Source organism: Trachypithecus francoisi, unplaced genomic scaffold (assembly GCF_009764315.1).
Source record: "Trachypithecus francoisi isolate TF-2019V2 unplaced genomic scaffold, Tfra_2.0 Lachesis_group14, whole genome shotgun sequence".
Lineage (NCBI taxonomy): Eukaryota > Metazoa > Chordata > Mammalia > Primates > Cercopithecidae > Trachypithecus > Trachypithecus francoisi.
Window position 1 is genome coordinate 33,022,196 of NW_022681459.1, and position 112,427 is coordinate 33,134,622.

The 112,427-nt window shown below is 51.1% G+C and overlaps 1 protein-coding gene, 1 long non-coding RNA gene and 5 gene segments (V, D, J or C); 1 reads left to right on the top strand and 6 right to left on the bottom strand.

Moving 5' to 3' along the window:
- Positions 1-40,828: 40,828 nt before the first annotated feature.
- Positions 40,829-42,525, bottom strand: LOC117096576. The segment is given in 2 exon segments: positions 40,829-41,273; positions 42,457-42,525. Coding segments are annotated over 2 exon segments (354 nt in total).
- Positions 42,526-43,816: 1,291 nt separating this feature from the next.
- On the bottom strand, positions 43,817-45,778 carry LOC117096495 (the record flags this gene model as incomplete). The annotated part of the segment is given in 2 exon segments: positions 43,817-44,273; positions 45,607-45,778. Coding segments are annotated over 2 exon segments (492 nt in total), but the record flags the coding sequence as incomplete, so codon positions are not given.
- Positions 45,779-47,726: 1,948 nt separating this feature from the next.
- LOC117096496 lies at positions 47,727-55,818 on the bottom strand. The segment is given in 3 exon segments: positions 47,727-48,176; positions 49,493-49,633; positions 55,800-55,818. Coding segments are annotated over 3 exon segments (390 nt in total).
- A 1,410-nt stretch (positions 55,819-57,228) lies between these two features.
- LOC117096565 (immunoglobulin lambda-1 light chain-like) lies at positions 57,229-97,542 on the bottom strand. 17 transcript variants are annotated; one of them, XM_033234017.1, is made up of 6 exons: positions 93,415-93,550; positions 92,688-92,957; positions 87,754-87,758; positions 68,702-68,716; positions 68,313-68,352; positions 57,229-57,689 (listed from the first exon to the last, which is right to left on the bottom strand). In XM_033234017.1, the coding sequence occupies exons 1-6, from the start codon at positions 93,467-93,469 to the stop codon at positions 57,370-57,372; spliced, it is 705 nt and encodes a 234-aa protein (XP_033089908.1). In that variant the 5' UTR covers positions 93,470-93,550; the 3' UTR covers positions 57,229-57,369. The 17 variants fall into 17 exon arrangements, with proteins under 17 accessions (XP_033089908.1, XP_033089907.1, XP_033089899.1 ...); XM_033234006.1 differs by lacking the exons at positions 57,229-57,689; positions 68,702-68,716; positions 87,754-87,758 and adding exons at positions 66,553-67,013; positions 70,914-70,916; positions 86,197-86,223 and having other exon boundaries at positions 92,692-92,957; positions 93,415-93,552; XM_033234007.1 differs by lacking the exons at positions 57,229-57,689; positions 68,702-68,716; positions 87,754-87,758 and adding exons at positions 66,553-67,013; positions 82,705-82,707; positions 86,197-86,223 and having other exon boundaries at positions 92,692-92,957; positions 93,415-93,552.
- On the bottom strand, positions 61,222-63,072 carry LOC117096579. The segment is given in 2 exon segments: positions 61,222-61,681; positions 62,996-63,072. Coding segments are annotated over 2 exon segments (381 nt in total).
- Positions 72,045-79,835, bottom strand: LOC117096575. The segment is given in 2 exon segments: positions 72,045-72,505; positions 79,401-79,835. Coding segments are annotated over 2 exon segments (498 nt in total).
- On the top strand, positions 78,381-88,705 carry LOC117096606. The gene is made up of 3 exons (XR_004442553.1): positions 78,381-78,511; positions 83,915-83,917; positions 88,695-88,705. It is a non-coding gene; the product is annotated as an uncharacterized LOC117096606 (long non-coding RNA).
- Positions 97,543-112,427: the final 14,885 nt, after the last annotated feature.

Consider the following 112,427-nt stretch of genomic DNA (forward strand, 5'->3'; position numbering starts at 1 on the left):
TATTTTACCACTGGCAGTTATCTCACAGGCCACTGATGTTCTCTTTATCGTTTTAGTTCTTTAACCCTCTGACAATTTTGTGTAATTTCTACTGCTCTGCCTTCAAGTTCACTAATCTTTTCTTCTACAGTTTCTAATCTGTCATTAATTCCATCTAGTGTTTTTTTCATCACATTATTTTCTATAAATTTAATTTGACTTTAGAAAAAAACCTTCTGTGTATTTGCCAAAAATATTTAATCTTTTCTCTAGTTTCTTACATATATGGAATAGTATTATAATAACTGCTTTAATGTCCTTATCTATTTATTATCTATGTCAATTTTGGATCTGTTTTGACTGGCTGATATTTTCCTGACTATGGATCATATTCTTCCACTTCTTTGCCTGCATGTTAATTGTAGTTGAGTGCTAGACTCTGTGAATTTTATCTTTATGGGTGCTAGATATTTTTGTATTCTTAAGTTTTGTTTTTGTTCTGGTACACAATTAAATTATTTTGAAACAGTTTAATCTATCCCATTTCCTTTTCACATTTTTACATGAGACCACAAGAGCATTAAGTCTATGGTTAATTTTGTCCACAGATCAGGAAGACTTCTCTGAGTGCTCTACCTGATGCTTCCTGAATTATAAGATTTTCTGTACTTGTTGATGAGGTCAGGCATTATTCTCAGCCCTGAATTTTCTCTGGGGATTGTTCTGTTTAATGCTTTGGGGTAGTCTTTTTCTTGGCCTCAGGTACATTCCTCATATGCATAGACTGATCACTACTCAGTGGAATACTTACACTGTCATATTTGCAGAGTTCTCTTTCTGTTAAGCTCCCTCCTCTTTGGCACTCTGCCCTATGAACTCCAGCAGCCTGCGATTCCAAGCAGCTCCGTTTCTTCAACTTGGGGAGGCCAATGGGTTCTGGTTACATTCTCTTTTCCTTGAGCCTCAGCCTGGAAACTCCCCATACAGTAATCTGGGGCAATTGTGGGGCTCATCTTGTTCATTTTTCATCTCTCATAAACCATTATCTTTCATTGTCTGATGTCCAATGACTTAAAAAAATTTTGAAAATATTTTGTGTTGTTTTTAAAATTATTCCAGGCCTAAGAATAAATCCAGTTCCTGTTACTCCATATTGACCAGAATGTGTAATTGTTACTGCTGTTTTTTCTTTAAAAAACACCTTTATTGAGATGACTGATCTAATTAAACTCAGGCTCATTTGCAGGGGTAGTTTTTGAGGTCAGTGTTTGAGGTTTCCTTTGAACCCAAGAGGTCTCTTTTTAGCTGTGTCTTTTCCTGGTTCTCTCTGATTAACTAGCTGGCCTGTGGTCTAGTTTATATCACTAGTGAACACTCCAGTTTCCTCTCAATTACTTTCTGCCCAAGCTCTATTGTTTTGAGAGTCCCCTTAATGTTGAACTTTATACTCATTTGCAAATAAAGCCAGTTCATTCGGGATGGGCTTTAGAGCTCTCTATGTCCTGCCTTTTCTCTTAGGGAAATGTTTCAGGAGTTTTTGGCTGTGGCTCTGGGGCTGGGTGGGGACCGTGGTAGGTAGCTACTTTCTGAGTGACACCCCTGCTTTAGGAGGTGGGTGCTTGTTGGAGGGTCTATGGTATTCCCAGCTTGCTTCTCATAGCATGCAACCTCTACTTTACAAATGAGTTGGGTGAGGGTGCCAGTATTTTCAGTGTGTTGAACCCAAGGCAGGGCTCTTGTCCCACAAGTAGTGGCTGAGCAAAAGAAGAGAGCCTCAACCAATTACTACAATCACCTGGAATTTAGTCTCTGCAACAGGTAACTGGGGTGGGAAGAAAAATGCTGATGGATTTTCCTTCCCCGGAAAATACCATAGCCCTTGGCTGATAGCTGGGTGGAGACCGTGCTGTGTTCTTGAATGCGCCCACCTAGAGTGGAGTTTCTGTCACATTTTACTGGCAGTGGGAGGAATGGAGCAGGTCATGGTTGAAATGCCACAGACCCTCACAGTTCTTGGTAAGTTTTAATAAATTTTCTTGAATTAAACATTTTTAAATTTGCTATATGCTCTAAAGCCATTTCTAGAGACTTTAAATAAATACATATATCTTAAATATTTTATACACATACACAATTGCCCATTCTGGAAGTGGAACCCCCCTGTCTCCATCCCCAGGAGTTTTCAACACTTCAGATGTGGATGCCCAGCTGACTGCTCACTCTGTCTCCCACTGTAGGAAGACTCGAGGATGGAGGCACCAGTGAGTCAATCCTCCTAGCTTCTTTTCAAATTAAAGCAACTTTTTTCTCTAGCCACGCCTTGATTCATAGGCTAAAACCCTTGTTACTTGGATTTGACTTTTTTGAGCCCTTTTGGAGCCCGCACAGTCTAGTTGAGCCCTGATGCAACCAAGTAGTTGTTCAGTTCTCTTCTAGGGTAGGATTCACTCCATCAGAGAAAGCGATGAGAGACCTGGGAAACAAATTATCTGTACATGCAGGCCTTCTCCCTGCATTTCCGCCACCTGGTGGGCAACTTTACGTGGACTGCCATGACTCTGGATTATATTTGGTGGTCTCTGGCACCCTCCGGTGACGAGGTGTTTTAGCTGTGTGTTTTGTGGTAGTTTGACCAGATTTCATTTTTGATGAGGTGACAAACTTGGAGTTTGTTCACGGAGGGACTGGAATAATCAACCTGCACCCATGTCCACAGACTGTTGACTAGCATTTCTCTGGTGGTGAGTCTGGTTTGGCCTCGTGAGAACGTGCAAGATGTGTGCATCCCTGGGTCTCTGTTCAGTGTTCCTTCCAGGTCTCGGGCACCTATCTCAGCCAGATCTTGGTGGCAATCATGAAGGATATCCTGGGGGCATCACAACGTGGTCCTCTCCCAGTTTTGTTGGCCAGCAGTGAAGAGACCGAGAGGCTGCTTTCGGGTCTTCTTTTTACAACTAGACCTTCAAAGGACATAAAGCATCTGCATTCCTGCTTTGTGGGGTTCTGATCACCCCAGATCTTTTTCTTCATCCCCCTGAGCAGTAGGGGGGCGGGGGGGGAGTCACCTTAACAATTTGGATCCAGTTATTCTCAGCAGCTAATGTCCTTCCAGCAGAGAGGGCAGACACTGGGACTGTCCCATTGTGGATGTCCCTCCAGCTCAACCATCTTCTGGCTGCCAGACCAGATTGTCTGGCTTTGTTACCCACGGGCTGAAAGGGTTATTGTCCTGTGGCCAGTTGGAAGCTCATGATCTTTGACTCCTGAGCTGTATTCTCTCATCAATTTATCATGATAATAGTGATCAGTCCAAGGACTCCAGTTCCTTATTTTATCTTCAAAGGATCATTTAGAAAAAAAATTCACCCTTCTTAGCCGTAGTTTGTCCTGGAATGTCGGTTTTATTAATAATTACTGTGGGTTACACCTCCCCTGCCTTCTCAACTTCCTTGAGGTTTCCCACATGAAAACCCCTAACACTGATTGAGGGATGGTCAGATTTTTAAAAATGTGACATTGGGGTTTTGAGGACTGGAGTTCATGTCCATCTTGTGTGAGGCCATCCCTGAAGTCAGAAGTTTTCCACTCTGAACCATCATTAGAGGAATCATCGCTATGGTGACATGACGGGTTTTCTGTCTTTCTGTGAACTTGGAGATGGGGAAGTATTTGAAAAGATAGAGAGCTGAGTGTCCAACCTCACTGTGGTCTATATGATGTCTCTAGGGGAGCAAAGGCTAAAAGGAAAATTGGTTTCCTCCTTGCTGTGCAGTGCATGAGCTTTTGGACACATGGCTGTCCTGTCACTTTTCACTAGAGGTAGGCCCGAGGCATTTGCAGGAGTGTATTTATTTGGCCCCAAGCTGTGACACGTTCTGGGTCCACCAGAAATTCTTGATTTCTTTTATACCCTGCTGGGCCGGCTTCTCTGGGGTAGTTATCCTAGGATTAAATCTCATGAATCCTTGTGGGCTTTAAAAAGTCCATGTTGCTCATTGGAGAGGAGAGAGCATCTGCATCCACTCTTGCCACGAAATGGCCATTCCAAAGAAAGCTGCCTGTGTTCTCACTGGCTGATATCTGTCCCCATTTTAACCCAATTTAGATGGGAGTGACCAGCATTTAAGGTTTGGTCACAATGCTTGCCTTCTGCAGTTCCCTGTGGCAGCTGACTGCATTCTGCAAGATGCAATGCCTGAAGGCTTCATTTGACTTCATTTGATTGAAGGTCAATCATAGTAACAGTTCAGAGATGATCCCCATTTCCGTGCCATCTTTTGACGCTGAGATAATATTGTGTCAATCAGGGTAGACTCAGGAGGCAGACGACACCAATAATTTGAACAGGGAATTTTTCAGAGTTGTTAAATTATAAAGAGTGGTGAACTCATGAAAAGGAGAAAGCAGGACTGTACACTATTCATGAGTAGCAGATTCAGAAAGCAACTACCGACTCATGTGGAGGGAAGCCAGCCAGTGAAGAAGCTAAGAGCTTGGGTGTGGGACCCCAGGCAAGGCTGAGATTCAGACTTTTCCAGGAGACCATGGCTTTGCCATGACCTGTAGCCTACCAGAGGCCAAGACGTTTGCCAGAGAGTGTGAGCAGAAGCTGGTCCGTGGAAGGGCCTATCATTGCCCATGGGCGTGTTGGTGGGCTGGTGCAGGACTGGAGGGTCAGCCCCAGGGTGGAAAAGCAATTGCCTGAGGATGCAGCAGGAGCTTGTCTGTAGAAGCAGCAGTCAGGGACTTTGTTTGCATAGATAATCTTTTCCCACATTGCCCTTTTAGGGATCTGGAAAGTGGAGTCCTGGGCTAAACAGATGCCTTCTCTAACAGTTCACTATGGAAGCTGGATGCGGTGGCTCATGCCTGTAATCCCAGCATTTTGGGAGGGCAAGGTGGGAGGATTCCTTGAGGTCAGGAGTTCGAGACCAGCTTAGGCAAATAGTGAGATTCCCCATCTCTACAAAAAATACGAAAACCAGCTAAGTGTGGTGGTGTGTGCCTGTAGTCCCAGCTACTCAGGAGGCTGAAGCAGGAGGATCACTTTAGCCCAGGAGTCTGAGATTGCAGGGAGCACTGCTGCACTCTAGCCTGGGTGATACGGGGAGACCCTGTCTCAAGAAGAGGAATACACTATGGAAAAGGACATGAACGTTCAGTGGTCAGTAGCTTGTTGCTGCCATAGGGGGTTTTAGTAGCCAAAGGCTAAGGTTAATGGCTTTGCTATTGCAGGGGCCACCCTCACTTCCCCGCCTATCCTACCATAGGCTGAGATATTTAGGCCACTGAGATTCCGCACACAAGGCTTACACACAGAATCAGAAGGAAATTGACCAAAGAAAGGCCCTGAGATGGTTGTCCAAATTCTAGGAGGAAGCGCTCATGGTGAACCAGTGCTTCTGGTCACACTGGCTGAGTAACTCTTGTTCTAGGAGGGCTGTGGTGACTGCTTTGGGTTGAGGGACTCTTCTGATAATTCTCAACCACGGGGGGGGAAGGCAGATGGGAATGACTGCTGTAGGAGGTCACTGCTTATTCCAACACCAGGAGCCAAGCCACTCTACCCCTGCTGCCACAGGAAGGAAGACCTGCAGGATGCCCCTAGAGGAACTCCCAGGCATTGAGTTTTTGCTGGAGTTGGTGGGTTCCAGGGTTGGTTAAGGAAGAGGACAGAAACCTTTCGTGGGGGTGCTGGTGGGAGAAGGGGGTTGTTTCTTGCTTTCCCATACTCTAGGACCTTCTCTACATGGTCTGGGATTTGCTTGACTTTGCCACCAGATGTCGCTCTCTACTTGTACAGAAGCACAGGGAGGTGACTACTGCCTGCCCAGAACTAAGAATTAAGAAACATGGTTGCAAAAAGCTCAGCGGTGTCCTGCAACCAGCTTGCACCAGCTCAGGAGAGCTGATGATTAAAAGCATCTCTTCCCAACTCTGTGTTCAGTGGGGCAGTTTGGTAGCTTGAAATGAGCCGTGGTGGCATTATTTATACTACGGAAATGGGCAAATGCTACAAATTAGGACTCCCACCACCCCTGCTACTCCGTTGGTTGTTAAACATTTCCCAGCACATCAGTGGCCACAGTGACCGTTCAGCGACACGGATTGGGAAACTAAGGCTCAGGCAGTTTATTGAGTTAGTTACAGAACTGGAAAAGAACTCTGTGTGAAGCAGTGTGTTAGAGAAAACAAGAGTGAACAAGTCCTTTTCCTCTGCCCGGTCGCAGAAGGGAGACTCAACATGTAACGGCAGTGGAGGACTACACTGGTATCTGGCCCACACATGCTGCCTGCCTAGGTTAGTTGAGAGCTGTGAAGGAGGGTTGTAGTAAGAGCAGCGTGGTGCAAATGGAAAAGCCTGCTGATATCAAGTGCGGTAAAGAGTTAGAGAAACAGGCTGGTCACAGTGGTTCAAGCCTGTGATCCCAGCACTTTGGGAGGCCGAGGTGGGCGGATCACGAGGTTAGGAGATGAGACCATCCTGACATACGGTGAGACCCTATCTCTACTGAAAATACAAAAATAAAATTAGTCAGGCGTGGTGGTGGGCGCCTGTACTCCCAGCTACTCGGGAGGCTGAGGCAGGAGAATGGCGTGAACCCAGGAGGCGGAGCTTGTGGTGAGCCAAGACAGTGCCACTGCACTCCGGCCTGGGCGACAGAGCAAGACTGTGTCTCAAAACAAACAAACAAACAAACAAAAAGAGTTAACAGAAACAGAACCCACACATTACTGATGGGGTATAAATTCATCAGCCACACTGGAGGGCAGTAAAACTAAAAATGTGCATTCCTCTTGATCCAGCAGTCCCGCCTCTGGGTATTATCTGGAAGATCTTATTTGCTAATTCCTGTTTTACTTGTGGTAGCAAAAAGCTGCGAACAGCATAAATGCCTAAGATATAAATGTATCACTATATATGTAGTGGTACATATCCATAAATAGCCTAAATGTGTAATATATAAATGTACCACACCATATATTTGTAGTGTGTAGAAAGATAAATATGGAATATGTATAGTGTGTAGAAAGATAAATATGGAATAAATATATATTTATATATATGTTGACCTATATATGACCTACATATATAGCCTACATATACACACATATATGGCCTAAATGCCTAATATATAAATGTACCACTATATATATATAGTGATACATTTATATAAATATGATGGTCTACTCAGCAATTGGGATAATTGAGCTAGATCTACATATTATCACAGCCAGATCTCAAAACCATAATGTTGAGTGAAATAATGTGCCCAGAAGATACGTACAGCATAAATGCACATTTATGTACATTTCAAAACTTGGAAACAAATGGAAAATTTCTATCCCAGTTTACCATGACCTGTCGTTATCATTTATGTGTATAACTTTCTTGTCTCTTCCTTTCTGAATTATAAGGACTTTGTTGTATTCACTCTTTGTCTACTTCTGTCTTCACACTGTCCACGGGTAAGTAAAATTGTACCTCCACTTTGACAGTTTGATGGTTGCTTGAGAAAGCAACAATTAACATCTACTGTCTGATTAGTCCTTCCATCCCGAGGTATTTACCCAAAAGACAATGTAGAGCTAGACGAAGTCTCACACACAAATGTTTGCGAGAATGCTGCCTGGCATGTAGTAAACGATTCAGATACTTGATTAAATGAATGAATGATTTGGAGGAAAAAGGTGTAGTCCGAGAGAGGTGGCTGGGCAATACCCGCCAGACTGAGGCAGCACAAACCAGAATCTGGCTCACCCGGTCTTCGGGTCCCTTGCCAGAGGGCCAGGCAGGCAGGGCTGGGGCCTGGAAATAGCTCACCATGGCCAGTGGTTGGGGGAGGCTGGATGCTGTGGAAGTGGCTGCCAGGGGGGCACAGTGGGGCTTGAGTGCCAAATTGGAGCTAGCTGGTCCGTCAGGGCTGCAAAGGTGACACTGGGCCATCCCAAACCCGAACTGTGGGCTCCTGTGGGGAAAGAGGAAAGCACTTTCTCACCGCGGTGGCCTCGCAGCATCCCCCCAGGTGCCCGCTTTTGGCAAAACCTAACATTGCAGCGGCAGGCGAAGGAGAGCGCTGTTTACCAGCCGGCTTCCTAGAGCCGGCAAGAAAGGGGGAATTTGCAGCCAGGACATTCCGCTGATAACGGGCAGAGCTCACTCGCTTTCCTACTTAGCTTCTGTATTTATCTTTCTACACACATTTGAACTTCCGAGGAACCAAAAAAACAACTCTGTTTCCGTCTGATAAGAAGCAGCTATCCTTTGTATGAACGAAATTCTCACCCTCTCTCCCGAGCGAGATATAGGCTCCCAAGAGCCATTGCATCCACAGCTAACTGTATTAGTTTATCTTCATCTTTAGTCACAATTTCACTGAATACTCTGCTAACAACTCATAAGTAAACTAATAATAAGAAAAGATAAATGGTTAATAACTCCAAATGCATATATATACCACACACAACAAGCAAAGAAAAAAATGTGCTTTTTTACTTGGTCGTGAATAGGATTAATATAGGATTAGTATATAAATAGGATTAAAATAGGAAAATATAGGATGTCCAAACAGTGAATGTGTTTTTAAGTATAAATATGTCCCCAGTATTGCATAGGACATACAAATAGTATTTTTAGTACTACTGTTTGTTATTTATCTGAAATTACGATCTCACAGGGACATCTGTATTTTTGTTTGCTAAACCTGGTAAACCCTAGTTATGAACCATGCCTGCTGTCTGTGACTTCCTTTGTCCACTGCCCATTCAGTAGTTCCTTGTTCCTCAGCTAGAACCTCAGCTGGTTATAGATCTTTACCTGGTGGGAAGATCTAAACCTACATTCTTGAAGGGTCTGAGTAGGCAGAAGCACTAAGATGATGAATACTCGGCGTTCTAGATGAAGTCCTTCCTGCCCTCATTGTGTGACACAGCAGCCCAATTTCCCCTCGTTAGCACCCATCAGTCCTTCCAGTAAACTACTCCCCTTTTCTGACTGTTAGTTCCAACTCAGTGGAGCCATTGTGGTGTCACCTGGGAGAGGCATTATATTCTTGGGAACTAAGATCTTCAAAGCAGCAGAGCTCAAATGTTCGGATAGGAAGCAAACCTTATTTGAGTGTATTAGAAGGTTATTTGTGAAAGAAGCCACTCTCACTTCTATCCATCTGTTCTCAGACCCATGTATTGTGGCTCCTGGGGAGACTGTGTGTATTAACCATGCTCTTTTATTTTCTGTTTTTTGATGATCTGACATCTGGGGCCCTGCTGACCCTGGGGCACTGCCCCTTGCAGGGTTAGCTAATTCTTAGAGAGGGCAAACAGTGAGCCTTTCTTGTGCAAACCAACCAATCCAGAACCCATACCCTGAAGCTGTTTCTTTCCTGGGCTCTCATACACTGGGCTGCTATCCACCTGCCCTCATCACTCCAAGACCAGGTACCAGACAAGTAGGTATCTAGCTGTTCCTGTGCTCCAGAGCCCACCAAAATTATTCAAACTAGCCAATCCTAAACATGCTTACCTTGCCTCCCCTGTTCCTTCCCAGGGGAAACCACAATAGAGGCTCTTGCCTGTGTTTTCCCCTCTCCCCTCTGCCTCCTGACCAACGCTGGTGCTTCTCTGTGTGGCCCTGTGTGGCTTGGTATGTTCCCTTTTCTTGAGATCTGTGAGTATAACAAACTTTTTCTTTATACCAGCCATTTCCACGTCTGCATGTCTTACCATACCTGATTTAAAAATACTCCAGGCACCCTTAAAACACTGTCACTTGATGGTCTTGATTCAAAGCATAGACTGCACCCTTAAGATAGAACCTCCATATTTTAGGGTGCTATCTCTCAATTTGTGCCACAACAGAGAGTCTTCAGTAACTCACTCCACTTTCAGTTAGTCTGGCCACTCCTGGGCATGGGTATGTGGTAAGAGCAGTTAATTCCATGCTGCAGTTCCTTTGCAGTGGAATGAGTTACCTGATTAGACACAACACTGTGGGGAATGACACAATGGTGGCCAAGGATCACAGGAGTTCAGGGTTGGTGATGCCAGAAGAAGCGTTACAAGCAGGGATGGCAAATCCGTATCCAGAATTTGTGCCCCTTCTGTGGTGGAAGAGATCAATGGAATTAATCTGCCAGCAGGAGGCTGGCTAGTCCCCGATGTTAGTGATATATCGGGGTCTTGGTGTTGGTCTCTGCCCTTGACAGATTGGCCACTTTGTCACTGCTAACCAGGTCAACCTTAGGAAGAGGGAGGTTTTCTGTCTTAGTTCATTTAGTGATATTATAAAAAAAAAAAACCCAGGCTGGGTAATTTATAAAGAAAAGACGTTTATTTGGCTCATGATTCCAGTGGCTGGAAGGTTCAAGGTTGGGCAGCTACATCTGGTCAGGACCTCAGGCTGTTTCAGCTCATGGCAGAAGATGGAAGGGGAGCAGGCAAAGTGACCTTATGGAGAGAGAGGAAGCAAGAGAGAGAAACTAAGGAAGCCAGACTCTGTTATTTAACAACTTGCTGTGGAGGGAAGTAATCCATTCCTGTGAGACCAATAACTCACTCCCAGGAGAGGCATTAATCCATTCACAACAGATCTACTCCCATGACCCAAATATCTCCCAGGAAGTTCCACCTCCCAACATTGCCACAATGGGGACTGAATTTCAACATGCATTTTGGAGGGGGAAAACCACATCCAAGCCATAACAGCCATGCTCATGAGGTAATGCACAGCCTCTATGCGTGCCACCATAACTGTCCCTTCTGTCCATGAGTCCATTGGGCAAACACTGGGATCGCTGGGGAATGAGGTTGACTGACATCTATGGAATGTGTTATTTTGTCCATCTGATTATTGAGGCTTCTGCAGAGTGTTCATGTGCCATGTGGTGAATATTCATATGCAATGCTGCTGTCTACTCATAGTGTCCATAATGAGGGGCCCATCCCTATGCCTCTTTCCACCCTTCCTTGTCATTAATTTTCAAATCTGATCATTGATCTTCCTGAGTCCCTGACCATCAAGCCAAACCTCTAGCAACTCCTCATGAGTCACCATCATCTGTTATTTTCCATCTCTCAATCCAGACCAAGTTGCTAGTGAAATATCCCCATCAGTCTCCAGCCCCTGGGCAAGCCGACCTTCCCTGCTTCATTCAGGGCAGCTCGAGTGGTGCAGCAGTGTTGTAACCGGCCACCTTCAGGGGTCAGCAGCACATTGTGCACACCCAGCTGTAATCAAGCTCATGTGTTTTCTTCCTCTAGTCAGTTGGTCCTGAGCAACAGCCCAGGAGGCCTTAGGCTGGATGGAGGGAGAGGAGCAGGTGTTGAGGGAGCTGAGCCACCTGCCCATGAAACTTGCTTGTCGCTTCTGGGCCTGACTGAGCCTGGGCTCATATAGGCAGTTTCCTCTGGTGATTGATTGTGGCTTGGGTCAGGGCACCCAAGCAGCCCTGGTGGGAAGCTCTGCCTGGGTGCTTGCCTGGTGTCCTATGGGTAGGCATTCAGTTTCCACCAAGGCCCAATGGTGAGTGGAAGCAGTTTCTCAGAGGAAGCAGAGTCACCTGCAGAAGAGGGTGCAGACTTGCTCCTATGTTCTAGAGGTCTGCACGGTGATTCTTCTGCTGCTTGCCAGATGCTGTGAGCAGCACACCCAGTCTCCATGGACACTTTGGATTCCACTGAATGTGCCAGATTATAAGGTTCAAGTGGAAGAGACACCTGCACTGGAGCCCAGGATTGCTGCAGAGACTTCTCATTGTCTGTTCCCACTCAGCACTGGCCACCTTGTGTGTGACTTGGGAGATGTGTCCACGTGGCCCACTCCACTGAGGCACATCTTGTCTCCAGTTATAAAGGCCCACCAGGCTTTGTGTTCATGGCTGCTGGTGTGACTTGTAGCCAGTCGTCTTTCACAGTCTGCACATCTGTGTGGCCATAGTGATTGTCCCCTGAGTTCTGGTGGTTAAAAACGCTCAATTGTGACTTTGGTGGAGGAACTCTGGTAGGGTCCTGTAATGGGTGTCCTGCCTTCCTCAGGCCCCAAAGCCAACTCTCTCTCTCTCTCTCTCAATCTCTCTCTCTCTCTCTCTCTCTCTCTTTCCCTTCCTCCCTCCATCTGTTCTTTCCTCTCTCCCTTTCTTCTTTTCTTTTTTCTTTCTTTTCTTTTGCCCAGGCTGGAGTGCCTTGGATGTGATCATAGCTCACTGCAGCTTTGAACTCTTGGGTTCAGCTAATCCTCCTGCCTCAGCCTCCAAAGCAGCTGAGTCTACAAGTGCATGGCTGATTAAACAAAAATTTTTTAATAGATAAGGGGGTCTCATTTTGTTGCCAGGGCTGGTCTGGAACTCCTGGCCTCAAGTAATCCTCCCTCATCACCCTCTCAAAGTGGTGGGATTACAGGTGTGAGCCACCCCACTCACATCTGGCCCACCCTCCCTTTTGTTCAGCCTCTTCCCCTGTGTGATTGTGACTCCATCCCTCGGCTCAGCCTACTGTGGATGCTGGCCTATGTATCTCTGGGTGACCTGCAGTTTATGTGAAGTCAGCCTCCAGTGCTCAAGGACTGTGGGACAGGCTCTGTCTTTGATCCAGGAGGAAAGGAAGGGGTGACCAGTGCTGAGCCCATATCCTGTGCCCAGTAACATGACAGACCATTCACCTACATGTTCATTAATTCCTCAAATCAGCAAAACATTGTGCATATGAGCTTCAGGTAGCCATTACCCTGAAAGGTGTAATGGCTGGAAGTATCCCTGGTTGGAAGTGACTGGACCTGAAATTGGACAAAGGTATGACCCAAATCCCATGGTCTCCTCCCTCTGTAACATCTGCAGCAGGGCCACGGCAGGGGCAGAGGGGATGCCCATGCTTGGCAAGGAGGTGGGAAAATCAGGCTGAGAATGGACACAAGGGAAGTCCTCAAGACTACAGGCAGGGGACAGAGCAGGGACCTGGCTGCTGAGGGCCAACAGAGGTCTGCCAACAGCCCCAACCTGATGCTGAGCTACCCCCAACAGGAATTCCTAACATGGGGAGACCCTTGCACCAGAGGCCTTGGACCTGGTTCCTGCTGCGTCTTCCCAGAGTTCTGCCGAGTGTATTCTTCTTGCTGGAATTTTTGGTTGGTTCTTGAGCTGTGCTTGCTCAGGAATCTCTGCTGTCCCTGGCCTGGCAGGGTGGGGGTGGGGGTGGGGGTGATCATTTGCCTGTCCTAGGCCTGAGGCCGGCACCACCCCACCCCTGGTTGCCCTGAGGAAGGCAAGTAGGCCTCAGCCCTGGTCTTGGTCATCAGGAATGGGCCTCTGCATCTCCTGGGATTCTGGTCTCGACCTCCTCCTCCTTTGGATGGCATCGTGTACAGGGGTGAGGCCCTGCTCTGCCGGAGCTGTTTGCCTCCATGAGGGAAGCCAGCCAATACAGAGATATGAAGACAGGGCAGAGAGAATCCCAAACAGGGCTGAGCCTCCAGGTTCAGGCGGCCCTGAGTGTCCCATGTCTGGATTTCCATTTATGCAAGGCAATAACTCCCTCTTCGTCTGAGGCCATTTGAGTCGTGTTTCTGGGACCTGCAGGATGGCTCTCTGACATGGTCTATAACACGTTACCTGCATGCTCTGGAAGCATTGGGGGAGGGCCACCCGGCAGTACTGCCCCTGCCCCAGATACTGCACAGAAAAGGTCAAGAAATCCTATCATAGAGATGTGACTCTAAACTATTGGAAATGCAAGGAGAACAGACACAACTCTTGCACAATATAAGGGCACTTTTCAGAAATGATGCATGAAGATAACCTTTTGGAGAAGAGCTCTTATTTCCAGAATGGTGGGCTAAGACAGAGAATGGCTAAAAAGATACCATGAAATTTCTACTCCAAGGAAGATTGGCATAGTTATGTTGACATCAAATTTTAAAACTTTATGGCCAAGAAGCATTACCTGAAATAACTAGAACAAGATATCAGAAGATTAGAAGACGTAATCGACGTGACCTAATGGACTTATCTATGGAACATTGCATCCAGAGTTATGGGATGTATATTCTCTTCAAGCAGAAAAGGACCAGACAGGTGTGGTGACTCATGCCCGTAATCCCAGCACTTTCGGAGGCTGAGGCGGGTGAATCACCTGAGGTTGGGAGTTCGAGACCAGCCTGACCAACATGGAGAAACCCCATCTGGACATGGTGGCACATGCCTGTAATCATAGTTACTAAGGAGGCTGAGGCAGGAGAATCGCTTGAACCTGGGAGGCAGAGGTTGCGGAGAGTCAAGATTGCGCCATTGCACTCAAGCCTGGGCAACAAGAGCAAAACTCCATTTCAAAAGAAAAAAAAAGAAAAGGAGTATGGGCAAAAATTGACTACTGTGGTTTGAATTCTCAGGTTCCCAGAATTCATACATTGAAACTTAATGTGATGGTATTAGGAAGTGGGGCCATTGGGAAGCAACTAGGTCATGAGGCCAGGGCCCTTATGAATGGGATTAGTGCCCTTATAAAAGAAGCCTCAGAGAGCTACCTGGTCCCTTCCACCGTATGAAGACACAACAAGAAGGCACCCTTTGTGAATCAGGAAACAAGTTCTCACCAGACACTGAATCTGCTGGTGCCTTGATCTGGGACTTCTCAGCCTCTAGAACTATGACAAATAAATTTCTGTTGTTTATGAGCCACCCATTTTATGGGATTTTGTTATAACAGCCCAAAGGGACTAAGACATGGACCATATGTGGGGCTGCACAGCAAGACTAAAGAAATTTCAAAGGACCAAAACATTCCGCATATGTTCCGTAAGCAAAATACTAGAAATCAGTCACAAAAATATAACTAGAATGTCCTCATATACTTAGAAATGAGGAAACATGTTCCCAGTAATTTAGAGAGATTCTCAAATTGGAAATTAGATCACATTTTGAACTAAACAATAATGAAATCATGACATAAAAACCTTGTGAGATACAACTAACATAGTACATAGAGGGAAATTGATAACCTTAAAATATGTATAGAAATTTTATAGAAAATAAGCTGAAAAGGAATGAGCTAAGCATAGATCTCAGACAAAGGCAGTAAAATAATCTCGAAAAATTAAATGAAGGAAATAAGAAAAGGAAGAACAAGTATTAAAGAAGTAGATCATATATTCAGTGGGATGATGTAGCAAGAAAGTGGCAGTTGGTTCCTTTACGATATTACAGAAATTGAAAATGATTTGGTGAGTTTATCAAGAACAGAAGAAAGGAGTGGGTGCGGTGCTCACTCCTGTAATTCCAGCACTTTGGGAGGGTGAGGTGGGCAGATCACTTGAGGTTGGGAGTTCAAGAACAGCCTGGCCAACATGGCGAAACCCTGTCTCTACTAAAAATACAAAAAATTAGTTGGGTGTGGTGGCACTTGCCTGTAGTCCCAGCTACTCGGGAAGCTGAGACAGGAGAATCATTTGAACCAGGGAGGCAGAGGTTGCAGTGAACCGAGATCGCACCACTGCACCACTGCACTTCAGCCTACGTGACAGAGTGAGATTCCATACCAAAAAACAAAACAAAAACCAGAAGGCGGCACAAATCATCCATATCGAGTGTAAACAGGGCTGGGGCGGGGGTTTCTTTTATAGATGTGGAATACCTAAAATGGGTAATAGAGTCAGTTTTAACAACATTATGCCAAGACTTTAAGATGAAATGAGAATATTAGAAAAATCTAATCCAACACATATATTTGACTCAAGAAGAAGTAGAAAATCTCAATTCTTGTAAGGGTATTGAATAAGTAGTGAAAAATATTCCCACAAAAGAAACTGGGTTAGGCAGGGCGTGGTGGCTCATGCCGGTAATCTCAGCACTTTGGGAAGCTAAGGCGGGTGGATCACTTGAGGTCAGGGGTTTGTGACCAGCCTGGCCAACACGATGAAACCTCTTCTCTACTAAAAATACAAAAATCAGCTGAGTGTGGTGGCACGAGCCTGTATTCTCAGCTACTCCAGAGGCTGAGGCTGGAGAATCACTTGAGCCCAGGAGGTGGAGGTTGCAGTGAGCTGAGATGGTGCTGCTGCACTCCAGCCGGGCCAAAGAGTGAGACTGTGTCTCAAAACAAACACTCCACCCCAAAACTGGCTCAGAGAACTTCACTGATAGGAAATGCCAACCTTACACAAGATCCTCCAGAGAATAAAACAATTCCAAAGAATAGACGATGCCTCATTCACACTAGTTCCAGGTACAGTGCTGGCTAGTACATAATGGACAAGTCTGGTTCTTGCATTCCAAGGATGCAAAATCGGTTCAACATTAGAAGAATGATAAATTGCAATATTAAAAGAGAAATCACAATCAAAAATGCGGAAGAAACATTGAATAAAATCTGAGAAACGATTTTCAGAAACCACTTATCATACAAGAAATATAAAATAACTTCCTTAATCTGGTGAGAGATTCCTACAAGGAACCTACAGCAGGCATCATGTTTAATAGTGAACTGTATATAAACATCCTTTGTGATGAGACAAGGATGCCCGTCATCTTCCCTTCTGTGGCACATTGTACTGAACACCAGCAGGGGGAGTAAGGTGAAGGAAAAAAAGGAAAGGTATAGAAATTGAGAAGATGGCAACAAAATTGTCACCATTCACAGATGACATGTTTGTGTGCAGCAAATCCTACAGACTGCACAGACACACTTTTAGAACTATAAGAAAGTGTAGCAAATTTACCAGATCTGATTTCAAATATATAAGCCTACTACTTAATATATTTCTGTACATCAGCAGATGAATGGAAAATAATATTAAAGAGGGATACAATTTACAATCGCATTAAAAATATCAGTTGTACTGGGCGCAGTGGCTCACACCTGTAATCCCAGCACTTTGGTAGGCTAAGGCAACTGGATTACTTGAGCCCAGGAGTTTGAGAACAGCCTGGAAAACATAGCAAGACTCTGTCTCTACCAAAAAATTTAAAATTAAAAATTAGCCAGGCGTGGTGGTGCATGCCTGTAGTCCCAACTACTCAGGTGTCTGAGGTGGGAGGATCACTTGAGCCCAGGAATTTGAGGCAGCAGTGAGCCATAATTGTGCCACTGCACTCCAGCCTGGGTGACAGAGCCGGACCCTGTCTTTAGACAAAACCAAAACAAACACCTACCCCCGCTCACTCCCTACAAAACCCACCACAAATGTATATCAGTAAACTAGGGGTTCGTCTACAGAAATGTCCAAGCTGTTTATGTGGGAAATTGTACAACTTTCATGAGATTTATTAAAGTATACTAATGGGAAAGACAGACGATATTCATGGATTGAAAGGTGTCAGTTCTTCCCAAACTGGCTAGTGAATTTCCCACTCGTTCAAGGTGCAAAATTCCTGTACTTTTTTAGGGGGATAGAAAAGGAGCTGATTCTAGGGAAGAGAAGTTCAGATCTTCTTGACAGAGAGGAGCACCCTCCTCCTTCCTGGTCATCTGGGCAACTTCAAGGTCGTGACCAGAGGGACCTGGGTCCGTCTATTTCCCACCCAGAGTTCTCCCTCTCCTTCTCCAAGCCCAGACGCCAGCCATCCTGTTCCCAATGGAGGGGACATTTTCTCTACGACAGACATAGCCCAGGCTCAGCTTCTGCTCCAGGGCACAGAGGGGAGGGGCTCTGAGGGTGGGAATCCTGCGGAGGGGTGCAGCTCCCTGTGCTTTCCGGGATCGCACCACCCAATCCAGTCGTCCCCTCACTCCCTGCAATCTCATCCTAGCTCCGGTGGCCCACTTCACCCTCCTCGGCCACCAAGGGTCTCTATCCCCATGCTAGCAGCGCTAGGAAGGGCCCTAGTCTGTGCAGACTCAAAATAGTAGGGACCAGGACTGTAACCTTTGAATAAAACCATGGGGAAACTGAGGCTCAGGCCAAGGTCAACAAGGTAGGAGCAGAATGGGCATCAGGGTGGCAAGGTCTGGTGACCTTCGAGTGATGCCCGGTAGGCTGGGCCTCGCCTTTGGGCTTTACCTAGGTTCTCATTTGGTGCCAGATGGCTGTACTATGTGGGGATAGGAACATCCCAAGCGTCCACAGTTCCAAGGCAGGGTGTGGCTGTGTGGCATGAGATAATGGCCTTGCTGGCTGTGCATTAGTCTGGCTGCTCTGGGGAGAGCCCAGCTCATAGTAAACCCAAACATAGACGTCTGTCCCTGCAGTTACAGGGTGAGTGCTTGTCCTTGGGAGGCACGATGTATGCACAGGGGCATGCAGGGGCTCACTGGCCTGTGTTTGTGAATGAAGAACCCAGACAGCCCAGATGTCCATCCACTGGGTATGGGCCGGGACCAGAGTCTATTTGTACATTGAGCCTTGGAAGTCTGTCTTGTTTATCTGGTTGCATCTCCTAGTACTAGAGATATACATGTAGCAAATTAGAAGGAGCGTGACAGGTTTCACATGATGTTGTTCAGGTGCATTTGAAACCTGGGAACAAAACGCAAACTGCTCAGCATGGTCTGTAAGGCCCCAAGGATGCCTGTGCCACCCAGCTCCCTCTACCCCTTCCGTCCCTCACCCCTCCTCTTTTCCTTGGATCTGGCTGCATGGCCTCCTTGCTGTTTCTGCAGCTAGTCAGCAGGGTGCCACCCAGGGCCTTCGCACTTGCTGTTTCTGCTGCTAGGAGTGCTCCTCCCCAGGCAGCTCCACAACTGGCTGGTCCCCTCATTCACTCAGGGGTGTCTCTTCCTGACCATCCAGCTAAACCAGCAGTTGTCACTGTCTCCCGTTTGACCCTGTCCTTTTCATAAAGAACTCATCACATCCCAAATGACAGCATCACGTGGTGTTTGTTCCAGGCCTATGTCACCCAATGGCACTTGGTTCCAGGGCTTGGCACCCGAGGCCAACACTGGGTCCCCTGGGCGTAAAGACACATCCAGAGCTGTTGAATGGCTGCATGTGGAGTGAGTGGCACTGGGTTTCTCCCAGGGAAAAGTGGGAGGGAAACGGATTGGAATCTAACCTGGTCAGTTGTATTTTCATCTCTTAGTGAAAGCATGTGATAGTTGACAACAGGCCAGCATTTGTTACTGCTGTGTGTCAGTGTTCTTGGCATTTGTGTTTTCCTAAAGCCAAGGCCCTCCCCTCCTACACCCCATCCCACCTGGCACAGAGGAGAGCCGTCTCTGGCACTCTGGCCTGGAAATTCCTCTCCCCCAAGGTGCCTTCTTCTCTCCAGGGGGACCATGCACCCTGTGTATGTGAGAGGTGGGTGTACAAGGGCCCCCAAATCCTCTGCTCCAGCCCCTCTCTTGGGAGAGGGCCCAGCCTCTGGGCTCTGACAGGGCCTTAGGAGCTGGAGTTAGTTGGAATCTGAGTACTCAAGACCATTGGTGGGTGGGGGCGAGGGCTGTACCACTTCCCTGCTGAGGGACCTGGGTCAGGTCACATCTCTCTCTCTGTGAAAGGAGATAATGATCTTGCCAGACTCACCTATCCTGGGATTTCTGAAGAAGACTCCTGGGTGTTGTGACTGATAAGACAGAGACCTTGTAGAGAAGGCACAACAGCGGCCACTAGAGGGCACTATCGACTCTGGCTCTGGCGAGTGCATGTGAGAGTGTGTGTGTGAATGCGTGTGTGTGTGGATGAATGAGTATGAATGTGTGTGGATAAATGTGTGAGCATGAATGGGTGTGTAAGTGTGAGACTGTGTGTATGAGTGTGTGTGTGGAGCCTCTTGTACAGGGATAGTTGGGATATGTCAGCCAAGGATGTAGTCGAGATGCCTTCACATGGTGACATCCCTGTTCAGGCTACACTGCAGTGCACGGTGACCACATGGCTGGACTCCTGAACACTCAGCCACACTCCTCTGGGGCAATCTTCCTACAGCCCCGAGCTCCCTGCCCCAGGCAAGGTCCTGAGGCTCCTTGGACTGGGGGTGGGCACAGGACAGTGGGGTCACTCTGGCCTCCAGGGCTAGGAGGGTAGGCAGAAGGGGACAGCTGCTCTGCTCAGACCCTGCATATCACTCACATTCAATAAATTGGGCTGGGATGTTTAGTGTTGAGTGAGCTTCAGCCTCACGTGCCCTGAGAAAGGAACACAGACAGGACTGGGCCTGTGGGAGCTGTACTGGGGCCCCCTGTCCAGAGAGGATCCCGGGGCCGGGTAGCCTGGGGTGGGGGTGCCGGCTCTCTGACCTCCCCAAGACCCAAGGGCTCCTCCTCTGCTCAGAGTGGCCAATGTGGAGTCTTGGGGTGGAGGTTATGGGGCTGGAGACCAGCTGAGAGGGGACCTCATCAGGGCCAAGAGTGTGTGACAGCACCCTGTAGGGGGGACACTGGGCCTTAAGACTGGCAGCCAGGCTCACAGCCGGACCCATGGCAAGTCTTTTGTCCCCTCTGATCCTCAGTTTTTCCTGTGTCACTGAGTGGTGGGGTCCATTCTCTAAGACTCTTTCGGTGTTCCCCAGACCCTCCTGGCTCCTGGGGCAGCTGGGCTGGGCACCTGGGACCCATGAGGGGCGACAGTACAGGCTCTGAGACCTGGGGCAGTGCAGAGCTGGGGGGACCAGGTCCTGCTGCTGGAGGTGCTGGGCTGGAGATCCCCCAAGCTTCCCACAGCAAGGGCAGCCACCCCAGGAAGGCCAGGCTGGGGACTGCAGCCTTGGGAGCTAAGGAGCTAGGGATTACCTGGTGCAGGAGGGACCAGATCTCCTTCCTGGGCTCTGACTCTGGAGACAGTGGCCACCAACAGGGCCTCTTAAGCCGTACCTCAACCCCACATGTACACACCCTGCAGAATCAAGCTCAAGACCCCTGACCTTGGGTAGCTCTCCCAGCTCCCACTCGCAGTCCTCCTGCCTCCCGAGATCCCCAGAGCAGCCAGAGGCTGAGCTCATACCCCTGAGCCTTCTCCTCTGATGGTGGGGTCAGTAGCAGTGGGGGTGGTTGGTGCTGCCAGAGAGAGACACAGAGCAGCCACGGTGGAGGCTGCTGAGGTGAAGGACACTGAGGCCTCCATGAGGAGGGAGCTTTGGGGCCTGGTTCAGGTGACCTCACAGTGGATGCTCTGGGGGAGTTTGGAGGAGGCCCCTCTGTCTCCCCAGTCTCAGTGTGCAGCTGGGGTCAGGTGGGGCAGGTGGGAGCCCAGGGCCTGTGGGTACCTCTTTATCCACACCCTCATGGGTCCCTTTTGTGGATGCAGGGAACTCTTTGGGCACTGAGCAGGGCAGTCCAGGCTCTCCTTTCTGGAAGTCAGTCTGGGACGTGTGTCCAAGGCCTTAGACAGGCACAACTTTTGATCTTTGCAGAGAGGGTCAACCCCAAGTCAGTTATGCGATCCTTGCACAGAGGTGGGGGCGAGGGGCTTTGACTATGTCCTGCTCAGAACAGTGAACAACCCGAGCAAAGCAGCCTAATTGTCCAGCAGACTTGGGAAGAGGCTGCCTCAGTGTTGGAGCTGCTTGTTCCCAGTGTGATGCACACCCAGGTTTATCCACACCTGCATGGATATGTTGTTAAGTGACAAAAGTAGAGAATCTTTTTCAGTCTATCGTCTATTCCTCCTCCTCCTTCTCCCTTCTTCTTTTTCTTCTCTTCTTCTCTCTCCTCCTCTCTTCTCTCCTCTCTTCTCCTCTCTTCTCTCTTCTTCTTCTGTTCTTATTCTTCATCTTCTTTTTCATCATCATCGTCATCATCATCATCATTGTCTATCTGCTATGTGAAATGCAAGACTGAGTCTGGAATTCTAGATACAACCAGTACAGATCTCCAGGCTGTGCTGGAAACTTTTTTTCTTTATACTCTCTTCTCCTTTAATTAGGAAAGAATTCACTATGTTTGAAAAACAAAGTGAAATGATGTGTTGTACAATGACAGGCACTGGAAAAACTGTCAGACTGGACTCCAATTGGGTGTTTGCGATGCCCTGCTCCTGGGCAAAACTGCTCTTGTGTCAGTGGCAGCAGAGTGGACAGCTGAGTGATGGGACCTCCACACGGTGGGCTTCTAGCTGGCAGTGAAAATGAGTAATTCATCAACATCAATATCAAAGAGACTGTGTTGAGAAAGAAGCAAACCATGGAACATACACACGGTCTCCTTCAATCCATATGAAATTCGACAGCAGGACAAGCTGAAAAATAGTTTGTTGAAGGGCACACACAGGAGGTCAAACTTTAAGGAAAAGGAAAGAGATGATGAATTCTGTGGTTCCTGAGGTCTTGGCAGTATTCCTAGCCCAGGAGGCTAATAGATGTGAAACTCACATCATGTGGAATTCACCATTTTAAAGTGTACAATTCAGTGGCATTTAGTACATTCACAATATTGTGCAATCATCACTCCTATTACTACTTTGTAAACTTTATAAATTCATTGTATTTATTTAATGGTTGTTACAGTTTGCAACTAAAATTAGAAGGACTTGCATAAAAATATCAGCAGTAGCTCTTCTGGGTGAAGTACAAGGCGCAAATTGTTTTCTCCTGTTTGTTTTTCTGTACTTTGTTTACTGTACACGTTGTTTACTGTGTCACATTGTTTACTGTGAAGACTTATTATTTGAAACTAAAGATCAAGGGCAATAAACTGTACTTTAAGAAGAAGTCAGAAAACAAACAAGGTGACCCTCTCTTATGCTGTGCTGACACCTGTGTCCCTGTAGCCTCAACTACACCTGTTGCCTCCACCTGTGCCTGAAGTTTGAGGTCCCTGGTGGCACCTCTCTGCAAGGGGGCCCTGGAACCTCTCCTAGGATGGTCCCAGAGAAAGGAGAGAGATCTGCTTCCTGGAATCTTGGCTCCAGATGCCTTGGTCAACTGCTTGTCATCTGTGTTTGATAAGCTTGATTTCCATTTGTTTTGGCCCCTCTTTTAGTGTGCTTTTTGTTAGCAGAAACGAACTAGAGAACTGCAGGTCCCCCAGGGGAGTGGGTTGAGATGTTTTTGACATCAGCCACCTCTTTCTCCCCCAGTTTTGTTATTATAAACCCCATTTTAACAACCTTGAAAGACAGGTTTTAAAAGGAAGTTGCAATTTTCTTACAGTTCTACTGTTTGATTCAAGTAGTGGGCCCTGTGGTTCCCTTTCCCCATCCTGGTGGTATTCTCCCTGCCCCTGCCTCTCACTGGTGTATGCTGCTCCCAGGTGGCAGTAATCATATCTCAGGTCTGGTATTCCAAGGCAGTCTCCTGCTCCTCGGTGGGGAGGGCCTCCATGCTGGGCTGAATGTCTGGGCTTTGCTGTCCACACCCTGACCCACAGAGTGCCCTTGGACAGAACATAGGTCTCAGTTTCCTAAGTGAGAGTCCTGGATTAGATGACTGTAGTTAACCCTTTATGGGTCATGGCCTCTTTCTGTATAAAGCCACAGATCTTTCCCTGCAATGAGCATTTATGCAGATACTTTTCAGGGTTTTGTGAACCTATGAGCTGGACATCCTAGAGCCCTCCTTCAATCCTATGGCTTCTAGGGTACCCAACTCCGGAAAGGCAAGATTGGGCCTCTTTTTTGGGATCCCGGAGGTCAGACCTTAAATTCATCATGGCACCCCTGCTGGTTGCTGTGCTCAGGGCTTTCCACGATGATCCCACTGAATCCTCACACAGCCCTGAGGGGAAGCTGCCAACATCATCACCTCCATGTCACAGAGGAGGACACAGGGAGGACAGTCACACACTCGGACAAGTGGTGGAGCCAGGACACAAACCCAGGTCTGTCTGCGCTCTAAGCTTAGGCTCTTACCATGAACTGTGATCCAACCATAGGGAGAGTCAGCCCAATGACCTCTAAGTTCCCTCTTCTTACAGTTCCTTCTAAGGTCACACCTGAGAAGCTTGCTGGGGTTTCTTTTTTTTTTTTTTTTTTTTGAGACGGAGTCTTGCTCTGCCACCCAGGCTGGAGTGCAGTGGCCGGATCTCAGCTCAGTGCAAGCTCCGTCTCCCGGGTTTACGCCATTCTCCTGCCTCAGCCTCCCGAGTAGCTGGGACTACAGGCGCCCGCCTCGTCGCCCGGCTAGTTTTTTGTATTTTTAAGTAGAGACAGGGTTTCACCGTATTAGCCAGGATGGTCTCGATCTCCTGACCTCGTGATCCGCCCGTCTCGGCCTCCCAAAGTGCTGGGATTACAGGCTTGAGCCACCGCGCCCGGCCAACTTGCTGGGGTTTCTAAAGTGTCTTCATGCACATATGTCCTTCCAGTGTTCTTCCCAGCAGTTTGTGAGATGGGCTGGGCAGGTGAAGGGAAAAGGCTTAAAGACATTAAGAAAAGGGCACATGATCACACTGGAGTCAGGATCAGAGCAGGGATTGGAACCCAATCTCTTCTACACAGAGCTCCCAGTCACCAATATATGCTTCTCATGGTTAGAATTTATCTCCCCATCCAACTATTCACCCATCCATTTACCCATTCAACTACCCACCCACACATGTACCCACCAGTACACCCACTCACCTATCTACCCATCCACTCACCACCCAACTATCCACTCACCCATTCACCTATTCACCTATTCACCTGCTGATTCATCCACTCATCTAGCCATCAATCACCCATCTATACAGCCATCCACCTACCCTTTTCTCCCTCCCTTTCTCTTTCTCTTCCTCCCTTTCTTTTCTCATTCAAACTGTTTATTGAGAACCTTGAAGTCAGGCACTTGGATGGCTGCTGGGGAGATGGAGTTTGAAGACATGGGAACAGGCTGTACCTCTTGGGGACATCATCTTTTCCCTCATCAGTGAAGATTCTGGAAGGGGAATGTGAGGTGGGAGGGAGGCAGGGTGAAGAGGTGGCTGTTGAATTCCTGCCCTTTGGGTTTTGGGTCACAGTACTAGACTCACAGAATTGGGTTAAAAACTTGTACTTCTTTTCCCTAGGGAGAAGCTGGAAAGTGAACAAGTAAGGTAGGGTGTCTGGCTTCTTGCTGTGTATAGAATAGATATCTAGCGGCCGGGCGCGGTGGCTCAAGCCTGTAATCCCAGCACTTTGGGAGGCCGAGATGGGCGGATCACGAGGTCAGGAGATCGAGACCATCCTGGCTAATACGGTGAAACCCCGTCTCTACTAAAAAATACAAAAAAAAAACTAGCCGGGCGACGAGGCGGCGCCTGTAGTCCCAGCTACTCGGGAGGCTGAGACAGGAGAATGGCGTGAACCCGGGAGGCGGAGCTTGCAGTGAGCTGAGAGCCGGCCACTGCACTCCAGCCTGGGTGCAGAGCAAGACTCCGTCTCAAAAAAAAAAAAAAAAAAAAAAAAAAAAAAAAGATAGATATCTAGCAATGACCATAGGTGGAGAGTTATTATGTAGAGAGTTTTTGAATATAAGAAAAGAAATGACAAATATATATGACTTACTATATAACAAATATAAGTATAATTAACCAGCTAGAGGTAATGCAGGGTGAGTTTCCAATAATAAATTCTAACCGATTTCCATTATTCATGGAACCAGATACTCTATTCAGGAATTGCTATGCATTCTCCCATAAATTTCCCATTGTACACACGGGAGGTAGCTACTCATATGATCAATATCAAATAGATTGGAACATGAGGAGAGAGATATTTTACCAAGGTAAATTGTCACCTCTAAGTGACAGAGACATTTGTCAACCGAGGTCTTCCTAGAAATAGCTCTGACCTACTATATAGGTCTTCCTGCCTGAGGAACTGGTAGAAACTCTCCAAGTCTATCCTGGCTTCCTTCTTTCCTTCCCAACTTCTGCTGATCCTGACCTGGCCTTGTCCCTTGCTCTATGGAGCAAGGCTTTTATTGCTCTTTGTAGAAATCGCTTAAACTTTTTGTTTGCAGTTGTTCCTTCCTCTGTGTTTAACTGTATTTTAATGGGGTGCATTTTCCAATCCTCTTTGCTGAATGTCTGCTGCCTAGGTACTCATCTCTCCCCACCCCGAATGCCCTCCTTTCTATTTTGATGACTCAGCAACTTTCCCTGGGCTTCCTGTCTCTCTGTGCTGGCTGGAGCTGTGAGAGAATTTCAGGGCTTTAGGCAGCACCTAAGATGTAGAGGATGTGAATCCATGTCAGGATCATAGTGACCTCTTTCCATATAATCCCCTGTTGTACTATTCCTCAAGAGAGACCACTCTGTCTTTTCATTGGTGTAATCTCAGACCCTGCACCCTGACTGTTGTGGGTGTAGCAGACACAAGAAATATTTGCTGAATGTTAAGTGAATTGGAATAAACATGATTTAAGTGACAAAAATCTTCTATTTTTCATAACTGCACAATAAATGTATAATTATTGTCAAAAAAATGAAAAGAGTTAGATGTACAAAATGAAAACCAACATTACCTGCAGAAAACCCCTGCAATCGGTAGCCCCAGGGAATAGATGTGGATATGGATATGTGTCTACATATGGATACAAATGCAGGGATTCATACACGCACAGGTCATGTCTTGTCTGGTGGCCTCTTTGGGATAATATGTTCAAGCCTTTTTAGATGCCATTCGAATCATAAAATACACCATTTGTATAGGATCTTACATCTTAAATCGGTTTAATGTTTTGTTCTCCAATTATAAAACTAATTCCTGTTTTTTGAGAAATCTGAAAACAGGGAAAATAATAAAGAAGAATATAAAGCAAGTCTCTGATCCTGCACTGCCCAAGGGGCCCTGTTAGTGTGTTGGTATGGCGCCTTCCAGATCTTTCTCTGCATGAAATCTTGTGCTTATCACAAAGATGGGAACTTCTCTCCTCATGTGCCCTGTTGTGAACATCTGTCTATGGCCCTTCTCCAAGGCCATCTGGGGATGTGGATATGAGGCTGGCATCTGCCCGGCATCTGCTCTTGGGCTCTTTTCTGTCACGTTTTGCTGTTAGCTCCCTGCCCTTAGGGCATCCACATGCACTGGTCCCCAGCATCTCCATGAAAAATTCTTATAAGCAAGATTTCTGGGTCAAACGGGAGTGCATTCCCAGGCTGTGGAGACGGGACATGTTCAGGAGGCCCCCAAAAGGCCAAACCATATCTCAGCCTTGAGGCCTCTCAGAATCGCCAGCTTGGAAAGTTAGGAGGCCTGTGCTTGCTCATCACTCCCTCACCCACTCATTCTGCCTAGGAAAGGGCCTGGGGTGGGGGCTCCAGAGCCCTGCCCTGGCCACCCCCCTCCCTCGGACCCTGCTGACAATCAGGGCCACTGCTGGCTGGTTCTGAAATGCCTTCTGGTGGACTCCGGGACCCAGAATGGAGCTCAGGGTGTGGGGAGGCAGCCAGGGGGCAGCATCAGGCCCAGGGGCTGGACTGGGAGGGGGTGGGGTGGGGCATAGGCTCTATTGCCGCCACCTGTGAGCTGCACAAACATCCAGCAGCAGCTCTGAAACTGCCCCATGCTCCTCCTGGGCCACACCTGGGCCTGTTTGTCACTCATCCCACGCCTGGGCAGGCATGGGCTCAGTTTCTCTTCCTCTTATTTTTCTCCTTTTGTCACTCTGAGTTCTGGTTTCAGCCAACTTGGGGTTAAATTTAGCCTGGGGATTTCCAGGGGTGGCCAGCTGCAGGCAGGGCCACCAGAGCTGGGGAGGCGAATCCCCCACCCCCATCCCTTGGCCCAGCCCCCACCCTACTCCCACCTCAGGGCTCGCGGCCCCTCCAGGCCTCGCTGACTAACTCCTCCACCCAGGAATCTGCTGGTTTCCTGAATGGCTGGCACTTGGAGTCCCTGACCCAGCTCCTCCTTGAGCAGAGGGAAGGCTGGGACCAGGAAGGCAAAGGCATTTGCCCAAGATTACACAGTGTCACCCGCGGGCCCAGGCAAGAGCAGTGACTCGGGGTTGGTGTGGGTCCCCATGGGTTAGGCACGGCTTAGGCATCATCTCAATCCGCAAACCCACCTTGTGGGGAGGGACTGTTATCACCCCCTTGTGCAGATGAGGGAACTGAGGCCTACAGAAGAGAAGCGAATTGCCCAAGGTCAAGGGTTGATGAGGGCTGAGCATGGAGCGGACCCCTTCTCTGTGTGACACTGGGGTCTGGGCTCCCAGGGCAGATGCCCCTCTGGGAAGTACAATGCCCTGGGCTCCTGCAGGCCTTTGCAGCCACCCTCCTTCCTCGCATCTCCCAGGGTTCAGGGAAGGACTGGCCACCAGGGTCTGTAACTCTCATCCATGGTGCTTTCAGGCCTCTTTTCTGCACCCCTGAAATGGGGCTGGGACTGGGGCTGTGGAATGGTGGAGGAAGAGTGAACAATCTGGCCTCTGGCAGGGGGTAGTGGTCCACACAGGCACCCTCCATACAGGGCTCCTCCACACAGGCCCCTCCACACAGGCGCCCTCCATACAGGTCTCCTCCAGGCAGGCCCCTCCACATGGCGCCCTCCACACGGGTCCCAACACACGGCCCCCTCCACACATGGTCCCTCCACATGAGCCCCTCCACACGGCCCCCTGCACACATGATCCTTCCTCACGGGCCCCTCCACACATGGTCCCTCTACACGAGCCCCTCCACATGGTGCCTTCCACGCAGGCCCCTCCACGCATGATCCCTCCACACGGGTGCCCTCCATACAGGTAACCTCTACGCGGGCCCCTCTACACAGCGCCCTCCACAAGGCCGCCTCCACACGGGCCTGTCCACACCTTATCCCTCTACATGAGCTCCTCCACACATGATCCCTCCACATGGGTTCCTCCACATAGGCGCCCTCCATACAGGTCCCCTCCACATGGGTGCCTCTACATGGGCCCCTCCACACAGATCTCTTCCACACATGGTCCCTCCACATGGCGCTCTCCACATGGCCCCCTCCACATGGGCCCCTCCACACAGGTGCACCTGTGTGAGCTTGGGCAGTTCCCTTGTTCTCCTGGTCTGTTTCCTCATTTGTCAGATGGGAGGCCCTGGGCTGGAAGTCAGGACATCACAGAGCTGGTTCTGACTCTTTGGGATCTAACTGCTATGAGCCTCAGTTTTCCTACCTGTGAAATGGGACCATGATTCTGGCTGTGGCCTCACAGAATCCCTGAGTGGCTCAGGTGGATAACAGGTGTCCACACGTTTTATAAATGGTACAGGGACAATAAGATCACTCAATAGCATCTCAACACAGGATGCAGCTGCCTTTAGGAATCGCAGATCTGGTCAGACCTGAGGTTCAGGGCCTCTACTCTCAGCCTTGCTGTCTCTGGCCCCTGCCTCTGCCACTCTGCAGAGCCCTGAGGTTTGGGACACTCTGGTCCACTGGCCTGGACCAGCATGAATGTTCACGGCCTTGGTCCACCGTCCACCCGAGAGAAATGTGCACCCGCAGGGCCCTGCCTTGGGCCTGACTCCCAGCATCCTCTGTTCATTCCCTCTCCTCCACCAGATAGTCACTACCTGTGTTCTACTCAGGGACCAGACCTCCTTTCTCCCTTGTCCCCTCCGCCCATGGAAGCCTTGTCCATCTTGGAGCCCACCCATGTGGCACAGACTCCAAGGACTTCCTGGGTATTAAGTAGGGTGGCAGACCAGGTGACATGGGGGACAGAGTATGGGATCTTTGAGGTGAGCCTTCAGGGTGCTTCCATTAGGGCCCTTGTGCACTGCTGTAGCCCTGTGGGAAGAAGGGGTGCTGTGGTCATTCCTGTATCTTTGCTCCCACTCACCTCAACACACCTGTCCTCTCTCTGCCCTCCAGCCCTTGGTCCAACTCCTAGACCTTTTTGAGGTTGCTGCTGCCACCAGGCCACCTCTGCTGACCACATGGAATCCCCAGTGTCCCCTGCCCCTTGTTTTCTTCAAGCGGGTCTCATCTGCAGTCTGAACTCTGGGCTGGGCAGGAACAAGTAACCCCGTCACTTGCTTCACCTCAGGAACTGGCCTGGGTGGCTGGCATCCTGTGCATGTTGAGATGGTGGTGGGGATGCCAGTGGATGAGCAGATTGAAGATGGCTAGGTCTAGGGCCACCCTGCTCAGCCTCGTGGGTGGACCTGTGGGGAGGAAGGCAGAGGTGGGGGCACTCATCCCTAGCCCATCCACCCTACACTTCGCATCTCATGTATCAGGTGACATGTGCCATGGCCGTGTGTGGATGGGCCTGCCTCCTGACTTTCCTGGGCCAAGGAAGCTACAGGCTGGTGTCCTCTAAGAAGGAGCTGATGAACTCCCATAGGTGGATGGGATTTGCCATCTGCAGGGGTGAACCCAGGCCCTGAGGCTGGGTATTTGATCCCGTCCCGCACTCTCATCAGAACCTGGAGCCCTGGAATATCCTGGGAACATTTCCTCCACATGGAGAAAGGGAGGCCTGTAACGGGGGCAGTGGGTGGGATCTGGTCACCCACTGGGCAGAGGGCATTAAGCCTCCCCACAGTGGCCTATCCCTCACACTTGTCAACCACCCTTTGACCTCAGTATCTAGACCCAGCATGGGGAAGACTGGACAGGGGATGGGGCACCCCAGGACTGCAGCCCCCTCCTCCCATGAGCAGTCACACAATAGGACTCACCTGGGGCTGGGCTGGGGCACTCCTGCCTTGCCTGAGACACCATATGTCAAGAGCCCTGCACAGGCCAGGCCTCAGGGGGCTTCTAGCAGGATGAGTGTGTTGTGCATGTGTAGATACATGGATGGACAGACACACAAACAAGTGACTGACCAGTCTGAGGTCCTGTCTACTGGGGAGGGACCCTGGAAGTCCTCTTGGCAGCTGTGCTTCCAGGAGCTTCGTCACTGCCTCAGGTTCTGGGCTCCCAGGGAAGCTCTTGGAAGGATTCTTGTTTCCCTTCCCCTCCCCATACTTGGCCTGGCTCCCTTGAAGGGTCCAAGACCTGGGGGCAGCAGGTGGAGTGTGATCAGCAGGGTTCCATGTCTAGCCCTGGCCAACCCTGCCCACCCCCGACCCCTCTGAGCTCCAAGTATCTCGCTGTGCCCCTCAATTGGTCACAGCTCTGGACCTGGCATTTAGAACAGTTCCTGGGGAGCTGTGAGGAGCTGGCAGGGCCTGCATGAATAGAAGCTTCTGGAGCCAGAAGATGTTACTTGTGACCACTGATTGACCATGATCTCCAGACCTTGTCTAACTCAATCCTGGGCATGGGGCTTGAGTGCCTTGGTGTTGGGACACAGGACCATTCTCCAGCAGGGCTGGTGGAAGCTTTGGAAACTGAATCCCCCCTGCCCCCACCCTGGGGAGGCACCTGCTGCCAGGGCTGAGGTTTGGTGGGGTTTCCCAGCTATTTCTGGCCTCAGGCACTCTTGGTTTCACCAGGCCAGCTGCACTGGGGTGAGGGTTCCAGGGCAGCCTGGGAGCCCAGCATGGGCAGGGGGCTGGCCAGAGGCTATCTGGGGCTGGAGCAGCCCAAGGATGAAAACAACCAACCGCAGAGACAAACAAAACGTCCATTTCCATCTGATTGTCCCTCCCCCCACCCAGAGAGTCAGTTTCCATTATTAACCCAGCTGCACAGAGGGGAAACTGAGTCTGAGCCTGAGCCACTAACTCCAGCCATAGGGGCCTGGCCTTAGTCAGGGCTCCTCAGTTGCTGGCTGCCTCCAGCCCCTGGGATGTCGCCCCCTGTGAGACCCCGGCCAGGTGCTCACTACTCCCCATCCTCTACCCTATTTCTCCCCAGCACAAATCCCGTCTCCTGCATGGCATTGTTCCTTTTCTGCTGGGTTGATTTCCCTCTCCCCCAAACATGAGCTCTCTGAACCTGGCTGTGTCTGCCTTAACCCTGCTGTGTTTCCAGGAGCAGGAGGTGCTCAGGAGAGAGCTGAATGTGTGACTTGGCTCTGGGCAGTCCCTGAGAAGGGGACTTACCTGGCAGGTCTGGGGTCTCACCTTCTTCAGTCACTCTGCCAAGCAGCCCTGGGGCCCAGCACCCCTTCCCTCTGGGAGCTGCTCTCTGCTGCCCAGGCCTTCACAAACTTTCCCCTGTGGGAGCCCAGGCCAAGTCTGGCCACGACTTCCCATTCTCCTCTCCAAACAGGTCAGGGGAGGATGTGTCTGAGGCTCCCTTTTGGCCTGCAACTATGAGGATGAGGCCCCTTTCTCCTCTATCATCTCCATAGTTAGAAGGCCCCAACATGTCCCTGCACAGGCTGGGCACTGGGTGGGCAGGGATGGCCCATCCTAGTGACACCTGTGAGGGGTCCTGGCTTCGGTGCCTGGCACAGCCACTGGCACATTGGATGTTCAGTGGGCATCAAACCTGACATGAGAAGTAGGAGGGACCCGTGGCCAGAGCAAGGGTGTTGATGTTGCTGTAGGAAGGAGAGGGTGACCATGAAGGATAGCCTGTATGGAAAGAGACACACTGGGGGTTACCTGGTGGGTCGTCCTGGCCGTGGGCTACTCTTTCCCGGAGTTGACAGGGGAGCTCTGTGTTGCCAGCCACAGAAGTCACCCAGCCCCTCCCTGGCTCCTGTCCCAAAGCTTGGAGGCATTCTCCCTGCTGCCTGTGGTCTCCCCAGGGATGAGGGCTGCCCCGAAGAGCTTTCCCTTGCTGGTCTGTGGACATGCTGTGCTGTTGCTGAGTAGGAGATGGTATTAGGGCCATCTCCTGTTCTCTTGTGAGCTGGGTTTGAGTGAGTTGGTTCCTAGGGGCTCCAGGCAGGGCCCATGTGAGACCAGGAACATCATGGTGACTGCCTGGATGTGGCCCCTAGTGAGGGTTTCCTGGCCTCTGGCGCCTGTTGTAATGTCCAGCACTGCTTACCACAGTGCTAGGTGGCTGGGGCTTGGCTTCGTCCCCCTCATTATTAGCCATTACCAAGAACATCATTCAGTCATTTAGCAAACAGTTACTCTGAGCTTGGGCAACCAAAATTTGTAGTTTAAACTGACATGTACCTGGGAGCGGAAGGGGTGCTAATAATAACCTCACCAGGCTTTCTTACAGAGGTGGGTGGAGGTCCCGGAGGCAGCCCTGGCCTGGGTCTCTGGGCAGAGCCCACCGTTACTGCTACAATGGGCTAGGCATAGCCAGGCCTGGGTCCCGAGCTGAGGCTGGGTACACATGGGCGCCTGGGAAACTGCAGCTGATTGGTGGCCAGTGGTCTGGGACCTGGATAGGGCTAGGGTCACCAGGGGCTGGACACTGCTTTGGCCCCAGAATCCACCTCAGTTCCCAGAGTCAGTGGCACAAACTGGGAATGTCCTGGAAAATGCAGGATGCAGGTCATCCCCTTCACCTCAGACCTCCCCCAGCACACATGGTTCCTGGGGAGACCACCCTTGTGAAGTTACTGGCCAAACAGGGTTAGGTTTGATGGGGTCCCAAGTAACCAAGTGACAAAGACTGACCCTGATTCTGACCCTACTGGCCCTGCTTATGTCACTGTGTTGACATTTCCATGGCCCATTTGCAATCCTCAAGATGACCATGTAGGAGAGCGGTTTCCCCAGATCACCCCAGAAAGAGTGATTCCTCATGCTTGGGTTATTACAAGCGGTACGGGTGCCTCTTGGGGTGTTGCATAACGAAGCGTTTTGGGGAAAGACCTAGCCTTCCCAGCCTCTGTTGGTGCCAGCTAGAGATGCTTCTGAATCCCCGAGGGAACTGGAGCATCTCATGTATGGCGCGGGCGACCCCGGGCAGATTTAGGACCATTTTTCTTTCACGTCTCATTCAGCACAGGGAAGAGGACTGGTGTCAAGTCATGGCACGTGACTCCTTCAGGGCCGGAAAAGCTGGTCCTGAGGTCAAGGATGGAGCCCAGGGTGTGGACTCAACATCAAGGACTCGTGTCCTGGAGGCGGGGTGAGTGGGGGATCCAGAACCTGGCCCTGGTGTGACAGAGACTTTGGAGAAGAGGATGACATGTCAGGAGGGAGGGGCAGCGTCCTCAACGTTGTGCTGTGTCATTAGTGGTGGGCATTGCAAGTGGACAGTGATCATTTCCTCAAAATTCGCATGTTCTACTTAGCTGGAAACTTGATTTTGAAGCTTTGTGATGGGGAATGGGTGCTTGCCTGGGATGTGGTGGCCTCACTACAGGGCATCTTGGCTGGTTTGCTTGTTCCCAGGTGAGTCTCGATGTTCCTCTTTCTGCCTCTGGACTCAGTGAATATGGGGCTGAAGGGTAAGGGTGGCTTTGTCCAGGCCTGGCTGGAGACACTCTCTTGGTGGTTTTGCAGGCCCCACAGGAGACTGAGCCAGATGGGAGAGTCACCCACTCAGCTCAGTAGCTCCCAGTCCTTTCCTCCTGCAGGGCCCTGAGCAGCCACCTCCCCTCCCCTCCAGCAGGGCCCCTGCACCCCCTCCCAGGCTATTCTGGGCTCTGGCTTTGCTGTAGAGGAAGCCACAGGGCCCCTCCCTAATCTGACTCAGAACACTTCCCTCAGCCGGGGCTGCAACTAAGCAGGGCCAGGGCCAGGGCCAGGATGAGTTCCTCTCACCCCATCCCCCGCTGTGACACTCTTCCCTTTACCTAGGGGTTTCCTCAGCGCAGACCCACCCTCCTTCCGTGTCATGAGGCCATCACTCCTGAGGGCCTGGCCCAGGTCTGAGCTAGACACAGTGGCATGTGAAGACAGGCGGGGACTAAGGCCCAACTTGGCTACTCCTGGACTGGGCGGAGCCTGGGCAGCCCTGGTACATCCATCATGTGAGGTGGGCAATGGCAGCTCTAGGCCTCAGGGTCACTGTGAGGGTCAATGAGGGTCTGTGACGTTCCCACTGTGGCCCAGGGATCACAGCTGGGGCTCTCTCAGATGATTCTTTCAGTTAAATATTTTCCTAAGTGTGGGGAGATGCTCCTGCTGCCCCAGACACTCCCTGGGCAGAGTGCCAACCTTGGAGACTTGACAGGGTGGGACAGTGGTATCTCCATGTCGTTCCCCAAGCTCGTGAGCTTCTCCAGGGCAGGTGGTCCTGCACCAGCCTCTGGCCCACAGCTGAGTTTGTTGAATGAATGAATGAGTGAGTCAGTGAACAAATGAATGGATGAATGAAAAGCTCTTAGGGCTGAGGAGTCACGAATAGAGGCTGGGTGTGGGTCAGCCAGTAACTTACTGTGTGACCCTAGGGGGTCATTACCCCCCCCACCCCATTGGAGCCTGAAACGGGTACACAAACACCCGTCCTCGCTCTGCTTTGTAGACTCAGAGGGCACCCTCATGACTCTCCTCCTGCCTGCCTCCTCCACCCACTGAGTCAACAGAGCCTGAGGAGCCCAGGTCTCCCCGCCCTACAGAGCCACAAGGGGGTTCATGCGCTCAGCACCATCTCTTGGCCTTGCCCAGGCATGGCCTCAGGAGGGAAGGGTGGCCTCAAGTCAGGAGCCTGGGCACCCACTGTGCTTCCCTGAACACCTGCAGGACCTGCGCAGGCTCAGCATCCTCTGCATGCCTTAGGGAAGGGGGTGACTCTGGGTTGATCTTGGATCAGAGTCCCAGTGCCCGCCATTTGTGCAGCCCGAGCAGCTGTGGGACCCGGGCAGGCTGCTGGTCTCCGAATCTCCGTCTCCTCATCTGTAAGATGTGTGGGGCGTGGACATGGGACTCCTGGGGTGGTCTGGGATCCCACGACATAGAGAGGGCAGACACCAGTACAGGGTTTCCCTGGAAATGGCCTTGGGCTAGGTGGCAGGTGAGGTAGCATCTTCAGCAGAGCTGGGAGCAGTTCTACCGTCGAGCAGTGGCCATCGAGGGGCTCAGTGATACCCAGCCCAGCACCTGTCTGAACATTGGAGGATGTGAGGGGTGCAGCCCCTGCCTTTGGGCTCCCATGGTGCCCCAGAGCTGTGCTGGGCAGGGCGGCACCAGGAGAGTGTGATCAGCAGTACTGGGCGGCCATCAAGCCTGAGGCACCACAGGGCTGAGGGGCCGGGGCTGGGGAAGGAGCAAGGAACCCTTTTACATTCCGGCAGTTCATGAGTCACACAGTGGAAGAAAGAGTCACCAGGGGTGCTAGCTCCTGGTGGCCCTGACGGGGCAGCAGCAGAACAAAGGGTAAGGGGACCATACAGGAGGGGACCTGGGGGGGTGGGTGGGTGAGGGACTTCAAGATGACAAGAGTGAAATGAGTTGCCGAGCCCATCCAGAGGTCAGCAGAAGGAGGACAGTGAGGGGACTCTTGGATTGAGCCGCTTGCAGGCCAATGGGGCTGTGATGGGGTGGCAGTGAGACCGCTGGGCTTGAGGCAGGAAGGAGGGGACTGTGGAGCCCAGCAGCCCTTGATTACCACTTGTGAAAGGCAGGAGAGAGGGGGATGGCAGCCAGAGGGAAGGCAGCATCCACATTTTATTACTTCCTGGAAGGGATCACATCTGTGCTCCTAAGGTGATCATCAGGAGGGTCCCTGGCCCTTCATAGTGAGATGGTGAGGCAGAGAGACTGTGGACCAGGTTCTCTCCAGGAAGAGCCCACCGCTACTGCTGCAGCAGGCCAGGCAGGACTAGGTCTGGGTCCCAAGGCCAGGCTGGGCACATATGGGTGCTAGGGAAACGATACTTGATGGGTGGCCAGTGGCCTGGTACCTGGATGGGGCCAGGGTCACCAGGGGCTGGTCACTGCTCCAGCCCCAGCATCAACCCCAGCTCCAAGAGTCACTGGGGAAGGGAGCTGGAGTGGGGTCCGATTACAGTGACCACAGGGAAATGGGGGCCACAGGGAAATGGGTGCGGGGAGCAGAGGAGGTTCAGGAGGTGGGTTGAAGAGGACCATGTGCTCCCATCTTGACAGCCTGGGGCGGCCGCTCCCTTGAAGGGCATGCGTCTGTCTTGGGGACTAAGGGTCTCTGAAGTCAGGTCTCCTCTTGCTCGAAAGCGCCCTGCCGCCTTGCTCTTGACTTTAGCGACTCCTTACAGGGCAGCACGTGCTATCCTGGAGGAAATGGAAACCCTCGGAGGTTCTCCAGTCGGGGAAGGGAGGAGCGGAAGTGGACTAAGAGGGGGTCAGCAGTGGGAGAAGGGGGGACTGGCCCGGAGTTCTCCAGGGACAGGTGTGTGTTGTCCTAGCCTGTGCTCTGGGAGTGACACTAGGTGCGTTGAGATTTCAGTACCCAGCATTTTTGTGACTGAAATAAAGAAAATTCTGATTGGGCCCTTGCCTGCTTGTACATGTTAACTGCTTGCTTTTTGCCCAGCATCCCTTGTTCACACAATATGATCATAAGCTGCGGATGTCCTGCTTCTTTGTCAAGAAGGAGGAGGAGATAACTTCAGAGTCACAAAAGTATTTTGTAGGAGTGAATGTCGTTAAGGACGTAGAGACCAGCCTCTGTTGCCCACAAATCTGATTGCTTAAGGTGTTACCTGAGACTGAAGAAACACAGACTTTTCCCCTGAAATGCCACCTCCCTCACTCCTTAGCCACATAAAAACTCCCTGCTTCATCCTTTTGCTAACATGGAGTTGAGGGATTTTCTCTCCTGCCTTCTTACTTTGGCCAAATCAAATAAACCTTTGTCTATCCTTAAGTACTTATGTCTCAGTGCTGGATCTCAGCTGCATATCGGGCACATCAACCTGAATCTGGGGTTCTACAAAGAGTCTCACATGCCACCACTCAACAGCCCCCTGGAACACCTACTGTGCTCGGTGCTGGGGCCCCAGACCCAGAGCCCCATGTGCTCCTCCTTTGGGAGAGCAGTCCCTGACTGAAGATGTTTTCAGGAATGTTTGAGGGAGCCACTGGGACCAGGAATGGAGGGGATTGGGCTTGGGGAGCCACCTGCCAGGGACTGACTCTCCTGGAGGTGGGGGACACCGTAAACCCTGGATCCAGAACCAGGAATGGGATGGGGTCTCTAGGAAGAGGGGATTCTCTGCTGGCCCCTCCCCCAAGTACCCTGACCCTGATATTTGATCCAGAGGAAGGAGAAAGGGGCATGAGGAATCCGGCTACTCCAACCCAAGGCCCCTCTCCCCTTCCATCGCTTGTTGGCCCAATAACTCTGTCACTTGAATCTTGGGTCCCGGGATGGGGGCCTGGGTCCAGTGGGCTCTGAGCTCTCCAGGGAGAAAGCCCACCCATGTGGCACAGACTCCAAGGACTTCCTGGGTATTAAGTAGGGTGGCAGGCCAGGTGACATGGGGGACAGAGTACAGGGTCTTTGAGGTGAGCCTTCAGGGTGCTTCCATTAGGGCCCTTGTGCACTGCTGTGGCTCCCACTCACCCCTAACACACCCGTCCTCTCTCTGTTCTCCAGCCCTTTGTCCAGATCCTGGGCCTATTTGAGGTTGCTGCTGCCACCAGGCCACCTCTGCTGACCACATGGAATCCCCAGTGTCCCCTGCCCCTTGTTTTCTTCAAGGGGGTCTCATCTGCAGTCTGAACTCTGGCCTGGGCAGGAACAAGTAACCCCGTCACTTGCTTCACCTCAGGAACTGGCCTGGGTGGCTGGCATCCTGTGCATGTTAAGGGGACGGTGGTGGGGATGCCAGTGGATGAGCAGATTGAAGATGGCTAGGTCTAGGGCCACCCTGCTCAGCCTCGTGGGTAGGCCTGTGGGGAGGAAGGCAGAGGTGGAGGCACTCATCCCTGACCCCTCCACCCTACATTTTGCATCTCATGTATCAGGTGACAGACATGTGCCATGGCCATGTGTGACGGGCCTGGCTCCTGACTTTCCTGGTTGAAGGTAGCTACAGGCTGTTGTCTTCTAAGAAGGAACTGGTGACCTCCCATGGGTGAACGGGATTTGCCATCTGCAGGGGTGAACCTAGGCCCCGAGGCTGGGTATTTGGTCCCCTCCCGCACTCTCATCAGAACCTGGAGCCCTGGAATATCCTGGGAGCCTTTCCTCCACATGGAGAAAGACAGGGAGGCCTGCAGCCTGGGGCAGTGGGATGAAGTGGGTGGGTGTGGCCAGGTGGCCTGAGGGCAACGCACCTAGGGTCCAGTGCTGAGGTCTGGAGTTGGGCAGGCCAGGTTTGAGTCCCTGCTGTGGCCTGTGGAAGGTCACTCAGGCTCTCCAGGCTGTGGTGTCACCATCCTAGGGTGAGGATCACAATAGGATCTTCCTCCAAGGGTGGTTTGTCCTGGAGAGCATTTAGCCTCAGGGGGCCTGCTGGAAGACAGTGCCCTAGAGCTGTGGCTAAACTCCCAGTGTCTTCCTGGACCCCAGGAGGAGAAGGGGCCACAAGAGACCACAGATAGGAAGGGCTGGGGCTGGACTGGGATGGCGTCCAGGAGTCGCTCAGCCTAGACTGGGCAGGGCACAGAGAAAGGAAGAGGAACTCGGGAGAGGAGCTGTGGTCGTCTGAATTAGGCCTCCCCGGGACAGTCATGTCCCAGTCCTGGACCTGTCTGTGTCATGTTGTGTGACCACAGGGACTTTGTGATGGCGTTAAGGAGCCTGAGGTGGAAATGATCCTGGGTTATCCAGGTGGGTCCAAACTGGGGTCTTCATAAAAGAAAGAGGGAGGCAGGAGGGTCAGAGTGAGAGAGATGTGGGGATGGAGGGAGAGAGAGGAAGGAAGAGAGTGAGAGAGGATATGTAGGGAGGGAGAGAAGAGCAGGAGACAGATTTGAAGATGCTGAGCTCTGGCTCTGAGGTTGGAGGAAGGAGCCAGGAGCTGAGTTCTCTAGAACCTGGAGAAGTCCTGGAAACGAATTCTCCTCAGAGTCCCCAGAAGGAGCCTGCACTGCTGGGACCCTGATTTTAGCTACCGAGGACTCATTTTGGACTTCTGACCTCCAGACCTAGGAGAGAATCAATGTGTGATGTTGTAAGCACTAATTTAGGGGTCATTTGTCATAACAACCAGAGGAAAGTCAAACAGGAGCTATGGGAGAGACTCCCCAGGATGCCACGAGGGCCCCCCTGCCAGGCAGGCCTCACCCATGGTGACCCAGGCCTGACCCCTGCAGGCGCCCCCACTGTACAGAGGAGGGACCATGCAGGGAGGGCTGGGTGGTGGAGCTGGGTCGTGTTCTCTCCCCCGATGCCTTCCTCTCAGAGAGCAGCTGGAGCCCCAGACTCAAGGAACCTCGCAGTGAAAGTCCTGAAGAGGGACCTGGTTTTCCAGTGAAGGCCAGGGATCCAATGGAGAAGTGTTCCCAAAAATGATGTTCCCAAAGATGGCCAGTGACTTTTCTGTTCACGCACTTGAGAGAATCACCATGTCTCAGGGCTGCCAGACAGTTACCTGTGCATGCCTCGTGGTTCAAATCCCATTACTACTGAGGCCTTGTAGAGAACATGTTCCCACTTTTAGTTGTGAAGAGATCTGTGGCCTCAGCATTGAGAGCACCACCTTCCCTTCAGCAAAGGGTTTGTTTAAACTTACAGAAATGATGAAGTGCCCATTACCCTCCTTGCACTAGTTCCTAGGGAGTTCAGAGCCTGTCTTTTGCAAGTGTCCTGAGCCTCCTGTAGGCCTTTTGTGTGAGTTTCCTTCCTGGCTTCCTCCAATTCCTCTTAAATGTCTGAACCTGCTGTCAGGTGTGGAATTGAGGTGGATCCCTCATTGAAGAGCTTGAGAAGTCAGTGGTGCTGGAGTGTCCTGGACAGTCTGGCTCTCAGGGATGAAAGGGAGGGGGCGAGGGTGGGTGGGAGCTGAGCTGGGCACAGAGGGAGGAGGGCCATTCCAGGGGTGAGGGCCAGGGGCAAAGAGGCTCCAGGCCTGGAGCAGGGTTTTCAGGCTGGGAAAAGAGATGGTGGGTGAAGGATCTCTGTTAGGGCAGAGATAAGAGTGTGTAACTGGAGGTCCAGCCACAGACAACTCCTTCCAGGAAGGAGGCAGGGAGAGGGGGCCTATGCTTTGAGGAGAAGGGGGAGGAGTGAAAGGGCAGAGGGACTGGTGTTCAGTGATCAGATTTCTCCTATCCTGGTCTATTTCTTCAGCAGACACCCTGGAAGGCTATGAGACTCTCCCTCAGGGCTGCTTTCCCACTGGATGCCAGAATTCCCCCCACCCAACACTGAGAACACAGGGGAAGCCTCAAATTGTATGTGAGATAAAAAAAGAAGAGAAGGAGCAGAATTTCTGGTTGACAATGAGGATATTTATTGGGAAGGGATAGGTGACTTGGGAAGGGGAGAGAGACCCCTCCCCTGGGATTCTGCAGCTCCAGGCCCCTGTGGCTGGATTAAGGGTCGGGGGCCTAAGAGCATTCTGCACGGGCCACTGTTTTCTCCACGGTGCTCCCTTCGTGTGTGACCTGGCAGCTGTAGCTGTTGTGGGACCTCCACTGGTCGGACGTCAGGCTCAGGTAGCTGCTGGCCGCATACTTGTTGTTGCTCTGTTTGGAGGGTGTGGTGGTCTCCACTCCTGTGTTGACAGTGCTGCCATCGGCCTTCCAGGCCACTTCCACGGCTCCCGGGTAGAAGTCATTGATCAGACACACTAGTGTGGCCTTATTTGCTTGGAGCTCCTCAGAGGAGGGCGGGAACAGAGTGACTGAGGGGGAAGCCTTGGGCTGACCCGCAGGGTGTATGAGGGGGAGGGGTGTCAGAGTCCTGGTGTCCACCTGGGGAACCCCTGACCTCAGTCTTGAAGTGGGCATGGGACTAAGGCCCAGGGCAGGGACCTCAGGCCGGACTCTTGCTGGACTGAGGTCAGGTCAGCGGTGAGTGGGGACACACTCAGATGGGAGGTTCTTCAGTGCCCCCCACTCTTGGGGAGTCACAGACTCCCTCTTGGATCTGTCTGTTTTTCACGGGTTCCATCACCTACAGACCCCTACCTGTGCTCACTCCACACTGGATGGAATGGAATCCGGGACCACATCTCACCCTGGGTGTCTGTCTGAACGCCTCCTACCAGTTCCCTTTGTTCTCGTCTCTTCATGCAGGGCAGCTGTTTGTCCTGGGTTCAGGCTTTTCTCTCACGGGAGTGGGTTTCTTCCCCACACATCCCCTTGGCACCATCATTGCAGCCCCCCCCCACCTCCCTGCAGAGACGCCTCTGGTCTACCTGGCGAGAGAGGGTGTCAGTCCCGAGGAATGGATTCCAGTAGATCAAAGGTTTCATTTGAGGTTTTTTTTTTTTTTTTTTTTAATTCCCTGACTGGAACGTGGAACTGTGTCTGTTCAAAAGAGTCTCCATGTCGTGAGAACTTATATGGGGGATCTGACTCTGCAGTGGGTTTTCCCTGACAAGCAGGCATCTGTCCCAGTCAATGTCCCTACCAGGAGTCCTTGTCCTGGGCATCTGCTTTGGGGTCTTCCTCCAGTGGAGGAATTGGTAAGGGTCCATGTTTAGGGCCTATTTTCTGAGGCCCACCACCCTGTCCATGGTGTCCTGCCTGTCTTGGGGGAGGGAGTGCGACCCAGCACTGTGGGGCCACCTTCTCACAGGATATTCTTCCTCTATCTTTTCCTCCTCCCATTTCCTCCCCCATCTCTCCACGTCCTCAGTCAGAGGCCTCCTGTCACTGTTTAACGCAGTCCCATAACTGGTACCTATGGAGGACAGAACCACAGGAGAGGCCAGAATCCCAGGAGAGGATGGGTGACAACACTGACCCAGGAGCCCAGACGATGAGGGGCAAAGATTCCAGACACCCAGGCAGGCTGAGACCTTAGCCTTAGACAGACAGAAAAGGGAAAAAATCTCCCCACATTTCCCTTGGGATTTCAGAGAGGAGGGAAGCAGAGAAACTTACCGATGACGGTCAGCCTGGTGCCTCCTCCGAACATAACACACAGTGACACAGCCCCACACACAAACCCCTCCTGACACATCCCACCTGTTCCCCGCTGCAGCTGCTTGGACGCCCAGGTCCAGCAGCCCTGTCATGAAGCAGGTCTGGCCGATAGGAGGGTGAGGGGGATGTCCCCTCCATGCATGCATGCATACTTGACTGGAAGTTAGGGATCCCTCCACCCCCAAAGGGAGAGGGGAGAGGGAGGAGGCATGTCTGCACACCACATCTGGGTCCCTTGCTAATCTTTGTCCTGGAGGAAGCCATGTGTCCCAGCTCAGATCCTTTGGAGACTGTCACCATGGAAGAAGCAAGAAGTCTGTTTATGCCACATGGAATGTAGAGCTGGTCCCCATTGGAGAACCGAGTCCACTGGGAGGGTTCTGGATGCCCAACACAGCCCTTAGTGGGATGCCTATGTGGCAGTGATTCTAAATAGCACAGGAGAGTGTGTGTGTGTGTGTTTGCATGCAGGCAAGTTTGTTTGTGAATACCTGTGTGCCTATGAGGTGTTCATGTGTGTTCATGTTTGTGAATATGTGTGGATGTGTGTTTATCTCACAGCCCGGGCCCCCCATCCTGTGCTACCTCCCAGGACAATAATCATCCCGGTTCTTAGATCCCACCTACAGCTCTTAAAAAGACCAATTGGTTTACAGGCACGTCTATGGCACCACTCCGGAATCTCATGGCTGACTTTGACCTGAGAGAGATTAGGGTTGACCCTTATCCCCCTGGGCACTTAAGTATAACAGGGACACTGGTGACACATGTGGTGCCAAGGGTACCCAGCTGTCCTGTGGGGTGAGTGACTTGGGTCCAGAGGATCAGGGTCTAGGCTGTGCCTGTTTCAGAGATAGATGTGGGAGTAGAGGGCAGGGTCCTGGGAGTCAGGAACAGCGTGGGCCACTAAGAAGTAGGGGAGACCAAGGGCCCATGGACTGGAGAGGCTCCTTCCGCCTGAGAAGGAAGGACCCCTTGAGAGAGGGAGACTGTCCAGGGAGTGAGACCTTATGATCTGTGGAGGGAACTCGTTCTTCTGGAGGCCATGGGGAACCAAGGAGAGGTCGCCCCAGGCTGCTGGAGGCGGACATGTCCACACAAACACAACACGTATGGGAAAGAGGGGCAATCCTGGGACCTGCTGCCCAAGGCTGTGTTCTGGAATATTCTCTGGGCCTTTCTAGGTGATGGTGGAACTACCTCTCAAAAACAATCCAGACTCCATTCTCACAAGTCTAAAATAATTTTGTTCATTTTGCAGGTTGGACGAATTTAGGGTAGAAAATGTATAAACAGAAACAAAACACAAAACCCAAGGTTTTTGGTTGACTGAAGATATTTATTGAAGGTTTCTTGAGTGCAGGGAGAAGGGCTGGATGGCTTGGGATGCAGAGAGACCCCTCCCCTGGGATCCTGCAGCTCCAGGCCCCTGTGGGTGGGATGAGGGGTGGGAACCTATGAACATTCTGCAGGGGCCACTGTCTTCTCCACGGTGCTCCCTTCGTGCGTGACCTGGCAGCTGTAGCTCTTGCGGGACTTCCACTGGTCGGACGTCAGGCTCAGGTAGCTGCTGGCCGCGTACTTGTTGTTGCTCTGTTTGGAGGGTGTGGTGGTCTCCACTCCCGTGTTGACAGGGCTGCCATCTGCCTTCCAGGCCACTTTGACGACTCCCGGGTAGAAGTCACTGATCAGACACACTAGTGTGGCCTTGTTTGCTTGGAGCTCCTCAGAGGAGGGCGGGAACAGAGTGACTGAGGGGGAAGCCTTGGGCTGACCTGCGGGGTGGATGAGGGGGAGGGGTTCAAGAGTGCTGGTGTTCACCTGGGGAACCCCTGACCTCAGTTTTCAGGTGGATGAAGGACTAAGGCCCAGGATAGGGACCTTAGGCCAGGTCTTGCTGTACTGAGGTCAGCTTGGCAGTGGTGGGGACCCTCACCTCCTGATGGGAAATTCCTCAGCATCTGAGGACTGAGGAGAATCAGGCCTCTTTTGCTCCAGCCTCATCTTCAGATTCTCCCCTCACCATCACCCAGCTCTCACTTCACCTGTGCTCCCTGACGCTGGTTGGGTTCAGCCCTGGGCCCTCGTCTTTCCTTGGGGGACGTCTCTGTCTGAACATCCCCTGCCAGGTCCCTCCTCTGGGTCTATTCACGAGGGCATCTGTGTCCTGTTTTTAGGTTCTCCTCCCTTTTGATGAGTGAGTTTCTTCCCCACTTGTCCCCCTGGCACCATCATTGCTGTCTCTGCCCCACTTTCCCACAGGGGCCCCTTGGTGGGGATGGGGTGTCAGTCCCGCGAGCCGGCTCCCTGGGAGTCCAGGAGATGGAGGGCTTTCAGGTGAAGTATATTGTCTGTTCTGAGCCTAGCGCTATGTCTGCTCTATGGGGTCTCCTTGTCATATTGGGAGATCTGGCTGTGCTAACACATCTGTCTGTCCTGACTGGTCCCTGTCACCTGTGCCCACCAGGAGTGCCTCCCTCAGCATCTGCTTTGGGGTCTCTCCTTTTTGGTAGGATGGGAAGGCTCTAACCTTGGCCTGAATGTCCTGAGAACCACTCTATCCGTGGCAGCCTGTCTGTCCTGGGGGAGGAGGGACCCAGCACCCTGGGGCTACCTCACAGGACATTCTTTGTCCGTCCTTGTCCCCCTTCATTTCCGTAAGTCCCCAGTCAAAGGTCTCCCTTCTTGGTTTTTAAAGCAGCCCCGTAGTTGGGACCCAGAACCCTAGGAAGCTGAACTGTTTCCAGCATCCTTCCCCTGTCCCACGGCCCTGGTGCCCTAGCCAGAGCCCCTGCTCTGCTGGTCTTTGGAGCCTGGAGCCTCTGTGTGAGGGAGCAGAACATCCCAGAGCCCAGGGGAGAATGCCCTGTAAGTGAGAGCGGCAGGCTCAGGCCTCAGCAGGGAGCAGGAAGAGGTCACTGGGATCTTCCCATCATGCCCCACCAAGTACCTAAGAAGGGACAGGCTGGAGGAGTTTAGAGCCAGGAAAAGAGGCAATGGTGGCAGACCCCAGAGAGATTGAGACCCCTGCCCTAGAGAGAACAGAAAGGTGAGAAAAGTCTCCCCAGATCTCACCGTAGACCCAAAAGAACAGAAAAGGGGACTCACCGAGGACGGTCAACTTGGTGCCACTTCCGAACACATTACACTGTGATATGACCCTGCACACAAACCCTCCTAATACACCCGATCCAACCCCCTTGCAACCCTGCAGCTGCTCACAAGACACAGGGTGCAGCCCCTTTTTCTCATGGGTGGTTGAGCCAGAGGTGGGGTAAAGGGGTCACCTTCTACTGACCCGAATATCACTTCCTTGGGGGCGTGGGAGTTCATCCACCCAAGTCATGGGAAGGGTTGACAGGTCTGTGTGTTATTGTGTCCCAGGTAATTGCATTTCTGAGGGGGAGTTGGGTGGCTTGGATCAGCTGGTGTCAGGAATGCCAGGGAAGAGGAGGAGGTGAGCGGCTGGGTGATACCACTGACATGGTGCATCTGGGACCCCTCTGAGAAGCTGGGAATGGTGGGAAGGGTCCTTGATGCACTGGAGGTCATGGTGGGATAGGCTCGGAATGGTGACTGGGGCTTCTGGGGAGAATCACGTTGACCACAGGGACACAGACCCCACTGTAAGGCCTGAGCTCCAGCATCCTTGGCCCAGCTGTCCTGAAGGAGCAGCTCACAGGTCACTGCCCAGGTCCTCCTCCTGAGCTTATGGGGACAGCTTCCTACCTACGGGCTGTGTGTGCTGGATTAGAGCTGCAGTGGCCCAGAGGAGAGCTCCTCAAGGGAGGTCATAGACCTCACTGGCAGTGTGGTTTCCTCCAGGAGCTCTAGGTGTGTGGGATCTCTGCATCCCCTTCAGTTCCCACGGCTTACACACACCCCCACATTTGTGTGCTGTGCAGTCCCCTACATGCACGGGTGACCTACACAGCCTGTGCTCAGGAGTGTCACCCGCATTGGGGGGTACCCACAGTGGATGGACATGTGCAGTGCGGGGCTTGGACACACACAGCCTGGACCTGCATCCTGGTCTGGGCCCATCACCTGAAGAGCTCACACCTGGGACACACACCTGGCATCCTGTAGTCTCCAACAGTATTCCCCACAGCAAGCACCTCCCCTGACCGCTGAGATGTTGCCTGCTGATCCCTGATCAGAATCCCTTCCACATCTTCTATCTTACCCTTGGCCTAGACAGGAAACCCTGCCCCACCCTCCCATATCCAGGGGTGACCCCCTAGTCCCAAAGCCTGGAGACTGCAGGTCCCAGATTTACTTTGCTTATGTCCTGACCTGGGCGTGACTGCAGCTCCTTCTACCTGGGCCCTTCCTGATCCTTCCAGAAAGATGCCCAACATGAACATGTATGTTTGTGTGCATGGTGTGCAAGTGCACGTGTGTGTGTATTATAGCTCAGATCCCATGTTGAGTTCTTCAGAAGATAAATCAGCTTCACCCAAGCTCCTGTCATAACCCCAGAATCTTACTCTTGACTTTGAACACATCAGTCATTTGACCACTTGTGCACAGCAGGACATTAGACTTTCGTAGTGGCATCAGTGAGGAGCAGAGCTGACCCTTGTCCCCTACAAATGTTGAATACAGCTGAGACATCCAGTGACATCTGGGATGAGAGGCACCCAGAGGGGGATGTGGGGTGAGTGACTAGGGTCGAGGGGATAAGCGTCCCATCAGTGATTGTTACAAGGGGGGTTTGTGGAGGTGGAGGGTAGGGTCCTGGGATGACGGGAACAGAGTGTGCCCATGGAGAAGGGGAGATGCTCTAGGCTTTGATGAGGAAATACAGGTGGGGTGACCACATGGCCTTGGAGGGGGATGGACAAACACCTTGAGAGAGGGATGGTATCTGGACAATGAGGGCCAAGGGCAACAAGGAAGGGAGCTGAGATGTTCTCCCAGGGCGGTAGGGAAGTAAGGAGGGTGTGTCCCCAGGAGCCAGAGTTGGATATGCTCACAGGGCAGCAGGAAGAACAGCGGAGACATGGGTAAGAATGAAGATGCCTGAGTCCTTCTGAAGACTATTTCCTTATTCTGGAACATTTTATGGGGATGAGGTGATGGAAAAAGTATGCCTCAGAGAAACATCAGGATGCTCCCAGGCAGCATTGTCACAAGTTCAAAGGACTCTGTTCACCTTTGGTTGGAGATAATCAAATTTAGGAGGGAAAGTGGATAAACAAAAATGAGCAGACAGTATGTTTTCTGATTGACAAGGAGGACATTTATTGAGGGTTTACTGGGTGTTGGCAGAAGGAGTGGATGACTTGGGGTGGGAGGGAACACCTCTGCCCTGGGATCCTACAACTCCAGGCCCCTGTGGGTGGGGTGAGGGTCGGGGGCCTAAGAACATTCTTCATGGGCCACTGTCTTCTCCACGGTGCTCCCTTTGTGTGTGACCTGGCAGCGGTAGCTTCTGTGGGACTTTCACTGCTTGGGCATCAGGCTTAGGTAGCTGCTGGCCGCGTACTTGTTGCTCTGTTTGGAAGGTGTGGTCTCCATGCCCTTGGCGACTGGGGTGCCATCTGCCTTCCAGGCCACTGTCACGGCTCCTGGGTAGAAGGCATTTATGAGACACACCAGTGTGGCCTTGTTGGCTTGGAGCTCCTCAGAGGAGGGCAGGAACAGAGTGACCAAGGGAGTGGCCTTGGGCTGACCTGCGGAATGGATGAGGGGCAGGGGGTCAGAGTCCTGGTGTCCACCTGGGGGGCCCCTGACATCACTGTGTGAGGAGTGTTCAGGCCCCCCAGTGCCAGTGCAGGACCTCTCAGATGTGGTCCACACTGTCTCAGAAGGGTGTGATATGATGTTCCTAAAAGAACTCGGTCAGTCAGAAAACCTCTGAGCTTGACCCCTGCCCATCGCCTGCTTGGAAACCTTCCTAGGACTTGGACCTTTTGTACAGAGAGTGGACCTTCAGTTTCCTGGCCCTGCCTCACCCTGTCATCCTGACGTGGTCCAGCTCTGGTTGTGTTCTCTGAGCTCTGTGAGCCTCCTGTCAGATTCAGTGTGGAAACTTTTCTCACCTGACACGACTGCTCTGGGTTAGGGGAGAGTGGGTCTCTCACCTAAGGGCCCTGTTTGTACCCATATCTCCTGGAGCCTCTGCAGTGGAGTCAGGGCCTTTGCTCACCCAAGTCCCACTGTCTGTCTGTCCTGGGCTCTTTTTCTGTGGAGTCTGTGTTAGAGTCTCTCTGTGTTTAGGGTCAATCTACACTTTTTGTGCCTTGGGATCTGCCTGTCAGTGAACTCAGGGGTTCCTGCTTCTAGGGGTGCCTCCCATAGGGACCCAACAACCACCTCCCAGAATGCCATGGCCTTTCGTGACCCTTCGCCTGGCTCCTTCATGTCCAGAGCCTTTCCCTGCCTCCTGATAGGGCTTCAGGGGTCCCAGGCCAGCTCAGGGCTCTCTCCTTGGGAGCCTACAGAAACCTAGAGAGGCCCCAGCACCTCCTACTTTGTTACCAGCCTGGATCCGGAGTCCCACAGTCCAGGAGACTGGGCCCTGAGACTCTGATTTTTCATTTCCCAGTCTTGGCTTTGAGGGTTTCAGGTCCTTCTAAAGTCTCCCAGGTGGTCACTCCTTTGAACACTTCGTTCTCTCTCCCCCATGAGATGGGGCCTCAGTTTCCCTTGCACAAAGCTCGGTAGGCAGTCAGAAGCCCAGGCGGGGAGAGGACAGAACTCAGCAAGTTTTAGGGAAGCAGCCTGGCCCTGGCAGGCAGACAGACGATTGAGTTTCAGTAGCTCATCCAGTCTAGTGCCCTACCTCTGAGGCCAGAGGTGAAGGGGTCTTGGTGACCCACTGAGGCAAGGGTCTGAACAGTGAGGGGAGAGATCCTTGACCAGGACCTAGGCTCCAGAGAGAAAGCTTCACTACAAGTCAACAAAAGATACAGAAAAGAACAAAAGCAGCAGAAAATTTCTCAGTACTTCTGGGGGGAGAGCAGGGAAGGAGGGGGAAGAGACTCACCTAGGATGGTCAGCTTGGTCCCCTCGCCGAACACCCAATGCTGTGACACAGGCTCATACAAAAACCCTCCCTGGATGCCCCTACCCCAACCCCCGCTGCAGCTGTGATGGAGGAAGCTGGGGCCACTGCTCCTGGTGGCATCTGCTTATGAGGGAGTTCACACGGCTGCCACACTCATCCCCACAGAGAGAGGTTGACAGGTGACATCCTCTGACCAGCAGCAGGATCCCTAGAAATCCTGGTTCCTGGAGGACAATGGATTTGGTTTTCCCAGCAACTATCATGCAGCCATGGGGATGAGTTTATTGGAGGGCATTGTGTCACTAGGAGTGAACTTCTGTGGTCAGGGAAAAATGGTCTCCCTGGTGGAGCTGACTCAACACTGACTACTTGGTGACACCCTGGGTGATGCAGAGAGTACCCTCTCCCTCCAGGGAGAAGCAGGTTACCCTAGAGTGCGGTGTCCTGGGAATCTTCCTGTAAACGTAGCTGTGACTCAGCCCCACCTTCCCTGGGCTTGTCCTAGTTGGGATGGGCCTGGCCAGTGAGGCCTGGCTGGTCCCCACTGGAAATGCCAGCCCCATCCAGGGTAAAATGGAAGGATTTCCTGCACCCCTCAACCTGTTCTGATGTTGGTGGGTGGGGCAGTGGTTGCCATTGCGTTATTCAAGTAAGGGGGACATAAAGGAGCTCCTGCGTGTGGTCTCCAAATATCACCTTCCGCTAAGGGATGTGAGCTCAGTGCGGTATCCCACACCTGGGGCAGAAAAGGGACATGATGAGACAGAACCTCTCATCCTCTGAGAAATCAGGAGCCACGGAAGCTCCTGGGGCAATGGGAGAAAATCAGATGCCACCTGAGGAGGTGCCCAGTGGCTAAGTGTTCATGTTTTGTAGCCGCATTGTCATTGCCAATTCAATATAATCGCAGTGGAACCCGCATGTCAGATGTGCTGACATGCACACCAGCGGTTTGCCCTGAAGGATGTCCAGGCATCAGATCATCAGTTATCAAAGTGGTGAATGAAAGGGAAGAATGTACATTTTTTCTTTTTCCCAAAGCATGAAGCACACTCCCGAGTGCCCATTGCAGCTGCTGGGCCCTCCCTTCAGGAAGCCCTCATGAGGAGGAGGTGAACTGAAGCCTCAGCCCTCTGCCTTCCTTCTCATCTGAGGGACGAAGTGATGGATCATCAGATGCAGCTAATGTCACTAAAGGAATGACAACACAACATGGGTGTTTTTTCCGGAAGTAGCCACATGTCCTGGGAAGGGATTATGCCAATGTCCAGCCTGAACCCCCTTGAGCTCTTGATGCTAGAACCATTTTGTAGGAAAAGAGAGGTTGAGGGAAGTACTGGATTCCTCTCAGGGAGGCGGTGGCTGCATCCCGACTGCGGGACCAGCTCACTGCTCCTGCAGCTCCTGCCTTGCCAGGGAAAGCCAGAGCCATTTGGGAGACACCTGCAGATGGAATGGGCCTAAAAACACATTCACCAGTGATATCATCAAGTATTTAATTCACATAGAAACGAAATTAAAACTACGAATATGCAGCAGCACCACAGAGTCAACTAAAAAGAGACACAATGATATTCACAAGACATTTGATGAGACCCTGATTAACTATTTTTGATGTCAAGAAATCCTTGATATTCTCTCCAGTTAAGTATGTGATGACTAGCATTTGCTTCACGCCCTTGCCTGAGGGAGTAGTTTAGTTCTTCTGCTGTGGGTGAGTCCGCATTATCTGAAAATGGATGATGCTGGGGACCGGGTGATGGAACCTTGGAGTCATTACTATTCTTCTGTATCCCTATTTTTGTGTTCAGAGATCTTCATCATAAAAACATACAGTAACTTATAGAGAGGGTGAAGCTTGGGACCGTGTCTCCCATGGGCTTGAATTTTCATAGCTGTGAAATGGGTCAAACAGAGGCGGAGGAACTCTGGGTGCCTGAAATTCAGTTCAGCTCACAGCTGTGATTTGGGGCAGGGGTGGCTGAGATTCGGCTCCAAAGGGGCCCCTCTCTTTCTACATCATTGTGGAAAAAGTCCCCAGGCCTTGCAGCTCTGTCCCTGCCCTGGCTGGCCACTCAGCAGCTGCTCCTGTGTCCCTGATGAACCAGAAACAGTGGGGGTCCCAGCCCGGTCACTATGGATTCACCGAAGCAGTCAAGGCCTTCAAGGGACCAAATTGCCCTCTGTCAGGGACCCTGGGATGAGGGTGTCTCTGAGTGAGGCTGCACGTCCACCATGGTGCAGGGGGTGAGGGGATGACGGAACAACGTGACTGATGGAGGGAGTGGGGCCTGGTGGGATGAGGGTGTTTGGGGCAGTTGAGGTCCTGGGGAAGCCTGACTTTGCCTGTAGCCTCAAGGTCACGTCCACCCTGTGCTGACCTTGCGTGAACCAGCCTTGACTCTAGTCCAGAATGAGACTCTGACACAGACTCTCCCCGATAACCATGGGATGCCCATTCTGTGCCTGGGACAGTGTCTTTGCTCATTTGTCTCAGTCCACCAGAGTCCTCCCCTCACACAAGCTGACCATCGCAGGCTCAGCCACACACCAAGCACACACTCCACCCTAGAGCCTGACTTTAGAATCGGGAACTTCATGGTTGAGATCTCAGCCACGTGCTGGTTAACTTTGAACCTCTAAACCCATTTGATCACAACTGTCACCTGTGTGCCCCAGCCTCACCCCAGGTTCCAGAGCTAGTGACATGAACAACAGTATCTTGCAGAGCTTGCTAGGGCTCACTGAGTTGGCTGGGACGTTGAGCAGGATTCTGGACTTCCTGTTTCCCTGTTGCAGGGCTTGTCAGTGTCTTTGCTTAGCCAACATGTGTCTTGAAAATCTGTGAAATTCACCTGTGAGTTTCCATTCCCAGTTCCTTTCCACAAGTTCCTAGTGATGGCACCACCATGGACTTCTCACCCAATAAACTGGGCACCAGGATTTTCCTCATCCTCACTGAGAATTCAAGGAGGTTGAAAATTAAATATTAGATAAGAAACGAAGAGAGGGAGCAGGATTTCTTGTTGCCAATGAGGATATTTATTGAGGGTTTTGGGGGTGCAGGGAGAAGGGTTGGATGACTTGGGGTGGGAGGGGAGACACATGCCCTGATCCCGCAGGTCTAGGACTCCGTGGGTAGGTGAGGGTCGGACACCTAAGAACATGCTGCAGGGGCCACTGTCTTCTCCACAGTATTCCCTTCCTGTGTGACCTGGCAGCTGTAGAGGTTGTGGGACTTCCACTGTCTGGCACTAGGCTCAGGTAGCCTTGTTGCTCTGTTTGGAGGGCGTGGTGGTCTCCACACACTCGGTGATGGAGATGTCATCTACCTTCCAGGCCACTGTCACAGCTCTCGGGCAGAAGTCACTCATGAGACATTCCAGTGTGGTCTTGTCTTGGAGCTGCCTGCCTCTGGGGTCAGAGGAGATGAAGGTATCTGAGTGACCAGCTGAGGCATACAGGGGTTCTGAATAGGGAGGGGAGAGATTAGCCTCCCAGGACCGAGGTTCTAAAGGAAACCCTGACCACAGGCTGTGGCAAGTCATAGACAAAGATCAAAATCAGAATAAAATTGTCACCAACTTGGCGAGAGCAGGGAAGGAAAGGGAAGAAGACACTCATCTAAAATGGTCAACTGGATCCCTCCACAGAATACCAAATGCCGTGACACAGATTCATACAAAAACTCTTCCCTGGGGCCCCCCAACTCCCCCTCCCCATCCCCCACCTGAAGCTGATGCAGGAAGCCAGACCACTGCCCCTGGCGGGCATTTGCTCAGCAGAGTCCACACACCTGCCTGCCCTTCTGGAGCTGAGATGGGATGGTTGACCCCATGTATGCAATAACGGGATATCTGGAAATGGAGAGGCCTGAGGAAGTTGGTGTCTGGATCAGGTTTTCCATGTGACTGTGACCCAGGAATGGTAATGAGCTCTTTGGAGGGCATTTGCTTCACAAAGGAGTGAAATGACACGGAAGGGGACAGGGACTGTCTATACTTACAGGGTTGTAACCCTGATCTCTTGGTGTGACTACAGGGTAAGAGCTGGAGGCGTCCTCAGGTTTCCCCAGTGAGTGCCTTAGAGGAGGGGCAGCTTGCCCCAGAGCCAGCAGTCATGGGAAGCTCCATGATGTGACCACAACCACATCTCCAGGGGGTCTCACTTCTATCCTTCTGGTGTTGTCTTAGTTTGGGATGGGCTCACTAGGTTCTAGTATGAAATACCAGCCTCAACCTCCAGGGAGAAGTTGGAAGCAAGCCTCTGTTACCTGTTCAGGGTCTCGTCTCATTTTTGGGTATGTGTGGAGTTTCTGACTCAAAAGGGCTGTGTGAGTAGCATCCCAAGTGTGGTCACTAAATCCCACCTCCCACTTACGGGGACCAGTCTACTTAAGGTTAATGGGCAATTCCAGACACAAAGGCAGGAGAAAGATGTGCCCAGGACAGATTGTGAACAGAGAACAGAAAGCTGTCGAGATCTACTGGGTTCTTTCAGGAGAATCCTGGGGCCACCAGAAGAGGCACCCAGTGGGCCATGGTGGGTCATTTTCATCATCAATAAAACAGAACTGTGGTGGACTCAAGTGAGTCATACAGTAACATAACTTTGAGCTCACCATGAAATAATTGTTCATCTTCACAAGATAGCAGGTAACACGGTCATCATTATTAAGATGCTAAATGAAAGGAAAGATTCAACATGTCTATGCTATTTCTTACTGAAATAAGAATCGTACTCCCAGAGGAGCACAGAACATATGAGGGCACACCCTTTACAGATGCTCAGTAGAAGGAAAAGGTGGTCGAACTGAAGTGCAGTCACCTTGCATCTGTATACCATCTAATGGCACTGGATACTAAGTGCAAAGCTCAGCTAACGTCACAAATAGATGACCCCATATGGGAGCCCACTAGCCAAGCGGTCTTGCTGAAAAGTCGCACGAAGCCTTGTTAAAACTTTCTGTCCAAGAACCCATTTTCAGGAAATGCAGAAGCAGAGAGGAGTGCTTGGTTCCGGCTTGGGGAGGTAGCAGGCTGCATCCTGACCATGGGAAGGTCCTGGGACCAGCCCTCAGCTCCTGTAACTCCTGCCTTGCAAGGAAATTAAAAATCAACTAGGAAGATACCTGCAGACGGAACAGGTCTAAAAACATAGCCACCAGTCACAATTTCAAACCGTGTGGAATCCTCATAGAAATGAAATGCAAAACCACAAAATAACAACAACACAAACACAGGTCTAGTGAAAGAAGCATAGGACATTTGTGAAGTATTTGATGGGAAACGTCCTTTTTTGGATATGAAAGAATTATTAATAATTTCTATTTAGGTTTGTAAGAATGTAGTTTTGGGGGGGTCCATATGTTTAGAGACACAAATGGAATGTTTAGACTAATGGACATGATGTCTACAATTTGCTGCAAACAACTGTGTAAAAGAGGTTGCTTGATTGTGGGTGGGTCAACATGAGCTGTATTATCTCATGTTTTTAAATTTTCTTACTGTCAGTTTCCTGTAATATCTTGCAAGGCAGTAATGAGAGAGATTAGTCTTGGGACAGCACCGGGGGGCATCCAGAGGAGAGTCTGGCATCCTACCCAGCAGGGACATTGAGAAGGTGGAGAGCAATGTGGTCCTCCTTGCTGTCGGAGTCTCAGCTGTCACATCCATGAAAAGGGGCCAGACAGGGTGGTGGGAATCAGGACCCTTAAGTTTCCTTCTAACTTGTAGGTTGTGATTTGGGGCAGGGGTGGCTATGATTAGGCTCCAAGAGGAGCCCCTTCTCTGCCCCACTATGGCCCTAGAGTTCCCTGCCCTTGCAGGCTCTGTCTCCGGCCTGGCGTGACCACCCAGCAACTCTGATGAAGGTACCCGCCACATCGCTGATGTGCTGGAGGCACCAAAAAGGGGCCTGACAGCACCCAAGACTGATGAGGAGTGCTGGGAAGTGCATCTCCCAAGGCCATCTCACCCACTGTCGGGGACCCTGGGACAATTGTGTCTCTGACATCAGGCTGTAGGTGCACATGGAGGGGCTGAGTCACATGAGTGAGGGAGGGAGTAGGCCCTGGTGGGGTGGGGTCTAGGGTAGCTGAGTCTTATGAAAGCCTGACCTGCCTGTAGCCTTTAATTCACACTTACCCTGTCCTGACTTTGTGTGACCTGGCCCTGATTCTTGGGTGAATATGATTTTGACACAGCCTCCATCAGATAGCCATTGATGCCCATTCTATGCTCGAGATGGTACCTTTCTCATTCAGTCCAGGCCACCTGAGTCCTACCCTCACACAGGCTGGCCATCGTGGCTCCAGCCATAACCATAATCTAACTCTACTGTGTCCCCCAACTAATTTAGAATTTGAGACTCTTCATGGTTGAGATCGCATCCCTGTGCTCTCTTTCTGACCTGGCCAGTGTTAACCCTGAGCCTGACCCATTTGATCACAACGAATCATCTGTGTGCCTCAGCCTCGATCCATGTCCAAGCACTAGTGACGTGAATATCAGTGTCTTGAAGAGCACCCTAGGGCTAAGTTGGTTGGGACAGTGAATAGAATTCTTGACTTGCAAGGTTGCATAAAATGAACTGTTGGCCGGGCACAGTGGCTCACACCTGTAATCCCAGCACTTAGGGAGGCTGAGGTGGGTGGATCACAAGGTCAGGAGATCGAGACCATCCTGGCTAATACAGTGAAACCCCGTCTCTACTAAAGATAGAAAAATTAGCCGGGCATAGTGGTGGGCATCTGTAGTTCCAGCTACTCGGGAGGCTGAGGCAAGAGAATGGCGTGAACCTGGGAGGCGGAACTTGCAGTGAGCCGAGATCACGCCCCTGAACTCCAGCCTGGGCCACACAGCAACACTCCGTCTCAAAAAAAAAAGAAAAAAAGAACTGTTTACAACTGCAGGACTTGTTAGCATCTTTCATAGCTAATGTGCATTGTGAAAGTGAAAACTACACTGAAGGGTTCCATTTTCCAGCCTTTTCATGTCTCCCTGGTGATGGCACAATCATGGACCCCTCACCTAGTAAGTGGTCTCCTAACTGGGTATCATGGATAGGACAGGGAAGTTCAACCCTGTTCCTGCTCTGATCTTGGCCTGGGCTCAAGGGTTTTCCGTCTCTAGTCCAAAGCGGGGTCCTGGAACGCTCCTCGTTTCTCCATGATACCCTGCTCAGGGCCACCACGCTGTCCTCACTAGGTTCCACATCCTTCCCAGGTGGGCAAGAACTGCATTTCAGGGCCTGTTCTGCAGGGACAACTTTCTACTCCGGATCATGGTTCCCACTGGCACAGGGAGCTCACCTGGTTCCCTGGCAGGTTGGGTAGGGTGTGGGATGATGGGGACGTGGGATCTCACTTCAAACTGCCCGTTGTCCCTGAGCAGTGACTCTTTAACAAAGACACATGACCAGACAGACAGCACATTGGAAACTGGATTCTATGTGATCAGGTCTTTATTGAAAAGTAAAATTGAGGAGGGTGTTGGACTGGTCTGAGCTGATGCCAGGGTCACAGGTATGGCGGAGAGTTGAGGGAGGGATGACTGGGAGAGGAAGGACCCTCTGAGAAGATGACTGGGGGAGGCAGTGAGCCTCCTCCCTTGGGTGACTTTCCCACGGGTGCAGAATTCCCTCCACTCTAAATGGAGAACCCAGGAATGGCTAGGAATTATATGTCAGAATAGAAAAAATGAGATAAAACAATATTTCTCATTGTCAATGAGAATATTTATTGAGGGCTTATTGAGCGCAGGGAGAAGGGCTGGATGCCTTGGGGTGGGAGGAGAGACCCCTCCCCTGGGATCCTGCAGCACCAGGCCCCTGTGGGTGGGGTGAGGGGTGGGAACCTATGAACATTCTGCAGGGGCCACTGTCTTCTCCACGGTGCTCCCTTCGTGCGTGACCTGGCAGCTGTAGCTCTTCTTGGACTTCCACTGGTTGGACGTCAGGCTCAGGTAGCTGCTGGCCGCGTACTTGTTGTTGCTCTGTTTGGAGGGTGTGGTGGTCTCCACTCCCGTGTTGACAGGGCTGCCATCTGCCTTCCAGGCCACTTTGACGACTCCCGGGTAGAAGTCACTGATGAGACACACTAGTGTGGCCTTGTTTGCTTGAAGCTCCTCCGAGGAGGGCGGGAAGAGAGTGACCGAGGGGGCAACCGTGGGCTGACCTGCGGGGTGGATGAGGGGGAGGGGGTCAGAGTCCTGGTGTCCACCTGGTGAGTCCCTGACCTCAGCATATGGTAAGGTGTTGGGGTGCGCTTGTTCCAGTACTGTGCGTCCGAGGGTCTATGCCATGCAGAGGGGTCAGGCTGTTTTCCACCATGCCCTGATCTGCACTGGGAGCTGTTTCGCCTTAGACACCTTCTGATCACCTGTTCTGAGATCTCTCGGGGTCTTGGCCTCTCACACGGACATCTGACCCTCAGCGCCCTGACCCTGCCCTCTCCTGCCATCCTGACAGGGCCTTCTGGGTGACATCTGTCCCCTGAGCAGATAAAGAGAGCTCTGTGTCTCTCCTGCATAGCGACCTCTGAGGTTACTTTTCTGGCGTGGCTCCCCTGCTCTGTGGGAAGCTGGGACCTTTTGGTCCCACAGGCTGTTCCAGCCAAACATGTGTTCTGGAGCCTGTGTATGGGGAAAGGGCCTGCGGGGATCAGAGAGTCTGTCTGCTGTCCTGGGGTTTCTCTTATTCCACGGAGTCTTTTCTGGCATCAACCCCACGTCCCAGCTACCTGGGAATAGCAGCGGGGCTTTCCCACTGTGTACTCTGCCCCCTCTGATCCCCCTGGGCACAGGGGCTACGTCCTGAAGAGACCCAGGAGCCTGCCCTTTCCTCACATCCTCTCCTTTGGTGACCCTTTCCCTGGCTCTGGTGTCCAGAGTCTGCTTCTCCCTTCTCCCTCCTGACTGGGTTTCCTGAGTCTCAGGCTGGCTCAGGGCTCAGTCCCTGGCAGCCCCCAGACACCCAGGGCAGCCCGCCCACCTCCTACCTCACTGTGGGTCTGGATTCTGGTCCTGTGTCCCAGCCCTGTGATTCCTGAGCATCAGCCCTGAGGGCACTGGGTCTGTCTAAAGTCTCTCAGGAGGTCCCTCCCTCGGACCCCTTGTTCCTGATTTCCCAGGAGATGGAACTGAAGTAACCGAAGAGCAATGCTGCTCTGACAAGAACCCAGACTGAGGAGGCCAGAACAGAACACTTAGAGACCCAGCCTTCTCTGGCAGATGCAGAGACAGTCAGACAGACAGACAGACAGGAGACAGACAAATGGGGCTTAGGAGGTCATTCTATACAGTCCCCTCCCCCTGTGGCCAAAGGTGAAGGGGTCATAGTGACCTGCTGAGGCAGGCAGGGGTCTGACAGGGAGGGCAGAGGTCCTTGCTCAGGCCTGGGATCCAGGGAGAAAGCCTGACCACAAGTTGAGACGAGATGTAGAAACAAACAAAAACAGCAGAAATTGTCCCAAGAGTGAGGAAGGAGAGGGGAGAAGAGACTCACCTAGGACGGTCAGCCGGGTCCCTCCTCCGAAATACCCAACACTGTGACACAGGCTTATACAAAAACCCTCCCCGGGACGCCCCTATCACCAGCCCCCAGTGCAGCTGTGAAGGAGGAAGCTGGAGCACTGACCCTGGTGGCATCTGCTCATGAGTGAGTCCACATGGTCCCCACACTCAACCCACAGAGAGAAGGGGACCAGTGACATTCTGTGACCTGCAGCAGGATCCCTGGAAATCCATTCTTCTGGAGGACACTGGCATCTTAGATTTGGTTTTTGTGCCAACCATCAGTCAGGCACAGGACTGGATTTATTGGAGGGCATTAGTGTCACTAAGGAGTGAATTTCCACAGATGGGATAGGTGGGCTCTTCTCTGCAAAGTTGAACCAACCCATAGTTCAACTTTTGGTAACACCATGGGGTGGTGCAGAGGATGCCCCTCTCCTCCCACGGAGAGGCTGGTTGCCCTAGAGTGCAGTGTCCTGGGAACCTTGGTGGGTTTCAGCCCCATCTTCTGGAGTAGTTCTAGTTGGCTTGGCCTGGTCAGTGAGGCCTGGCTGTTCCCAATATGAAATGCCAGCCACAAGTGTTAGGGTAACCCTGGGAGCATCCCCTGCAGCCCTGAATCTGGCGTCATGTTAGGTGGGACAACTGGGGTGGTGGCTGCCATTGTCCTTTTCAAATGGGGGACATGAGGGAGCCTCCAGAATGTGGTCTCCAAATACCACCTCTCACTAAGGGATGGGAGATCAGTGGGGGATCCTAGGCCTCAGGGAGGAAGAACACATCAGACAAATAAGAAAGGAACATGATAAGACAGAACCCCTTATCCTCTGACTAATCAGAGGCCTGTCAGGGCCACCCAGCAGCTCTGGTGAAGGCAGGTGCCACATCCGTGATGTGCTGAAGGGGGAGACAGGGAGTCTAAGTTTGCCTGGGCACTAAGAACGCGCAGTCATCCGGGGCCTCCATAGCAGTTTGGGTAGGAAGGCTCCACCACTGTGAACAAGGGAGGGAGAAGGTCCCAGTGGGCAGGAGGGTCTGGGGGAGCTGAGTGTTCCTGGATGCCTTGACCTTGCCTGTAGTCCTCCACCCACATTCACATAGCCCTGACCTAGTCTGACCCAGCTCCAACTCTCGTCATGAATTTGACATGGCCTCCTTCAGACCTTGAGCCTGACCCTGAGCCTACAGCCATCTGATCATACAGCCGTAAAACCTTTGTTCTTAAATCTCACTTTATGTTCCATAAACTAGTTCCATGAAATACTAGCATCTTGCAGAATATTATGGGGCTTTTTCAGGTGCCAGATGGATAAATGTGACTTTAGGAAAACTAAGCTTTATCATACAAAATTATTTCCCTAGTAGAGAAGTTTTCATTGCCTCCTCTTGGATAACGTGCATTGTCAAGTCTAGGAAATGCACCTGTATGTCTCATTCTCCAAGCCTTCTCAGTGCTTCCGGTGGCAGCACAAGTATGGACTCCTTTCCTGCTAAATGGTCTCGTGTGGAATGGGGATTTTCAACTCTGTTCCTGCTGAGACCATGACATTGACTCATAGGTGCTCTTCACCCTTACTTCTGCCTCTAGCCCACGGATCTGGGCTCCTCAGAGACCCCTTCATTTTTCCTGATTTCCCTCTCAGGACTGTCCTGCATCCTGGTGCTGAACCATGGTATTTCCCAGTTTTGCAAGACCTACATCCCACCAGATGCTTGCAGAACAACATGAAGCTCTGGATCATGGATCCCCCTGACACAGAGAGCTCCCTGGAGTCACTGGCTCGGTGTACAGGTTCAGGGATGCCATGTCAGGGACCTGGCGTCTGACAAAGAGCAGACATATCCCCTGTCCCAGACCAGCAACTCTTCAGCCCAGAGACCTGAGCAGACACAGAAGGCATGTGAGCAGTGCCGTGTGATGCGTGGTTAGGTCTCTGCCGAAAGACAGAATCTAGGAGAGTGTGACACCCCCCTGGTCCCAGCCAGGCAAGGTTGGTGGCTCAGGGGTACAGTGGAGAGCTGAGGAAGGGGTGTCTGGGTGAGGAAGGCCCCACCTGCAGAGATACCCAGGGGACTGAGAATCCCTTCACCTGGGAAACTTTCGCACTGGGCTCAGAATTCTTTCCATCCCAAGCTTAGAACCCGGGGAAGGCTAGGAATTATACGTGAGAAAAGAAAAAATGAGATAAAACAAGATTTCTGATTGTCAATGAGAATATTTATTGAGGGTTTATTGAGCGCAGGGAGAAGGGCTGGATGCCTTTGGGTGGGAGGAGAGACCCCTCTCCTGGGATCCTGCAGCTCCAGGCCCCCATGGGTGGGGTGAGGGGTGGGAACCTATGAACATTCTGCAGGGGCCACTGTCTTCTCCACGGTGCTCCCTTCGTGCGTGACCTGGCAGCTGTAGCTCTTCTTGGACTTCCACTGGTCAGGCGTCAGGCTCAGGTAGCTGCTGGCCGCATACTTGTTGTTGCTCTGTTTGGAGGGTGTGGTGGTCTCCACTCCCGTGTTGACAGGGCTGTCACCTGCCTTCCAGGCCACTTTGACGACTCCCGGGTAGAAGTCACTGATGAGACACACTAGTGTGGCTTTGTTGGCTTGAAGCTCCTCCGAGGAGGGCGGGAAGAGAGTGACCGAGGGGGCAACCGTGGCTGACCTGCGGGGTGGATGAGGGGGAGGGGGTCAGAGTCCCGGTGTCCACATGGTGAGTCCCTGACCTCAGCATATGGTAAGGTGTTGGGGTGCGCTTGTTCCAGTACTGTGCGTCCGAGGGTCTATGCCATGCAGAGGGGTCAGGCTGTTTTCCACCATGCCCTGATCTGCACTGGGAGCTGTTTCACCTTAGACACCTTCTGATCACCTGTCCTGAGATCTCTCGGGGTCTTGGCCTCCCACACGGACATCTGACCCTCAGCGCCCTGACCCTGCCCTCTCCTGCCATCCTGACAGGGCCTTCTGGGTGACATCTGTCCCCTGAGCAGATAAAGAGAGCTCTGTGTCTCCTGCACGGCAACTCTGAGGTTACTTTTCTGGCATTGCTCCCCTGCTCTGTGGGATGCTGGGACCTTTTGGTCCCTCAGGCTGTTCCTGCCAAACATGTGTTCTGGAGCCTTTGTGTGGGGCAAGGGCCTGCGGGGATCAGAGAGTGTGTCTGCTGTCCTGGGGTTTTTCTTATTCCACGGGGTCTTTTCTGGCATCCACCCCACGTCCCGGCTACCTGGTCATAGCAGCAGGGCTTTCCCCTCTGATCCCCCTGGGCACAGGGGCTATGTCCTGAAGAGACCTAGGAGCCTGCCCTTTCGTCACATCCTCTCCTTTGGAGACCCTTTCCCTGGCTTTCTGGTGTCCAGAGTCTGCTTCTCCCTTCTCCCTTCTGAGTGGGTTTCCTGAGTCTCAGGCTGGCTCAGGGCTCAGTCCCTGGCAGCCCCCAGACATCCAGGGCAGGCCGCCCACCTCCACCTCCTGCCTCACTCTAGGTCTGGATTCTGGTCCTGGGTCCCAGCCCTTTGATTCCTGAGCATCAGCCCCGAGGACACTGGGTCCGTCTAAAGTCTCCCAGGAGGTCCCTCCCTCGGACCCCTTGTTCCTGATTTCCCAGGAGATGGAACTGAAGTAACCGAAGAGCAATGCTGCTCTGACAAGAACCCAGACTGAGGAGGCCAGAACAGAAGAACACTTAGAGACCCAGCCTTCCTCTGGCAGATGCAGAGACAGTCAGACAGACAGACAGAGAGGAGACAGACAAATGGGGCTTAGGAGGTCATTCTGTACAGTCCCCTCCCCCTGCGGTCAGAGGTGAAGGGGTCATAGTGACCTGCTGAGGCAGGCAGGGGTCTGACAGGGAGGGCAGAGGTCCTTGCTCAGGCCTGGGATCCAGGGAGAAAGCCTGACCACAAGTTGACAAGACGCAGAAACAAACAAAAACAGCAGAAATTGTCCCAAGAGTGAGGAAGGAGAGGGGAGAAGAGACTCACCTAGGACGGTCAGCCGGGTCCCTCCTCCAAAATATGCAACACTGTGACACAGGCTCATACAAAAACCCTCCCTGGGACGCCCCTACCCCCAGCCCCCAGTGCAGCTGTGAAGGAGGAAGCTGGAGCCACTGACCCTGGTGGCATCTGCTCATGAGTGAGTCCACACGGCCCCTACACTCAACCCACAGAGAGAAGGGGACCAGTGACATCCTGTGACCTGCAGCAGGATCCCAGGAAATACATGCTTCTGGAGGACATTGGGATCTTGGATTTGGTTTTTGTTCCAACCATCAGTCAGGCCCAGGATTGAATTTATTGGAGGGCATTAGTGTCACTAAGGAGTGAATTTCCACAGATGGGATAGGTGGGCTCTTCTCTGCAAAGTTGAACCAACCCATAGTTCAACCTTTGGTAACACCATGGGGTGGTGCAGAGGGTGCCCCTCTCCTCCACGGAGAGGCTGGTTGCCCTAGAGTGCAGTGTCCTGGGAACCTTGGTGGGTTTCAGCCCCATCTTCTGGAGTAGTTCTAGTTGGCTTGGCCTGGTCAGTGAGGCCTGGCTGGTCCCAGTATGAAATGCCAGCCACAAGTGTTAGGGTAACCCTGGAAGTATCCCCTGCAGCCCTGAATCTGGCGTCATATTGGGTGGGACAACTGGGGTGGTGGCTGCCATTGTCCTTTTCAAATGGGGGACGTGAGGGAGCCTCCAGAATGTGGTCTCCAAATACCACCTCTCACTAAGGGATGGGAGATCAGTGGGGGATCCTAGGCCTCAGGGAGGAAGAACACATCAGACAAATAAGAAAGGGACATGATGAGACAGAACTTCTTATCCTCTGACTAATCAGGAGCCCTTTGTGAGGAAGTCTGATGCTACTTGGGGAGACCTCCCCTGGGAAAATATTCGTCATTGGTGGTCACCTGTCATCATGAATTAAATATAATGACAGTGGCTTCAAAAATATTAGATAGCTTGAATCCTATAATTCACCATGAGAGAAGACATGAACTGTTCACCCTGGAAGGAAGGCTGGGTCCTGGATCATCTGTGTGCAAAGTGGCTCCTTCCTAGAGCATGAAGCTCACTCCTGGGTCAACAGAGCCCAACTGTAGACCCCTGACTTCACAGACACTCTGCAGCACTCATGAGAAGGAGGTGAACTGAAGCCTCAACCCTCTGCCTTCCTTCCCATCTGAGGGATGTAGCTATTGACCATCCTGTGCACCTTATATTACTATAAGAGTGGCAATGTGACATGGATGACTTTGCTGGCAGCAGCCCCATGTCCTTGGAAGCCATTTGCAATGTCCAATCTAAATCAAGTTAATCCCCTTCATGCTAGAATCATTTTCCAGGAAAAGAAAAGCTGAGGGAAGCTCTAGGTTCCTGCTCCAGGAGGCATGGCTGTATTCCAACCAGGGGAAGGTGTCCAGACAGCTGTCAGCTCCTGCAGCTCCTTCCTTGCCGGGAGGCTCTAGAGCAATTGAGGAGATATTCACCAGTGACCACCGGCCTGACGGCACATGCACCCATTACCATTTGATGCCATATTGCTCCTCATATGAGCAACAGCACCAACATGTAAGTCAGTGCACTTGTGGTGTTTGTGATGCATTTGAGGAGACCCTGCTTAATTCTCCGTATTAGGGAAATAGGGATAATTTCTATTTAGGTTTGGTAATGATATTACAGTTATTTTAAGGTCCATATCCTTCCAGCACAGTAATGGAGTACTTACAGGTGAACAGATCTGATGTCTGGTATTTCTTTCTAAATACTGTGTAAGGGAGAATTTATTTTGCTGTGGGTGGGTCGGCATCATCTGTGAATTGCTTATTTTGAGTGCTGGGTGATGAGAACATGGGACATTGTTATTTTTCTGTCTCCTTATTTGTATGTTCAAAGTTCTTCATAATATACACTTACAATGCAGGTCAGTCTTTGGACAGCTGCTGGGTGTGAAGTAGACCGTGGCTTTGTACCCAGCAGAGCTGTGGATCTGGCCCTCCTTGGGTGGTCTCAGTTTTCTCATTCGTGAAATGGGCTTAGAGAAGGACTGTGGCCACTGGAACCCTTCAGTCTTCTTCTAATTCAGAGGCTGGGATTTGGAGGAGAGGCGGCTGTGATGAAACACCCAGGGGCCCTTTCTGTGCCTCGTTGTGACTGCAGAGTTTCCTGTCTTTGCAGGCTGTGTCCCTGGCCTGTCAGGGCCACCCAGCAGCTCTGGTGAAGGCAGGTGCCACATCCGTGATGTGCTGAAGGGGGAGACAGGGAGTCTAAGTTTGCCTGGGCACTAAGAACGCGCAGTCATCCGGGGCCTCCATAGCAGTTTGGGTAGGAAGGCTCCACCACTGTGAACAAGGGAGGGAGAAGGTCCCAGTGGGCAGGAGGGTCTGGGGGAGCTGAGTGTTCCTGGATGCCTTGACCTTGCCTGTAGTCCTCCACCCACATTCACATAGCCCTGACCTAGTCTGACCCAGCTCCAACTCTCGTCATGAATTTGACATGGCCTCCTTCAGACCTTGAGCCTGACCCTGAGCCTACAGCCATCTGATCATACAGCCGTAAAACCTTTGTTCTTAAATCTCACTTTATGTTCCATAAACTAGTTCCATGAAATACTAGCATCTTGCAGAATATTATGGGGCTTTTTCAGGTGCCAGATGGATAAATGTGACTTTAGGAAAGCTAAGCTTTATCATACAAAATTATTTCCCTAGTAGAGAAGTTTTCATTGCCTCCTCTTGGATAACGTGCATTGTCAAGTCTAGGAAATGCACCTGTATGTCTCATTCTCCAAGCCTTCTCAGTGCTTCCGGTGGCAGCACAAGTATGGACTCCTTTCCTGCTAAATGGTCTCGTGTGGAATGGGGATTTTCAACTCTGTTCCTGCTGAGACCATGACATTGACTCATAGGTGCTCTTCACCCTTACTTCTGCCTCTAGCCCACGGATCTGGGCTCCTCAGAGACCCCTTCATTTTTCCTGATTTCCCTCTCAGGACTGTCCTGCATCCTGGTGCTGAACCATGGTATTTCCCAGTTTTGCAAGACCTACATCCCACCAGATGCTTGCAGAACAACATGAAGCTCTGGATCATGGATCCCCCTGACACAGAGAGCTCCCTGGAGTCACTGGCTCGGTGTACAGGTTCAGGGATGCCATGTCAGGGACCTGGCGTCTGACAAAGAGCAGACATATCCCCTGTCCCAGACCAGCAACTCTTCAGCCCAGAGACCTGAGCAGACACAGAAGGCATGTGAGCAGAGCCGTGTGATGCGTGGTTAGGTCTCTGCCGAAAGACAGAATCTAGGAGAGTGTGACACCCCCCTGGTCCCAGCCAGGCAAGGTTGGTGGCTCAGGGGTACAGTGGAGAGCTGAGGAAGGGGTGTCTGGGTGAGGAAGGCCCCACCTGCAGAGATACCCAGGGGACTGAGAATCCCTTCACCTGGGAAACTTTCGCACTGGGCTCAGAATTCTTTCCATCCCAAGCTTAGAACCCGGGAAGGCTAGGAATTATACGTGAGAAAAGAAAAAATGAGATAAAACAAGATTTCTGATTGTCAATGAGAATATTTATTGAGGGTTTATTGAGCGCAGGGAGAAGGGCTGGATGCCTTTGGGTGGGAGGAGAGACCCCTCTCCTGGGATCCTGCAGCTCCAGGCCCCCATGGGTGGGGTGAGGGGTGGGAACCTATGAACATTCTGCAGGGGCCACTGTCTTCTCCACAGTGCTCCCTTCGTGCGTGACCTGGCAGCTGTAGCTCTTCTTGGACTTCCACTGGTCAGGCGTCAGGCTCAGGTAGCTGCTGGCCGCATACTTGTTGTTGCTCTGTTTGGAGGGTGTGGTGGTCTCCACTCCCGTGTTGACAGGGCTGTCACCTGCCTTCCAGGCCACTTTGACCACTCCCGGGTAGAAGTCACTGATGAGACACACTAGTGTGGCTTTGTTGGCTTGAAGCTCCTCCGAGGAGGGCGGGAAGAGAGTGACCGAGGGGGCAACCGTGGGCTGACCTGCGGGGTGGATGAGGGGGAGGGGGTCAGAGTCCCGGTGTCCACCTGGTGAGTCCCTGACCTCAGCATGTGGTAAGGTGTTGGGGTGCGCTTGTTCCAGTACTGTGCGTCCGAGGGTCTATGCCATGCAGAGGGGTCAGGCTGTTTTCCACCATGCCCTGATCTGCACTGGGAGCTGTTTCACCTTAGACACCTTCTGATCACCTGTCCTGAGATCTCTCGGGGTCTTGGCCTCCCACACGGACATCTGACCCTCAGCGCCCTGACCCTGCCCTCTCCTGCCATCCTGACAGGGCCTTCTGGGTGACATCTGTCCCCTGAGCAGATAAAGAGAGCTCTGTGTCTCCTGCACGGCGACCTCTGAGGTTACTTTTCTGGCATAGCTCCCCTGCTCTGTGGGATGCTGGGGCGTTTTGGTCCCACAGGCTGTTCCAGCCAAACATGTGTTCTGGAGCCTTTGTGTGGGGCAAGGGCCTGCGGGGATCAGAGAGTGTGTCTGCTGTCCTGGGGTTTTTCTTATTCCACGGGGTCTTTTCTGGCATGCACCCCATGTCCCGGCTACCTGGTCATAGCAGCGGGGCTTTCCCCCTCTGATCCCCCTGGGCACAGGGGCTGTGTCCTGAAGAGACCCAGGAGCCTGCCCTTTGCTTACATCCTCTCCTGTGGAGACCCTTTCCCTGGCTCTGGTGTCCAGAGTCTGCTTCTTCCTTCTCCCTCCTGAGTGGGTTTCCTGAGTCTCAGGCTGGCTCAGGGCTCAGTCCCTGCAGCCCCCAGACATCCAGGGCAGCCCGTCCACCTCCTACCTCACTCTGAGTCTGGACTCTGCCTGTGATTCCTGAGCATCAGCCCCGAGGACACTGGGTCCGTCTAAAGTCTCCCAGGAGGTCCCTCCGTCAGACCCCTTGTTCCTGATTTCCCAGGAGATGGAACCAAAGTAACCCAAGAGTAACACTGCTCTGACAAGAACCCAGACTGCGGAGGCCAGAACAGAAGAACGCTTAGAGACCCAGCCTTCTCTGGCAGATGCAGAGACAGACAGACAGACAGACAAACAGAGGAGACAGACAAATGGGGCTTAGGAGGTCGTTCTATACAGTCCCCTCCCCCTGCGGTCAGACGTGAAGGGGTCATAGTGACCTGCTGAGGCAGGCAGGGGTCTGACAGGGAAGGCAGAGGTTCTTGCTCAGGCCTGGGATCCAGGCAGAAAGCCTGACCACAAGTTGAAACAAAATGTAGAAACAAACAAAAACAGCAGAAATTGTCCCAAGAGTGGGGAAGGAGAAGGGAGAAGAGACTCACCTAGGACGGTCAGCCGGGTCCCTCCGCCGAATACCCAACACTGTGACACAGGCTCATACAAAAACCCTCCCTGGGACACCCGTACCCCCAGCCCCCAGTGCAGCTGTGAAGGAGGAAGCTGGAGCCACTGACCCTGGTGGCATCTGCTCATGAGTGAGTCCACATGGTCCCCACACTCAACCCACAGAGAGAAGGGGACCGGTGACATTCTGTGACGTGCAGCAGGATCCCTGGAAATCCATTCTTCTGGAGGACACTGGCATCTTTGATTTGGTTTTTGTGCCAACCATCAGTCAGGCACAGGATTGGATTTATTGGAGGGCATTAGTGTCGCTTAGGAGTGAATTTCCACAGATGGGATAGGTGGGCTCTTCTCTGCAAAGTTGAACCAACTCATAGTTCAACTTTTGGTAACACCATGGGGTGGTGCAGAGGGCGCCCCTCTCCTCCCACGGAGAGGCGGTTGCCCTAGAGTGCAGTGTCCTGGGAACCTTGGTGGGTTTCAGCCCCATCTTCTGGAGTAGTTCTAGTTGGCTTGGCCTGGTCAGTGAGGCCTGGCTGTTCCCAATATGAAATGCCAGCCACAAGTGTTAGGGTAACCCTGGGAGCATCCCCTGCAGCCCTGAATCTGGCGTCATGTTAGGTGGGACAGCTGGGGTGGTGGCTGCCATTGTCTTTTTCAAATGGGGGATGTGAGGGAGCCTCCAGAATGTGGTCTCCAAATACCACCTCTCACTAAGGGATGGGAGAGCAGTGGGGGATCCTAGGCCTCAGGGAGGAAGAACACATCAGACAAATAAGAAAGGGACATGATAAGACAGAACCTCTTATCCTCTGACTAATCAGGAGCCATTTAATCCCCTGGGGCCATGTGAGGAAGTCTGATGCCACTTGTGGAGACTCCCCCTGCGAAAATATTCATCATTGGTGGTCACCTGTTATCATCAAATATAATGATAGTGGCTTCAAAAACATTTGATGACTCGAATCCTAGAGTTCACCATGAGAGAAGACAGGAATTATTCACCCTGGAAGGATCACTGGGTCCTGAATCATCTGTGTGCAAAGTGGCTCCTTCCTAGAGCATGAAGCTCACTCCTGGGTGAACAGAGCCCAGCTGTAGACCCCTGACTTCACAGACACTCTGCAGCACTCATGAGAAGGAGGTGAACTGAAGCCTCAACCCTCTGCCTTCCTTCCCATCTGAGGGATGTAGCTATTGACCATCCTGTGCACCTTACATTACTACAAGAGTGGCAATGTGACATGGGTGACTTTGCTGGCAGCAGCCCCATGTCCTTGGAAGCTATTTTGCAATGTCTATTCTGAATCCAGTTATGTCCCTCCAAGTTCTAACCATTTTGCAGAAACAAAAGAAAACAAAAACAGAAGTAGATGATAGCCCTGGGTTCTTGTTCTGTGAGGTGTGGCTTTATTCCAACCAGGTGAAATTCCCCAGACAGCTCTGAGTTCCTGCGGCTCCTGCCTTTCCAGGAAGCACTAGAGTAATTTAGGAGATATTCACCAGTGACAACCAGCCGAACAGCAAGCACATGCACCCATCACCAGTTCATGCCATATTGAATTTCTTAGTATTAGGAAATTAGTGATAATTTCTATTTAGGTTTGGTAATAATATTGTAGTTATTTTTAAGCCCATATCTTTCCAGCATAGAAATGGGATATTTACAACTGAAAAGATGTGATATCTGGTATTTGTTACGAAGTATTGTGTAATGTGGGGGTTATTCTGCCTTGTGTAGGTCAGTAATGTCTGTGAATTGCTTATTTGGGGGACTGGGTGATGGGAACTTGGGGGCATCATTGTTCCTGTGTCTCCTTATGTATGTGTTCAAAGTTTTCCATAATGGAAACTTACAACACAGTGAAAGGAGGTCAGGCAGCTGCTGGGGATGGCATTGTACCCAACAGGGCTATGGATCTGGCCCTTGGTGGTCTCAGTTTTCCCCTCCATGAAATGGGCTCAGACAGGTGCTGTGGTAACTGGAACCCTCAAGTGTTGTTCTAATGAGAGGCTGGAATTTGGATTAGGTGTGGCTGTGATCAAGCTGTAAGGGGCCCTTTCTTTGCCTCATTGTGACTGCAGAGCTTCCGGTCTTTGCAGGCTCTGTCCCTGGCCTGTCAGGACTACCCAGCAGCTCTGATGAAGGCAGCTGCCACATCCCTGATGTGCTGGAGGCAGAGACAAGGGGTCTGAGAGTACCCAGGCACTGAGGACTCACCAAGACAGCTGGGGTCTCCACACCCAGGAGGCCAACATCATCTGCTGCCAGACACTGGGATGAGTGTCTCTGAGATGAGGCAGCAGGTGTACATGGGATTGGGTGGGGAGGCTGCACCGTCACGAGCTAGGAAGGGAGAGGGTGCTCTGCGGGCAGGAGGGTTCGTGGGATCTGACTCCTAATGGAGGCCAGGCCTTGCCTGGAGCTGTCAGCCCACATTCACTCAGCTTTTGTCCAGCCTGACACAGCCCTGAAACTCATCCTGAATTCAACTCTGATATAGCCTCCCCCAGGCAATCAATAGATGCGGAGTTTGAGCTTAGATTGGTGACTTTTCTCATGTTCCCAATTTCCCCACATCCTCCTGCTCCTGCAGGCTGACCGTCATCAAGATCCATCCACAAACCAGTCAGAAACTAACTCTACGTGGGCCTGACTTAGTAATTCACACTCTTCATGCTTGACGTCCAGCCCCACTCTAGTGTTAACCTTGAGCCTGATCCCCAGTCCACAGCCATGTGATCATACACCTGTAATATCTTGTGCATCAACCTCACCCCATATTCCCCAAACTAGTTCCAGGAAACACTGGTATCTTTCAGAGTATTTTGGGTCTTCTAATGGTGGAGAAGGAGATCATCATGCTTTTGGATATGCTATGGTTCATCATATTAAACTGGTTCCCTAGTTCAGGATTTGTCAGTGTGTTTCCTCAGCCAGTGTGCCTTGTGGAAGCCTTACAAAGACACCTGCATGATTCCTTTCCCAATGTTTTTACAAGTTCCCAATGGCGGCACAGTTATTTACCACTCACCCAGTAAACACTCTCCTGACTGGTTCCTCGTATGCAATGGGGAATTTCAGCTTCTGTTCCTGCTGAGACCGTGGTCTTGAGTCAAGGGTGTCCTTTTTCCATTATTGCTGCCTCTAACCCACATCTGGTCTCTGGGGACCCCCTTTGTTTCTCCTGAATCTCCCCACAGGGCCCCAGCATACCTCCCACTGGGCCCCTGTTCCTTCCTAGTTGGGCAAAGACTGCAGGATAGTTCTCTGGATTGCGGTTCCCACTGGCACAGGGAGCTCACCCGGTTCCCTGGCAGGTTGGGTGGGGTGTGGGATGACGGGGACATGGGATCTCACCTGGAACTGCCCCCTGTGTCCCTAAGCGGTGACCCTTCAGCCCAGACATATGACCAGACACATATGGCACATTATAAAGGCTGGGTTTCACATGATCAGGTCTTTGTTGAGAAGTAAAATTGAGGAGGGTGTGGGACTGGTGTGAACTGATGCCAGGCTGCTGGCTCAGGGGTACAGTAGAGAGTTGGGGGAGGGGTGACTGGGAGGGGAAGGACCCTCTGGGGAGATGGGGAGGCTGTGAGCCTCCTCCCCTTGGGTGACTTTGACACTGGGTGCAGAATTCCCTGTACCCCACACTGAGATGCCCGGGGAGGCTAGGAATTTAAGAAAAAAATAAGATTAAACAAGATTTCTGACTGTCAATGAGAATATTTATTGAGGGTTTCATGAGTGCAGGGAAAAGGGCTGGATGCCTTTGGGTGGGAGGAGAGACCCCTCTCCTGGGATCCTGCAGCTCCAGGCCCCCATGGGTGGGGTGAGGGGTGGGAACCTATGAACATTCTGCAGGGGCCACTGTCTTCTCCACGGTGCTCCCTTCGTGCGTGACCTGGCAGCTGTAGCTCTTCTTGGACTTCCACTGGTCAGGCGTCAGGCTCAGGTAGCTGCTGGCCGCATACTTGTTGTTGCTCTGTTTGGAGGGTGTGGTGGTCTCCACTCCCGTGTTGACAGGGCTGTCACCTGCCTTCCAGGCCACTTTGACGACTCCCGGGTAGAAGTCACTGATGAGACACACTAGTGTGGCCTTGTTGGCTTGGAGCTCCTCAGAGGAGGGCGGGAACAGAGTGACTGAGGGGGAAGCCTTGGGCTGACCTGTGTGGACAGAGAAGGGGGTGAGAGAGGGCAGACAGAACACCGGGGTGTTGTGGAACCCCTCTGTCTGTCTAAAGTCTCTGGGAGGGTTCACAGTGGGGCCGTCCAGTCCACTCGGGGTTCTCTGTTTCTCTCCTTTCCCTGTCCTTTCCACTCATGCCCTGTGGAGGGCAGACAGCTCTGTACCTTCCTAGGAGCCCTCCCAAGTCACCTTTCCCAGGTGTCCTGGTCCAGCCCCTCTCCTCTACAGCGTCGATTTCCCCATATACCCAGGGCAGGCTGTGTTCCTTCTTTGATCTCTGGAGTTTGAATTCAGAATGTGGCCTTGACCCCTCGATCCCTCATTTCCACCCCTAGATACCCCCTCCACCACCCACTTTATTCTTCCGGGACCTAGAGCCTCATCTGTGAACTGTGGGTCCCCTGCTCAGCCCGTAGAGCTGTCCTGGCAGGCAGTGTGTGGGGAGGCCCAAGCCTGCTTTGAACTAGAGCTTTCTATCCCTCACATGCACCAGGCTCTGCCCCCGCCCAGCCCACTTGGCTCTCCTGGCAAGGAGTGGGCTCCATCTAGACAAGCCTTGGGGCTCCTCTGAGGCTTTGAGATGTCTCCTGTGTCCACGAGCCTGACTACAGAACCCTTCACCTCAGCTGGTCTTGTGGTTGCCCCCCCAGACTATGAGACTCCGCAGCCCCCTGGTCCACCCCAGCAGCCTCTGATGACCCCAACCTTCATGTGGTAGCCATGGAGTTCTCTGCACCCCTCATTTGCTCCCCTGTGGTCCTCTGAATCTAACATGCCCTTCGAGGCAAGCAGGAGTCCGATCCATGAACAGAGAAACACCGAGCCCCAGAGGTGACGGGGCTCCAGGGATAGACACATCTCTGCTGTAAGACACCCTCTCCTTTCTGGTGACTGTCCTGGGAGGGTTGAATTCTGGCACCTCCCCCAGTCTCACCCATCCTTCTGTGTCCCCATGTCCTCATGACCCAGCATAGGCCACAGAGCTGCAGCCTAGACCCAGAGCCCTCCCTGTGCCCTCCACTCGTCTCCCCTTCGGGTGACTTCTGTGTCACCAGGCCCCCATGTGGCCCTCCTAGACTGGATGGGCATCGAGTCCTCACTGTAGACCCTCAGCTGTTCTTGGGGCTACTCCCCTAGACTATGAGACTCAGCAGCCCCCAGGCCCACCCCAGCAGCCTCTGGCCTTGACCCCAGGGGTCACTGGGCAATGTCCCTAAGGCCACTACAGGGCCCCTCATCAGAGCCAGCCTCTGTCTCTCACTCAGACATCTGCCCTGGAAGAGAGGAGGAGCCCTGACCCTGCCCAATCCCAGCTCAGGCCCCGGGACCAGGCTGCATCCAGCTGTTGGAACCTCAAGGCGGCTGTTCCCACTGTGAGGGCCCTTCCTGCCGGTTACCCCAAGACTAACGCGCCTCCTCCATGCCCCATGGAGAAAGGTAGGGGTCAGTGCTTAAGGCTTGGAGGACAGATGGGAGGAAGCCCCAGAGAGAGAAAACAGATTTTCCAGGGACAGCAGCGGGTGAGACAGTCTGGGAAAGGTTGAGAGCCACTTACCTAGGACGGTGAGCTGGGTCCCACCACCGAAGATGTAACACAGTGACTGAGGCTCAGACCAAAACCTCCAGGGCCAGCACCTGGGCTCTGCTCCCTAGGGGCTGGGCTAGAGTGGGAGCCTGCTGGGCATGACGGGCAGAGGGTTGCAGGAGGCGGGGCTGGGACCTAGGCATGAAGCAGGGGGGTGGCCAGTCCCCCAGATGTTTCCCCATGCCTGTCCCCTATCCAAGGCAAGTGCCACCCACAGCCTTGGAGTCACCCCAGTGTGTGTCCTTCCTCTCTGAGGCTGTCAGTGCTGATGACAACACTGGGACCAGTAGGTCCCAGCAACTCCCTGAGTGACACATCCCCTCCTGTGCAGTGTGGCAGAGGAGTGCTGAGTTGGCTTCGACCCATGCAACTTCGTCTGGCCTCATTTAAAGGGCCTCTGAGTCCCCCACATAAGTGTCCCCAGTCAAGCCTGGCTGGCTTTCTCCCTAGATTGAGAACACTGAGTCATTCCTTACTTAAGTGCAGAGTCCTCTGCTTTCCACCCATGGAAACGCAGTTCAGTCCCACTTTGTGCATGAAGCTTTTTCTGATCTCTCAGATCATTCTTTCCATCTACCCATCCATCCAATTGTCCATCCAGCTGTTCATCTATTCATCTGTTTGTCCATTCATCTATCATCCATCCATCCATGCATCTGTCCACTCATTCATCCAACAACAGCTCCCAAGCATCCATCTGTGTCAGGTACTGTTTTTATGCTGGGACATGGCAGGGTTGCTTGGCTCTCAGCCTCATCTCTCCCTCAAATCTCTCTGGTTAAGGCCAACAGTCCTTTGTCCCAGGTTCTTCCCCAGTCCCCTTCAGCCTCTGCAAGAAGTTCTTCTTTCTAGTCACTCTCCCCTCCTTGGTGTCTGAGACTGCCCCCTCTCCTCCTCGTTGGCTTCCTTTTCTCTCAGGCCCATGCCCAACTGCTGACTCCCAGATCCCCATCCTGGGTTCTGCTCTCTGTATTCTCCTAATTTTCTCTGCATCTGACCCTCATTGTGCACACTCACAACTTTCCAGGGGTCTTAGATCCCTATTTCCAGCCCTTACCTCTCTTTTTGGCTCCAGATTCACATATATTCTGCCTTCTCAACTTAACGTCTGCTTGGATGCCCTGTAGACACCTCCAACTCAATAGATCCCAACTAAACTTATTTCCATGTAACGTTGCTCCTCCACAGAGTCCTCACTTCAGCAAGTTACTCTTCCAGCCAGAGGCATCCGGGGACATCACAGAATGCCTTCTCCTCATTGTATTGCGCTCTGTCCTAGGCATCCTAGCATGACACAAGATACCATTAACATCCCCCAGAGAAAAAGAAAAACACCCAGGTCACACACTAAGAGTTCATGATGGCAAGAATCCTCAGACTCTTCCAAATCTGATTTTATTTCCCAAGGGAATTTATTTACATTGCAAGATAGCCATTGTGATGGGGCCAACAATTTTCATCTCAGCAGCAGCTTGTATTTAATACATTTGTATTTAAGACGTGTGCAGAAGATTTTTGAAACAATTTCATATAATAGTAATATGAATTCAACACTTGTTTCTATATAGAAAGCAAACATTTCGCATTTGATTAAGTTACTGAAGAAAACTTTCTTAATGAAGAATATCTCCTCAAATTTACTGCAACCTTCATATTTAAAGGCAAAACATTTGAAGAGTCAGAAACAAGGCAAGGTTGTCTATTCTCACTTTTATTATTCAACATATTCCATAGATTCTAGCCAATGAAATGGCATAAAGGGGGGAGAGGAGGATGTATAAATATTAGGGAAAAAGAGAGAAAATTGTTTTTGGCAAATGGTGTGATAGTTGACTAAACACACACACACACACACACAGAATCAGCTGAAGAACTGCTGGAATTAATACAAGAGTTAAAGTGGCTGGATACAAGAGTAACATACAGAAGTTAACAGGGTTCCTTGCTATAGAAACAGTAATCATTTAGGATATTGGGAAAAAATTGTAACTTCAATAAAATTATATTTACAAACGCTTTATGAATAAAAAGCAAAGTGTGCAAGATTTGCATGAATAAAATATTAAACCACTTCTCTGAGTGAATGGAGAGTACGTCATGTCTCTGGACAAAAACACCACTGAGCATTATAAATATAGCAGTTCTCAAATTAATCCCATATTCTGTGATATTACAAACATAACACCAAAAGAATGATTTTTGAAAATTAGGAAACCGATTCTGCAATCTGACTCTTAAGAATGACGGGTAATAGACATGACTATTTTGAGAAAAAGTGACAATAACAGGTCCTTTCCCTACCAGATACCGAACGTACTATAAAGCTAAAATAACCAAAACAGGTTGGGTGCGGGAATAGATGAATAAACCAAGAGAACCACAGAAAGAATGTAATAAATCAGTAATGTAGTAGTTGAGTAAAGCTGCATTTATATTCAACACAGGTGTGATGACTGGCTTTCCTATTTGGAAGATAAGGTTTTATTCCTACATCCACAAAAATAAACTCCAGGTGAAGTAAAGAAAAAAAAAAACAATAAAACACTAATACACCAAAAGTACCACAATAAGATAGAAAAATGACTTTATAATATTGAGATAAAGACAACTTCCTACAGATGGCCGAGGTCACAGAAACCATAAAGAAAAGGTTAAACCAGTTTGACACATAAAAATTTACAACAGTTTTATGGTGGGAGACCCCATAAACAAAAGACCCGTAAAACAGACCAGGGAAAATTATTTACAATACATATATTAAACAAGTGGCTAAAATCCCAAATATATCCCAATATATTATAGATATATAAAAAGATGAAAACAGCTGAATGGAAAAGCGGGCAACATAGTGACCATAGAGGAAATAAAACCAATAAATAAAAATGTCAAAAATAAATTTCACCAGCAATAAAATACACAATAAAACAATAAACACATTCAATTTTGCATTATTGGCAAGAATGTAGGAGAGAAGGCACTACCACTCACCAGAGTGAATGGACACAGACTTTTGGAAGCACCACCTATAACATTTCAAAAGTACATTCTCTCTGATCCAGCAATTCCACTTTTAGGCATCTATCCTGGGGAGATATATAAGTGAACTTTGCACACACGCACACATGAATTTCCACTGCAGCATCATTTGTCATTTAGATTTTTTAGTGGAAATAAATCTTGGCTCATCTAAACTTTGCTTATAAATCCATATGGACTGATACAGAAAGTGTCAATAATAGATTAAAAGTTGGTAATATGTAAAATATGGCTCTATTTTTGCAAAATAAAATCCCAACACCAACTCTGTGTGTGTGTGTGTGTGTGTGTGTGTGTGTGTGTATGTATGTGTGTGTATTTTCAGGGACACATACAACACAGGAAAAGTTCTGGAAGCATATTGACCAACCTGACAGTGGCTATCTCGGGAAGAGGTAGGAGATGGTAAGAAGAAGCACTGTTTTTACTATATATACTTCTCTGCTTAATCTTTTATTTTTTTTGGCAAGGAAAAAGAGTAATGTACAAAAGTGATTACATTTTGTAATGTACTCATTGCAAAAAGAGTAATGTACATGAGTACATTACTCTTGTATTAAAAATTGTATTAGAAGAAATGTCTTTTTGTGAACATCACAAAACCAGAAAATTATAAAGCCACAATTAAAATTAGGGGAAATCTCACTAGCCAACCAGACACACCATTGACATTTTTCTATATTTTCGGACAGGTTTTTGAAAATGCATATATACTTTAAAAACACAGCTGGGCCAGGTGCAGTGGCTCACACCTGTAATTCCAGCACAGGGGAAGTTGAGGTGGAAGGATTGCTTGAGCCTAGGAATTTGAGACAGGCCTGAGCAACATAGTGAGGCTCTGTCTCTGAAATAATAATAATCCTAATAAAAATTCGCCAGGCATAGGGGCCTGCAGCTGTAGTCCTAGCTACTCAGGAGGCCGAGGCTGGAGGATCATTTGAACCCTGGATGTTGAGGCTGCAGTGAGCTGTGGCCATGCCACTGTACTCCAGCCTAGGCAACAGAGCAGGACTCCATTTCAAAACAACAACAACCCCCAAACACAATTGTGTTTTTTCACACCCTTTCAGATATTTGGGTTATTTCCAGTTTTCTCCCATCATTAATAATGCTGAGCTAACACACCCTTGTTATAAACATTTGGTTACAGCTTTGATTATTCCCCTCCCCCCCACAGCCTTAGGATAAATTCCTAGAAGTGGAATTGCCCAATTTAGATAAATACACTTTGTTTTTTGACTCGCCGCCTATTACTAAAATGGTTATACATTTTCAACGCCCATAGACAGTCCCCGAGAGTGTCTGCTCCCCTCTGCTCATCCCTCACTTCAGCTTCATGCTCCCATTTCATAGGAAACTGGGCGTATCAGCCTCCTATCCAGTGCTAATTTTTCCAAAAACACAAATCCGACTCTGATAATCAGTCTCCTATCTAAATCCATCCAAGGACTCATCCTGGACTCTGGGGATGGGGCATGGATCCTATGGTCTTCCTGCCTCCCCAGTCACCCAGGAGCTCCCAGCTTCATCCTGTGCTCTCCTCTCCTCTGAAGCTGCTCTGTCTTTTGGGGGCACCCATCACCAGCTGGTGCCCGTCGATCTGTGAGACCAGCCTGGGCATCATCCCAGAAGGAGCTCTCCTCTCCCTTTATTGCTCCAAACATGGGCCATGGGTCTGTTCCAATGACTGGACAGCTCCCCTCAGTTCAGCCCATCTTCCCTGTGTCCCTGAGCCTGGTCCCAGCAAGCATTTATGTGCAAGTCGGTGAATGAACGGCTTTGGGGGAGACCAAGCCAAGCCCTTGCTGCCTTCTCCAGGGAGTGGCCCCCTGCCCTCACAGGGCAGGAGGCACCTGGGCAGAGAGGAGGAGGAGGAGGAAGAGGAACAGGCCTGGGCACCCTGTGGGGACAGTGACCATCACCCCCTGTGGACGTCCTGTCTCTGCCTCTGTTCCTGCCCTACCCAGAGGACTAGGACTAGGTGATTGAGGCACTGACCCTAGTGCAAAATTTAAGTGGGGTCAGAAAACCTAGAAATCAAGCAAAATAATATCTTTATATGATATTAAAAACAATAATTCAAACAAATCTGTGACGGACCAAATATCAACCCATTAGTTAAAGCCAGTGTCTGCCCAGGCCCCTCTTAGGGGTTAACCTTCCTCCTCACTCCTCTGGTTCATCTCCCCTTGGTCACCTTTCCCAGCTGTGCCGCAGGACCCCCACATCCCCTGGAATCTCTCGCTCCTTACCTGCCCCACAGGCTCCGCAGGCTGGATCGGCTGCTTCCAACTGAGGCTCCAGGGTATGGGTCCCTGCTCTGCGGTGCAGCCATTGGGCGCAGCAGCCCATGGGCGACCACGGCCAGACCCAGCAGCAGCAGGGGCCAGCACTGCGTGGGACCAGGGCCCAGCTCCTCAGGGGTCTCATGACCCACTTGGCCTGTCTTGGGTCTCATTGGCCCTCAGGGTCAGGGGCACCTCTGACCCGACTTGCATCGTGGGCTCCCTGGAGGGCCTTGCCCAGGTCCCTCTCGCCAGCAGGGCTGTTACAGTGCGCCCCAGTCCATTGGCTCTGTCCTCTCCCTGGACTGGCTCTGGTCCCTGTCCCTAGACCAGGCCCTTCGTCCATGGCTGTTACCCCTGGGAATCTCTCCCAGAGGGGCATCTACCAACTGCCCTGATGCGGTCACAATCCAGGGCTCAACTGCCTCCCACCACAGCTGCCTGCCTGGCCCCGCCCCGCCCCTGGGGCCCTGGGTGGTGTGCACCTGACTCACTTCCCTTCCCCGTTTCCCGAAGGGCAGCCTGGGTCTCTGGAGCATCTCCCTAGGGCCTAAAGAACTGCCCATCAGGAGTCCCCAAGGGCTTGAGCTCAGGGTGTTGGGGCTGGGGCTGGAGCTGTGGCTTCTTTTCTGATCAGTCCTCCAGGCTGCGTGACTGCACACTGCACTCCCGCCAGTTGGGACCAGCCCTTTCTTGGCTGGGTTAAGCCCGGCCGGCTACCCTGTGGCCCTTTCTTGAGTCAGGCAAGAACCCTGCAGGGAGTGATTCTATATCCTTCAGGCAAGGAAGAGTTGTGAAATCACAAATGTGGAGTCTATCCAGACCTAGGTTACCTCTGGGCCTCTGTTTCCTTATCTGTAAAATGGGGAGAGTTCCTCTGCAGCATGAAGGTTATGAGGGTTAAAGAAACCATGTGTTTGCTAAGCACTCAGTGGGTGTTGAACAAATCCTGGTTCTCTTTTTGTTCTTCTCTTACTTTGGGATTCAGAACAACGTGTGGGATGTCATTGAGGCAAGTGTCTCTGTGTTACAGGTGAGAAAATTACCATCCAGAGAAGATGAATGCAGGGCCAAATGTCATTCCTTGAGTAGGGAGCAAGCTGCGCTAGGATCTAGGAAGGGGCTCATCCCCTGTATTTCTATTCATCTGTCCACCTAGAATACTCGTATCTGGCTCCATTCAGCAGTGGTGGAGGAGGAGAGGGCTAGCAGTTGCTTTGAGTTGGGTTCCTTTTTGACTATGATATGGGAATATGATGCATAATACAATAATAATAGCAATGCTCTTTAGCCCTGGTGCTTTACAAGCACTAATCCTGGCAGCTAAGATTACTGTCCCCTACATTTGAAGATGAGGAAATGCTGCTCAGGCTGATTCCCTACTTTTTTAATGTCATAGGGCCAACAGGCGGTAGGGCTGGAGTCGGAATCTGAGGCCTGGTCCTTGCATGACACTAAGGCGTGCTTTCCTGATGATGACATGGCTCTCTGGGTCTAGGTGGTAACACACTGCTTGGTGCATGGGAAAACCCAGAGCTCATCACAAAGGAGTTGCTCAATTAAACATGGATTAAATCTGGTTGAATAAACCTCTTTTGCTTCATGTGGCCCCTTGTGTCATTTGCACTCCTTTACCCCCCATTCACTGCTCCCATCTTTTCTATTGCACCTGAGAACCTAGTACAAAAATGTTTAAGGAGACCTTCAGGACCCCATACTCTGGTGAGAAAGGCCCCTGCTCTGTCACCTTACAGAACTGCAGTGAGGGTCTGCCCTCTTGCTTTCCGGATACTTTTTCTGCCACAAAATCTTTAAAAATATCTGCTCAAGTTCGGATCTGCAGCCCTCTAGGGCTGTCAATGTTTTGTTTTAGCAACTCTCAGAGGAGCCTCGTAGGACTTCCTAAAGTGAATTTCCTGGAAGGCCCCTTTGAGAATTGCTTGGTTCATATTTTGAGTCAGAAGCTCCTTAACTTCCCTGATACATTTGGTGACAATCAAGCCAGACATTTTTGAGGGCTGTGGTAACAGATAAATAGCCCGAGACTTCATTTCATTGATAAAGTTGATAGTTGTTGGGAGACAGTGGTCTACTATGGATCTCTGCATTTCTGCATGTTTCTCAGGCAAAGGCACTGATTGCCTTTCTTGTGGATTATCTTTTCAAGGATATTTGTAGAGTGAACAACCTCGGAAGGTACAGAGAGTGCCTCTCTTTGGAGCAAAAGGCAGATATGCTTACTATAAAGTATAAAATGTTTAAGATCCCTGAGCTCTGGCACGCAGATGTCACCTGGCCTTCTTTGCATCACCTTGTTGAACTGGTGCAAGACAATGCTGATACCTTGGCAACTGCTATTGCTGTGAAAGACAGATTGTCCATTGTCTCTGACCCAGGAATCTTGTGTCTTCTGCCAGCATCCATGACACTGTGGCAGGCTTACATTTTAGTCTGCAAATAGGATGAAGTCTCAGACCCTTCACAGTTCTTGAAGGTGATGATAATGAGGAGGAGGAGGAAGAAAGAGATGAAGTTGAGGATGGTGATCATGACTTAATGGTTCGAGTCATCGAATCAGTTTTCAAAGATCTCCAGGATGGATCTTTATACGTATTGCTTGGGCAACTTTTGAGGCCCAGGTGCTGGGGGCTGGATTATACAGATAATCACCACACATCCCTGTCCTTGGAGATAGGCAAGGCACTGATCTGTAATGTTGTGTAGGTGCCCTAACAGACATCATTCAGGGCACAAGGGAGGGCCCTAGGAAACCCCTGGTCCAGCACACCTTCTTCTCCCCTGGGGAGCTTGGCCTGTTCCTGCCTCTGATCTCGGGCTCTTTGTGTTATGGGGGCTGGGGAAGGGTCTAGGCTGAAGCTGCTCCCTCCCAGGCCCTCTGTGGGTATGACACTCACGCCCTGCTCAGGACCCAGAAGCTGTGGCTCCTACCAGGGAAAGTCCCAGGTCTTGGGGATAAAAAGGGCTGTCCCTAAATGTAGCATCCCCAGCTGCTGCCCCTACCCCCACCCCTGCACCTGCTGTGGCCTCTGGGCAGACGTCGCCACCGCAGACCACATTCTCCCATGGTGGTTGCAGTCGGAAATCCGAGTCTGGCTGGGGACCCTAGAGGACTGGACTAGGCCTCCCCAGCAGGTGCAGCTGCAGCTCTGGCCACCGAGGCCTGCCCTCTGCCCTCCTGGACTGACATGTGGAAGGGCTGGATCCAGGCTTGGACAGAGGAGGCCAAGTCCAACTGTCCTGCTTGGTGGACCCCCTGCTCAGGGTCTGTGGTGCCTCTGCAGAGCCCTCTGGGTCCCGCCCTGGCCCTTCTTTCCCAAAGCAGCGGGGTGTACCCCATCCAGTTGCTTCTACTCCATGTCTGAGGGTGTCCCCCACCTTGGCCTCCTGCTGGTCAGTCTCCTGCCCAGTCTGCAGCCCCCATGTCCCAGAAACTCTACCTGTAAACACTGCAGACTCCTCTCTTCCAGGTACAGGGATTCCCAGCTCCCCACTCCCCACCATCCCCAAATTCAAGCTGGCTGGTCTTTCTTGCCTCATCTTGAGCTTCTCATTGTTGGGATCTGGGAGAGTCTGAGGCACAGGATGACAAAGTATTGGCTGGGGAAGTGACAACGGTTCTGGATCTCTTTGAGTCCCTAGAGGTAGAAGGTGGCTCTGCAGCTCCTGATCCCCCTCTGAGAAATCCTCAGGAACCCCAAAGACCCCAGCTCCTCTGGTGATCCTGGGTTACAGCCTCCACCCCAGCTCTCCTCCAGGAAATGGGAGAGATCCCTGCTCCCTTTGTAGATGTCACAGAGTAGACTTGCCAACCTGGCAGGGAGGCCTTCTAGCTCCTTCTACTGATGTGGAAACAGAGGCTCAGAGAGAGAGTTTCTTGTCTGAGGCACACAGCGACTTGGTGTAAAGACTGTGCCCTGGGACTTACTAATAGCAACTAGAGACCTGGGAGGACCAGACTTGTTGGACAAGGGGTGGAGCCAGCCTGGAACTGGAGGGTGGAGTTTGGGGAGGTTTCTGTTCTTTAACCTCCACCAGCTGCCTGGAGTGCAGCCAGAAGGGGAGAGTCCAGTAGGGGGCAGAAGAGACCAGGAGTAGAAGCCTGAGCACTAACCGACTGGAGCTCTTCAGAAGAGGAAGGTGGAACCCAGGGGAGGGCTCTGGTGACGGGGCAGAAGGGGGTGCAGGGGCCTGACTCTGGGTTTGCATTCGCGTGGTCACTCACCTGTGGGACTGTGGGTAGGACCAAGAGGGAAACCACTGAGGCAAGTGAGTCAGGTCGTGAAATTTTGTGCATTGTGGGTTTTTTGGGCATTAATTTCGATTTTTGAAAATACTGCATTAAATATTATTGATCTGGGTCACTGTGTTTTTGGATGCTCTTTTAACTTTCGCATTCAAGACGAATGATGGCTGTCACTTGGAACTCCAGGAAACCAGTCTCTGGAGACATGCACATAGAGGCTGTATATCTGACATACAATCGTAGAGCCCTGAGTCCCGGCTTGAGAATATCATACCTCCAGCAGTGAAGGGGCCAACTGTCCCACTCAACACTGTGTCCCCAGTCACCTGACTTGGCACCTGGCACATAGTGGGCCCTCCATGAGTATTTCTTGACCAAATGAATAAATGGACCAGGATTCAACACCAGGCCTGTCTGACCAGAACCTCTTCCCTCTACACCCAGGGACCTGCAGCTTGGGAAGACCCTCAGGGTTGGACTCACTCACACCTCAGATGACCCCCAGCTCCTCCCTCTGCCACCTCCTAGGGAAGGGGCTGTAGAACATCCACTCACTGTGACATCACCTACCCCGATACAGGCCCCGAGGCCCCAAATCTAGGTGACACTTAGAACTTCCTCTGTTGAGGACTCTCCCCTGCCTGGTACGAGGAGTACTCCAGGCACATCAACTACTGTTGTCCAGAGAGGGGAATCTCTGTCCTTATTGTCCCTGAAGTAATTTTTCACAACTGGAAACATCTTCTGTCTGGGCCGAGCAATAAGACCCCTGAAGTCACTCTGACCCCCACTTTAGGGGTCCCTAGGAGCCTTGAAGACCCCAGCTCCTCTGATGATCCTGGGTTGCAGCCTCCACCCCAGCTTTCCTCCAGGAAATAGGAGAGGTTCCTGCTCCCTCTGTAGATGTCATGGACTGGCCCACCTGGTAGGGGGTCTTCTAGCTCCCGCTACTGATGAGGAAACAGAGGCTCAGAGAGAGAGAGAGAGAGAGTTCCAGGGCACTCACTGCAGCCCTGGAAAATGCCCGTCACTGCTTCTGGTGGGCAGACTACCTGAGGCCCAGGGAGTTTAGAAGCAAACCTAGTGGGAGTGAATGGGCAAAGGGAACTAGGATTCCAGACTCCCAGCCCGGATGTTGGAGTTGGCCAGGAAGATGCAGTCAAGTGGGGTCTAGCCAGCTTGAAGTCCATATGCCAACAGCCTAGGTCACTGTGGGCTGGTTTCCCAGCTAGGGTCAGAGAGCCCACCCGGCATCTCTCAGGAGGATTGGGATCTCTACAAATGTGAGACACAGGAACTGGCCTGGTTCTGTAGGGAAGGTTCTGCAGCTGGTGGGATGGAAGCTTCTGCCCAAGTCTCTGGGCTGTGGCTGCTCTGCAGAGGCTGGGCATGGAGCAGAGGGAGGAGTCAGGGTGAGCACAGGGAGGAGACAGGAGATGAGGCAGCAATGGTGGTGCTGGGGAGCGGAGGGGAAGCGCCAGTAGAGGGAGGAGGAGCCTGGAGATGCTGCTGGGAAGGACTGGACCAGACTTCCATCCGTCTAACCTTGTCTCAGTCCAAGCAGCAGGGAACCCTGGGAGGCCAGTTCCCTCCATCTGGACGGCCCCCCAACACCACTGGGGGACCCTCATGTGGTCATTTCCATCAAAAGAGGGATGACCCCTGTGGGACTGGGCCAGCTGAGCCAGCATCTCTCATCCCTGCTCATGGATTTGGTTGTGTTTAGGGATTTAATAAACTCCTTTATCTTCCATTATCACTTTTCAGCCTGCAATGAATGTTTGTGCTGAGGACTGCAACCAACTGTGTCAATGTTAACTGCTGGTTCCAGGACACTCTTTCCCAGGAGGATGAGGGTGTAAACAATAAAGAATGTCTCTCATTGCTTCAGGAGATTCCTGAAAACCAATTATCCAGGTAAGTAGTCTGCTCAAGAGAGCACACAGTTCTCACCTAGGTAAATTGCTCACTTATCTAATAAATATTTATTGATCAAGACTTGATTCAAGACCTTCTGTTCTCTGTGTCCACCAGGCTGTGCTATGATATCACAGATAGGCCGCAATTCTAATAGGTTCCTTCCTTGTAAGCCCTGCCTTTAACTGCTCACGTGCATATCCTGAAACCTCATAAACACCTTTAATTGCCCTGTGCCTTCTGAGACACTAAAATGACTCCATCCTAGGGCTAGTCTCCTTTGATATTAATAGACTTGGTGCTGCTTAGATATCGGGATTTCTGGGGTCTTTTGGGAGCTGGCATTTGATCATCAAAGTGACCAACTCAGTTTATTCTGGGATAAGCTGAGCCTAGAGGTGGACAGGAAATTGCTCCCATCTCTCAGGAACATAAGGGCAGGGACAGGACTGGAAACTTCCATTCCACATGGAAGGCTCCCTCCTGCTCAGTGTAATGGGGCAGGAGAGAGGGCAGGGCCTTGTGAGCCAGGCCGAGGGGGCAGGTTTCTGTCTCATTCCACATCTGTCTGTCACTGTGTACAGTGCTGCTGTCCCACGCCTGACAGTATTAGCCTCATCCAGAACCTGGGTCCTGCTGATGGTCAGAGTGGCCGTGTTCCCAGAGTTAGAGCCAGAGGATTGCTCAGGGATCCCTGAGGGCCACTTGCTATCTTCATAGATGACCAGCACAGGGGACTGGCCTGGCTTCTGCTGATATCAGTGAGCATATTTATCCTCCAATTTATCTGCAGAGCAGGTGATGCTGGCTGGCTGTCCTGGGGACACTGACATGAGGGTGGCTGAGTCAGCTCATAGGAGGCCATGGAACCTACCAGAGAGAAAAGGGGAGAGAAAAGGCTTGAAACTGAGGAGCCGAACTCCAAGAAAATCTTCCCACGTGCCTGGCCTCGACATAGCTCCAGGGATGAAAGAGCGCTTAGGGCGGGGTGAGCAGAGGAGCGCAGTGTGGGGGGATTTCAGCCCTCCAGCTCATCCACCCGCAGCAGGTTCTTGAGCATCCTGCCCACCACAGGCAGGGCCCTGCTGAGCTCAGAGTCAGGGCCAGGCTGGACCCAGAGCCCTGAGACTGGACCAGTGGCTGGGACCCTAGGGGCAGCACCTGTGCAGTGAGCGAGGAGGCCGAGGAGGAGAGGGGTGCAGGCCATGACTGAGGCACCTCCGATGCTGCTTCCTGAGGCCCAGGCTGGGCAGATTCTTCCAGGCCTCTCTTGTCCCCTTGCTGGAGAGAGTGGCCTGTGTTGCAAATCAGCAGTCAGGGGCTGCTGCAGGAGGAGCTGTGTGGTTTCCAGAGAAGAACTCAGCCCCAAAGGACACAGAGGAGAGGGGGCACCCTGAAGGCCTACCCTCAGCACACAGAATTCTCATTCTCCTTCTGGTCCCAACATCTGGGTTGACGTCACCACTGCAGGCTGTGTTCTGGCCTCACTCCTGAGCTGATCTGGCCATGCAGAGCTCTGACAGGAATTCTGTGTGTGTTTTCCAGGTTGTATGATGTGCTGCCCCTGTGGTCATTCCTTGTCCTGCATGGAGATGGCCAGGGACTGACTGAGAATGGCGACTGAGGGATTACTCTGAGACCTAAGGTCCTTCCTCTGTTCGATACTGGCTCAGAGTAACTTGGGCAATTTAGGACTCCAGGGGTGTCCTGTCCTTAAATATTTTGTGGCAAAGTCCACATGTCAGGTGTAGCTCTGGCTCCCCCTCTGAAGGGCACTTTTTAACCCCATGCTGTGACCCTCGTGACCCCACTCTACAGGTGATACCATAAGGCTTGCACATGTGCAGGCACCTGCCATTGCTTCTGGGGTAGGGCATAGGTGCTGTGCCTCAGTATCCCCAGTGTGTGGTCAGGGTCAGGTACAGCTTATATGCTGAAAGAAGTCTTTGCTGTGTAGCAGAATGAGGAGGCTCTCAGAGCAAACAGGAGGGAGATGAAACATATGCCCACAGGGTAGGATGACGTTTGTGTCACTGACAGCGTTTTAGCACAGAAGAGTGGGCCAGTGTGTAGGGGGAAGCAAAGAGGTGCACCTGTCTCAAATATGCAACATAGGCCAGAGACAGAGTTGAGAAACACAAAGCCTGGAGAATTTGTACCTCAGTGTTGAGGACAATGCTGTAGAAAATGACAACTTTCTTTCTAGTCTGAGGTTGTGGTCACTGACCCTCCCTGCATGTCCGCATCTCCTTGTCACCCAGGTCCACCCCATCTCCAGGTGGCTTTGCCAGATGACTCTGTTCTGTCCCCTGGTGGCTGCTCCACACTGGCTTCTGGAGGCTTAAGGGCCTCCTGAGTCTAGGTGTATAATCAGATCTGCTGTGGAATCAGGTCTGTGAACTGCTGGCGCCAATGGAGGAAGTTTTTCTCTTCTCTCTGTGACCCATACCTGCCTCAATACCAGGTGCGAGGGGTGCAGGTTACCCATGACAATATGAACATGAATATTTAGAGGAGGAGGAGGAAGGTCCACCTGAGGCTGCCTGCACATGTCTCTGGATGGTGGGTGGTTATGAGGGTAATACCAGGGCTTGGCACAGAGGGTGGGGATCACAGGACTCAGGGAGTAGCTCTTACTGGTGTCTGCTGTGGATGCTGGGCCAGTGTACAGTGGTGACTCCTGCACCAAAGTCAGAGACAGAACATCCACCCAACAGATGTTTATCCAGAGCCACTGTGGTCTGGGAGACCTTGCATGTGGGAATTCAGCAGGAACAAGACAAGGCCTTCTTGAAGTGAGTTGTTCATTGTGCTGGTTTGGCCGTGCAGGAAAACTTTTGGGTTTGCAGACCCAGCAGACAGTCCCTGTCACCTTCCACCTGAGCATTGTCTTCTATATTCACTGAAAAGACCAGTGCCTGTGAGTCCCAGGTCCTGCTCAGCTGGCGTTGACCATGTGGCTCAGGCCTGATCAGTGAGATGTGAGGTCAGTGGGTGAAATTGTTCTTAGGAAAGCTTTGCTGTTGCAAAAGAGCACTGGGTTCATAAGGCCCTTCTCCCCTTGAATATGGGAGCGATAGCTGGAGCTGCAGCAGCCACCCTGAGGTCACACATCAGCAAGGATGAAAACAAAGCTGACATCATAGGGGTGGTGCAACAAAAAGTGAGAAGGATCCTGGTGTCCTCGTGAAGGTGGTGGGTATTATTGCAGGGAGAAATACACCCTTAGCTGTTTGTGCCTCTGTTTTTTATGTGTGATTTTGTGGTAAAACATCCATGACCAATTAAGTAAATAATTAACACAAATCAATCAATTAATAAAATTAATCATAGGCAAAGATTCCTACAGTTGTAAATGCTATGGGGATAATGAAAAAGATTTAGGCAGAAAATAACAGGAAGGTCATATTATATTAAGAGCCTGGGGACACCTTAATGGGGAAGTGTCTTTGGAACTGCTGTCAGGACTGATGGAGAAAAACGAGTCCCGGGATCTGTGCGGGGAATCGCGGAGTTAGGCCGCTGTGGAGAGTCTGGTGTGTGTGAGGACCTGAGAGGACAGCGGCAAACCTGAAAGGGGTCCCGGATTCAGGCTATTTAGGCCTATTGTGCCATTTTAACAAATTAGTAGTTTGGCAGCAGGAGTCCTGTGTACTCAGGTATGGTGAGGGGAAATTTCCAGGTAATTAATCAGATTCTTTGGCAGTTGCTTAGCACATATAGGGGACTCCAGGAGCTTTATGGTTTCCAGAGAAGTGCTCAGCCTCAAGGGGGACAGAGAGGGGAGGGGTGGACCCTGCATACCCACCCTCAGCCTACAGAATTCTCCTTCTCCTGCTGGTCTCATAGTGTGGGCTGAAATCTTTACTGCAGGCTGTGTCTTGGCCTCACTCCTGAGCTGGTCTGGCCATGCAGAGCTCTGAGGGGATTTCTGTGTGCATTTTGCAGAGAATCTGATGTCCTGTCCATGTGGTCGGTCATTTATTGTCCTGCCCAGAGGTGGCCAGGGAGTCACATGGCCACTGTGGAATTATCCTCAGGTTCTTCCGCTGTTGGATCCTGGCTCAGGAGTGATGTGGGTAATCTAGCACTCCAGGGGTGTCCTGTCCTTACATAGTTGTTGCAGAGTCCAGATGATAGATATAGTTCTAGTTCCACCTCTAGAGAGTACCTTTCGAGCCAATGCAGTGGCCCTAGTGACCCCACTCTACAGGTGACACCATGGGGCCTACAGATGTGCAGGGACCTGCCATTGCCTGTGAGTGGTGGTTCCCAGAAGAAACGTCACCCTTGTCATGTGCACACAGAGTGTTGAAAGATCCAGCAGATGCTGTGCGTTCTGACCTTGACTGTGAGCTCTTGGCATAGGGCACAGGTGCTGTGCCTCAGTATCCCCAGTGTGTGATCAGGGTCAGGTGCAGCTTGGATGCTGAAAGAAGTGTTTGCTGTGTAGCAGGATAGAAAGGCTCTCAGAGCATACGGGAGGGATATGAAACACATGTGACCACAAGGGAGGACGGCGTTTGTGGCAGTGACAGTGTTTCAGCCCAGAAGCATGGGCCAGTGTGTGGGAGGAAGCAAAGTGTCTGCATCTGTGTCACACATGCGACATCGGCCAGAGACGTAGCTGAGAAACACAAAGGCTGGAGGATTTGTACCTCAGTGTTAAGGACGATGCTGTAGAAAATGACACCTTTCTTTCCAGGTCTTAGGTGTTGGTCGCTGATTCTCCCTGCATGTCAGCATCCCCGTGTCACCCAGCTCCACCCCGTCCCAACGTGACTCTGTTCTTCCTCTCCTGGGTCCACATGTAGAATCAGAACCTGCTGCTCAGGTCCTTGATTCCCTCATTCCCCCCTCGGGACTGCCAGCCCCAGGGGAGAAATTCCTCTTCTCTGTGTGGCCCCTGCCTGCCTCAGTACCAGGTGCAAGGGGTGCAGATTGCCCATGACAGTAGAAACATGACTATTTGGAAGAAGAGGAGGCAGGTATACTTGAGGCTGCCTGCACACGTCTCTGTGATTTTGGGGGTAATACCAGGGCTTGGGACCGAAGATGCGGGTCACAGGACTTAGGGACTGGCTCTTACTGGTGCCCGCTGTGGATGCAGGGCCATTGTGCAGTGGTGGCTGCTGCACTAATGTCATGCTTATAGACAAAATAATATGAACCCAACAATTGTTTATCCAGACCCACTCTGGTCTGGGACATATTTCATGCTGGGAATTTGGCAGGAAGAAGACACTGCCTTCTTGAAGTGAGTTGCTCATCATGTGGATTCGGCTGTTCAGTAAACACTAGGTTTACAGACCCAGCAGACAGTACCTGCCACCTTCCACCTGAGCACTATCTTGTATGTTCACTGGAAACACGGATGCCTGTGATTCCCAGGTCCTTTTCAGCCAGAATTGACCATGTGGCTCAGGCCTGCTCAATGGAATGTGAGAGTGAATGGGTGAGGTGTTTCTTAGGAAAGTTTTGTAAAGAAAAGAAACCTATTGGATTCATCAGGCCCTCTTCCTCTTGGCTATAGGTGTGATAGCTGGAGCTGGAGCAGCTACCCTGAGGTCTTACATCAGCAAGGATGAAAACATCACCAACATAACAGGGATGGTGGAATAGAGAATGAGAAAGACTCGGTATTTTCATGTAACTGGCGGGTATTGTTGCAGGGAGAAATACGCCCTTAGCTATTTGTGCCTCCGTTTTTCATATATGTGCCTTTGTGGTATAAACACATTCCTGATCAAGTAGAAAACTAATGAACACAAGTCAATCAATTAATAAAATAATGACAGGCAAATAATCCTACAGTTGTAAACACTATGCAGACAACTAAAAGGAATTAGGCAGAAAATGACAGGCTGTCTGTTTTATAATAAGAGCCTGGAGACACCTAAATTGCAAGGTGTCTCTGGAACTGCTATCAGGACTGACAGAAGAAACGAGTCCCGGAAGCTGTGGGGGGAATGGCAGAGTCAGGCTCCTGTGGGAAGGCTCTGGTGTGTGTGACGATCCCAGAGTACTCGGCAAACCTGAAAGGGGTCCCAGATTCAAGTCAGTTTAAGCTCTTTTAGCTATTTTAATAAATGAATAATTTGGGGCAAGAGTCATGTGCAGTTAGGTGTGATGAGGGGAAATTTCCAGGTAATTAGACAGTTTCTTTGGTGGTTGCTTAGCACATAAAGAAAATTGTAAGACAATGCTGCTGGGACAGGGACAGGGGAGGCCCTGGTGGGTTAAGCTCAGCCTGCTGATCCCTCCCTAGTTCACTTAGGGCTGAAGACCCTCAGGGGAGTGGTTCCTGGTTCCTCCAGTCTTCCCGGTGCCCACCATGCAGCTCTGTGGGGACCCACACTGCTGCCTGTGCCTCTAGTCCTCAGTCAGCTGTCTGGGATTCCATGTGGGTGAGCAGCACTGCTTTCCTTGAAATTCTACAGATCTAGGACCTGGGAGCACAGAATCTACGAAGTGCACTTGACGGAGAAGGAAAGGAGCTGAGAGGGAAAGTGATAATCACATGGTCATTTGGGGAGGAGAGAAAAGGGAGGATCACAGAGGCCCTGGACCTGTAACAATAACATCTCTTGGGTCCAGCATGCTAGGGGAGGGAAAATCCTCAGCCCAAATTGTCAGGGTCCCTAAGGAGAGCCCTTCTCCCTGTCAGCTTTTTCAGCTACCTGTAGGGGGCGCGCCTGCCACACTCTGGGTTGAAAGGGAGGGGAAAGACTGTTGGTCACCAATGCAGGAGCCTAGCTCTCTAGAGACATTGTCCATCCTCTGAAACTGCCCGCTGGTCTCTGCAGAGGCTTGGATTTCAAGTGCAAGATGTTAGGGTTTGAAATGAATATTTTGTGAAAACCACGATAAAAATAAAAATCGGACACAAATTTTCTGTTGTTTGGACTGCAGGAGAAACAGGCAGAGTCAGTTGAAATGAAGGTCACGATCATCGCTCAGAGGGCGGCTGAGAGTGACATCAGGTTAAGGCTGAGGTTTCTGTTCCATGTCTCCATCTGTTCACGTTACTGTGAGTCACTGCCAGCTGCTCCCACTGCCATAGCTTGCAGCACAGTAATAGTCAGCCTCATCCCCAGCCTCGACCCTGCTGATGGTCAGGGTGGCCATGTTCCCCGAGTTGGAGCCAGAGAATCGCTCAGGGATCCCTGAGGGCCGGTTGCTATCACTATAGATGACCAGTACAGGGGCCTGGCCTGGCTTCTGCTGGTACCAGTAAGCATATGCATTCCCCAAGTTATCTCCAGAGCAGGTGATGCTGGCTGTCTGTCCTGGGGACACCGACACTGAGGGTGGCTGAGTCAGCTCATAGGAGGCCACAGAGCCTGTAAGAGGAGAAAAGACAGGTGGGCTTGAGAACGAAAGGCCAAGTTCTAAGACATTTCCTTACCTTTTGTACCTGGAATCAAGTCCAGATACTCTGTGGGCCCACAGTTCACTCCATCCCATTGATCTCAGCCCCCGTGGTTCAAGTGCATGTAAGGATGGGGACTTTGGACAAATGGGAAAATGGAAGACAAAATTCCCCAGAGCTCTGCATGGCCAGGCCAGCTCAGGAGTAAGGACAGGATGTCCCAGTCTACAGGGAAATTCTGCCTGCATTCCCCCTTGCTCATGGCAGGTGCAGCCTGTCAGGCATACCCAAGCCAGTGAGGATAGTGTGTGAGGGGGTGGATTTCAGCCCCACCAGCCCCTCGCCCTGCAGCAGGACAGGCAGGACCCTCCTGAGCTCAGAGTTAGGGCCTGGGGCTGGGTAGGTGGCAGGGACCCTAGAAGCAGCACCTGTGCAGTGAGCGAGGAAGCTGAGGAGGAGAGGCGTCCAGGCCATGGCTGACATGTCCCAGATGCTGCTTCTGAGGCCAGGCTGGGCAGGTTCCTCTCAGGCCTCTCTTATCCCCTTGCTGGAGTGAGCGGCCCATTATGCAAATCAGCAGAGTCAGGGGCTGCTGCTGGAGATTTGTGGTTTCTAGAAGGGCTCAGCACCAAGGAACACAGAGAGGTTGGGGTGGCTCAGTAAGACCCACCCTCAGTCCACGGGATTCTCTTTCTCTTGCTGGCGCCATAGTCTGGGCTGACATCTCCGCTGTAGGCTATGGTGTCCTGGCCTCACTTCTGAGCTGGCCTGGCCATGCAGAGCTCTGAGGGGAATTCTGTGTGCATTTTCCGGGGTATCTGATGTCATGCCCATGTGGTCATTCCTTATCTTGCCTGGAGGTGGCCAGAGAGTCAAATAGCAACTGAAGGATTATCCTGGGACCTCAGGTCCTCTCTCTGTTGGCACCTGGCTCAGGAGTAGTGTGGGTATTTAAGGACTGCAGGAAAGTGCTGTCCTTAAATGTTTTGTGGCAGAGTCTAGATGTGAGGTGAAGTTCTAGCTTCCCTTCTGGAGGGCACTTTTGAATGCGATGCAGTGACCCTGCCACCCCACTCTACAGGTGACACTATGCGGCAGCCACATGTGCAGGGACCTGCCATTGCTTCTGAGTGGTGGTTCACAGGAGAAACTTCACCCGTGGCATGTGCGCATGGAGTGTTGCGAGATCCAGCAGATGCTGTAAGTTTCTGGCCTTGGCTGTGAGTTCTCGGGGCGGGGACAGGTGCTGTACAGCTTCCGTGCTGGAAGAAATCTTTGCTGTCTAGCAGAATGAGGGGGCTCTGAGAGGAAATAGGAGGGAGGTGAAAGACACAAAACCAAAGGTGAGCTCCGTGGCAGTGACAGCATTTTAGCACAGAAGAGTGGTCCAACGGGTGTGGGGGCAGCAAACTATCTACACCTATGTCACGTATGCAACCTCGACAAGAAATGGAGCTGAGAAACACAAGGTTTGGAGAATTTGTACCTTAGTGGAAAAAATGCTATCTGTTCCTCTGGGTGTCAGGTGATGGTCACTGACCCTCCCTGCCTGTCAGCATCTCCTTGTCACGCAGGCCTACCACAACCCCAAGTGGCTTTGCCAGGTGACTCTCTGCCTCACCCTTGTGGCTGCTCCGCATTGGCAGCTGGAGGCTCAGGGGCCTCCTTGGTCCACGTGTGGATTCAGAACGAGCTACTCAGGCCTCCGATTCCCTGATCTGTGGACTGCTGACCCCAGGGGAGGAAATCCCCTTTGCTGTGTCACCCTTGACTGTCTGAAGACCAGGTACAAGGGTCTCAGCTTACCCGTGACGATATGAACATGATTATTTGACCAAGGAGAAGGCAGGTCCACCTGTGATTGCCTGCACATGTCTCTGGGTGATGGGTGATTATGGAGGAAATAAAAGGCTTGGGATGGAAGATGCGAGTCACAGGACTTAGGGATTGGCTTTTACTGGTGCCGGCTGTGGATGCAGGGCCAACGTGCTGTGGTGGCTGCTGCATCAATATCAGAGACAAAATAGCATGAACCACAACGAATGTTTATCCAGATCCACTCTGGTCTGGGATACGTTCCATGCTGGGAACTCAGCAGGAACAAGACACACCCTTCTTGAAGTGAGTTGCTTATCATGTTGGCTCCACCGTACAGTAAACACAGGGTTTACAGACCCAGCAGATAGTCCCTGACACCTTCCACCTCAGCATCGTCCTGTATATTCACTGAAGACACTGGTGCCTGTGATTCCCAGGTCCTTTTTAGCTGGAATTGACCTTGTGGCCAAGGACTGGTCAATGGGTTGTGAGATTCAGTGGGTGGGGTTCTTCTTAGGAAGTTTTTGTTGTGAAGGGGAGGAACACAACAGATTTGTGTGGCCCTTTTCCTCTTCAATACAGGTGTGATAGCTGGAGCTGCAGCAGCCACCCTGAGGTCTTACAACAGCAAGGATGACAAGAAAGCCGATGTTATAGGGATAGTGGAATAGAAAGAGACCCCAGTGTGTTCACGGTAGTGGTGGGTGTTATTGCAGAAGGAAATATGCCTCTAGCTGTTTGTGCCCAGTTTTCATGTGTGTGTTCTTGTGGTAAGAAAACATTCTTGACAACTAGGAAAATAACACAAATCATTCAATTAAGAAAATAACAATAGGCAAAGAACTCTATAGTTGTAAATGTTTTGCAGATAATTAAAAAGTTTTAGGCAGAAAATGACAAGCAGGCCATATTAGAATATGAGCTTGGGGATACTTTCATTGGGAGGTGTCTCTGAAGCTGCTGTCAGGTTTGAAAGTAGGAGCGAGTTCCTGGAGCTGTGTGGGAAACGGTGGAGTCACGGCCCTGTGGGAAGTGTCTGGTGCGTGTGAGGATCTGAAAGGGCAGTGGCAAGTCTCAGGTTCCAGATTCAAGCCAGTGTAGGCTCATTGTGCTATTTTAACAAATGAGCAATTTGAGGGCGAGTCGTGTAGTCAGGTGTGGTGACAGGAAATTTCCAGGTAATTAATCAAGTTCTTTGGAGAATGCCTAGTACATATAGGGGCCTCCTGGATGATGATGCTGGGCCAGAAACAAGGGAGGCTGAGGTGGATTCAGGCCAGCCCGCTGACCCCTTCCTAGTTCACCTGGGGCTGAAGACACTCCGGGGAGTGGTTCCTGGTTCCTCCCCTCCACCTGGTGCCCACCATGCAGCTCTGTGGGGACCTGCACTGCTGCCTGTGCCTCTGGCCCTAGGCCAGCTGTCTGAAATTCCATGTGGGTGACCAGCATTGCTTTCTCTGAATCATTTATTTAGGACCAGGGAGCATGCAATCTGCAAAATGCACTTGACAGAGAAGGAGGGAAGAGGCTGAGAGGGGGTGTGACAATCCCAAGGTCACTTGGGAAGGACAGAGAAAAGGATTACGGAGGCCCTGGACCCGTAACGATAACATCTGGGTGTCTTGGGACCAGCCTGCCAGGGGAGGGCATGGGAAAATCCTCAGCCCAAATACTCAGGGTCCCTCCCTATGGAGACAGCATCTCCTTGTGGGCTCTTCCAGCTGCCTATAGGGGGCGCGCGTGGCACACTCTGGGTTGAAAGGGATAGGAAAGCCTGTTGGTCCCCGGTGCAGGAACCAACCTCTCTAGAGGTATTTTACCGGCACATTGGTCTCCGCAGAGGTTTGGATTTCACCTGGCAAAATGTTTGGGTTTGAAATGAATTCTTTGTGAAAACCATGATACAAATGGAAATTTGATAGGATTCTCCTGTTGTTTGGGTTGCAGAAGAAATAGGCAGCCTCGCTTGAAATGAAAGTCATGGTCATTGCTCAGGGAGCAGCCTGAGAGTGACAGCCAGGTTGGGAGAGAGGTTTCTGTCTCATGTCTTCATCTGTCTGTGTCACCGGGAGTCACTGCGAGCTGCTCCCACTGCCATGGTCTGCAGCACAGTAATAGTTAGCCTCATCCCCAGTCTCAACCCCACTGATGGTCAAGGTGGCTGTGCTCTCCAAATTGGAGCCAGAGAATCACTCCGTGATCCCTGAGGGCCAGTGGCTATCACTGTAGATGACAAGCTAAGCGGCCTGGCCTGGCTTCTGCTAATACCAGAAAGTATGTTTATTCCCCAGTTTATCTCCAGAGCAGGTGATCCTGGCTGTCTGTCCCAGGGACACTGACATTGAGGGCGGCTGATTCAGCACATAGGAGGCCACAAAAGCTACAAGAAGAGAAAATGGAAGAGGAAAGGCTTGAAACTGAGGAGCTGACCTCCAAGAAAATTTCCCCTTGCCTGGCCTGGACACAGCTCCAGGATGAAAGAGCCCTTAGGGCCGTGTGAGCCCAGGAGTGCAGTGTGGGCGGATTTCAGCCTCACCAGCTCCTCCCTCTGCAGCAGGGTCATGAGCATCCTGCCCACCACAGGCAGGGCCCTGCTGAGCTCAGAGTCAGGTCCAGGCTGGACCCAGAGCCCCAGGGCTTGGCGGCTGGCTGGGACCCTGGAGGCAGCACCTGTGCAGTGAGCGAGGAGACCAAGGAGGAGAGCAATCCAGGCCATGGTTGAGGCACCCTTGATGCTGCTTCCTGAGGCCCAGGCTGGGCAGGTTCCTCCAAGACCTCTCTTATCCCATTACTGGAGAGAGCAACCCATGATGGAAATCAGCAGAGTTGGGGGCTACTGCTGGAAGAGCTTTGTAGTTTCCAGAGAAGGGCTCAACCCCAAGGGACACAGAGAGAGGAGGGGTGGGTCCTGCAGACCCACTCCCAGTGCAGAGAATTCTCCTGCTGATCCCCTCATCTGGGCTGATGTCTCCACTGTAGACTGTGGGGTCCTGGCCTCACTCCTGAGCTGCCCTGGTCATGCAAAGCTCTGAGGGGAATTCTGTGTGCATCTTCCAGGCAATCAAATGTCCTGCCCATGTGGTCATTCCTTGTCCTGTCTGGAGGTGGCCAGGGAGTCACAGTGGCAACTGTGGGATTATTTTGGGACTTCAGGTTCTTTCTCTGTTGGATCCTGGCTCAGGAGTGATGTGGATAATTTAGGAATCCAGGGATGGGCTGTCCTTTCCTGAAACATTTTGTGGCAGTGTCCAGATGTAGGTGCATTAGGAGCTTCCCCTCTGGAGGGCACTTTTCAGCCCAGTGCAGTGATCCTCGTGATCCCACTCTGCAGGTGACACCATGAGGCTTGCACATGCGCAGGGACCTGTTGTTGCTTCTGAGTGGTGGTTCCCAGAATCAACGTCACCCTTCTCATGTTCACGTGGAGTATTGAAAGATCCAGCAGATGCTGTAAGTTCCTGGAACAGGGTACAGGTTCTGTGCCTCAGTACTCCCAGTGTGTGGTCAGAGTCAGGTACAGCTTCCATGCTCAAAGAAATCTTTGCTGTCTAGCAGAATGAGGAGGCTCTCAGAGCAAACAGGAGGGAGATGAAACAAATGTGCCTACAGGGAGGATGGCATTTGTGGAAGTGACAGTGTTTTATCACAGAAGAGGGGGCCAGTGTGTGGTGGGGAAGCAGTGTCTGGATCTGTGTCAAATATGCAACATCAGCCAGAGATGAAACTGAGAAACACATGGAGAATTTGTACCTCAGTGTTAAGAACAATGCTGTAGATGAATGCCGCCTTCCTTTCTAGGTCTTGGGTGGTGCTCACTGACTCTCCCTGAGCATCAGCTTCCCCCTGTCACCCAGGTCCACCCCATCTCCAGGTAGCTTTGCCAGGTGACTCTGCATCCCCTGGTGGCCACTCTACACTGGCTACTGGAGACTTGGGGGCCTCCTGGGTCCAGGTGTAGAACCAGAACCTGCTGATCATGTCCCTGACTCCCTGATCTGTGGACTACTGGCCACAAGGGTGGCATTCCTCTTTTCTGTGTGACCCAAGCCTGCCTCAACACCAGGTGCAAGGGGTGCAGGTTACCCATGAGAATATGAACGTGAGAATTTGGAGGAGAAGGCAGGTCGACCTGAGGCTGCCTGCACATGACTCTGAGTTGTGGGTGACCATGGGGGATGATATCAGGGCTCGGCATGGGGGAGTGGGCTCACAGAATTCAAGGACAGCCTCTTTTTGCTGCCCGGTTTAGGTACAGAGCCAACATTCAGTGGTGGCTGCTGTTCCAAAGTAAGAGACAGAAAAACATGCACCCAACAAATGTTTATCACCACCCACTCTGGTCTGGGTCACGTTCCATGCTGGAAATTCAGCACGAATGAGACACAGCCTTCTTGAAGTTAGTTGCTCATCATGTTGGTTCCGCCGTTCACTAAACACTGGGTTTGCAGACCAACCAGATAGTCCCGACCACCTTCAACCCGAGCATTGTCTTCTATATTCACTGAAAAGACAGACCTGTGATCCTCGGGTACTTCTCTTTTTCTTTTCTTTTTCCATTTATTTATTTATTTATTTTATTTTATTTTATTTTATTTTGAGATGGAGTTTTGCTCTTGTTGCCCAGGCTGGAGTGCAGTGGCATAATCTTGGCTCATGCAACCTCCGTCTCCCAGGTTCAAGTGATTCTCCTGCCTCAGCCTCCTGAGTAGCTGAGATTACAGGCATGCGCCCCGACGCCCAGCTAATGTTTGTATTTTTAGTACAGATGGGGTTTCTCCATGTTGGTCAGACTGGTCTCGAACTCCCGACCTCAGGTGACCTGCCCGCCTCTGCCTCCCAAAGTGCTGGGAATAATTATAGGCGTGAGCCACCACGCCCGGCCAATTCCCAGGTGCTTCTCAATGGAGACTGACCGTGTGGCTCAGGCCTGGTCAGTGGGATGGGGGGTCAGTGGGTGAGGTTCTTCTCAGGAAAGTTTTGCTCTTGTGAAGGAAAGAAACCCACTGGATTCATGGGGCACTTTTCTTCTTGAATATGGGAGTGATAGCTGGAGCCGCAGCAGCCACCCTGAGGTCTTACATCAGCAAGGACAGAAACAAAGCCAACATCATATGGATGGTGGAACAGAAAGTGAGAAAGACCCTGGTGTCTTCCTGAAAGTGGTGGGTATTATTGCAGGGAGAAATATGCCCTTAGCTGTTTTGTGCATCTGATTTTCATATGTGTGCTCTTGTGGTTAAAAAGTATTGCTGACCAGTTAGGAAAATAATTAACACAAATCAGTCAATTAATAAAATAATGACAGGAAAGAACCTTACAGTTACAAGCATTATGCAGAAAATTTAAAAGATTTGGCCAGAAAATGACAGGCAGGACATGTTATATTAAGAGCCAGGGGATACCTTAATGGGGAAGTGTCTCTGCAACCACTGTCAGGACTGAAAGAAGGAATGAATCCCAGGAGCTGTGTGGGGAACGGTGGAGTTGGGTCCCTGTGGGAAGAGTCTGGTGTGTGTGAGGCTTTGAGAAGACAGTGGCAAACCTGAAAGGGGTCCCGGATTCAAGCCAGTTTAGGCTCACTGTGCTATTTTAATAAATGAGTAATTTGGGCACAAGAGTCTTTTGTAGTCATGTGTGATGAGGGAAAATTTCCAGGTAATTAATTGGGTTCTTTGGTGGCAGCTTAGCACATGCAGGGGCATCCAGGATGATGCTGCTAGGCCAGAAAAAGGGGAGGCGCAGGTGTGTTCAGCTGAACCCAGTGGCTTCTTCCTAGTTCACCTGGGACTGAAGACACTCGGGGGAGTGGTTTCTCTCCTCCACTCAGAGTCCATGATGAAGCCCTATGGGGAGCTACACTATTGCCTGTGACAGCTGCCTGGGGCCCCCTGTGGGTGACCAGCACTTCTTACCCTGAAATTCTACAGATGTAGGACCTTGGAGCACAGAATCTGCAAAAAGCACTTGACAGAGAATGACAGGGACTGAGGGGTGTAACAATCCAAAGGTCACTTGCGATGGAGAGAAAAAAGGAGGACCGTGGAGGCCCTGAACCTGTAACAGTCGCCTCTTCTGAGCATCTTGGGACCAGCCTGCCAGGGGAGGGCATGGGAAAATCCTCAGCCCAAATTTTCAGGGTCCCTGTTGAGACAGCTTCTCCCCATAGACTCAGCTGCCTGTAGGGGCTGCTCTTGCCACAGTCTGGGTTGAAAGGGAGGGGAAAGACTTGGCCACCAATGCAGGAATCAGACTCTCTCGAGACATTTTCTGTCCCCTGAACCTGTGCGCTGGTCTCTGCAGAGGCTTGCATTTCAAGTGGCAAGATATTTGGACTTCAGATGAATTATTTGTGAAAACTACAATACAAATGGAAGTCTGACACCATTCTCCTGTTGGCTGGGCTGCAGGAGAAACAGGCAGTCAGTTGAAATGAAGGCCATGTCATTGCTGAGGGTGGGTCAGAGCGACAGCCAGGTTGGGGGAGAGGCTTCTGTCCTGTGTCCCTATCTGTCCATGTCACTGTGAGTCACTGTCAGCTGCTCCCACTCCCATGATCTGTAGCAGAGTAATAGCCTTGTCCCCAGCCTGGTCCCTGCTGATGGTCAGGGTGGCTGTGTTCCCTGAGTTGGAGCCAGAGAATCACTCAGGGATCCCTGATGGTTGACTGCCGTCTTCATAGATGACCAGCACAGGGGCCTGTCGCGGCTTCTGCTGGCACCAGGAAGGATATTTATCCTCCAGCATATCTCTAGAGCAGGTGATCCTGCCTGTCTGTCTCGGGGACACTGACATCGAGGGTGGCTGAGTCAGCTCGTAGGAGGCCATGGAGCCTACAGAGAGAGAAAAGAGGAAAGTCTTAAAACTGAGAAACTGACCTCCAAGAAAATCTTCCCACATGCCTGGCCTAGACACCGTTCCAGGGATGGAAGGGCCCTTAGGGCAGTGTGAGCACAGGAGCACAGTGTGGGGGATTTCAGCCGCCAGTCCATCCACCTGCAGCAGGGTCATGAGCATCCTGCCCACCACAGGCAGGGCCCTGCTGAGCTCAGAGTCAGGGCCAGGCTGGACCCAGAGCCCCGGGGCTTGATGAATTGCTGAGACCCTTGGGGCAGCACCTGTGCAGTGAGCAAGGAGGCAAAGGGAGAGAGGGAAAAATTGGGGACTGGGGAGTCCGGCCTGACTCTATACCAGTGTAACACACCCTGCCCTGCTCTGCCCAGTACAGCGAGGCTACAAATGTATTCCAGGGAGGTGGGGCAGGTGCAATTACTATAACCCTGACTGAGGATTTAAATGCCTTTCTGTGAATCAAGGTTTTTGGAAGAAAGGAGAGAGCAGAATGAGCTGTAGGTCCTCTGCAAAGTGTCAAGGTGCAGAGAAACGTTTGTGGCCCCCTATAGGAACCCAGAGTTCCTGTGTATTTAAGAACCAAGACTGATGCTCTTTCCACTCAATAGAAGAAACTACAACTCACTGGGAATACATGATGTTTCTGGCACTAAAGCTTAATTGTCCACTTGCATCATCACCATCATCATCACCACCATCATCATCACCATCACCACCAGCGTCACCACCACAACCATCGCCACCATCTCTATCACCACTGCCATCGCCACCACCACCTCCATCACTACCACCATCACTACCAACTCCATCACCACCACCACCTCCATCACTACCACCATCACTACCAACTCCATCACCACCACCACCATCACCATCACCAACTCCATCCCCACCACCACCATCACCATCGCCATCATCACCATCACTACCAAGTCCATCACCACCACCACCACCACCACCTCCACACCATCACCACCACAACCATCGCATCATCACCATTACCACCACCATCACGTCCATCACCACCATCTCTATCACCACCACTATCTCTACCACCACCACCATCACTTCCATCACCATCATCTCTATCACCACCAACTCCATCACCACCACCACCATTACCACTGCCATCATCACCGCCATCATCACCACCATCTCCATCACCACCACCTTCATCACCACCTCCTCCATCACCACCACCATCAACACCACCACCTCCATCACGACCTCCATCACCACCACAGCCATCATTGCCATTATCATCATCATCATTATTATTATCACTATTTTAGTTATTTTATTTCATCACAAAGGTTTGGAGTTTCTGGTGGGAGGATTTCTACAATAGCCTGGTCTGGAGTTTCGATGAAAGGTGAAGCCCATTCCCATCATGCAGAAAACATGCTCTTGGCCGAGCCTCTTTCCTGTATTCTTTCTGAGGAAGAACAGTATTCTAAGAACTCTGCCCCTCATTCAGATGCCTCTCAAGTTTCTCTTTAATTTATAGGGTCCTTTTATCTGTATTATTTAATTAGAAAAAAACCCTTAAAGTCAGTGTATGCTTCCCCATTTCTCAGAAAGTTAAGTTGAGAACAGAAAGACTGAGTTGCTCAAGACAATAGAGAAAAGCAATGGCAAATCCAGGAGTTAATCCAAGCGTCCTGAATTTGCATTCTGCGTTTTGAGGATCAGGGCTTGACCAAGGCAGGGAAGGAAGGGGTGTGAGGGTAAGGCTGGCAGCAGCACTGTGTCCACCTGGTACACTGCTGTCTCCCATCATGGCCTGGGCATCATGAGGCACTCACCTCAGCCTGCAAGTGGTGGGATCAGCGGGGCCGTGCCCCAGGCTAGAGCTGGATAATCTGTGGGAATTGGGGTGGGGGCCTGTGTTGGCACTTTACACGGCCTGGCTTAGTTCCTGCTCCTTCTCTCTGTTCTGTAGCCTGCCCTATTCCTTCTGGAGCAGGTGGGGCACAGGTATCTCATGGCCACCTCTGTTGGGAGCAGCTGAGACTTTAGAAGACCAAAGAGCCTGCAGGTTCAGGAACATGTGTGGCTCACTCTCAGCAACTTCTAGGCTGAGTTCAGGATCATGGCCAGGCTTAGGGTCCTATGGAGGTTGAGCCTGAGGTCAGGACCCACACCGGTGCAGAGGGTGAGGAAGAGAGGGGTGGAGACACACCCAGAGCCCTGCTTCCTGCAGCCCACAGATGCAAGCAGGAACCTCGCAGGTGCATTTTCTAGTTAAGGGCTCATTGGTGCCTGGTGTCTCAGTTTCCTTGGGCATGGCCTGAGGTTGCCACTGCTGAGTGACCATCTGCCAACAGCAGGGACCAGCAGGAAGATCCCTATAGGATGCCCTTCTCTGCAGGAAGCAGGAAAGCATCTGGCTGGGCTAAATTTCATTAGAGCTCTTCCATCATGGCAGGAATAGCTTTTTTTGGTAGCCTAATTGACATTTACTCTAGAGAGGGATTTGCCTTCTTTGGCTGCAGTGCTTCTGACAAAACCATTATCCCTGAACTACACAATGCCTCAGCCACCGTGACGGTATTCCACAGGGGGCTCTGTTAAAGGAACTGATGTAATGGCAAATGAAGGGCTACCATGAGCCTGTCCTCATAGAATTCAAGTGTTTTGCCATCATCCCCAACATTCTGAGGCATGTGGCTCAAATGAATGTTTTAATGGCTGTTAGAAGACTGATTTACTATGCCAGTGAGGTGGCAAGGGCATGTAGGATTGGGGCTATGTCTTCCGGGATGGGGTATATTTTGTCAGTCAGTGGCTAATATGTGGCACTGCTCCTCCCACAGCCAAAATTCATGGTCCAGGAATCAAGGAGTGAGCTGGAGTGGTTCCACTCATTAATGTCCATAGTGACCTGCTGAGAAAAATTTACATCTTCTCCCTTGACATTCTGCTCAGCTGGACTTGAGGTCTCAGTTGTTCGGCCAGACCCCAATTCACTGCTGACTTCCCCTTTGCAGAGCCTGACTGGAGGGCTGTAGGGAAGGATGGCCTGGGGCCAGATCCAGGTGACCTGGGCCAGACCTGTTCATGGCTTTGTTTACAGTCCTCCTGGGGCTGGAAGAAAAGGAAGACAGAGTTTGGGAAGGGGTTTGTGTCTGTCTCACTTCCCCATCTGCCTGGGTCAACATGGATTGAGTACTGCTGCTGCCACTCAGTTGACATTAATAGCCTCATCCTTGGCTGGGTCCCACTCATGGTCAGGGTGACTGCCTTGGCTGATCTGATCTAGACCCTGATAATCACTAAGAGACCCCGAGGACTGGGAGTGATCTGTATATATGGCCAGCACAGTGGTCTGGCTTGGCTTTAGCTGGTATTAATGATCATAATTTTCCCCACTGTATTTCCACAACTGGTGATCCTGGCCATCCGTCTCAGGGACACTGACAGCAATGACCGCTGTGTCAGCTCATAGGAGGCCATGGAACCCGTGAAAGAGGGGAGAAGAGAGGGCTTGAAGATGAAGAACCTATTCCCAGAGGATCTCACCCTGAGGCTGTGCCTGAGGTGAGCTCAGGATTCTGGGCAGTCTCGCGTCAGTGGTAGCTGAGCCTAGGGCAGGGCCTGGGGGCAGCACCTGAGTAAAGAGTGAGGAGGGGGAGCAGATGAGGGGTCCAATCCATGGTGAGATACCTAGAGCTCTGTCTCCTGAGCCCACAGCACATCTGGGCTCCCCAGGTGTCTCTTACCCTCTCTCAGGAGGCCCTTTGGGGCAGTGAGTGAGTGGTGTTTATGCAAATGCACATCCTCTTGGACTTCTCATTGAGGGATGTCACTCATAGCAGCTGTGGGGGCAGCACAGGAGACCAAGGAGGAAGAGGTGGGTTCCTCAGCTTCCTCCATCTGCTTCTCTGGTCAGAAAATCAGCCTCAACTTCCAAGGCCCCTGGTCACAGTCACCATCCCAGGGTTTGGCCACACAGCCACTGTCCCAAACCTCTCTGGTCTGTGTTCTGTCCTGGACCAGGCTCAGCAGGCCTGTTGACCTTCCAAGAGCCTGGGCTGGGGCTGAGCTTGGCCCTGCTGAGAGATCATTGATGACACCTGACTCAGCAGCAGGTGGACCAGGACCCATCGTCTTCCTCTTCTTTGTCCTCTCTGGGCTCTCCAAATTCACTTGGTCCCTCCTGGTCATTTCATCAGAATGAGGCTCTGAGTCATTAGGATCACTGGTAGTCTTTCATATGTGGCAGTTTGTTTGCTTGGTGAACAACCACCTGCTTTTGTGGATGCATCCCAATGTCTAGTCTCTTCACATTTGGTGTTGCTTTTTCTGTGACATTCCCCTTCCTCAAAGCAGGCTAAAAATTGGCATTCTTAGTTCAATTCTTTACTGTTTTTCTCATCACTGTATTACATAAACTCGAAAAAGTAGCAGAAACCCAGACCGAACTGAGAAGTCAACTTTATAAGCTCCTTGTTCTCTGTCAGAGTCCCAAGATCTCAGTATGTACACAGACCATGAGCTCTGGAGGGTGGGTGGTCCCTGGTCCCTCTACCCACGCAGATTGTGTCACTGAGACAAGGATAGCTCTGGAGTCAGAGCTGTGGCTTAAGGCAGGTGAGAATCCCTGTCCCTCTGGAGAGCGTCTCCTCAGGAGGCTGGAGACGCCCACCCAGGCACCAGGGCCCTGAATGTCCCACGCCACCCACCTGAGACTCCCCTGAGCACAGGAGCTGCCCACTGAGTCACAGTGTGCCTGGAGCTGGAAGGAGAGGCAGAGGGAGGAGGGGTCAGGCATCTTCTGGAAGTGCCCAGACAGAGGGCTCAGCTCCCCAGGACACTGCTGGACAGGGAGGGACGAGGCCCTGAGATTGGCAGGAGGCTCAGGCACACATCCTAGGAGAAGGACTAGAGCCCTGGGAGCCCTGTATCCTCACACTGCTCCCCTCCTAGAGCACCTCAACCTCGGGGTGTCTCCTTGGGAATCTCAGCCCTATGGGAGCTGCCCAGACTGACACCTGGGCCCTGCTCCTCTGGCTGCATTTCCCAGGAGAGGCCCTCACTGTGCCGGGGCTCATGTCAATGTTCTGAACTGACACTGTGTGAGTCTCACCCTCAGAACATGGTCACTGTAGCCAGAAACAATAGGATGGACTGTGGACAGTCCTGTGGACCCCCCAGGGCTTCTTCCCTCTTTAAACGACACCTGGGAAGCCGCAGCCTCTGCCCTGGCTGCTCCTGGCTGCAGCTCTGCTGCCCCCTGCTGGTAGTTGAGACTCAGTCCAGGAGCATCCCTCCTACAGATGACTGTGTAGCACCTGTCACCTGGGAAGGTGGGGAGCAGGGAGTTTGGTCTCACTCTGTGCCTATGTGAACCACTGTGGTCTTCTCACACAGCACAGAAAGATCCTGTGTATCATTTCAGGGAGGTGGGGAAGGTGCAATTCTGATAACGGTGTCTCAGGCTGAAATGTTATTTGGTTCATGTTTTTTGATTGTAGACTGGAGAAGGCAGGATAACCTGTTGCTCTTCTGTGATAAACATAAAAGTCCAGAGAAATGCTGTGTCACCCTACAGGAACCCTGAATTCCTAAATATATAGGAACTAAGACTGATGCCCCCCACTCTATAAGAAAAGCTGCATTGAGGCCAGGTGCGGTGGCTCATGCCTGTAATCCCAGCACTTTTGGGAGACTGAGGCAAATGGATCATGGGGTCAGGAGTTCAAGCCTAGCCAAGATGATGAAACCCCGTCTCTACTAAAAATACAAAAAACATAGCCGGGCATGGTGGTGGGTGACTGTAATCCCAGCTACTCAGGAGGCTGAGGCAGAGAATTGCTTGAACCTGGGAGGCAGAGGTGGCAGTAAGCCTAAATCATGCCACTGCACTCTGGCCTAGGCAATAGAGTGAGAATCCATCTCAAAAAAAAGAAAAGAAAAAAAGAAAAAGAAAAGCTGCATTGGAATTGGTAACGTGATGTTTCTGCCGCTATACCTTAGTTGTGCACTTAAATCATCATTATCATCATCCTTGCCATCTTTTCCTCTATTATTTTTGTTTCATCCACACCATTCATAGTTTGTGGTGGGAGGATTTCTACACATCATTGTGTGTTGTTTTAAGAAAATTGGAACATCCTGCTAATACACCTGGGAACATGCATTTCCGCATTCCATAAAACGTTTCCTTTGCTGAGCTGCTTCCATGAATTTCCACAGAGATGAACAGGACTCCACCAACCGGGCTCCACTCTCTGAGATTCACTTATTCCATCTTTAATTAATAGATCCCTTTCATGTCTTTCAGGAATTTTTTTTTTTAAAGAAAAGAGTTTCATAACCATATGTATAAGCCTTCCAGTTGTAAAGATAAAATTGAGGCCAAGAGAACTAATGCACAGGGTAACAGAAAAATTTGGCAAGAACAGCAGTTGTTTTTGTACCTTGAAACTTTGTTCAATGTGTTTCTTCCCTTTGTTAATGTATTTTGTAGATTCTTTGGGACATTGTATGTACATTTAGAATCCTGTCATGTGCAAATAAGGATGATTTTACACCTTCATTTCCATCCTAGATACCTATTATTTCTTTCTTTGCCTAAGCACTTTGACTAAAACTTCTGTACAATGTCAAATAGTAGTTGTGAAGGCTGGAGTTCCTTGTTTTGTCTCTGATCTTAGCAGGGAAGCTTTAACTCTTCTACCATTTAATGTGATGTACACTGTAGCTTTGGGTAAAGGCCCTTTATCAGTTTGTGGAAGTTTCCTCCTATTCTGAATTTGCTGAGGATTCTTATCAGGAAAGTGTGGTGAATTTTGCTAAATGCTTGTTCTGCATCTACTCAGATGATCACATGCTTTTTCTGTCACTCTGTTAATATGTATTACATCGATTCATGGTCTTATGTAGACCTATTCTTGAAATCCTGTATTCCTCTTATGATTGGATTTGGTTTGTTTTTATTTTGTTGAGGATTTTTGCATGCTTATTCTTAAGGAATATTAGCCTTTAGTTTTTGGTTTTTTTTTAATTATATTTTTCTTTTTTGCCTTTTGTATAAGGCTAATGTTAGGTTCTTAACTGCTAGAAAGTGCTTCCTCCTAATCTGTTTTGGAAAGAGATTGAGTATATTGGTATCATTTCCTCTTTTAAGTCACTATCAGAATGGCCAGTGAGGGGCATCTGGTTTTGAGCTTTTCGTTTTTGGGAAGTTTCCGTTACTGATTTAATTTCCTGATCTTCTATGCTTTCGTTAATTTTTCTATTTCTTCTCGGGTCAGATTGGTGATTGTGTTTTACTATGCATGTGTCCGTATTGCCTAAGATTTGGCATACAATTGCTTATGTGTTTTCCTATAATAATTTAAATTTCCATAAGGTTGGTAGTTTTGTCCCAAATTTCTGATTTTAGTTCTATGTCTTCTCTCTTATGATCTTATTCAGTCTACCTAACAGTTGTTAATTTGTTGCTATTTTTAAAATACCAGCTTCTCATTCCATTGATACTATTTAAAATTTTTTTCTTCTCTATTTTTGTGATCTCTGTTCTAATTATGATTTCCTTCCTTTTATGGGCTTTGGTTTAGATTTTCTTTTCTCTTTGTTGTTCCATGAATTGTAAATTTGGGTTGTTAATCAGAGCTGGAAAGAAAGGAGCACCCTTGTCTGCAAAACAGAGAAGTGCTGAGAAGAATCGAGCACACAGGCTGAGCTGGGTTTCCCCAGCTTACTACACTCACTGCAGACTCTTTATCATATATCGCATTTCTCCACGCTGTCTTCTATTCACCTAACCAAATAAAAAATACACAGGTTTAAACTTTCCTTTGGATATAGGGGTCTCTAGCTAATAAACCTAAATCGAATAGAAGAAAAAAATATTTTTCCTCCCCTACACTTGCTACATTCCATGGTGGTTTTAGATGATTCCCTGTGTGACTTCAATTTCAAAAAAAAAAAAAAATTGAGAATTGTTTTATGGCCAAAAATGAGGTTCATTCTGGGGAATGTTGCATGTGCACTGGAGAAGCCTGTGATCCGCTGTTGTTTTGTGGAGTGTGTTCTACGTGTGTGGCAGGTCTAATGGTTTGTAGTGTTGTTCAAATTCTCTATTTTCTATTCTCTCTAGATGGTCTACTTATTTTTAAATTTTATTTATTTATTTTTAAGACAGAGTCTCTGTCTCCGAGGCTGGAGTGCAGTGGTGACATCATCACTCACAGCAACCTTCGCCTCCTGGGTTCAAGCAATTCTCCTGCCCCAGCCAGTAGAGTAGCTTGGTTTACAGATGTCCCCCACACGCCCAGCTATTTTTTTTTTTTAAGCAGAGACAGGGTTTTGCCATGTTGGCCAGGCTTGTCTCAAACTCCTGACCTCAAGTGATCTGCCCACCTTGGCCTCCTAGAGTGCTGGAATTACAGGCCTGAGCCATCGCACTCAGCCTAGATGGTCTATTCGTTATTAAAAGTGGGGAAATGAGGTCGCTAATTTATATTACAGATCTACATTTTTTTCATCTCAAATCAGTCTTCCTGTATTTTAAAGAGCTATCTCTTGGTGCAGATATGGGTATAATTATATCTTCTTGAGTAATTGATTATTTTCTCAATTATAACACCCTTCTTTGTATCTTCTAAACATTTTTAACTTAAAGTCTGTATCGTCTGAAATTACTTTAGCTACCCCTGCTCTTTTTTTACTATTCATGTTTTCACTGTTTTCTCTTTCAACCTATTTGTGTCTTTGGGTCTCAAATGATTCCCTGCAAAAAGCATATAAATAGGATCACATGTTTAAATCTTGTTTTAAATATAATTCTGTCATTTTTGCCTTCATTGAGAAATTTACTCCATTAACATTTAAAGCAATCTCTGATAAGGAAGACCTTCTGGCTTGTTGCTATTTGTTTTCTGTATGTCTTTTATCTTTTTGTTTTGTTCCTAAATTATCCCAATAATTGGTTCCCTTTTACTGATTTTTCCCAGAGTTCTATTTTGAATTTCTCTTTATTTTTTCCTTCATGTTTTCAGTTATTTCCTTAGTGCACAGTTTTCAAAGGTGCCATGGCATTAATTATTCATCTCTTGCTAATGAAAATATGGCTTTGGAGGTGCGCCCCCCTCCAAATAAGATCTAGACTCAGGGAAAGCCTGGCCTTAAGGCCAGGGAGCTGATGACCCCTGAATAAAATGGGGGGTCACTGTGATATCCTATGGCTATTTAGGGAGCACCCAGTGTGTGCCAGGTTCAGCTGGCCTGGGAGAGAGTGCAATGGACACTGGTCACCAGGCAGGCACAGGGGCTGTCCGCACGCCTCCACAGTCAGGCTTGGGGAATGGGTTGTGGGGTCTGACCTGGAGGAGGGAGGAATCAGCAGGAAGAGCTGGTTTGGCAGCAGAGCCACCTCTTGGAGGAGAGAAACGGAAACAGAGGCCACTCTGGCCAGTGCCAGAGGACAGTGGCTACATGTCTGGGCACCCAGGCCAGAGGCCCAGCCAACCCCCAACAGGGTGGGTGGGTGAGACCCTGTTCTAAGTCATTTGATGGCCCTCTCAGATGCTGCTGGATCCCAGAGACAGGGAGCCTGCAGGTCTTGCATGGGACCCAGGCGTGCCATGCCCCACTCCTAACGTGCCCCGCAAGCCAGAACCAGCCACGTGGTGATGCCACACCAGAAAGAGCCAGCCTGCCAAGCAGTTGGGCAGATGGGAGCAACTTGGGAAGCAGCAGCAGGAGCTTCCAATCCCTCTGTCTCCACCTCTCCAGCAGACCACATGGCATACCCTGTGTGTGCATCAGGGAAGTTGGTGCCAGGCCTCGGGCACCTGAGCCCAGACTGGGCATCGCTGTCCTGTAGCTGATCCTCAGCGCTGATAGGAACCATGAACAAAGCTGGGTCCAGGGCCCTGTGGACTGGACTCCCCATCCTTAGGGCCCAGGAGCTCCTTGCTCCGCAGTTACCTGGGGCAACCATAAGCTCTGTGGGGAGGCCTGGAGCATTTGTTGTTTTGTTCATTCATTCATTTAATTATCCACAAATGTCCTTGAGCTGGTCAGCTGGTTTCCTGGGTAGGGGGGAACGCTGATGCCATCAGTCCCTGCCTGGCCAGGGGGTCTGGGAGGCTCAGAGAAAGCCTCTCTGAGCTGCTGTGGGAGCAGGTGGTATCCAGGGCAACAGCTCCTGGGTGAGAGATGATTTGTGCCGAGGCAGTGAAATGGAACCCCAGCAGGGACCTTTGAAGGTACAGCAGCCCCTAAGGCAGGCCCGGGAAGGGGAAGAGGCTGCAGGGGGCGGCCAGAGAGTGAGGCTCCATCTCTGCTGGGTGGCTCTGTCCTGGTTAGCAAGGGCTCTCGTGTCCTGGCCCCTGGGATATGGAGTGGAACCTGCATCCCCGTTGCCTATGTGTGAGGACCTGGGCTGCCAGGGCTCCGGCTGGGCCCCGGGGTCAGGGCTTGTGTGCCGGAGACCCAGCGAAGTTGGACAGAGCCCGGCAGGACCTGGCCCTGTGATGGCCCAGCCTGGTGTACTCAGGTCTGCGGGAAGCCGGCCTGGACATTTTGGCCTGATTTCAGCCTGGGAGCTGGGGAGGGGAGGCAGCCAGGCTGGCCGCTGAGCAGCCGCCCCCACTCGCCTCCCCCGCCAGTGAGTCTGACCTCGCTGGAAACATCCCTCAGCTTGGTATGGATTTCCTGTCTTCACTGAGGCCGGCCAGGCGCAGGAGCTGAGCGTCGGTCAAGGCCCAGGGATGATTTTCATTTTTGGGGGTAGAGGCTGAGGGGACTCAAACCTTCCAGA

What these genes read in the sequence shown, in the direction of transcription:
- LOC117096565 (XM_033234002.1), bottom strand. Translation starts at nt 93,469, where the DNA reads ATGTCAGCCATGGCCTGGACGCCTCTCCTCCTCAGCTTCCTCGCTCAC. An exon ending in CTTCCTCGCTCACTGCACAG is followed by an intron (nt 92,958 to 93,414) that starts GTGCTGCTTCTA and finishes CTCCTCTTACAG; the next exon opens with GCTCTGTGGCCTCCTATGAG. An exon ending in GACCCGGCTGACCGTCCTAG is followed by an intron (nt 57,690 to 68,312) that starts GTGAGTCTCTTC and finishes TCCACCCCGCAG; the next exon opens with GTCAGCCCACGGTTGCCCCC.